At 37.5% G+C, this 144,179-nt stretch overlaps 2 protein-coding genes and 1 pseudogene across 2 annotated transcripts; 1 reads left to right on the top strand and 2 right to left on the bottom strand.

Moving 5' to 3' along the window:
- Window positions 1–204: 204 nt before the first annotated feature.
- On the bottom strand, window positions 205–81,904 carry INTU (inturned planar cell polarity protein). Its single transcript, XM_028102280.2, has 16 exons — window positions 81,723–81,904; window positions 65,347–65,885; window positions 55,523–55,608; window positions 45,854–46,057; window positions 40,969–41,087; window positions 35,154–35,243; window positions 27,331–27,408; window positions 23,179–23,368; window positions 21,642–21,695; window positions 16,464–16,526; window positions 15,420–15,641; window positions 14,077–14,559; window positions 11,630–11,727; window positions 7,068–7,257; window positions 3,804–3,961; window positions 205–533 (listed from the first exon to the last, which is right to left on the bottom strand). The coding sequence occupies exons 1-16, from the start codon at window positions 81,866–81,868 to the stop codon at window positions 422–424; spliced, it is 2,832 nt and encodes a 943-aa protein (XP_027958081.1). The 5' UTR covers window positions 81,869–81,904; the 3' UTR covers window positions 205–421.
- A 28,593-nt stretch (window positions 81,905–110,497) lies between these two features.
- Window positions 110,498–111,128, top strand: LOC114208216 (large ribosomal subunit protein uL11). Its single transcript, XM_028102267.2, has one exon. The coding sequence runs from the start codon at window positions 110,579–110,581 to the stop codon at window positions 111,074–111,076; it is 498 nt and encodes a 165-aa protein (XP_027958068.1). The 5' UTR covers window positions 110,498–110,578; the 3' UTR covers window positions 111,077–111,128.
- Window positions 111,129–118,609: 7,481 nt separating this feature from the next.
- Window positions 118,610–119,145, bottom strand: LOC114208188 (large ribosomal subunit protein eL24 pseudogene; annotated as a pseudogene).
- Window positions 119,146–144,179: the final 25,034 nt, after the last annotated feature.

Below are 144,179 nucleotides of genomic sequence, written 5' to 3' on the forward strand. Positions count from 1 at the left end.
GACAGGACCTGGTCACACCCTCCTGATTTTGTGATTCTTTTACCAGACATTATTATTAGTCTTGAGAACAATACACAATTTATGAATCGTATATTCTTTCAAGATAAATGTCCTCCATTAATCTTATATAAAACACTTCACATTATTTCAAACTAGTCAATAAATTAACATTATATACCAAAATAGAAATAAGTTAATCCCTTCTTTATATTTTGATCAAGTATCTTTTCAAAAGTCTCACAATACTACATAAGATTTAGTGCATCAAATCCAAGAGCATATCATCTCACTATTTAACATTATTATGTTCAAAACTGAACAGTTAAGAGAAGTTAACCCTTATCTTCTTGTGTGTGGGTTTCAGCAGTTCTAACACCATTCAATGTTCCACGCACAGTTGCTGTGCATCAAGAAAACATAGCTACAAGGTTAATCCAAAGAACAATTTAAAAGCCATTTCTATGGCAATTTCTGTGACTGAATCATGAAAACAGACATAAAGTTCTTGAAGTTTGGGATGAAGAAAGAGTCTCCTGCAGAGGAAAAGAACACACTCATTTCAGAAATTCAAAAAACAAAAACCACTAATCTAAATCTATAGTAGGGGGAAATACAGCTAGATTTATTTTTAAATAAATAATATATGCCTTAGGTAAATTATTTTTATTTTTCCAGGGTGTAAAAAGCCCATTTTATCAATATATATTACCATATACCTCAGTTTTAAAATATTAATTTAGTCATTATTGTTACAATAAAGCCAACTGTGTTACCATCATTAAGCACAAATAGCTATTAAACATTGCCATTTACTTTCTAAATGTTAATTATTATTAAAACATTGTATGAGGGCGCCTGGGTGGCTCAGTGGATTAAACGTCTGTCTTCGGCTCAGGTCATGATCCCAGGGTCCTGAGATCAAGTCCTGAATTGGGCTCCCTGCTCAGCGGGGGGCCTGCTTCTCCCTCTCCTCCCTGCTCCCGCTCTCTTGTCACTATCTCTGTCTCTCTCAAACAAATAAATAGAATCTTAAAAACAACAACAACAAAAACATTATATGATTGCTCTTTTTGCAGACAGTATTAAATTGGAAAGACCACTGAAACTTTGATTTTTTTAAAGATTTAGTCAACACTAGTATATGTAAATCAGACAATTTAAATCAGGGATATTTTGTCTGACTTCCTTAAATTTCTCTATTCTGTATAGATCTGCATCATCATAATTCAATACCTCTTGATTCTTTCTAGTCCAATTGTGAATGTAGTGAAGGCTCCGCTGTATACCTGCATGTATGCCTGTTTTTATCTCTATTTTCTCTGTGTCCATGCCACGGGCCCTTTGCTGCTCCTAGCTTAATCTTCCAATAGCACAGCTCTGATCACACTACACAGAGTTGAGCTTATGCTGATGCTCCTCCCAAACTTGCTTGGTTACACATCACAGTCACAAGGAGCTTACTAAAATTACAGAGAACCACTACCTTAGATTCCGTTAGTAGGTCTGGGGTGGGCCACAGGCATCTCTGATTTTAACAAGTGACTCAGGTGATTCTAAATCTCATGCACCAACACACAGGATTACTGCTGTGGATAAGGTTTGTCATATAGTTTAGTACTGCATGGTAGGTGTCTAGTAACATTGGTCTCACCTAACTCTGTGTCCCTTCTCCACCAATTCTTTACCCCAATTCAAAGAACCTTCAGTGCCTCAACATTTCACTCAAAATTAAATTCCTTAGTCAGGAATTGAAGGCTCTCTGCAGTGGTCCTAACTTAGCTTTCCAAACTGATCTTTCATTTTATCTTTGCATCTGTCCCTCCCTTATCCTAGCAAGTCAGTCTACTCAACTGCTATGTCTTATGATTTCCCTTGTTTCGGTCTTTGTTCATACTATCTTTTTCCTAGAATGTTCTATTCAAATCTAATTCATTTTCAAACTAGATCAAATGGAATCTGTTAGCCTTTCCTTATAATCCCAATGTAGATTTTTGCCCCTTCCTCAGAACTCCCATAGCATTTGGCTGAATCAACTAATTTATTCTACCTAACTAAAAAAAATCTCTCTATCCATAAATACATATATATTTGAGCATATTTCATATTTCTTCTGGTGGGTATAAGACCGTTCATGCAATGACTATGACTTTATATTTGTGTTTGCCATACCACCCTCCCACCACCACATTTTGTGAAGCACAACTCCATTTACTAAATTGTTACATATTTATCAAGTGACTATGTGCCAGGTGCTGTTGCAGGTGCCAGTGGTGGACAAGACAGACACAATTCCTGACCGCATAAAGCTAACTTTCTAGTGAAGGTGAGACAAGAAAATGGTGGGGGGTGGGAGGGATGGAGTGGCTGGGTGACAGACATTGGGGAGGGTATGTGCTATGGTGAGCGCTGTGAATTGTGGAAGACTGTTGAATCACAGACCTATACCTCTGAAACAAATAATACATTATATGTTAAAAAAAAAAAGAAGATAGTAGGAAGGGAGAAATGAAGGGGGGGGAATCGGTGGGGGAGACGAACCATGAGAGACTATGGACTCTGAGAAACAAACTGAGGGTTCTAGAGGGGCAGGGGCTGGGGGGATGGGTTAGCCTGGTGATGGGTATTAAAGAGGGCACGTTCTGCATGGAGCACTGGGTGTTATACGCAAACAATGACTCATGGAACACTACATCAAAAACTAATGATGTAATGTATGGTGATTAACATGACATGATAAAATAAAAAAAAGAAAATAAATAATAACTGAGTAGCCACTTTAATGCAGGAAAGAGATCCCGGATTCTCTTTTTGAGGCTAGCACTGATCTGAATATCAAGGAACCAGACATACAAAGGTTAAGAGGCAGAACATTTCACACAGAATGGATTGCAGGAACAAGTCAGTGGATGCCAATGTGGCTGTGCAGAGTGGACAGAGAAGGAATGATAGAAGGTGGAAAGAGGTGGGCAAGGGCTAGGTCAGGCAGGGTCTTGTAGTCGGTGGATGGGAGTGAGGGGAAGAAGAAGGAAGAGGAAAAGAAAGGAGAGAGGTTAGAAAAGAAGGAAGGAGGGACAGAAGGAAGGAAATAGCAGTAAAATTGTGGAATCATTATCTTTTAGCGTATTACTACAGTAATTTTCTAAGGTAATTGAATCAGCTTTCTATTTTAATAGAAAAAGCCTTGGCAGTCAGAGAAAGACAAATACCATATGATTTCACTCACATGTAGACATTAAGAAGCAAAACAAACAAAGAAAAAGAGACAAACCAAAAACCAGACTCTTAAATACAGAGAACAAACTGGTGGTTACCAGAGGAGAGGTGGGTGGGGGGATGGGCGAAATACGTGATGGGGAATAAGGAGTGCACTTATCATGATGAGCACTGGGTAATATATAGAATTGTGGTATCATATTTTATACCTGAGACTAATATAACACTGTATGTTAATTATACTTGAATTTAAAAATAAATTTTAAAAAAGAAAGAAAGACTTGAGAGGAATTTAGAGGAGATACTTAGTAAATAAAACAAAATTCTAAAATGTATTAAAATATTATAGTAGTTAGAAGGGCACCCGGCTGGCTCAGTTAGAAGAGCATGCAACTCTGGATCTCGGGGTCATGAGTTCATGCTCCACGTTGGGTGGAGAGATTACTTAAATATAGAAATAAAAGCCTGAAAAATATATATTATAGTTAGATTAATAATTCCATGCCTACCTCTTAAAATGGTTATCTCTTTTTTTCTTTCACTTTTCTAACTTTTTACTTCACTTTCAAATACTTTTTCTCCCCACTTACCCTACTACCCAGTAAGCCATAACTGGTGGTGCTTTTCTCTGATCTGTCCACTTTTCAGGCGAGCATTCAAACAACACACCATATTCTTTCACAGGGTTAAGAGAAGATATGGAATTTGTAGAACCTGAATGATCTCCACGATTTAGTGCTTTCTTTTTCTGTAAATTAAATGTATTATTAGTATTAACTGGTATTAATAATGTTACTTTAAAATGTTTTCACATACAGATTTGAATTGGCTGATCCTAATACTTGAGTGCCTGGAATGACACTCTTCCTATCTGTGGGAAAATATCTATTCTTCATCACACTTAGTTTAAATACCATCTCCTAAGAGATTTCATAGATAAAGTGTCATTGAAATCTCCCAGAAAGCATTTTGTTCATAGCCCTATATTATTAGTATTTACATTAATTATATTAGCAGTTTATAGGTCTGTCTTCCCCAGTAGATTATATGCTTTTTTCCTGGACAGAGACAATGTGATATTCATCTTTGTGTGTTTTGAAGCAGCAAGGCCTGGTACATAGGAGGTGCTTAATATATAGATTACTAATGACTAGGTTAATAAATAGATAATTTTATAATAAAATTAAAACACATACTTAAAACAGTATTGTTCTTCCTTTCATGAATATACTCTAAATTTCCCATTGATTAAAATTATTAGCAAAACAAGGACTCATTTGGAATAAAAAGACTTTTTGTAAGGCTCAGGCTAAAACTTGGTGGAGTGATCCTTGTTTCTTTTGTTTCTCTCAAAATCCTTCTCTAATCGGTCAACAAATCCTTTTTGCTCACCCTCCAAAATATATCCAGAATCCAGAAGCCACTATCATTTTTTGCTTTGAGAATTTCCATAGCCTCCTGACTGGTCCCTGCCTCCAGCCTCACTACCTTACAGAGCTTGTTCTTCATACAGTAGTAGCCTGAGTGATCCTTTCAAAAGTATAGGATCCTGTCCTTCCTCTGCTCAGAACTGTCCCAAGAGCTTCCCATCTCCTTCGGGACAAACCCTGAAGTCCATAAATCTACCAGGCCATGTGCAATCTGGCCGGGCTAACCTCTGCCATCTGGACTCCTAGCACTCTCCTCCCCGCTGGCTCTGGCAGTCACTCCTACTTCTGTGGCTTTGCACACTTGCATTTGTTTTCCTCTGTCTGGAAGCCCTGCCTCCAGACTGCTTCCTCACTTCATTCAGGTCTTTGTTCAAATATGATCCTATCTTACTATTCCTCTTGAAACCTATCCTACCTGACATACTATACTACTTGCCAGTTCATTAGTCTTTCCCATTAGAGGCTTTGATAGAGCAGGCGGTTAGTTAGACGTGAGCTGGAGGCAAAGGTGGTGATAAATACGTGACACATTAGAAGCCTGAGGGCACAACATCCTGACTTAGCGGCTTTTAACATCTTGGCCTAAATTAAGGCTTCCCCAACAGCCCTGGGCTGACAGACCAAGAGCCATGGGTGGAGAAGTGTGCTGTCCTCTTCAACTGCCCCAGGGTAATGGAGAGCTTCATTATAATATATTTACATTGTGGTTTCAACCCCCTCCATGATGACCATAACAGTTCTGGCGGGAACCCTGTAGGACCAGTAACTGGGAATAGGACCTACCCCTAACCAGAGGAGTCTCTTAGGTGACTGGTAACCACCACAGTGTGAGACTGTCCTGGCTGGGACCCATAACCTATGCAAACATAAAAAGAAAAGATACCCCTAACCCTGATGCAGTTGCCATCTCTGGGCCTGCCCACTCTCTCACCTTGAGAGTGTACTATCCTTAATAAACTGCTTTATGCTTGCTACCTTCCTTCTGGCTGTTTTTATTCAAGCACAGATCCTCACGTTAAGTCTTTCATGGGGGAATCCAAGAACCCAGACCTCTATTCACACAATGTGGACTCTCCCACTGGTAACAGCTTCATGAAGAAACGGACTTTGTTCACTGCTATATCCCCAGCACCAGAGTAGTATCTGGTGCATAGTGGATACCTCAATAGTTCAATAATATGGGAAAGGCTAACTTACATTACTATTACTGAATAATTGCATTACTATTACTGAACTATTAATGAAAGATTTCCTTATAGAATCTATCAGTTATATTAAAAGGAAAGGAGGAGCATAAGACCACAAAGTACATAGGGATATATGGTTGGACATAACATTTTGCTGCATACCAATTTCTGAGAGCTCAAAGAAGAAATCCTATAAGGGGCACCTGGGTGGCTCAGTCGGTTAAGTGTCTGACTCTTGATTTCGGTTCAGGTCATTATCTCAGGGTGGTGAGATCAAGCCCCATTTTGGGCTCTGCGCTGAGCACGGAGCCTACTAGGATTCTCTCTCCCTCTCCCTGTGCCCCTCCCCCTGCTTGCACACTCTCTCTCTCAAAAGAGAAAATTAAAAAAAAAATCCTACAAGACACAGAATTTTATTGCTGAATGAGTTCTACAGCATAATTCAGCCCATTTACTTTATAGCTGAGGAAATAGGAAGAGTCGAGGCTCAGTCCAGGATTCCTTATTCCCAGCCCAAAGTTCTCCTACCTTTAAACCCAAGTTCTTCACAATTTTAGCATTCTTAACACACATATTGCTATATACATTACAATCATCTTCAGAAAGGGGTTTTATTTTTTGTTTTTGGCTGTGTGATGTTTGACCACTGACAAGCAAACTTCTGTATGTTTATCCTTTTCAAGAAATCAACACATACTTTTTCCTGCTATTAAGATAATCTAATTGATTTCTTAATTACATACAATATTACTGCAAGCAAGCAAGAAATCAACCAAGTGGCTAAAAGATCTGCAACAGTATTATGTCTATCACTGTACCTTACCCTATTATGTTACAAAATACCTTATACTACTGATAGAATACTTTAAAGAATTATCAGACTTAACTGGTAGATACTACTGTCCAAGTAATGGCTGACTCACAGATATCAAACATGGAGGCTAATTTACATTATAAACTACCATATTCTACTTTGCTGTAGAAAAACATAGGTCCTCCATTTTCTGGAATAGCATTCCAGGACATCAAAATCAGTATTATGAAACAAAGCTTTTAAGTTAAATATTGTGAGTATAATCCTTTTGGCACTCAAGTTAGATTGTGTACTCTAGTTAGATTGGGTGACTGCTAAAAAGAGTTTAAATAAAAACTGTCATTGTTGGACATACTGGTTAAAGAGTTTTTAGAGAGAATATTTAGAAATCTGGAAACAGAATTGACAAAACTATATTTATACCTCTTCTACCAAAGTCTGTTGGAAAACTGCACGGATGGAGAGACAACACTGATGGAAATTCTTTATTAGTTGAGGGTGGATAGAGCCACTTAGCTGTGCCACCTCTTCATGGGTAGGAGTAATAAAGATCCCTTGCACAGTTTCTAAGGCAACATAGTGGAAAAGTGTGTTCTCAGGACCAGATGTTAATCTTGAAAAGAACAAAAAAAGAAGAAAAAAAGAAAAAAGATATTTAAGTAAACTTAAAAATATTGCTTCATTTTGAATGTTGTAGACTCCAAGCTTTTAATCAGGGCAGGGAAACTAGGCCAACCATTTAAGTCCCATTTTCTCCTTAACTAGGGTACAGGCTAGGGTTATTATCGATTCCTTAATGGAGGCAAATATCACATGGTATGTAAGGATAAATATACACCAATTACAAACAACTTAACTTTTCCTTTGCTAAACAACCCAAGTTGGCTAAACCCCTCTTTTTCCATGGTTGGTAATAAATAACTCAGCCCCTATCTGGCCCAGATACCTACAAGTCATAAATAAGGTATCAGCCTAGAGTTGACCACATACAAGAACATCTTCCAACAAAATAAACACATTTAAATTAGTAGCATAACAGTCAAATTGATGATCCTGAAGAAAAATAAAATTATTATTACCAACTGCAAAGCTGGGTTAATATTCTGGAATACTACGGCAATTACTTGTAGTGTTCTACTACTCATCATTATAGTCTTCCTTCCCTTCCATGTTCTCTTACTATTTTCATTTCTCCATTCTTCTTCTCCATCCTTTCTTCCCCTATTTAGGTCTCAGACAGGCCAGTAGAATCTATAAATACTGCTTATTTCTACCAGCGGTAAGAAGAGCTAAAGAACAACAATAACAGCAACTACAAAATAATAATAGTTATCATATACTGAGTACCCTCTATGTGCCAGGGTAGGTGCTTTAAAATACCTTAGTCTTAATTCTCATAATGACCCTGTGAGATGTTCAATAGTATTACTACCCTCATTGTAACCATGAGGAAATCAATCTTCAGAGATCTCATTAACTTGCTTGATCCAGGTCCCATAGCTAAGTGGCTGAGCTGAGCGAACTCTGAAGCTTTCTCCACTAAACCTTGCTTTTTCCTATCCATTGATGACTTCTGATTGGCAATCTTTAAACATATGGACAGAAATTCTCCATTTGCATCTCAAACATTCAAACTGCCCCCATTCTAATCCTAATGTCTATTTAAAAGAAATCCCTCCAGTTGATCAGTTGATTTTTCCCCCCAGCCTTAAGCACAGGGGCAAAGAAAAGGCGTATTTCAGCTCTTAGCTTACAGCCTGCCTTAATCGTCCATGCTAGTTAAACTCCTGTTAAACTGTTAATTAGGCCGTAAGATCAGAATAATTTCTCCTTCTTATCAGTGACTGGCCTTGGTTCTCTTTTGAGACCAGGGATAGACAGGAAAGGAGATCATTTATAAATTTTTCTCATACTTTTCCAGAAGGTAGCTGGCTCACTAACAACTGGTGGCTGATATTTTTCAATTAATAAAAACTTAAATATTTGTCAAGATAAAAGAAATTGGGCGCCTGGGTGGCTCAGTTGGTTAAGCGACTGCCTTCGGCTCAGGTCATGATCCTGGAGTCCCGGGATCAAGTCCCACATCGGGCTCCCGGCTCAGCGGGGAGCCTGCTTCTCCCTCTGACCCTCTCCCTCTCATGCTGTTTCTCTCTCTCTCTCTCTCTCAAAAAAATAAATAAAAAATCTTTAAAAAAAAAAGATAAAAGAAATTATGATTACTCAAAAAAGAAAATAATTTAAAACATACATTTTAATCCAGAGGTCTTCAAATTCAAGAAAACGTACAGAACAGAAATGATTCTTTAAAAAGAGCTATTAATAATTAGATTCCTTTTTAGGGAGATTTAGAATTAACATTTTTGTTGTCTTTTTTAAAACTTTCTCTCAAAAAAAGCAAACAACAGCAACAACAAAAAACCCTGACAACATGGGGCGCCTGGGTGGCTCAGTCGGTTAAGCGTCTGCCTTCGGCTCAGGTCATGATCCTAGGGTCCCGGGATCGAGCCCCACATCGGGCTCCCCGCTTGGCGGGAAGCCTGCTTCTCCCCCTCCCACTTGTGTTCCCTCTCTCTCTCTCTGTCAGTTAAATAAATAAAATCTTTAAAAAAAAAACCAAAAAAACCCTGACAACACAATGAGCAAAATAGCTCTTGAATATCATAAACTCCGGGCGCCTGGGTGGTTCGTTGGTTAAGCCTCTGCCTTTGGCTCAGGTCATGATCCCAGGGTCCTGGGATCGAGCCCCACGTCGGGCTCCCTGCTCAGAGGGGAGACCGCTTCTCCCTCTCCCATTCCCCCTACTTGTGCTCTCTCTCTCTCTCTGTCAATAAATAAATAAAATCTTTAAAAAAAAGAAAGAAAAAGAAAATCATAAACTCAGAGTATATTAACTCAGTGTATACACGGAAAGTTTAAAAATCATCAAACAAGCAATTCCCATTGGGAAGACACAATATTTGTAAAAGTCAGATCAAGACAGATTTATTCTTTGGAAAGGTCATTCCTGCAGCAGAAAATGGATTCAGGGTAGGCTGGGAGTTGGGACACTATTGGTAAAACCAGGTTAGAGAATGGGAGCCTGATCTGCAGGAGGTACAGTAAGGGTTAAATGGATTAAATAATTATGAGAATGTAGAATAGATAGGATTCGGTTACTAAATGAACTGTGGGTACTATTATTTTTAACATGTCATATATTTTTATTTTACAAAAACATGTATGTACAAATTAGGATAATCTATTATATACTGGTTTGTCACACTTTTAAAATTAACTACATAGTATGAACATCTTCCCATGTCAATAAAGAGAATAAATATGCATCTGTAGCATCTTTTTAAATAGACAGCCTATGATTTACATCACATATGAATTTGTTTAAGCCACTGAACTTGGAAAACATTTCCTTTTACTAGAGATAAGGCCAAAATAACATACATATTAAAAAAATAAGATGTAGGGGTAATAAAATTTCACGGCAGTTTTTGTTAAATGGAAGACTAGGGTTCTGGGAAGGTGTTTCAAAGCTCCACAAAGGTTTGATTTAGATTTGCTTAAAAAACATTTTTTTAAAGATTTTATTTATTTATTTATTTATTTGAGAGAGAGAATGAGAGAGAGAGAGAGAGCATGAGAGAGGGGAGGGTCAGAGGGAGAAGCAGACTCCCTGCTGAGCAGGGAGCCCGATGTGGGACTCGATCCCGGGACTCCAGGATCATGACCTGAGCCGAAGGCAGTCGCTTAACCAACTGAGCCACCCAGGCGCCCGCTTAAAAAACATTTTTAACTATTAAAAAATTAGCCATGATATTTGAAGGCATTAAATACCAAATTTAACACATTAGATCAGACAAATTACCTTGTTTTTGCCTTAACTTCAGAAAAAAAGCTGTTTCTGACAACTCTGTGACATACATATTTAAACTTACTATAAAATGTTTCAATGATTAAGAAGGTCATAGTGCTGAACTTTTTTGTATGATTTCTATTTGTACATGTCTGCTTGTTCAAATAAAAGTGTGCAATTGTGTTTGTTATACACTAATTGATCCCACACGATATGATTAAACATCAGGCAAAGCTCAGACAGATCTGCTTGTCACCACATAATAGCCACACAAAAAGTGAGTATGCAACATTTTATATTTTAATAATTATAGATAAGTTGCTGAAAATGCTCCTCTCACTCAGTTCCTTTTACTTCAGAATTCCCTACTTAATGTAAGTTTGAAGTTTCATCTCTTTTCTAAAATGAGAGACTCTGAGAGATATGCAGCGAGCAAGTTTATTAGGGAGAACTTTGGGGAACAACACCTGTGGGGGGACGTGTGAAGGAAGCAGGATTGAGCAAAGGAGAAGCTGAACCACACTGCAGTCAAAACAAAGGTCTCAGCAAGACACTACTTGGAACTCTGAAGCCTGGATGGCCTTTTAGAGTTGTCAAGTCTTTGTATTCACTTATCTATTAGTCACTAGATGTGGGCTATTCCCAGGGAGATACTGTAATCTTGGCTGAGTCAATAAACTTCCAAAGAGAGCAAGGCCAGTGAGGGACTCAGCTGTAAGTAGTTAACACCCATTACCCCCCAAACCCCAGCACTGGGAAGGAGTACCCTGGGCTATGGGGTATCTGGGCAGCAGACCACAGAATCCACCAAAGTCTAAAAATAGTAAATTCTATAATTTAAAAATTAGACATACAAAAGGGAGGTTACCTGTGGAAAAGAGATAAAGGGGGACTTTCACATTTTGAAACATTACTCTATTTTTTTAATCTTTTGTCATAGGAGTACATATTCCCTAAACGTGCAATGAAAAACATTAGTAAATTAGCATAGACACTATCTTTAATAATGTTAAGATATATCATAATTACATTTTTTAATTAAATCTCTGTATGGTATGGATTTGTACTTTCTTATTGTAAAATTTTCTCAAAGACACGATGTTTAAGTGAAAAAGAGTATTATAAGGAAGTTTCTTACTTCATTGTGTTATATATTTCCAGTTCTTTTTCTGAAAGGTCCTTTTTCAAGTTCCCTAAATGAAATGGATTTGGAAGAGTAGCCTTCTTTTTAGTGACCTGAAAAATACAGTTAAGTAGATCAGTTTGTATCTAAGAATGGAATCAAACAGCAGAAATAGTGTAAAAACTGAAAATACTTCTAAGAGAACTACTTACTATTTTGCAATGTTTCCTTTAAATATTTCTGATGCTAACTTGTACCTCTTGGTTTATCCTTTGCTAACAGTGATCTCAGGGCCATGTCTTAGGACATGATAGTTCTTCTTGAAAACCTACCAGAGCCATTATCAAGTTTTGTTACATTTTATATGTATATGTACTTGTCTCTCTCTCTAGACTGTACTTCTCAAAAGCATGGGCTGTATCTTATCCAGCTTTGTATCTCCTCTGTGTAGCATGGCTCTTGGCACATAGTAGATGTTCAATCAAGTTTGTTTAATGGCTCAATCATAGAGATTGATTCAATTTCTCTTTTTTTTCTTTAAAGATTTTACTTATTTATTTGACAGAGAGACACAGTGAGAGAGAGAACACAAGCAGGGGGAGTGGGAGAGGGAGAAGCAGGCCTCCTGTGGAGCAGGGAGCCCCATGCAGGGCTCGATCCCCAGGACCCGGGGATCATGATCTCAGCTGAAGGCAGACGCTTAACTGACTGAGCCACCCAGGCGCCCTGATTCAATTTCTCTCAAGAGCAATTCATGGCTCTTTAAATCTATTACCTCCTAAATTATGCTTCCTACCAATTTCACTGACTGGGATAATGAATAAGAATGTATTTCCTAAATACAACCACTTAGGGCTCCAAGAGTACTGTATTGTTTGGAATTAGAAGATGGAATCTATGGCTATTTATGCCATGACACTTAGAATCTCATGTTTTATTTGTGCCCCTTCTCAGATTCCTCCTTCTCCATGCCTTGTTGGCATCACCTCCACCAGCCCAAATGACAGTTTCAAAAGTTTTTTGAAAGAGAAGCATCATTAGAGTAAGTATAAGATCCCCCAGAGTGATTACTTTGATGATCATTTGGATATGTTATGGTATTTTCGTGAGGAAAAAACATGGAAAAATCATAAAAACCATCTGAAAAATGAACATTCTCTTTGTTTTATAATCACATTTTAAATTCTTGACTATGGAGACCAGACCTTCACAGATGCAGATAAAAACAAAACAAAATAAAACAAAAAAACCCTATAAAAACCTGTAGAGTAACACATACTCACACAAATATTTACACATATATACTTATATATATATTTTTACATTTATATATAAATTTCTGATTTTCTTTTTGTTTCTACTGAATATTTTATTGGTTACTTAGTCAGATCAGCCCTCTAAAATCTCCCACAACTAGGATGTTTTCAGTTAACACTGTGAATACAGAAGGAAGATGAACAGGGAAAGCAGAATTAAGCAATTTCCCTACTTGTAAGTAGTTTCAAACAGCTGTCCTGGATGCTACTATTTTATTACTCTATATTTCTTTCTCTTTTTGGTTCTAAATCACTGGTTTGCCAAAAGTAACCAAAAATACCACTAGTTCAAATGAAGAATGATTTGCCATTACAAATTTTCTTGCATTAAAATTAACAAGACAGAAAACAACAAATTGTTGGCAAGGATGTGGAGAAAGGGGAACACTTTTACACTGCTGGTGGGAATTCAAGTTGGTACAGCCACTTTGGAAAACAGTATGGAGGTTCCTCAGAAAGTTAAAAATAGAACTACCCTATTACCCAGCAATTGCACTACTAGGTATTTATCCTAAAAATACAGACGTAGTGAAAAGAAGGGGCACATGCACCCCAATGTTCACAGCAGCAATGTCCACAATAGCTAAACTGTGGAAGGAGCTGAGATGTTCTTCAACAGATGAATGGATAAAGAAGATGTGGTCCATATATACAGTGGAATATTACTCAACTAACAGAAGGGATGAATACCTACCATTTGCATTGACATGGATGGAACTGGAGGGCATTATGCTACGTGAAATAAGTCAAGCAGAGAAAGACAATTATCATATGGTTTCACTCATATGTGGAACATAAGGAATAGTGCAGAGGACCACAGGGGAGGGAGGGAAAACTGAATGGGAAGAAATCAGAGAGGGAGACAAACGATGAGAGACTCTTGACTCTGGGAAACAAACTGAGGGTTACAGAGGGGAGGGGGGTAGGGGGATGGAGTAGCTGAGTGATGGGTATTAAGGAGGGCACATGTGGTAATGAGCACTGGGTGTGTATACGCAACTAATGAATCGTTGAACACTACATCAAAAACTAATGATGTACTATATGTTGGCTAACTGAATATAAAAAAAATTTCTTGCATTTATAAAATAAGAACTTAAAAGACAGCTTAACTCCCAGAATGTACACACTTGAATGAACACGCACCTTAAGCAAGGCCCCACTTTCTTCTGAACCATCAGAGCCCTGAGATTCTCTTTGTTTCCATACGGCATTGGGTATAGTGTGGGGGCTCAGGCCAACACCTTCTCCACCTTCACAGCCATTGTTAGATCCTCCACTGCTTCGGGAAGGACTGGGCTTACGTGTCTTTAAGGAATAGTCACCAAAAAGAATTCTTCTGCATGTTGGAGAGGTTGCTACCTTGGAAGTACCTGGTAGCCTACTGAGGATAGGTGAGGTTGTCAAATTATCTAATTTTTCATGTGATCCAGTAAGGAACCAGTCAGCACAAGACAAACAGGGGCTTGGAGAAGATGTTAGCCGTTCATTGATGTGACAATCTATTCCTTCCAGTTGTTGAAGAGTTGTTTTGACCTGATCCACATAGATACAGTCTGGTCCAGGATTCCCAACAGCTTTGGATGCACAGCCTCCAGCTTCTAATAGTACACATAACATATAATACTTCTATAAGAAAAAAATATTAATACAGGTTTAGCTACATGAAAATGTTTATATGTAGCATGCATGTATAAATTTATGAATACTAAAAACATATGACATAATCATATGATTATTAAAAACTCCTCCCTCCCTTTCTTTGTTAATTATTCTCAATGCTTCTTGATCATCCCCCCCTTTTTTTTAAAGATTTTATTTATTTTTTGACAGAGAGAGAGACAGCAAAAGAGGGAACACAAGCAGGGGGAGTGGGAGAGGGAGAAGCAGGCTTCCCGTGGAGCAGGGAGCCCGATGAGGAGCTCGATCCCAGGACCCTGGGATCATGACCTGAGCTGAAGGCAGACGCTTAACGATTGAACCACCCAGGCGCCCCTGGATCATCCTTGAAAACAAATATTCATTCATATTGCCTTCTCCTGGTATACCATCAACTATCACTTCTGGCACATGGCACAAGGTAGTTTTCAAAGAGCCACAGTTATTGGAAGTCCTTTCAGTTACAATGACATGTTTATTCTGATTCTATATCCTTTTCATGTCTGTATTTCCCAAGACAAACCAGAGGATAAAACCACTACAGAAATGAAAACAAAAGATCTTAAGAACCTGATAAAATCTTATTCTGGGTTTCATTAATATTTCTCCATGAGTATTAAATGGATGCATAAGAAAAGGAATAAGGGACATATAACATTTTCTTGAATACTGGTATCTGACATGCTTATAATTTTAAATTATTATGTTCATTTGTGTTTATAAATTGTCATAAATTATTATGTTCATTAGATAGTAAATGGCCAAAAAAATCCAATCCCAAAACACAGACACACACAGACACACACACACAGAAACCAAGGTAAACTTACCAATCCAACAATTAGCAAAAAATATCTCCCTTCAGGTTCCTGAAAGACTTCAGTGTTTGAATCTGCAGAAGGTTGGAGGTGATGTCGCGGAAACACTTCTCTCCATATAACCAACTGACCAATTCTTTGTTTTGCTGCTAAAGGCAGTAGGCCGTAGTGGCGACAGTACACAGCAATATCAATAAGATCATCCTTCGGCAAATGACTGCATATCAAATAACCCTTGAATTTAACCACAAAGAACAGAAGTCAACTAGTGATATAAGCAATAATGCCATAATATATTTCTAAGTACTCTAAGAGTACTTCAGTTTTCTTAAAATACTCCAGTTTCAAATGGAATAAAGACATAGTAAAAATAAATGTTTTTTTTTTCCTGAGGTCAATTAGAGATCGAAGATTTATGATAAGTTAACAACAGATAGACTTTAGCACCAAGCAAGGTCACCTGGGTAGTAAAAGCCTGAGTGTTTGGCGACATTGGAAAAGAACTGAATTCTGAGGATAGAAAATGGAGAAGAGAAGCAAGAGGTAAGGTGAGGAGAGACTTATTTTTCACTGTGTACCACTGTACTGTTGGATTCTTCTTTAGATATGTTTTTAAATTGTGTTTAAAAATCTTGAAATATGAAAACACTTAAATTCATTTGATGCTTAATTTGCCGTACATGGAAGTCAACTAAATGTTAGATTTACTAAAAAGATACATGTTTATGTCTGAAGATAAGAAAAAAAGTACACTGTTGCAAAAATAAATCAAGAAAGTATTGCTTTTCTCTGTTACACATTTGGTTCCTTGAGTATTGTTTCTCCTTTACACATATGCAAATGCTTTAGAATGTCATAAAATCAGAAATATTTATTGTATTCGTAAATATGTAGGTACCAGCTTTTTTTTTTTTAAAGACCTTAATTTAACAGTAACTACATTCAAAGGAAAAGGGATAAATGTATTTTTCATATTTGTAGAAGTTTGAGAAAATTCACTTTAGGTCTGTTCATATAGCAGTTGGACATTTATAAAAATTTCAAGCTTCAACTTACCTTGTAAAATAGAGAAGATCCTAAAATTGTATACAGCCGCCTCATGTCATAGTAATCCTCAGACTGGAGAAGAAAAACCACAATGGATTTATATTCCTTGTTTTTTCATGATAAAAAAAAAATCTTAGGCTACAATGTTTAAAATGGCAATTATATTATTTCATAACTGAACTTTTCATAGTGCCTTCTTTAGAAATGAATATACCAGGGTATTAGGGTGAAAGATAATGTGCATGTATTTTGGACTGAAAACAATTCTATTTTTTATCTTTTAAGATACTGTTGATTAGAGACCTCTAAGAATAGAACATAAGATTAGTTACTGCAAGAGGGATTAAAACATGTCTATCAAGACAAAAAGCTTCTACTATATATCATCTAAAATATCCCATACAACCAAGTAATATTTTTGAATGATTTTTTTAAATTTCCAAATAATATTTTTGAAAATAAAATTTGATACAACCTATTTGGTAGCAACTAATTAGTATATATAAAAAAATTCAATATACCCTTTGAGTAATTCTAAAAATCTACAGAAATGCTCAAACAGGAGAATCAAGATTTTTGTATATAAAAAGTTAGTAGCAGAACTATTTGTAATATGCAAAAATTGGAGATAAAGTCAAGTGCAACAATGGAGAATGGTTAATAAAATGAGGTTATGTTCATACCATGGACTATCATAGGTCTGTTAAAAAAATAAAGTTGATCTATATGAGCAGGCACAAAAGGTTTTAGGGTATAGTGCTGAGCAAAGAATACAAGCTACAGAACAAAATATTTACTAAGATCTAATTTTTAAAAAAGAATAGCACCCTCAATGATATACATGTATGTGTATACATGTGTGCTGCTGTGTATGTACCTATGTACATACATGTATAGAAAAAAGTCTGGAAGAATATGTTTCAAACTGTAAGAAAACTGTAAGAACAGTTACAATTAGGGATAGAACTGGGAGAGGGGGATGAGGAGGTAGGACATTTGTTTTTAATAATCACACTTGTATTTTACCCAATATGCATGTATTAATTTTGTAATTAAAAAAAAAAAAAGCAACGAGGGGCGCCTGGGTGGCTCAGTCAGTTAAACGTCTGCCTTTGGCTCAGGTCATGATCCCAGGGTCCTGGGATCGAGCCCCACATCGAACTCCTTGCTCGGCGGGAAGCCTGCTTCTCTCTCTGTCTGCCGCTCCCCCTGCTTGTGCTCTCTCTCTCTCTGTCAAATAAATAAATAAAATCTTAAAAATAAAAAAGGCAATGAAACCTAGGGAAAACTAAAAAACTAGAAATAACCTAATTATTTCTCAGTTGGGAAATGGATAAACAGTGTGATACATTCATACAATGGAATACTACTCAGCAATAAAAAGGACTGAATTACAGATGTATACAATGGCATGAATGAATCTCAAATGCATTATGTTAAGTGAACTAAGTCAGGCCCCCCCAAATTACCTATTATCTAATTCAATTTATAGGACATTCTGGGGACAAAAAACAAATCAATAGTTGCCAAGGGCTGGAGGTAGGAAGATGGGTTGACTATAAAGGTGCACAGAAGAATTTATTACCAAATATAAACTATGCCTTAATAATTTTTAAAACTAAAGAAAACAAAATTAGGATATAAGATTAAATCTTAAATCTAATTTCACAGAAAGTTTAGAATAGACCCTTATTTTCATTTTTTAAGGTAAAATTCACTGTGAATTGTTTTGCCAATTTTTAAAAAAGATTATTTATTTGAGAGACAGAGGAGGGGAAGGGCACAGAGAGAGAGGGAGAGAATCCTCAGGTAGAATCCACAATGAGCATGGAGCCCAACGCAGGGCTTGATCCCAGGGCCTTGGGATCATGACCTGAGCCAAAACCCAGAGTAGGCCACTTAACCAACTGAGCCACTCAGGTTCCCCTATTTTGCCAGTTTCAACAAATGTGTATAGCTATGTTAAGTATCACCAAAATCAAGATATATAACAATTCCATCAATACTGCTGCCAAATTTTTTGCTGGGTAGTATTCCCTTGCATGAACATACCACAATTTGTCTGTCTATTAACCCACTGATGGACACTTGAGTTACTTGAATTGTTTCCAGTTTTCTTTTGGCTATTACAAATGAAGCTGTTACGAATACTTGTGTACAGGTCTTGTTTGACATAGGCTTTCATTTCTCTTGGGTAATTGGAAGAACAGAATGACTGAATCATGTGGTAGGTATATATTTAGGTTATTAAACTGCCAAACTGTTTTCCTAAGTAGTTGTACCACCTTACATTCTCAATTTATCAATTTTCTTCTTTCTTTATAGATTGTGTCTTGATGTTGTATCCAAGGAATCCCAATAGATCTTTGTCTAATCATAGAAAATATTGTTAGTTCCACTGATCATTAAAGTGATGTTATATAAACCAGAAATTAGAGTTTTAATGAAACCTATCAGATATAAGTTCCTAAAACCTGGATATTTTAATACTTTAAACTGTTCCTAATGCTTAGTGTCTATCTTAAACATTCTCCCTCAGTGAAAAGATTTATGACCTATGAGGAGTTCACCACGTTTAAGTTTCCATTATTTTTACAAACAATATATGCTTCCATTTGCTCAGGATCTTAGTTAAGACTAAGCCACTCTTGAGGTAGCTGGGTGGCTTAGTGGGTTAAATGTCGGCCTTCAGATCAGGTCATGATCCTGGGGTCCTGGGATGGAGCCCCATGGAGCCTGCTTCTCCCTCTCCCTCTGCTGCTCTCCCTGCTTATAATAATAAATTTTTAAGATAAAAATCTTAAAAAAAAAAAGACTAAGGTACTCTTTAAAGCAATCAAGATTTTACCAGCAATCTTCTTATGATCCAGCCCTCACTGCTTCTACATCCTAATTTCCCATTTACCTTTTTTTAAAGACTTATTTATTTGAGAGAGAGAGAGAGAGCATGCACACGCAAAGAGAGGGTGAGGCGCAGAGGGAGAAAGAGAATCCTCAAGCAGACTCCCATCCCAGCACCCTGAGATCATGACCTGAGCTGAAATCAGGTCACTTAGCCAACGGAGCCACCCAGGTCCCCCTCTCCCCTGACCATTTACTTTTAAAAGAATTTTTCTTCTTTTGTTTAAGTAGGCTCCATGCCCCACGTGGAGCCCAATATGGGGCTTGAACTCATGACCCTGAGATCAAGACCTGAGCTGAGGCCAAGAGTTAGATGCTTGACTGAGCCACCCAGGCGCCCCTTAAGAGAACTTTTCTTACTGACAATTTTAGCAAATACAAATATAGAATCGTGTAATTAGCTCTTATGTGCCCATAATCACCCAGCTTTAACTATGACCAGTACATGGCTAATCTTGTCTCATCGGTATCCCTCTCTTCTTCTTCCCTCTCCCTGCTGAATTATTTCAAAACCAGTAACGGATGTTATATGATTTCATCTGTAAATACTTCAGAGTATATCTCTAAAACAGAAGGATTTAAAAAAATTATTCTCACCTACTATCCAACATCAGTGTTTATATTTCCTTGTCTCGTAGATGTTGTTTTTAAATTTTATTATGTTATATTAATCACCATACATTACATCATTAGTTTTTGATGCAGTGTTCCATGATTCATTGTTTGCGTATAACACCCAGTGCTCCATGCAGAACATGCCCTCTTTTAATACACATCACCAGGCTAACCCATCCCCCCACCCCCCTCCTCTCTAGAACCCCCAGTTTGTTCCTCAGAGTCCATAGTCTCTCATGGTTCATCTCCCCCTCTGATTTCCCGCCCTTCATTTTTCCCTTCCTACTATCTTCTTCTTTTTTCTTTTTTTAAACAACATATACTGTATTATTTGTTTCAGAGGTACAGGTCTGTGACTCATCAGTCTTATACAATTCTTGTAGATGTTTTTAAAAATTTTGTTTGTTTGAATCAGGATCCAAGTAAGGTCCACATATTAAAATTGGTTGGTATGTTTCTTAAGTCTCTTGTGACTGATAGGCTCTCTCAGTTTCTCCCCGCTCTCTTTTATTTGTTGAAGAAATTGTCTTATTGTGTTTCCTAGTCTGGATTTGATGATTATAATCTCGCCCCCCAAATGGGGTCATTTAACATGTCCCTGTCCCTAGTATTTTGTATATAGTGGTAGTTAGATCTTGAGACCTCATCAAGAATATTTTATAGGTAATTTGTGTGCTTCCATCATGAGCCACATACTACTTGGCTGTCTTCCTTTTTAACAACTATTGATGACCTTTGCTTAGACCCATTAATTCATTGTGAAAATTGCAATACGGTAATATTCCAGTTCTGTCATTCTTCCTTGGTATGGTAAGTAGAATACTTCCATAAAGAGAACTCCCCCTCATCTCTATTTGGTAACCTTGAGGTATGGTTCAGATAAAAGGGCAGATAAATGTTTGTTTCCTTCTCTTTTTTGCCAGTTTTCACAGTAATGAATTGGTTCTCTAGCATCCTCCAAAGCTGACCAAGAAGTTTCTTTTTTTCGAGTATAATTATGAACTCATGGACTTCAACATATCTGATGGGTTTCAATCTGCTGCAGTTATTACACTTACAGATGCTCAAGTGTGAGCCTCTTCAAGTTGTCTCCTAATTACTGGAACCCTACATTAACCCCAGTAATTTTTTAAAGCTTTCTGGATTTCTGAAATAACAAGACACTGCCAGGCTTATCTTGTATTATTTTCAGCCCCAAATTTGCAAGCAGCCATTTCTCTTAGGAGTCTTGGTTCCTTTTAGTGAGAAGTATTATTTATATGCCATAGCCTGGGTGCTAATGGCATTCATCACTACTGGGATGATCACTATTTCTAGGCCTTTTTATTGGACAGAACTAGGAAATATATTTTTTAAAAAAAGATTAAAAACCATACCGGTACTTCTAATTGAAATTTGTATCTACAGAGTTTTTACTTACTTCAGTATTACAATTCAATTATTTACTTTACTATTAATGTATGTACTTTCTCTCATTATGTAACAAATGTTTTTAACTGAGTAGAAAATTTTAAGGCAAGCAAAATAGATTCTGTTCATGTCAAAATAGAGACCCAATGTTAAATAGTTCAAGATATTACATGCCCACTTGAAAAATATTTAGAATAATGGCTGATTTATAAAATACGAAATCAACATTGAGCCTTTCCTAAAATCCATTGGTTCTCTCACCAGTTCTGCAAAATCTGCAGCCTCCAAGTCGCTCAATGCTGTGTCTAGTTCCATCTATGTGAAAAGAAAAAAAAAGTAACACAAACCATTTAACTCATATTAGTTATTGTTTAGTAATGGCCTCATAAAAGTGCTTAATAATTAGTTGAAGAATTGAGTAAGTATCTTTCTCCTTTGTGATATTTAAGAAATGTCCCAAAATAGAACATGTTGCTTTTAAGCTTTGGAATTACAGAAAAAAATTTATTTAACATACAGTCACTTTTCAGTTAAATCTTGATTATTGCAAAATGAGCTTCACTCTGTATTCAATGCAAAATAATTTATGAGGTTAAAGAATTGCTTTCCAGTTTTGAGTTAGAAAATTTTTGAACCTATTAAAATTCTTAAGAGAAAAATAATCAATCTTAATGTACCCAATCTATTTTGAGGCTTTTTTCCCCCCTCTATTTCCTGTGTATTTCTCAACAGTTAGAGTCTTTGAAAATATCAACATTCTTCCCTGTGTCTTTCTTACATTCTATATAAAAGGACTCTCTTTATTTATGGATTAAAACATGAAGGCAAGTGTTCCCCTGGAATCTGGCACAGTTTAGCATCCCTACAGAGTTATTAGAAAAATCTTACTTAGGATTTAGCTTTCGTTTCTATGGAAATTGCCTGAACTCTTTCATGTATTTGTTCCTCCACGAAGCATTCAAAATTTAAAAACAGAATAAATTTAATCTGTAGTTTAATCTGTAATGCATATATATATAAATTGAAAACTATTGGCAATTAAAGCTTGTAGCATATATGTGATTTGTGGAAATGGAAAAGAATCCATTTTTTTTTCTTTTAAAGACCAAGGCACTCTCTGCAGGACTGTTGCACAAACTGTGTCTTACTGAGATGACTAAAGCTTTGGAAACATTAGTCATGCCTTTCAATGCTTTTCACACACTGACTTATTACTCATTTGTGACCTACATTTTTCTGCATCTAGCAAATATTTCATGTACTCCTTTTTAGGGCTATGGTTTCTCTCATGAAAAACTAAAGGACAAAAAGAAAATTACCCACTTGTGAATTTTCATCTCACAAATGTTAATGTTTACAGGTTGCTCTTCCCACCATTGAACTCTATAGGCTAATGTACAAGGTTACTGTAATGTTTCTTGACATTCCTTAAGACAACAGACAAAGTATCTTTTCTCTTAAATTATTCCAGTGTACCTTAGGAAAAATGACATTTAAAAAAAAGAACATCTGACAAACAAAAAAAAGGAAGACATACCACATAATTATGATTTCTGAAATGCATTATAAGTTTGGAAAACGCTTAAATGTTAAAGTAAGATGAGAGATCTAATTTCTATTTATAAAGAAATATTTATCTTTCTAAGTTCACTGTACTGGAGCTCTTACCTCACTAAACAATGGCTTCTTTTAACTCTCACCCACAATCCTGAAAATAACAAAAAGTCTAAAAAAGAGAGAAGATAAAAAAATCACAAGGCAACTGGTTCTGATTTTTATTTATGACCCCCGAGATTACCTTGATTTCCTGCGGAAGCGTGAGCCATCGAACTCCAGGAAGACCGTCTAAAAGCACTGCACTGGAAGCATCATATTGTCGTGCGCTCGGACTGGCACTGGAATGTAGTTTAGCAGGCTGAAGTGCTCTTTGAAAGAACAAGCTGAAAAAATGATCCAAACGAGGAACATTCTCAACCTGGCAAAAGGCACTGAAGAAACAAGAGCTGTAAGTCAGAACGTGTGAAAACGGTGGTTATCTTTTGTATGCTCCTAAAGAGACTGGATCTTTCCCAACTACACAGGCTCTCTTCCTTACTCCTTATGAAGAATTACTGCTGTGTTACTGATGGAATGTGTTAAGAAGTTCATCCTGTCAATATTTTTTACCCAAAAACCTACTTTCAAATGTACTGAGTAGATGGTATTATGGAAGAACCACAGGGCTAACAGAAATGGTGTATCTACGATAGAATGGGCTGGAAGTACCCTTTTTTGGGGGGGGGGGGAGGTAAGTTGCTTTTACTTATCTCTTAACCATTTAAACTGCCAATATCTCTCAGGCAAGATGGAATAATAAAGAGATTTTGAGCTTTGTAATAGAACATATCTGGCTTTGACTTTTATCACTACTTTCACTAGGTAGGTATCTCAGGAAGATCATCTAACCTTTCTCTGAACTTCTGTTTCCATCTCTAAAAATGGGGATAATACAACCTGACTCACATGTGAAGTACCTAGTACATAATAAGTACTTATTATGTTTATTACTTACTGAATACAGAAAGCACATAATTAGCCCAAGTAATTTTCCCCTCTTCACTAATGAAGGCAACACTATTGAACTCAAAGAGAGAGAGAAAGAGAAAGGGGAGACAGACTAAACATTTGGTTTTAGCCATGTAAAAATAATACAGCATTGCCTGCAACCATTCATTGGAATAGTCCTCTGGATAACATGATAACTAGTATATATACCATTAATACATCAGACTAATATTCATGGATTCATTCAACAAATAGCTTGAGTGCCAACTATGTTCTAGGCACTATTCTCACTGTTGGAGGTACAGTAGTAAAAATATCAAGAAAAAAGACAAGGTCTCTGCTTCCATGGAGTTCACATTCTGATGGAGAAAGACAACAAATGAACAAACAGTAAAAACATGAACTCATACAAAGGGCCATACAGAGCATAGGATCATGTGAATGGGTGATGTGACCGGTTGGCTAATTTAGATCAAAAGTTGGGTTAAGAGTCTGAGAATAGGTATTTAAGCTGAGATCCCAATGCCAAGAAGATCCAGTGAGAGAAAAAAGCACAAAAGCTGTAGGGTGGGAACAAAGTTGGCCAGGGTACCCGCAGAACAGTACAGACTGTGGTTTCAGATCTGAAATCAGAAAGGTGTGTAGGAGCCAGATTATAATGTAAAAAGATCACTTTTTTTTTCTTAAGATTTTATTTATTTGACAGAGAGAGACAGCAAGAGAGGAACCAAAAGCAGGGGGGAGTGGGAGAGGGAGAAGCAGGCCTCCCACCGAGCAGGGAGCCCGATGTGGGGCTCTATCCCAGGACCCTGGGATCATGACCTGATTCGAAGGCAGACGCTTAACTGACTGAGCCACCCAGGCACCCCTGTAAAAAGATCAATTTTAATTGCATTTAGAAATTTATTAAAGTGGCAGGAATGGAGGCAAGGAAACCAGTTAGATTAGTTTTAGTAGTGAGAGATGCTGGTGGCTGGGCAGGGTAACAGTGAAGATGGAGAGAAATGAATGAATTTGAGATATGTTTTAGAGACAGAGTGTTTAGAATTTGCTGCTAGTTTGGCTGGGAATAGTGAAGGAAACATATCTTTGATCATAACACTAAACTTTGTCAATATATAATCGATTTTCTATGCCTCACAGGGAAATAACCAGCTTACAACTTAAAAAAAATTAAGTCTTTTTAGTCTTATCATAATTTTCCACAATGTGCCTTCAATATCTTTCATAATTAGAAAAAGGCTTATTAAAAATTGCTACAAAATGACTACTAACAACATCTTGGATCCATATTGCTTCTTGGTCTTAAGAACTCAATGGATCATCACATTTACTATCTTAGTTTGCCTTTCAAATTCTCACCAGAACAAAAAGAAACTAAAATTTGCTGCCCATTTGGTGATACTTCCAAGTCAATGGAAGCTAAATTTCAAAATGAAATTCACAGAAATTAAGAGTCCATCTGCCCCTAACCTAGTCCATTGCAACTTGCAGAACAACTCCAGTTGATTGTCTTAAAGTATGGAATTCATTGCAGGAATTTAATCTTTAATTATCTCTGGTTTTATGAAAACATAAAGCTTTAATTAAGGCAAAACATAGCAAGGTTTGCTCACCCAGTGTAAATTTACGGAGGGAGTTTACAACCATATCCTTACTCTTCATTGGTTAAAAATTTTCTTATTTAACAGAAGGTAAAAGCACTGTTTGTGGCTGCCTGGCCTTTTGTAGTTCACACGTTTGGAAAATGCTAATTAGTAATTGGGTTTGAGAGGGATATGTCTCTTCAGAGGCTCGGAGGAGAACTCTACAAACTAGACAGTACCGATGGCACAGTCACGGAAAATTCTTTCAAGGCTGCTTTGAGAACAGCAACAACAAAGATCCATGATAGATAAACAGAGAGCTGATACCACTATGGTTTAGAAAAACGTATAAACTGTTTTTGGATTTTTCTATTGATATACTCTTAGGGCTTTGAAAGCAAAAATCCCACAAACAGAAAAATCTATTTTTCAACCATAATTTTATGGGTTCAAATGTTGAAGTTACCTCAAACTGCCTTCTTCAGATCAAGAAAGATGCATCATATTTTACCGTAAGGTTAAAAAAGCAAGCAGGAAAAATACGCATAATATGAGCCCACGTATATTAAAAAAGTATGTAGATTGTATTCATATTGTATAGAAAATATATGAAATGATACACATGAAACTAGTTAATACCTTTGTTACTGTGTCATTTATTTATTTAAATAGTGCATTTTTTTACTAATTTTTTTAAAGAAGAACCACATTTTAGGATAGTAAATTTGACAATGCTCTTATAAAATCAGAGAAAAACACAACATTTAAAAAATTCGTACTCTTCTGTATCTGTTTTGAAATGTTCGTACATTTGCTACTACAGAAATATGTCAAATCAGAATATAATTGCGGTTTTATCACTATTTCACATTATTTCACTAAACTAACAGGAGATCAAAAAGAAAAAGCAATGGATCAAGTGAAAAACTGCCTAGAGCTATAAAATAAAGCCAGTAATAAAGGATGAAAATATTAGAGGAAGAAGAAAAAACCAAATAACTAACTTGCCAACCAAGGAAAAGTATTAAGTGCAAATGGGATTTAGAATCATACACTTAGGGGCGCCTGGGTGGCTCAGTTGGTTAAGTGACTGCCTTTGGCTCAGGTCCTGAATCCAGGGTCCTGGGATTGAGCCCCACACATCGGGCTCCCTGCTCCTTGGGGAGCCTGGTTCTCCCTCTCCCTCTGCCTGCTGCTCCCCCTGCTTGTGCTCTCTCTCTCTCTCTCTGTCAAATAAATAAAACCTTAAAAAAAAAATGGAAATATCTTCAGTTTAAAAAAAAAAGTCATACACTTAAAACTTGAGATTCATTTTTTATGAGCATTGATATCTTCATTATTTTTAAGATTTTCTTTATTTATTTGACAGAGAGAGAGACAGCGAGAGCAGGAACACAAGCAGGGGGGAGTGGGAGAGGGAGAAGCAGGCTTCCCGCAGAGCAGGGAGCCTGATGTGGGACTTGATCCCAGGACGCTGGGATCATGACCTGAGCTGAAAGCAGACGCTTAACGACTGAGCCACCCAGGCGCCCCATCTTCATTATTTTTTAATATTTTTTATTAACTTTTAATTCCAGTATAGTTAGCATACAGTGTTATGTTAGTTTCAGGTGTACAATATAGTGTGATTCAACACCTTCATACAACACCCAGTGACCATCACGTCAGGTACACTCCTTGATCCCCATCACCTATTTCCCCCATCCCCCTCACCTACCTCCCTCCCCTCTGGTAACCATCAGTTTATTCTCTGTGACTAAAAGTTTTTTTTAAAAAACAAATAAACAAAAACTTGAGATTCAATTCACAGAAGTACTTACCTATCTAAAGAACCATACATAAATTTTAAGGTTTGGGCAACATCTCCTATCATATTCCTTAGCTGAGGAAGAGGAACTCTAAAAAAAGCAAAAACGCATTTATAACATAACCAAATGATACATATCTAAAAGAGCAGAACATCTTTACATTTTATACATAAAGAATGTCAAAAGTCTGTATGTCAACTGCTAGTATAGTGGGCTGTTTACTGCATTAGCAATTAAAGACTCCGATTACTAGATCTGGAGTTCTAGCATGGGTCTAGTAGGGACTTTGATATCACCAGCTATATAGAAATTATTTAAGCCTCTCTAGGGTTTAGTTTCCTCATGTGTAAAGTGGGGCAATAATCATTAAGCCCTTCTCAGGTTCATTTTGAGGATTACATAAAATTAATGCATTATAAAGTACTGCAGTACCTGGGCCCATAGAAAAAAATGCTAAATTCTTGACACTTTCCAGTATTACCTAGATCTCAAGTGAACCTCCAACTCCTGTGACAAAAGACACCCCTAAATGAAATAGAGAAAGGAAAGAACACAGAAGAAAGAAATGGACTTAACATTTTTTTCACTGAAGCCTGATAAAAATTCTACAAAGTAGGTCTTATTATTCTTATTATATGATGGGTAAACTGAGGCCCAAGAAATTAAGTAACTTGGGCAAGGACACAAAGGGAGTAGAACCTGCTTGTGGGCATCCATCTTCTTAGTTCTGAAGTTATTCTACTAGCTTACAAGGAGTTCCTGGTTGGGTTTCCCACTATTCACTGCAGCCATCACAGGAAGATGATCTCCCCTCTGAAAACACATATTCCTGGATTATACACCCCACCCGATTTTCTGTGGGGTAGCACTTTTCTCATTTTGCTTGTAAAAGGCACAGTGGCAAACAGGAAGATGCACAGGGTGTGGTATTAAGACAAATGGGAGAAAAATCCTAGGGCTGCCACTTCAATTACTAACCACATGCACAGCATTGGAGGCACAAAGACATATTAATTGGGAATGAGGAGGTGCTTGTGCCTGATCTCTCAATACTCTATTTCTCAATTTGAACAAATTAGAATAATAATTCCTATCTTTCACGGTTATGTGAAACAAGATGGAATGAGGAAAAGAATCTGGTACAGAGTGGAAAAAAAGGGGATCTTCAAATTCATTCCAATTTATCAAGCCAAGCTCTCCAGGATAGGAATGACTAACATTTAGGGACACCCTCTACGCCTACCACCCAGTAATAAAGATTGGGAAATTGGTTAGAACATCCCTATGCAGCACAACCTTGATCCAGAGCTCAGCTGTGACCACCTTTTTTTGGCTTCAGGGTAAAATCCCTCCTGGAAACTGTCTCTATCTGCATAATTAATTTGGCTGGTAGCATCAGAATGTGGCTGAGCAGTCTCTGCTCAGTTCCTTAGCCGGGCCTTCCTTACCCTAGTCTGTCTACACTATGTGTAGCATACCATTGCATTATCTGTTTTCTTTCTTCTACCTTTTGGGCTATTATAAAAGTTGAAAGACAAGTGTTTTACCCTGCCATTACATCCTACAGTAACTTATAATCGGTTTTCAAAACAACTCTACTTTTCATAATCCAACCCACTGGCCTAAGGCAGTACTCTAGAGGGGTTCATCAGAGTCCCTTTTTAGACAGAAAAAATACAAATTAGCTGGTTAAAGAGACACCATGTTATTATACGTCACAGCACCATTACCCCTCACATTAAACATTTTGAACCACACAGGAAACACAGGAAACAAATGAAAATGAAAACACAATGGTCCAAAATCTTGGGGATGCAGCAAAAGCTGTTCTAAGAGGGAAGTTTATAGCAATACAGGCCTACCTTGATAAATTTTAAAAAGTATCAAATAAACAACTGAACCTTACCCCTAAAGAAGCTAGAAAAAGAACAAAGCCCAAAGGCAACAGAAGGAAAAAAATAACAAAGATGAGAGCAGAAACAAAATTAAAAAAAAAAAAATTTGAACCACACATTCAGGATAGATCATATCTCTTTCTGTCCCAAATTAGATACCTTTAAAACACAATTGTTTTGATATTTTTCATTGTAGCCTCCTTTGGAGTTCCTGTTTGTGGTATAAAAACATGTCCACAAGTTGTTTAGTACTCTTCCCCTCAAGAGGTAGGGCTTAATTTCCCACCCCCTGAGTGTGGGCTGGACTTAGTTAACTCACTTCTAACAAACAGTATATGGTGGAAATGACTGCATCATTTCTAAGACTAAGTCAGCTTCCCCTCTTTCTCTATTTTGAAGAAATCTATTTCTCTATCACTTGCTTTGGGGGAAGTCAGCTGACATGTAAGGACACTCAAGCAGCTCTATGGAGAGATCCATGTGGCAAGGAATTAAGGCCTCCTGATAATGGCCATGTGTGTAAGTCATCTTGGAAGCAGATGCTCTAGCTGCAGGTCAGCCTTCAGATAACTGTATCCTTGGCCAACATTTTGACTGCAACATTAAGACAGATCCTGAGCCAGAATCACCCAGCTAAGATGCTCATGAATTCCTGACTCACAAAAACACCTATGAGATAATAAATGTCTACTGTTTTAAGTCCCTAAGTTTTGGTGTAATTTGTTATCCAGGAATAGATAACTAATACACTGCTATATAATGAAAGAAATCCGGTTAACAAAATTATCAATAATAGAAAATAGTCATATTCGTGTTCAGATTGGCTGTATAATGCATTTTATAATACTTTTTTTCTTCCTTGGGAAGCTTAAAGCAACACCAAAGGAAAAGTTATCTAGAGGCACCTGGGTGGCTCAGTCGTTGGGCATCTGCCTTTGGCTCAGGTCATGATCCCGGGGTCCTGGGATCGAGCCCTGCGTTGGGCTCCCTGCTCGGCGGGAAGCCTGATTCTCCCACTCCCCCTGCTTGTGTTCCTTCTCTCACTGTCTCTCTCTCTATCTCTGTCAAATAAATAAATAAAATCTTAAAAAAAAAAAAAGAAAAGTTATCTAAATGGGCATTCCCTAAAGTTGTGTCATTCACATACTATTTATTTTGATATTTGATTACTATTTGGTAGATAATATATGATTCTATGGACCAAAAAGTTAAAACTAAAATGTGCGTATAGTTTAATAGAAGTTGCCCAAGTTTTTTAAAGCAGAGAAGAGTCTAAATTACAAGTTTTAAAAAATCATTGAACAGGGACACAAGACTCTAACATTAGTTAAATTCTTCTCCTTGGGGCTGTTCTCCATATTCCTATCCCATTTCCCAACAGCTTTTATGTCTAATGACATTAGGGAAGCAATGTAGTAGAAAGAATTCAGAAAGACTCTCCTTCAATTTGCAATTCTGCTTCTTGCCAGTTATGTGACCTTTGGCAAGTTATTTAATCTTCTCTTGGTTTTACTTTCCTCATTTATAAAATGGGGCCAGGGATCACAAAGTACATCTGGAGATGATTTTGAAGATTAAATGAGATTAATGAATGTAAAGTACCTAACACAGTCCCTGGGTTCACGGTCTGCTCGTTATAAATGTCAACCCAGCTCTTACCTCCAACTATAAAAATAAGATATATTTCAAAATACTTGCAAAAAGTTAAGAAGGAGAAAATGATAATATAAGATATACCATTAGAGACGTCACTTTAAAGTTAAATATTCGTCAGAGTTGACTCTTGAACAACGCAGGGGCTAGGGGTCCCAATACCCCAGGCAGTTGAAAATCCAAGTATAACTTTTTAACCCCCAAAAACTTAAATACTAATAGCCTACTGTTGACTGAAAGCCTTAGTGATAACATAAACAGTTGATTAAAACATATTTTGTATATCGTATGTATTATATACTGTATTCTAACAATACAGTAAGCTAGAGGAAAGAAAATGTTATTAAAATGTTATTAAGAAAACCATAAGAAGAGAAATCGATACTATAAGTTTGTATCATGTTTATGAGTCATCTATTTGTTAGTACCTATGTCAATACTGTCTTATAGAATACAAAACACTGCAGATGTTACACGTGTTACTAACACTAAAAATTCAAAATGAAAAGATAATGTTAAAAAGAAATTCATATTTATTTACAGATCCATTGATAATGAAGCAGCAGCAATATGATTGCTTTATGGTACCCTAGTGTAATTGACAGTATGGCTTCATGGTAGCCTAGCCCATACACTAGAGAATGAATCATTAAAACATTTTTAGGAAATACCATATTATATTCATAACACAGTACTGGAAACACTGTTACATTTTTTTTTTAAATCACTTACCTGTGATAATAGAATCATATGCAGTTTTCCCCCATTACAAGAAGGAGAGGCATACTGTATGGTAATATAATTTTTTGAAAGCAAAATTATAAAACAGAAAACTAACACGTTATTAGTTTTATATTAAATATCAATCCCCTTATGCCTATGTAAGGATAGACTGTTCCCTTCCACATGAGTCTTGCACACGGTGTTCTACACGATCAACATGTAGATGATGATGATGGTGCCTCAGTTCTTGCTGTATAATTATCGGATTTTCACATGAAGACACACACATACACAACAGGTAAGTTTATGCTATAGGCATGGTGATTATTTATTATACATTAAGTGGAAGTGGGTCATCATAAAGATCTTCATCCCCATCATGTTCATGTTGAGTAGGCTGAGGAGGAGGAGCAGGGGTTGGTCTTGCTGTCTCAGGGGCGGCAGAGGCAGCAGATGTGGAGGAGGAAGGGGAAGCAAGAGAGGCAGGCACACTCAGTGTAACTTTACAGAAATATATGGTAATTTCTCTGCTTTTTCGTTTCTCTAAAAACATTCCTGTATAGTATCAAACCTTCTTCCACCATTTGCTTTATTATCAGTGCCCGTATCATAGAAGGTCCATGTCATAAAAGAAGTCCAAAGCAGTTCCGAATAATCAGAACCCTTTTGCCAGATTATCTAGTATCAATTTGTTTTCTGGAGCTGCTTCTTCTAAGTCTTCTTCTTCATCATTTAGCACTGGTTCAGAAGTACTCATTTTCATCAAGTCATCTTCTGTTCATCCCTCTGATGTGGTATCTATTAGCTCTTGAATTTCTCCAAGATCTCTATCTTCAACCCTTCACCTACCCTGCCCTGCCACCTTTTTGCCATATCCATGATTTGGCATGATTTCCTTAATTCGCTTTTTCCCGATTTCCTTGATTGGCTCTCATAAATCCTGTGAAGTCATGCACAACATCTGGACACCATTTTCTCCAGCAGGAATTTATTGTTTCAGGCTTGATGGCTTTCATGGCCTTTTCTATAACAACAATGGCATCTTCAGCGGTGTAATCCTTCCAGACTTTCATGATGTTCTATCGGGGTTTTCTTCTATTCTTTTAATTCTGACAATCCTTTCCACCGAGCACCATGTGTAATGAACCTTAGAGGCTGAATTAGAGATGCTGTGTTTGGGGGCAAGTAGACTGACATCTTCAGTGTTGAAGTCATGGGGTTTTCGGGGTCCAGGGGCACTGTCCAGTATCAAAAGAGTTTTCAAAGGCAAAGTACTTTCTGACTTTAGGGACAAGGCATCAATGGAACTAATCCAGAAAAAGGGTTTTCAATGTCCAAGCCTTCTTGTTGTACAACCAGAAGACTGGCAGCTGGTATTTATCTTTTTCCTTCAAGGTTTGGGGTTTACGAGCTTTATAGATAAGGGCAGTCCTGATCATAAACCCAAATGCCTTGGCACAAAACAGTAGAGTTAGCCTATTCCTTCCTGCCTTAAATCCTGGTGCTCACTTTTCTTCTTTACTAATGTCCTAAGCAACATTTTTTCCCCCAGAATAGGGCACTTTTGTTTGTATTAAAAACCTTGAGGCAGATATCCTTTCTCCTCACTGATTTTCTTAATGGCACCTGGGAACTCATCTGCTGTCTCTTAGCAGAATCTGCTTCTCCTGTTATCTTGACATTTTTAAAGTTAAACCTCCTTATAAAATTGTCAAGCCATCCTTTGTCAGCATTAAATCCTCCCGCTTTAGATACTCCAACTTCTTTTTGCCTTAAGTTGTCATATAATGACTGCTTTTTCTTAAATCATATTAGAGTCAATAGGTATGCCTTTCTTATAGCAAAACTATACCTACCTAAAAGCTGGATTTTCAATACACGATAAAAAGGTACTTCACAAAAAGTGCAGTGCTTTTGCACCTGCTGGTGTAACTGCAGTGACAACCTCATGCATTTCCTTTTCTTTTTTACAATGGCCCGTACACTGGATTTATCTTGAAATGGCAGGCAACTGCAGTTGCAGACCTCAATCTTTTTTTTAAGGCTTTATTTATTTGTCAGAGAGAGAGAGCAAGCACAAGCAGGGGGAGCTGCCGGCAGAGGGAGAGGGAGAAGCAGGTTCGCGCCGAGCAGGGAGTCCAGTGCGGGACTCGATCCAGGACCCTGGGATCACGACCTGCGCGAAGGCAGATGCTTAACTGACTGAGCCACACAGCTACCCTGTGGACCTCAGTCTATAGTACATATCAAGCAATTCAACTTTTTCTTATAATGTCATAAACTTTTCTCTGCTTCTTGGGAGCACTTCCAGCATTACCAGTGGCACTTCATATGGGTCTCCTGGTGTTATTCAGGTTTATGTACTGCACTAAACACAATGAAAAATATACAAGAACTGTGAGAAATCACTTTTTACTGCAATATACAATTTACTGGAAAGACAAACTGCTCATACAGACATGATCAGAGTCACAGCAAGTTTTAAGCAGGTAATCATAACACGAGCTCACTGCAATAGCAATAGGAGGTGGCAGTGAAATTATTACAGTAGTATAGTATGCACTATAGTTAATTTTATGCAGTTATGAATTAATACTGTGTCTTTACATTTGTTCACATCTCTCTCAACTGTGAATTGCTCCATCCAAGTGTTTGATAAATTTTTATGAGTTTTGATAAATTTTAACTTTTAATAATAGCCTTGTATATATTTTATGGTAGTAATGATAAAACAGACCAATATCTACATATATTTTATGCATTCATGATATACCTAACTTTTTCTCAATTTTTTCAATATTTCTAGGCTATGCAGTTCATCTGCAAGTTTTTTCATACTGTCACAAATCTCCAAAAAATTTTCCAATATATTTATTGAAAAAAATCCCCACATATAAGTAGATCAACACAATTCGAGCCCATGTTGTTCAAGGGGCAACTGTATTTTTGTCAAAGGTGCTCAACATCAGGGCCAAACACCTTTCTGCTTGACCTATAATTCTCCAAAATCTCCAACAGTAAAAAACTATGAACACATAAAATCCAAACCACGAACTTGTCAAAAGCTTGAGCAGAGAAGGTCATTCTTTCAGACATCTCTGTACTGGCCACATCTCAGAAGGAAGTGTACTGAAAGCCCTGCCCTTACTAATTGTTCCCAGCACTTTTCTGTTTTTGTTTTTTTTTTAAATCAATTAATTAGTTAATTAATTAGAGAGAGAAAGAGAGAAAGAGCGAGTGGGGAGAAGGGCAGAGGGAGAGAGAGAGAATCTCAAGCAGGCTCCACGCTCAGCGCATAGCCCGACCCCAGGACCCTGACATCATGACCTGAGCTGAAATGAAGAATTGGATGCTTAACCAACTGAGCCACCCAGGTGCCCCTCTTCTGTATTTTTTAATACCAAATTAACATGGTAGCTATTGCACTGGTGTAACAGATCTTTTTAAACTGTAAAATTGTTTGAAGGAGTTTGCTTTTGACAAAAATATCATAATTTTAATGAAATAGACTTTGTTAGCAGTATTCTAGAAATGATTTTAAGGTTAAAAAAGATCTCAACTTACTCTTCAGCAGGCAGGCCAATTAACAACAACTTGTCAGATTCTTTCCAATAAGCCACATGGATTTGTTTCCCATTTAAAAGAAGGGATGAGCTAAGAAAAAACAGTGAAAATAAAGTTAGAATATCTTTAAATGTCATAAAATTATAAACAGTCACTCATAAAAGATTACACATGGTATGATTTAAGAACTGCATGCTGAATAAGCAAATTTCTTGGCATATACCTAACTGCCACACAGAAAGGGAAAGTAATTATATAACAACAAAAATATATTCTGAAATACTTTTTTAAAACCTACAAAAAGCTCTAGGTCAAACAAAAGTAGACCTATTACAGCAAAAAGTATTGAAATTCTTTCATCAACATTAAATGATTATATGCTATTTTTTTCAAAAGAAAGCTTCCATTAATTCAAAAAATCTTTTCTCTCTGCCTATTTATGAACATGATTTATTAAGAGAAATTACAAAAAAAGGAAGACATGGTCCCAGCTCACAAGATAATAATTCAATACAGGACATAAGTACATAAGCAAGTAACGAAAATATAAGTCAGATTTAAACATGTTCTCAAGGAAACGTTTAGAATAATGTATATATTCATTCTGGTGATGGTTTCAGGGTCTATACATCTCTGTTGAAACTGATCAGATTGTACATTTTACATATACGCAGTTTATTATACTTTAATCAACTTGGAAAACAAATTAAATGTGATCTAAAAAGAGATATAATAATGAATTATGAAAACATAGAAAGTATAATGATTCCATCCTGTAGTGCGGGTAGGTGGTGGGAAGAAAAAAAATAAAAATATATTCAGTGTTTTTTTTCTTTAAACTAGAATACATATATCAGTCTTTATCTACTGAGTCCTTAGGATTTAATGTGCCTTCTATACTGCAATAGATAAGTGTGTGGGATTTTAAACATAAATAGATTCTTTTCAAAAGGAGTATTACTTTTGCCTTAACAAAGTTTAAAAATAGGGGTGCCTGGGTGGCTCAGTCGTTAAGCGTCTGCCTTCAGCTCAGGTCATGATCCCAGGGTCCTGGGAACGAGCCCCGCATTGGGCTCCCTGCTCCGCGGGAAGCCTGCTTCCCCCTCTCCCACTCCCCCTGCTTGTGCTCTCTCTCTCGCTGTGTATCTCTCTGTCAAATAAATAAATAAAATCTTAAAAAAAAAGTTTAAAAATATATATGCTTTTTGACAAATACTAGATTCTTTTTACAGTCATACATTAATATCACTACAGTTTTAAAACAGTGTATACAAGACTTATACATTGCTAAGGAATCCCTGAAATAATAATCACTTCCATATTTATAGTTTCACAAAAAAGTTTTTCTACCTACAATTACTGTTTTCCACGTTTAACCCATATCTTATCAGTAATAACAAGATCTAAACATCAAGTAAAATAACATCTATCCTTTAAAGTGAAAAGAAAAAAATCAAATCCACATGGAGAAACTTCAAACAAATTTTCTTTCCAATAAGATGAAAAAGGAGGCCTGCACCTTGAAAACATTATGCTAAGAAGCATCACAAATAACCACATATTATGATTTCATTCACATGAAATGTCCAGTACAGGTTTTTTTCTTGGATGTGATGAAAATATTCTAAAATTGACTTGTGATGGTTGCACATATCTGTGAATATATAATCACCAAACCATATACTTTAAATGGGCGAATTGTATGATAAACTATATATCAATAAAGCTCTTTAAAAAAATAAAAGGAGGCCTACAACATGCTTTTTCTCCACATCATTATTTAAATTATTTCCTTAACGGTTAATATGTATTATTTGTTATTTTTATTATAATCAAATGCATACTATTGGCTAGACACTATATTTTTTAATCTTTCTAACATCCTCTTCATGTCTTACCATCACTATATTTTTAAAATTAAGTTTTTATTTAATTTATAAAAAAATAAATATTTAATTTATTTAATTAAAAACAGTGTAATATTAGTGTCAAGTATACAGTATAGTGATTCAACACTTCTATACAACACCCGGTGCTCATCACCTATTTAGCTCATCCCCCTACCCACCTCCCCACTGGTAATCAGCAGTTTGTTCTCTATAGTTAAGAATCTGTATCTTTGTTTGCCTCCCTCTCTCTTTTTATCTTCCCTTTGCTTGCTTGTTTTGTTTCTTAAATTTCAAGTGAGTGAAATCACCTGGTATTTGTCTTTCTGACTTATTTTGCTTAGCATAATACTCTCTAGCTTTATCCATGTCATTGCAAAGATAAAAGACTTCACTAAAAAAGAGAAATACAGCAGGTCAATATCCCTGATGGACATGGATGCAAACATTCTCAATAAACTACTGGCAAACAAAATCCAACAATACATTAAAAAAATCATTCACCATGATTAGGTGGGATTTATTCCTGGGTTGCAAGGGTGGTTCAATATTTGCAAATCAATCAACATGATACATCACATTGATAAAAGAAAGGATAAGAAGCATATCATTTCCAATAGATGCAGAAAAAGCATTTGACAAAGTATAACATTCACTCATGACAAAAATACTCAACAAAGTAGGTTTATTTTATTTATTTATTTTAAAAGATTTTATTCATTTATTTGAGAGAGAGTAAGAGAGAGATCACAAACAGGGGGGAAGGATAGAGGAAGAAGCAGACTCCGTGCCAAGCAGGACCCTGGGATCATGAGGTGATCTGCCTTAGAGCCCAAGGCAGATGCTTAACCGACTAAGCCACTCAGGCACCCAACAAAGTAGATTTAGAGGGAACATACCTCAACATAATAAATGCCATATCTGAAAAACCAACAGCGAATATCATCCTTAATGGGGAAAAATTGAAAGCTTTTTCCTTATGGTCAGGAACACGACAGGGATGTCCACCCTCACCACTGTTATTTAACACAGTACTGGAAGTCCTAGCCTCAGCAATCAGACAACAAAAAGAAATAAAAAGGCATCCAAACTGACAAGGAAGAAGTAAAACTTTCACTATTTGCAGGTGACATCATACTCTGTAAAGAAAACCCAAGAAACTCCACCAAAAAATTGCTACAACTGATAACATGAATTCAGTAAAGTCCCAGGATACAAAATCAACATACAAAAATCTGTTGCATTTCTCTACACCAATAATGAAGCAGCAGAAGGAGAAATTAAGGAATCGATCCCATTTACAATTATACCAAAAACCATAAGATATCTAGGAATACACCTAACCAAAGAGGTAAAAGACCTATACTCTGCAAACTATAGAACACTGATGAAAGAAAATGAAGAAGGACACAAAGAAATGGGAAGACATTACATGGTCATGGATGGAAAGAACAAATATTGTTAAATTGTTTATATTACCCAAAGCAATCCACACATTTAATGCAATCCCTATCAAAATACCACCAGCATTTTTCACAGAGCTAGAACATTCAATCCTAAAATTTGTATGGAACCACAAAAGACCCTGAATAGCTAAAGATACCTTGAAAAGGAAAAGCAAAGCAGGAGGCATCACAATTCTGGACTTCAAGCTCTATTACACAGCTGTAATCTAGAAGACAGTATGGTACTTACACAAAAACAGACGTATAGATCAATGGAACAGAATAGAGAACCCAGAAATGAACCCACACCTATATGGTCAATTAATCTTCAACAAAGAGGAAAGAATATCCAAAAGGAAAAAGTCTCTTCAACAAGTGGTATTGGGAAAACTGGTCAGCTACATGCAAAAGAATGAAACCGGAGCACTTTCTTATACCATACACAAAAATAAGCTCAAACTGGATTAAAGACCTAAATATGACACATGAAACCATTAAAATCCTAGAGGAGAACACAGGCAGTAACTTCTTTGACATTGGCCATAGCAACTTCCTCCCAGATATGTCTCCTAAGACAAGGGAAACAAAAGCAAAAATAAACTATTGGGACTACATCAAAATAAAAAGCTGCACAGCAAAGGAAACCATGAGCAAAACTAAAAGGCAACATATGAAATGGGAGAAGATATTTGCAAATGGCATATCTGATAAAGGGTTAGTATCTAAAATCTATAAGGAACTTATAAAATTCAATGCCCCAAAAATGAATAATCCAATTAAAAAATGGGCATAAGACATGAATAGACGTTTTTCCAAAGAAGATATCCAGATGGCCAACAGACACATGAAAAGATGCTCAACATCAATCATCATCAGGGAAACGGAAACCAAAACTACAATGAGATACCACCTCACACCTGTCAGAATGGCTAAAATCAACAACACAAGAAACAACAGGTGTTGGTGAGGATGTGGAGAAAGGGGAACCCTCTTGCATTGCTGGTGGGAATACAAACCGGGGCAGCCACTCTGGAAAACAGTATGGAGGTTCCTCAAAAAGTTAAAAATAGAACTACCCTATGATCCAGCAATTGCACTACTAGGTATTTACCCAAAGAATACAAAAACACTAATTCAAAGGGATACATATACCTTGATATTTATAAAGCAGCATTATCTACAATAGCTAAATTATGGAAAGAGCCCAAATGTCCCTTCACTGATGAATGGATAGAAAAGATGTGATGTGTGTGTATAAATATAAATATATGTATATATATATATAATGGAATATTACTCAGCCATAAAAAAGAATAAAATCTTGCCATTTGCAATGATGTGGATAGAACTAGAGAGCATTATGCTAAAAGAAATAAGTTAGTAAGAGAAAGACAAATACCATATGATTTCACTCAACATGTTTTTTTGAATGCAAATTTATACACTAAATGTAGCCTCAGTTACTAATGTCTTGAAAATGAATCCAACGATTAAATATAACTTTCATTTAGAAAAACAAAGAAATTCTCCTTCCTATTATCTTGCAGATCTTATCTTTTAAAATCACAGAAAGTGTCATTTTTACCAGAAGATGGGAAAAGTTAAAGCCTTAGAAAATTTAACTTTATATTTTATGTATTATGGGCTCTTAAAAATTTGAGATAAATACTTTTTTTGGTAAAGTCTAAAATTATTGAATTAAGGAAGAAAAATGGTAATCCCATTTATTTAATTTTATTAAATTTATTTTATTAATTTATTTTTTATTTTATTAAAAATTATTTTTTAAAATTTATTTTATTAAAAAAACAAAAATAAAACTCAGAAGTTTTGAGCATTCTCCTCCCATAAGTTAACTGTGGCATTTCAAAGTCAGGGCTTAATAAATCAATGTGGAATGGGATATGTGGCTGTATAACTGACTATATGGTGTATTTTGTTTTTCAAAAAATTATTTCACATAAGTCTTGCTTATCCATCATTGAGTGAACTTGCACAGATGATACTGTATTCTGACTCCTCTTCTTAAAGTGTGTGTTCTCTGTATTTTTCTGTCATAGTTGTAGAATATGAAAAATTCAGTGTTCAGTCATTCTTACCAACCACAGAAGTATTGCCTAGCAAGTTAATAATCAAGACAAAAACATGAAAAAGCCCAGACTCAACATAATGCCATGCTTAAGAGATACCACCTTCATGAATAAATTCTAAAATATAGGTCATTAGTCCAACTTTGTTATTTAAAGGGTGCCAAAACACCCAGATATACAGCTGTACTGAGAACCTACACCTTTATATAGGTGACTGGTAGAAATAATTTGGGTAAGAAACAAAATACCTGCAGATACCATATCTGCTGTATAGATATCTATATTATAGATACAAATACATTTGTATGATGGATACTTGTCTTACTATTTTGTCAGAACCAAGGTACAGAACAGAAAGAAACAGAATTAAAGCTAAATAACAATAAATTCTTACCTAGTAACTTGTGTCCCAGTTACATTTTCCAACATGTCACAGAGTGTGAGAAATATCCCTCTCACACTTTTAAGTTTCTGAGATGCATCAGATACTGGACAATGATAAAGAATTTCCTGCTGTTAAATGAAAAGAAATAGAAATGATCAACCTCTTGTATTTTCCAACCATTATTTTGGTCACGGAAAGTTCAGAATTTACTATGAAGAAAAGAACAAAAAATGAATCCTTTCAACTTCAGAGGAAGCTTTATTCAAACAAACACAAGGAGGGAAGTATGTCTGATATTTCAACACATTACCTAGTATTAAAAACACTACATTTGAAAGTAAGTTACAGATTGTCAAACTGGTCATAATAACAAAATATATACTGAGTAGGACACTGATTAGTTAGAATAATTACAATTAATTTCACTGTTTTAAACTTTAATCTCCTTTACAATAAATTCTAATAATGATATTTTTTATTTTTCATTATATAAATTTTCTTATTTCCTATGGTGGCATATCTACACAGATACCACATGTAACTTGTAAGAGTCTTTAATTACTTTCATTACTGACATTTAAAAGATAACCTTCATCATCTTGGGTGAAATCATCATTAAATCTTTATTTTAACCCAAGACAATACTGTAATTAAATTTACAAAGTAAGAATATAAAATTATAGTAGCGCAGATAGAATGCAGTATTTATGATGTTATGATATCTTATCTGTCTTAAATTTAAGAGGGTTTTCCCACCACAAATTAATCTGAATTCAAACTTTAAAAGAAAGCACATTTTATTTTATTTTTTAAAGATATTTTTTAAATATTTTATTTATTTATTTGACAGAGAGACACAGCGAGAGAGGGCACACAAGCAGGGGGAGTGGGAGAGGGAGAGGGAGAAGCAGGCTTCCCGCTGAGCAGGGAGCTCGATGCGGGGCTCGATCCCAGGACCCTGGGATCATGACCTGAGCTGAAGGCAGATGAAGAAAGCACATTTTAAATCATAGGGAAAAAACTAGATCTATAAGATAATTCACAGAATGCTTAATATTTTTTTTTTTGTTTTCAAGAAGAGCATGTTCCCAGGAAACAGTTTTTACAAAATAAAATAAATTTCAAAATCAGGATGTGCATTGTGCTAGGAGTTTTACACAAAGGGATGAACCATTCTGTAGCTCACTTTTTTTGTTGTGACTTAAGGCAACATGCTATTTTTCTCACAAGGCAAACTAAAAGCTGGCAAAATAAAAATTTCTAGATAGAAACCATAGGGAATTCGGAGTAGCTCCCAGTTATGCTATTTAATATTTAACATCTCTAAATATTAATACAGCTACTATTGAAAGTCCAAACCCCTAAAATATATCTTTTCTTTGGTTCTCTTTCTAAAGAGTGTTCTACATTTTGTTTCGGTCTTTCTTTACGAGAAATAATTATGTGACTTAGTGTCCACGTCTTGGCAACTTTCACATTAGGACAAATATAAATAATGATAAACTGGACACAACTTTTTAATACTTATTGAGCACATTCAGTATATGCAAATTGCTATAGAATATGTTGGCCAAATACACTCTGCCTAACACTCAAATTTTCTTGCAATATTTCTAGTGTAAAAACAGTCACAAAAATTTTATCTTTAGAAATTAGGCCAAACAAACAAAAAAAAAGAAATTAGGCCAAACATCAGTTAAGATCTTCTGTTATGCTTACTTAATAAATTTAAACCTGACTAGTAAATACACATTGCATTTAGCCAAATACCAAACACCACTTTAAACAAATAACCAAATAGTCTTTGATTAGCTTTTTGAAATTTCTAAATCTTATAACTTGAAGAAGACAAGTTTTTATTAAATATGTAACTCACATGAAAACAAAATGACCCTATGACATTTCATTGTAAAATAAGTTACACCAGCAAAACAGGTCATTTGAGAAAGTCTCTTCCAATCTCTGCAGCAACCAGCTCAGAAAGCCTCACTATTAAGGACCTGGCAAACTCTATAGTTCCCAACCAATTTAATTAGCTGTATTTTAGGCACTTGTTAGTAGCATGCATTTGCAGCAGCTTCCACTCTGTTCAGTAAGAATAAAAAGCCTCTCCTAATTACAATGTTGATATAGGGCTGTCAATAGACAGAAACCTGTTCATTTGAGAAACATCTACACACTTTCCCATGGAAAGAAAGGCAAAGATGACAAAAGGCTTTAGCGGTATTCTACTCCAAGATGACCTAGAAAATTTCAGGGTGCTACCATCGTGGAATTTTGTTCTGTGTTTTGTATAATAAATGGTTAATTTCCTCATTTGCTTTAAGGTATAAAAGATTAGTAATACATGCAAGAAATCAAAATAATTAACTTTAGGTCTCTTATGTTTTTGGAACACAGAAAATTATAAAAGATACCTAGAAGTAAATTCCTTCTTTTTCCATTTCAATTATTGACTAAATTTTGATATATGAAGATACAACACAAGGAAATGCAGCCCTTGGATAAAATGGCTCTGGCAATCAGAATATACCCTGCAAGGATTTCAAAAGCAAAGAAATGTAAATTAGGTAACAACTTTTTAGACTGCACTTCTGCTTGAAGCACTGTGGTAAACTGGACACTTTGAGAGACCCTGATGCTGTTTAAAACAAGTAGAGCTATGGCTAGAACATAACTTGCTGAACTGCTGGATATGTAGGAAGTAGAGAGGTTTCTAAGGACAGCTTCTCCATACCCTTTCAACCCCCTTCCCCAGAAGTGCAAAGCAAGCCAGGGCCTCAGCTGGCAATGGTGAGTGGTGGTGGGCAGAAGGACAGAGGCAGGGCTGTCTTGAGGGCTGATGCCTACAATAGTGTCAATCAGGACACTGGGTATTGGGCTAATCACTAAGAAGGTAAGCTGAACCTAGGACCACTGTGTTAAACCTGGACTCCTGAGAAAGCCTGGAGTACCTTAGGTCAGTGGCAGAAGCAGAAGAAGGAAATTCTCTCTGGAGGAAGGCATTCCCACTTTCAAACCACAGGACTCCCAGAGATAAAATCAAGCAGTAAGTCTAGTCGGTGATCACCAAGGACACAAGAAGGCAAACTACCACACGTCAGAGTCCTCTTAGGACTTAGAGATGGTAGAATGGGCAGATGCAGAATAGAGAACACAGAATATGTATGAAATACTTGGAGAAATAAAGTACAGAATCACGAAGACAAGCAAGCAGCAAGAGACTACCAGGAATATTATGGCAGATTTGAAATGTAGATTAAAGACTTTTCAGGAGCACCTGAAAATAAAAATATGATTGCTTAAATAGAAAATACAAGAGAGAGGTTAAAAATAGTTTGGACATAGTAGAAGCAAGAAATTAAACAAAGAAAATAAAAGATTCCTTACAAAGGAATGGCTGACAATAGACTTACCAGCAATTACCGAAGTCAGAAGACAAAGGAATACTATCTTCAGATTAGAGAAAATAACTTTCTACCTGAATGACATAAGCAATACCATGTGTTGACTTCATCTTCTTCCTCACCACATAGGAAAACTACATTTTCTTACCTCCTTGCATTGGGAGAGACCATATAACTAGTTCCAGTCACTGGAACATGGGCAGAAGTGATGTTCCACCTTTTAAGTTAGGACTCTGAACTGCCTCATGGGATATTAGATGCTTTCTCTCTTCTCTCATTGGTGCACTAGATACAAACGACCCAACAGAGGACTCTGAAGCCTTTGGAAATCATGCGAGCCTTAGATGAAGGGCTCCAACCACTGAGCCACATGAGCAGGAACATTTATATTGAAATGAGAAATAAACTTCTATTATGTTAAGCCACTGGGACATCAGGGTTGTTACAGTGATTGGCCTATTCTAACTAATACAATGTAGAATTATAAAGCACCTTTCAAAAAGAGGTGCAAAAAACACCATCAGATAAATATCAACAAAAAGAATTCACCATCAAGAGACTTTCACTATAAAGAAAGGCCTAAAATATACGTCTTAAGAAGAAGAAATTGATCAAATAAGGACAGTCTGAGATGTAAGAAAGAATAGTGAGTAAAGAAAATGGTAAGAATATATGTAAATTTAAAGGTTCATTTGTATGAATTATAATGCATAAAATATGCATTTTATCATGTATTGCTTACATGTTTTATAATGTATAAAATGTAATAATAATTAATAGTAGCAGGACTAGCATTATTATGCCCAATTTCTGGGATTAAAAAAATAACAGCACAGGGTGCCTGGGTGGCTCGGTTGGTTAAGCGTCTGACTCCTGATTTCAGCTCAGGTCATGATCTCAGGTCGTGACATTGAGCCCTGCCTTGGGCTCCTCACTGGGCGTGCAGCCTGCTTAAGATTCTCTCTCTCTCCCTCTCCCTCTGCCCCTCCCCCCCCACTTATGTGCATGCACACACACTCTCTCTCTCTAAAATAAATAAATCTTTTTAAAAAATGATAGCATTAAAATACTGAGGAAAATAGCATGTATGTGAAGAGGGGATAATTGGAATTAAGGTGTATTAAGGGCCTTGAATTATTCTAAAAAAGAGTTAAGGTAGTATTACAGAATCTGTTAAGACAAATATCATGATAAAATTTTAAGAGCAATCACTAAAAAATAAGAGTATACAGTAACCAATGATAGGTAAGAAAAATATGGAAAAAGTAGTTCAAATAGAAATCTTTAAAGAAGATGGTAGAAACAAATTCAAATAGTTCAGTAATCTGTATAAATGGACTCATTAGGCTTGTCAGAAGACTGCTGTGTGTAAGAGACATACCAAAACCATAAAGACACAGGATGACGGAAAAAAGTGCTTATTATTCACTTGAGAGACTATAAAAGGGCCTTAGTCTTTTCCCTTGCACTTTTGAGAGGGCACTCACCTCTTCCTTTGATGTTTCCGAGTCGAGCTGCAGTGTGAGATACATAACGATGTGAGGAGTGTTTAGGATATTTTGCTGGATACTTTCAACCTCTTCTCCCCACAGAAGTTTTACTAAATCATTTGTGTTTGACTGTGCCTTTTTCTGTCTTGGTTGAGTTGTTTCCTTTTTCACAGCATATGTATTTTCAAAAGTCAGTTTTACCTTTAACAAAACAATGTGTTGATTTTTCAACAAGGAAAGGTCAGCTGCAGTTTTCACAAAGAAGGGTCTGTACATGCACAGACATTTAGATGCACAGAGTATACCTAAAAATTGTCCTACAATATGAACTCTTTGATGTCAACGACCATGTATTCTATTTACATTTCTATCTCCAGCTCTTAGCCTAGTTTTTGGCACATATTATTACAAATATTTATTGAGTAAGAATTTATAATTCTCTGTACAAAAATTCATTATTTAAACTTAATCACTGTATTCTAAGTTACTGATAACAAAGAAATACCATGGAAAAACAAAAATTCATATAATCTCATAATTTCAAAAAGAGCAACACTGTATTATGAATGTTGATAGCTCATCTGGCGAAGGGAAAAGGAAGAGATACAGGATTAAGAGGAACTGCATACAACCAGTTTAGCTTCCCTTTCAAGTGAGGTGATATTCAAGTATTTTTCTCTCAGACACTCTTTGTGGTCCTTGAAAATAAAGACCAATGAGAGAAAAAACTATCAACGTGCTAGATCTGGGACTATGAGCATGAGAAGATTATCTATCAGTTTTATCAAGACAGTTTTATTCTCATGGCCTAATGTCAGACAAGATTGGTAAGAATTCAGAATGTGGCCATTTTCCAGTTGTTGAAAGGCAGCTTCCACTTCTCAATTACTTTTACTTGAAAAAGGAGTTATGTGTCTAGATGCCAGGTGGCCAAAGATAACTTGTTCATTTTAAAGAAGCACAAGTGTGTATCTTGACTAAAAGAAGCTTTCACTAGATATAGCTAATCTGGTGTAGTAAGAACATCATCATAAGCTATATAACCACAAAGTATTCCTAATGTTTAAAATCTTATCGGAATACAGATGAGTAAAACAGGATATTCTAACTGAAATAATTCATAAAGTTTCATATTTAAACATTAAAGTGTAATGACTTTTATAATTAGATTAAATTTTAAGGAAAAAAATAAATTCATGTTTGATCAAGAATAAAAAAGTCTGCTCAATATATGTATATTAAATCATCGCACTGTACACTTTAAAAAATCATGTACAACCTAAATATATACAATTTTTATTTGTCAATCATACCTCAATAAAGCTGGGGGGTGGGTCTAGCCAATATTTAAAAGCAGATAAAATTGTACACATTAAGTTGCATTTGGGAGGAAAATCTTTGAAAGTTATCATCAAGATGGGGCACCTGGGTGGCTCAGTTGGTTAAGCATCTGACTCTTGATTTCGGCTTAGGTCATGATCTCAGGGTCTTGGAAGCGAGCCCCATGTTGGGCTCCATGGTCAGTGGGGAGTCTGCTTGTCTCCCTCTGCCCCTCCCCCTGCTCACTCTCTCTCTCAAATAAGTAAATAAATCTTTAAAAAAAGTTACCAAGATAGTAATAAATAATCCCTAATTTTTAATAATTTATAAGAGGTGCCTTTTTTTTTTACAGATTTTATTTATTTGACAGGGAGAGAGCACATAAGCAGGGGAAGCGGCAGGCAGAGGGACAGGGAGAAGCAGGCTCCCCACTGAGCAGGGAGCCCGATGCGGGACTCGATCCCAGGACCCTGGGATCATGACCTCAGCCGAAGGCAGACGCTTAAGCGATTTAACCACTCACGTGCCCAAGAGGTACCATTTTTAAGGCCAACTTTAAATGTGATAAATACTAACACATATAGTCACTCTTTTTAAAAATGAGCTTTATATATTTATATTTTTCATCAAAAATATAAAAGCAGATTATTTTTAAAACATTCGTAATCCCACCAGCCCATCCAACTATTAGTGTTATACTATAAAATAAATTTGTCCTGATGAATAAAACCTTCCAAAAGATAAATATCTAAATATCCTTTTTTGTTGACAAGGAGTGACTATGGTTGTAATCAATTTTGCCTATCTGTAGCTGTCTGTGGCATCTCAAGGGCACTACATTTTCTCTATCTAAAGTGAATTAGGTTAAATAAACATCCTTTCTAAAATAAAAGTCTCATATTTATTTTATTAACAAGTAGAAAAGAAAAGAGACATGAGGTCTAAATTCATTAATATGTATATATTCAGGTCAAGATCAGCAGTAATCTGTACAGAAAGTAGAAGGGCAGAAATTCTTCATAAAATTTTCCTGAGGACTGATGATCATGTTTCTTTACAAAACATGTAATATTCCAAATAGAAAAGTCAACCTTTACTAAATTTTTTATGTTTGCTATAAACCTATTGAAAAATGGGCCCTTAATATTACAACACTATATCAAAAAAGGCTGAGTAGAAAATTAGTGTATTTAGCGGGGAAAGAATAGGCAAATTAAACAAAAATATAAAAAAACTAGAGATCCTATATGGGAACAATCAAGCATCATCCGATGAAACTTAATATAAGATTAAGGTGAGAGACAGCTGAGGAGACACTGTTTTAGAAATGATCTTAGAAGGATGTGAAAAAGAGTATTTTGGTGTGAGGTTTTGACCCAAACAAGCAACAGGTAAGCATTAGATGGCCTGAAAGACTATGTTCTGAGAGTTGCATCTGTTCTAGTGGGCAATGTTCAAAACATGTATACATAAATAGAAATACAAACATAAGCAAAAACATATAAAATCCTTGAACAAGGATCTCATGAAGTGAATGGCTTGGTGGTTGAGGGCCCTTTTATCTAAGAATGGTGGTGTTCCTTGAAAATGTGAGAAATCTAAGAATTTGGGGAAATCCTGAACCCACAGTTTATGCCAGCTTAGATGGGAGCTTTGAGACTGTTCCCAGCATTGGGCTCTGGCGAGGAGCTATATATATGAGCGGAGGGGACGGGAGAAATCTGACTGCAGGGAGCATGAGATGAGCGGCATCCTAGGGATGCAGAAGTCACAGAGACAGGCTGGGTCTGTTGGAGTGTCTGTGAGAGCCGTGCATACCAGCAGTGAAAGAGGAGAAAGGTGGTCTTCGGAGAAAGAAATGTGCCTCAGCACAAGGAGGACATCTTTTCCAGCTAAGATTCTTGTGGACAGAGAGGTCAAAAGACCGGCTGTGACTCACCAAAAATGACAAAAGGAAATGAGATGGTAAACTCAGAAACTCGCTAATTTTACTTTAGGCAGCAACAACGACCTAAAATTTAAGACTAGTTTGTTATGCTTAGTGAAAAATGACATACTTGCAAACTAATGTTATACTTGGCAAACAACTGCACTTCGTTCCTGTGCTGTAAGGACATTTTCCCCTCACCATGTCAAAAACTCAAATACACACACCACTGAACCATCCATTAAAATTCTTTTAAGGACTATTTTAGCCACCATTATTCTGATTTAAGTAAAGTTAGCTCCATTATGCAAAGATAATTATCCTTTAGCAAGACATTTTGGAAAGCTTACATGTTAAATAGCTATAAATTTCAGGATATCTGGTTGCCTTGATAAAATGATAATGGATGAGACAAATAACTAAATTAAGAGTTATATGCTATTTTTAAAAAGGGGTTGATATACATAAATATTAAGGATATATTTTATAGAAAACTTTTATTAAGAAACATCTAGAGGGAGCACTTGGGTGGGTTAGTCAGTTGAGCATCTGACTCTTAATTTTGGCTCAGGTCATGATCTCAGGGTCATGGGATGGACCCCACATCGGGCTCCGTGCTTAGTGTGGAGTCTGCTTGGGGTCCCTTCTCTCTCTCCCTCTCCCTCTGCCCCTCCCTCGGCTTGTGCTCTCTAAGTAAATAAAATCTGAAAACAAAAACAAAAACACAACCATCCAATATAAAATAGTTTACATGAAACTTCTTATAAAAGGGTTTCTCTTCCTCCATGGGCATTAACCTGTGACAATGTTTCATCATTCCTCATCGCCTGTCTCCCTCAAAATGTTTTTTTTGTGTGTGTGTATGTGTGTATGTGCAATTTGCCCACCCTTTCATCCTTTCCTTCCAGTTCAGGAGATGGTGTGCCTTTCCTCGGATCCAAAGACATGTTCTTCATAACTCATCACTTCCAAAATCTTGTTTAATTATCCTCTCTCTGCTTCTATCTTTAACCCTTCCATTTAACAAGCAATTTCTCTTCAGCCTCTGTCAAACAAACAAGCAAATTCTTTCTTTCTGTTAGCTACCATGCCATCCTCTTCACAGATGGAATCCAGGGAGGTTGTCAGAATCTGAAGCAGCTCCAAAAGCTGACCAGTCTCTCACCTCTGCCTCACGGCCCTCATGGGGTCTCTATCACAACATCTGCACTGCTATCTGCCTGTCTGGTCCTTTCTCCTTTGTCAGGCAGATGCTTTGAATATTCCTCAGTCAAAATTCTGAAGAAAATGAGTCTATATGACTCAGCAAATTCTCTCTCCTTGATCCTCTTCTCTTCAGGCAATCTCACTCAAGATGAAACCTGGAAGGCATCTTGGACTTCTCTTTATTCTGCAGGAAGTACTGTCCTCCTTCCTTTACATTATCTTAAATTTAATCTATTCCTTCCTCCATATCCACAGGTCTTTTTATCAGCTCTCAACTGGACTGCTGTGAAGCCAGTCACCTGGTTTCCCAACCTCTAGTCCCATTAAGAGTGAAATATTCCTAAAATGCAAACCTGATCAAGCCAATCCTCCATTTAAAAATATCCACACAGGGGCGCCTGGGTGGCTCAGTTGGTTAAGCGACTGCCTTCGGCTCAGGTCATGATCCTGGAGTCCCGGGATCGAGTCCTGCATGGGGCTCCCTGCTCAGCGGGGAGTCTGCTTCTCCCTCTTACCCTCCTCCCTCTCATGCTCTCTGTCTCTCATTCTCTCTCTCAAATAAATAAATAAAATCTTAAAAAAAATAAAATAAAATATTCACACAGATGGTACTTCTGGGTTCTGAGAATAGAGTAGATTTACAATTTTTTTTTTTAATTTTGCCAGTCTATTTCCCAATTTTTCCACGGCATATACATCACTTTTGTGTAACAAGGAAATAATAAAAGTTGAAACACTCCACCCAACCATCATCTCCTTTAAAAAAACTTTTCCCCCGCTCTCTTGGATCTAAGACATACTTGAAAGGTAATAGTCCAGCACTAATGTTCTACAGGCTGATCTCCTATAAAAGGAGTTGGTTTCCTCCAAAGCTCCAGGAAAATGAACTATGGCCCAGTCCTTAATGCAATCAACCGTGGTCAACTGCAAATTTTGGAGCTCCCTGATCAAGCCAGGAATGGGTGGTATATGCTATAATATATACAATTATGTGCTTGTTGAATAAATGAATGCATAGAGCTACAGCAGTAGATAAAGGTCACAAAGTCAGTAATTAGAACGGTACTTGCACCTTTGTTCTTGTCATTTTAAATACCTAAAACCTCTTTTTCTCAAACCCACAACTTCTTACTTATTTTAAAAAATTTCAAACCTGTAGAAAAGTTGCAATAACATAATAATTACCCATGCATTATTCCTCACCTAGTTTCACCAATTAACATTTTGTCACATTTGCTTTCTCCTTCTCTTCTCTTACTCCCCTCTCCTTCCATCCTCACCCCCACTTTATGTATTCAAAAAAAAAAATTGGCTGAATCGCTTCAGAATTATCTGCTGACATTTTAAATGCTTTATTGCTAAATACCTGAGCACGTATCTCCTAAGGATAGGGGCCTTCTCCTATATAACCAAATATAATTATCACACTTAGTAATTTGAATATTAAATATAATACTGTTCTCGGGGCGCCTGGGTGGCTCCGTCATTAAGCGTCTGCCTTCGGCTCAGGTCATGATCCCAGAGTCCTGGGATCGAGCCCCGCATCGGGCTCCCTGCTCAGCAGGAAGCCTGTTTCTCCCTCTACCACTCCCCCTGCTTGTGTTCCCTCTCTCGCTGTGTCTTTCTCTGTCAAAAAAATAAATAAAATCTTTAAATAAAAAAATAAAAAAATACAGGGGAGGGGGTGGGGGGATGGGTTAGCTTGGTGATGGGTATTAAAGAGGGCATGTACTGAATGGAGCATTGGGTGTTATATGCAAACAATGAATCATGGAACTCTAAATCAAAAACTAATGATGTATGGTGATGAACATAACATAATAAAATAAAAAAAAGAGAGAGAGAAAAAAACAAGTAAATAAAATACTGTTCTCAAAGTCTTTTCCCAAATTTCCCCAATTGTCGCAATACAGCTGTTCCCCACTGCAATCCAGGATCAATTAAGGATTAGCCACTGCATTTAGTTATATGTCACTTCATTGTTCCTTAGTCTAGAACAATTCTCCAGCCTTTTTTTTCTTTCATAACAGATAACATTTTTGGAGAATCTAAGACAACTATTTTTGTAGAATGTTAAAACTTGGCTTTAAAAGAAATGATTTGGGCTTTTTGTACCTCATCTAGCATATAGGTTTCACCTCTGGATTTCACTCTGGTATTCTGAATCTATTTTTTAACAGAACTTATTTAAAAATCAAGCACAGAACTGTAGAGTTGGAACTGGGCTCAGATATATTTGCTCAGATCTCTCTGATTATAGATGAGAAAACTGAAACCCAGAACAGTTTGGCAACTTGCTCAGAGCAAGGTTTAAAATGGAGCTCTGACCTCATTCTACCACATTACCACATTGTAGATAGCTCCCAGGCCATCTTCTGTCAGATGACAAAAAGCGTTCAGACCATTTTTATAGATCGAGTAGAAGTTTAAAATATTGCCATTAGAGAGTTCCAAATTTAAATGTTAAAAAGTCTCCTATGGTATTCTTTATAAATCAGCATTCCTCTTCTCTTACTGCTTGAATAACTGTTTTAGCTGCCATAGATACAAATCAGGTAAAACAACTTTTTCTGGGACAAGTCCACCTCAGTTAGTTCTGGCCGGGTGGGAATGAAGCCCCACCCAGGCCATGTGAGAGATGGAAGGATCATGCTCTGGAGTCAGTTTCAGTTCCTTGAGTTATTAATTCTGCAACCTTGGAGAAATCATTAAATCTCTCTTAGATTCTTTTTCTTCAGATACAAAATAGAAACACAATTATTGGTATCTTACAAACTGTTATGAGGAATAAATGAAATTACTAAATAAATGATATTAGCAAAGCACCAACATACTGCCTGATATGTACAAACACTAGTTCCCCTCCCAATTCTACTGCTGTCCTCCCTGAGCCTGCTATGAACCCCCTAGTTTACATGGCTGGTAGTTAGAAGCTTATACTTTACCCCCCTTTCAACACTAATGATGTAAGAAAAATGTGGTTTACTAATTAACGTTACTTCTAGTTAAAGGAATTTTAACGATGTTGTAAATCATTATTAAAGACTCATCATGCCAAATGCTGGTGCTTGCTTTTGAGTACAACATGGCTACAATACCAAGGTATTTCTGCCAGGAAACCAAACAAATGCATACATGTTTATACTCAAGGGGTTAAACTAGAATAAAATATTCCAAAATATTAATCATGAATATCCTCAGGTGATGGGATTTTCGAAGATTTTGTCCCTTACTTCTTCATATTTTCCAATTTTTACAATGAACATGTATTACCTTTATAATAAGAAGAAAGTTTATTTTCTTAAATAGAAAAGATTTTAAAAGATTTAAAAAAGATTTCAATAATATACATCTTATGATGGGGTTATATTCTCAAATTATATGCTGTCAAAATCACTCTGAGCTTACATTAGGAAGGCGAATGTGCTGGAGTATAACATACTCTCTCAATACGATAAATTCAAACAACTCAAAACAGTTTTTCTTCCATTTTCAAAACAAACTGCTGTTTCTTTATTTAGGCACAAGATGTACATATTGGCACGTAAAAGCCATGTGCGTGCCTGTGTGTGTGCATGTGTGTGTATGTGTGTATTTAAATGCAGAACCACACTTAATGCAGCAAGATGCTCATGCCATAAAAGGCAAACTGGGCCAACAGCAGATACACGACTCCTACTTCCTACTTAACGAGGACGTGTAAACGGTGGGTGGAATCGGACCAAAATATTTAAATCATTATTTCTTCCTCTTTTTTTTTTACTTCTAAGTATGCACAGCTGAATTTGCAGTTAATTAAACATAAGTATAATGTGACTCCACTGTAAACATAATTGTTTTTGGAAGACAGAAGAGCCGTGGCTGAACTCTGGCAACACTGGCAGATACCTGCAACTGCCAGAGGCAAGAAAGGAGGAGCCCGGACCTGGGGCTGACATGCGGCCAGTTTTTCAGTTGTTAGAATACTGTAATTCTTCATTACTGATTGGTAAGTAGCTGCTGTCTGAGCCCCCTGAGGTGCCCTAGTAACCTGGCTCACCCTAGGCCCTCTCCACATCTGACAACCAAAGGGGACAACAGTATACCCTACTTCAGCATTATGGCTGGTGTCTGCCTGATTGTTCGTATTTCAAACACCAATCTGTCTCCATCGACATCTCTTTATCCATTCATAGGCACTGCTGGTCACTGGCTGCCATAGTTATTCCAGCACTTTCATTCTGCATTTCCAAAGATAGCTACTTTTATAGAGCATCCATGTGTGTCTTTGCTGTGTGTGTGTGTGTTTTAAGAGAAAGAAGTGAACATAAGGGAGACATTATTTCTTAGACAATAAAGAATTTCATCATGGGTCCTATTATTTCAGAATCTCAAATCAGATGCAGGAAGATTCTGTTTTATCAGGGATTCTGTTCTTCATCCTGATCAATCCAGAAAGTAGTTCATGCTCTCATAGTTTTATAGAATATCCAACCTATCTAAAGCATATCATCCTTCTTACTCCTCAAAAGAGAGAAAGCTAATTCCTGATACTAACAAGAGCAGAGCATTCATAAACAGAAAGTACAGCACTTTCAAAATACATCTAATGACCTAAAAATGTCATCTATGATACAAAATGTCAATGCTTAGACTATCAAAATAACTATTATGAAAGAGATTTATTTTTATCTACAAGGAATGAAAAATAATTCACTAAGTAGCTAAATAAAAGCTCAGGAATAAGGCTAAAACTAGATAACAGAAAAAAAAAATCAAGAAAATAGTATAGTTTTTTTTCATTTCTTTTTTAAATTTAATTTTATTTAGTTTTTAAAATAAATAAAACCACATTAAAAAACTTTATAGGAATAGTCATTTTAATAAATCAGAGAAAAGAAAATTCCATGACTGTTTAAAATGACTTCTTTAGGAAATGGATTATCATCAACATATAAAGTAGTCATAAAGGCAGGCTGGTCATTACATTTTTTTTTTATTATTGTCATTATTCCTGCTTTACATAGGAGTTTTAGTTGTAGATATTTCTCTCTTTTTAGAATAATCTCCAAAAGCTAAAAATGTTAACAAGAGCTATAATTTTTTAAATAGTCAAGTATGTAAGTGTAACTCACCTTATACAAGATAACTTTCAGAATCTTAAAAATGAAAACAGTACAGGATGTCTTTATTTTCTGTAATTCATCATAAAATACAAAAAAGACTGTTCATACCTGCATAGGTCCAGGAATGCAAGACAGAACTCTCTCTATGTTCTCAGAGGTCACATCAACATCATTCACAGCAAGAAGGACATCACCTGAAAACAGAATAACAAAGGTTGTTGTATGAATATCCAAAAACCAAAAAGATCTAGAATTGGAACATTAAAAGCATCTATTCCAACCTCTTCAAAATACTATGGAACTCATTATTATTATACAGCTCATAGCAGCAGAGCTAAGCTCCCACTCCACTCTTTTCTTATATTATAATACAGGCCAATGTTATGCCATAACTAAATACAATCTATGGATATTTATTTATTTATTTATTAAAGATTTCATTTATCTATTTGACAGAAAGAGACACAGTGAGAGAGGGAGCACAAGCAGGGGGAGTGGGAGAGGGAGAAGCAGGCCTCCTGTGGAGCAGGGAGCCCGATGCGGGGCTCGATGCAGGGCTCGATCCCAGGACCCTGAGATCATGACCTGAGCCGAAGGCAGATGCTTAACGACTGAGCCACCCGGGCGCCCCTACAACTTACGGATATTTAAAGAGATGAATATTCTCATTTTGGATACAACTGGGAGAATTATGTAAACTCAAAGGACAAATACAAAATTTGTAGCATAAACCAAGTACTGCACTTAGCAAAATTGAATCTAATCACTTAAACCCACAGTAAAAAAAAATTGGCTGAAATTTTAATTAAATCCATGTGGTACATCATAACTCAATATGCTGTGGCATTCACTGCTATTATTGATCTGTGTCTACACACAGCTCTTTGTTTCCAAGGGCCCAACCATAACAAAATCCACAGCATGTTCTGCGTGCCTGTGTGGCTCAGTTGTTGGGTGTCTCTGCCTTCAGCTCAGGTCATGATCCCAGGGTCCTGGGATGGAGTCCTACACTGGGCTCCCTGCTCAGTGGGGAGTCTGCTTCTCCCTCTGTCCCTCACCCCCACTCGTGCTCTTTCTCTCTCTCAAAAATAAATAAATAAAATTAAAAAAAAACAATAACAGCAAAATCCACAGAATATTTTGGTAAAAGCTCCTTTTCCATGGTTTTTCTTTAAATGTGTATGTTTATCAAATTTGGTGGCTTTCATAAAATAAAGATCAGTGTTAAAATGAAAATTTACTTTTGTAACATAATTAGAGGTAATATTAAAATAACTGAGTTTTATTAATAGAAATATATACACACCAAGGTTATTTTTTATCATTCCTAAACATACCATTAGGAAACAACCAAATAATTAATATTCATCTAACATAGTTTTACTGAGCACCTACTGTGTGCCATGCACTGTTCTAGGCACTATAGATAGAGAATTGAACAAAACAGACAAAAATCTCTACCATTATGGAGCTTCATACTCTGGGGAAAAAAATTATAAACATGTATATGGATAATAGTGTTGGTAGACGATTCTCCCATCAGTCTCTCATGTTTTTGTACATCTTTCAAGGCAAGGCACTGAAGTCGTTGTTCTGGATTATTTTTTCAAGGATGGTTGTGTAGTGAACAGCCTTGGACAGTAGTGTTGTAGGGAGTAACCATCTGAAAACACGTCTAACAAAGTTCTAAAAGTAGGAGACATACATGTATTATCATAACATATGAAAATTAATTTTAGAGTGAGTGTAGTATACATAATATTTTAAAATGTTTAGTAGAAAATTTTCTCCTTCTACAACAGAAGTGTTATATCCACTTCTCATTCTCCCAGATATTTGTTTTCCTCAAGTTTTTGTCAGCAACTCTGTGACTCAGAAACGGCAGGCTTCCTGGACATCCTATCACTTCAGTGGGCAAAGTTCTTTCTCAGCAAGCACACAGAGTCATTAGGATGCCCTGTCAAAGGCTGAAAGGAAATGAACTGCATGAAATTGTTTGAACCGTTAGATAAGAAATGAAATCAGTTTATCACAGTGCTTAAATCAATTCCTCAATGTAAAATTAGTCATTTGAGAAAATCCATCATTGCATTCCTGAGCATCTACTTAATATCAAATGTGTACTGAAGGGCATCAAGGGCTATGAAAATATATATGTCAAAGTTTGTTTACTACTCTATTTATACTATATGCAAAATGAATATACAGTTTAAGAAATTATTTTAAAAATAAAACTATTACACATAAATGTAGAAAAAGGGAAAGATATATATACGTATATCTATAAAATGTTGCCTTTGGGTGTATGGGCTTTTCCTTTTTTTGCTTTATTTTTTAAACTGTCTACATTAAACAAATATTACTGTTATAAAAACAAATTAAAACTCATTATTTTACTAAAAAAAAAAAAAAACCCACTGTGGTAGGCAGATAATGGTCCCCTAAAGTTGTTCACATCCTAATCACTGAAATCTGTGAATGTTACCTTACATGGCAAAAGGGACTTGGCATGTTAAGGATGTGATCGGGAGATTATCTAAGTGGCCCAATGTAATCACAGAGTGTTTATAGGCGGGAGGCAGGAGGGTCAGAGTCAGAGAGAGACTTGAAAAATGCTACACTGCTGGCTTTGAAGAGGCAGGAAGGGACCACAAGACAAGGAGCTCAAGTGGCCTCTGAAAAGCTGGCCGAGGAACGGGATTTCTACCCTAGAGAATCCGAAAGGAATGCAGCCCTGTGGATACTTTGATTTTAGTGCAAGAGGGCACATTTTCGACTTCTAACTTCCAGAACTGCAAGATGATAAATCTGTGTTGTTTTAAACGACTAAGTTTGTAGTAATTTGTCACAGCAGCAATAGAAAATGAATACACCTGCCTAACAATACAAAGCAGTCTTGGCTAAGCACCAAATGAGAATCATGGACCATGAATGAAAAAGAACAGGCCTGGATATACAAGGTACAAAGAGGTCACTGGAGAAAAAACTAAATCAATCTTATTAGAAGGAGGGATTCATGACAGAAGGACTGGAAGTATGTATGTGCCAGTGGGGTGGGATCAGACTGCGTTTAAATTGGTCTTTTAAATTAAGCTGAATTTGACTTCAGGGGGAAGATCTCATTTTTTTGAAACATACTTACCATACTGCCGTAATACATTCAAGTTAATGCATTTACTTTCAAGACATTTACTGAAAAATTCTTAAATCTTGAGAGAATTAACTTTATTATACATTTTTTTGAGCATCAATATCAATCCCTCATTTATAATATGAGGGCAAAAGCAGAAAATTATGGTCTCTCCTAATCTATCATTCTAGAAATCCTTGAATAATGGTGGCTCATATATTGTAACTATCATTCAAAACATTTGATTAAGTAAAACATCACATTGCCTGATGATGCTGGATAAGAAACTGGTGCAAGGTTTTTATTTCTCATTAAAATAGAAAATAATACTAAAGAAATGTTGAAAAATTACTGATGACCCCAGCACTTATAGCCATAATTATTTTCGCATATTATTTTTAGTCTTTACTTACGTTGACACAAATGAGGTATAAAGGAATTTCATCCTTTTAAACCTCTCAATAAGAATTTTTATGTTGGTACATAGTGTTTAGATTACAATTTTAATAGTCAAATAACGCAGACATTTATTAAATTATAATTCAAATAACCATACTCCAGTTTGACATTTTCATGCTTTTTATTTTTATACTTACTTAAAAAATGCTTAAATAAATGTTTTCATGCACATAGTTTTCCTTCTTTTACATCTGGGTTCAGCAAACTTTCTGTAAAGGGCCAGATAAGTAAATATTTTAGGCTCTGCAGGCCATATGGTTTTTGTTGCAGCCACTACTCTACTCTGCAACTGTAGTCCGAAAACAGCAATAGACAATAACATATGAATGTGCCTGGGTTCCAATACAATTTTATTTATGAACACTAACATGTGAATTTCACATAACTTTCATATGTAATAAAATATTGTTCTTTTGATTTTTATTTTTTAATCACTGAAAAGGTAAAAACCATTCTCAGTTTTCAGACTACAAAAATGAGTGGTAGGACTGATCTGACATACAGGTCATGGTTTACAGATCTGTTTTAGATTATTTCTTTTGGATAAGTGTCCCAAAATGGATTAAATGGGTTAAGTGGTACATTGTTGTAGCTTAATCCTTATTTCCAAATTACATTTTGAAAGGATTAAATAATTCCTTTTCTTTTTGGCTTCAAAGAGAAATCCTTTGGCACTTCCTCCACCCATTCAAGTGAAGCACCACAGCAAGTGAAAGAGTTTTGTGAATAGAAATCAGGACTTGTAGGTCCCAGCTTTATCACTGACTGCCCTCTGTTCTGGGGTAAATCACGTAATCTTTCTGGTACTCATCTGTAGAAGGAAGTAACTGCACCAGAAACTCTCTAGGAAGGCCTAAAAACTCTAATTCTATCTTTGCAATGAAGTCACTGCTTGTTTCTTTCCTTTACCACCAGGTCAAGTACCACAGGTAAAATGTGGGAAAGAAATGATGTGAAGGAGGAGAGACAGAAAAACACAGCGGAGTTACTTTCGTTACCAAAATTGAAATATTGGGGCACCTGGGTGGCTCAGTCGGTGAAGCGTGTGACTCTTGGTTTCAGCTTAGGTCACGATCTTGGGGTTGTGAGATCAAGCCCTGCAACGGGCTCCATGCTCAGCTCGGAGTCTGCTTAAGATTCTCTGTCCCTCTCTCTCTGCCCTTCTCCCAGCTTGCTCTCACTCTCTCTCTCTAAAATAAATAAATAGGGATGCCTGGGTGGCTCAGTTGGTTAAGCGTCTGCCTTTGGCTCAGGTCATGATCCCGGAGTCCTGGGATTGAGCCCCACATCTGGCTCCTTGCTCAGGGGGAGCCTGCTTCTCCCTCTGCCTGCCACTCTCCCTGCTTGTGCTATCTCTCTGACAAATGGACAAATAAAATCTTTAAAAATAATAATAAGTAAAAATAAAATAAATAAATCTTTAAAAATAAAGGGAGGAGGGACGCCCGGGTGGCTCAGTTGGTTGGGCAACTGCCTTCAGCTCAGGTCATGATCCTGGAGTCCTGGGATCCAGTCCCGCATCGGGCTCCCTGCTCAGCAGGGAGTCTGCTTCTCCCTCTGACCCTCCCCCCTCTCATGTGCGCTCTCTCTCTCTCTCTCATTCTCTCTCTCTCAAATAAATAAAATCTTTAAAAAAAATAAAAATAAAAATAAAGGGAGGAAAAGAAAATTGAAATGTTTCAAGTATTACAAAAGGTGAAAATAAAAATGTGTATCAAATAACAACATATAAAATATTAAAGAATAAAAACATTCATTAGATATTCACAAAAAACCAAACCTATCTTTTTAAAAAAGCACTTCAAATGTTTTAACTGGAAACAACCAGAATGTCCATCAACAGTGAAATGGAAAAATGAATATACAATGGAATACTACATAGCAACAGCCTGGATATTTCTCACAGATTATAAAATAAAGAAAGTGCAAGACAATACACACTTTATACTTCCTTTTTTTTTTTTTTTAAAGATTTTATTTATCCATTTGACAGAGAGAGACACAGCGAGAGAGGGAGCACAAGCAGGGGTAGAGGGAGAGGGAGAAGCAGGCTTCCTGCTGGGATCCTGACCTGAGCGAAAGGCAGATGCTTAACGACTGAGCCACCCAGGCACCCCTTTATACTTCCTTTAAATGAAGTTTAAGAAGGGGTAAAATTAAAAAAAAAAAAGAAGAGGAGGAGGAAAAATCAACTCTGTTAATAGAAAACTTGACTTTTGGAAGGGAGAGGGTATTAACTGGGAGGAGGCACCATGGAGCCTTCTGGGTACTGGAAATGTTCTTTATCTTGATCTGGTTGGTAGTTACACAGGCATATAACATATGTCAAAATTTGTTGAATGTACACTTAAGATTTGTCCATGTTATGAATATATGTTATGCCTCAAAAAGATTTTTAAAAAGTAAAAAAACTGCAAAAAATGTAAAAGAGAAATAGCACAAGTATGTCATACAAAACAAAGTTATTCAGTGATCGCAGGTGAGAACATTGGAAGTTGCACAAAAAGCACTTAAAATAAAAACTTTTTTTTATTGTTGAGCAGAAACATTCTACAGGGGTATGTGTGTCTAGAACATTAATGTGATTTCTTTAGCCCTATCCTTTCCAATCCTTAAAAAACATCTAGTTAAAATGAGTAAAAATGGGTCATCTTGAAAAAAAAAATCACCAGGGTGATAACGCAGTTTCTAGGATACAGGTAAAGAGAATATGCTTTGGTCTAGGGATAGAGGCTGGCTACCGGTAATTAAGGAGCAATGTGCTGTCAAACTTTTTTTTTTTTTTTTAAGATTTATTTATTTGTTTGAGCGAGAGAGCACATGCACACACTCACGCGCATGGGGGTGGGGAGGAGCAGGGTAGGGGCAGAGGGAGAAGGAGAGAGTCTTAAGCAGGCTCCACGCTGGGCATGGAGCCCAACACAGGGCTTGAACTCAACCCTGGGATCATGACCTGAGCTGGAAATCAAGAGTTGGATGCTTAACCAACTGAGCCGCCCTGGTGCCCCTCAGCAGTCAGTCTTTAAGAAAAACTCAGAAATAAAAAATAAAGATGCAAGTCAGCAGCAAGAACAGCAAAAATGGCACTAGAAAATGCAGCAAAACCCCCAAAACCCCAGGAAAGAAGAATCAGAATAGAATAGAGTTCTACTGTCATGAAAGGAAAGAATGAAAAACAGTCACCAGTCTCACTGTGTTGGCCAATGCACTTTAGTCAAAGGAGGGTCATTCTCCAGCTAGACAATGGCAGAAGTCACCAGAGCAAACTGCTTTACCAGGACAAAGTTTTCAAGATCCTTCTGCCTATGGGGTTACCTCACAGTTCAACCACAGACTTCAGTGTAAAATGAAACCATGAAAGAAACAAATGAGAAAATTCAGTGCTGGGGGATTATCAAAGTCACTATGATATTAAAATTGTCCATTATTTATTCCCAAAGTATGTAACTTTAAAAATATACAACATCAGGGCGCCTGGGTGTCTCAGTTGGTTAAGCGACTGCCTTCGGCTCAGGTCATGATCCTGGAGTCCCAGGATCGAGTCCCACATCGGGCTCCCTGCTCAGCGGGGGGGTCTGCTTCTCCCTCTGACCCTCTTCCCTCTCATGCTCTCTGTCTCTCATTCTCTCTCTCTCAAATAAATAAATAAAATCTTTAAAAAAAATAAAAAAATAAAAATATACAACATCACCATAAAATTAAAAATCTGAAAAAACAGAAAACAAACCACCTATAATGTCTCCACACAAACCCAACACTAATAGCATTATGCTGTATTTATATTTACTTCCAATTGTTTTCCCTGCACATATTTTTCTACATAGTTTATGCATTTATTTAATAAATGTTTTTGAGGGCTTATTTATCAACCAAGCATTTTGCTATGCACCAAGGATGAAATAATCATTTTATTTTGACAAATCTTTTTTTTTACTTATTGGTAAATCATAAACTTTCCATTATGAAACGGAAATCATGAACTTCATTTTTCTGCCTTTTTATTGCTATTCATACACATGCAGAAAAGTGTACAAACTATAATAGTACAACAATAAATTATCAAAAAGTGAACATACCCACGTAACCACACTCAAGTCAAAAAGTATACTACCAGCATCCTGTGTAACTTTAAATTATTTTAAAGATAAACAACAGGACTACCTAGCAGCCTCTTCCTCTCTACAGTTCATTCTCTTTCCTCCCATACAGATGGTGCAAAAAGATCAGGTCGAGAGGTAAGTGGCATTCCTAGAAGGCTCAGCAGACTGGAGTGAGGATCAGGGGAAAGGAAACATGGAATGGGACACTCACTGACCATAACCACCTCTCCACTAGGTTTCAAGGGAAATGGGTAAAAAGAATTTTATTTTATTTTTTTTAAAGATTTTATTTATTTATTTGACAGAGAGAGACACAGCGAGAGAAGGAACACAAGCATCAAGGGTGGGAGAGGGAGAAGCAGGCTTCCTGCCGAGCAGGGAGCCTGATGCAGGGCTCAGTCCCAGGACCCTGGGATCATAACCTGAGCAGAAGGCAGACGCTTAACGACTGAGCCACCCAGGCGCCCCTGGGTAAAAAGAATTTTAGAGATTTGTCTACAAATCAGGCCAATTAGGTCCTGAGCAGAGGCCCCAGATAAATATAGAAGTTTTCCATCATGTGGTATCCTAAAATTATGGTGGTTGGCAACAACCAGGCAAGATTTCATAAGCATGAATTCTGGCATCCTCTGACAGAATGAAAAGAATAAACCTTAAAGACATTTTATAAAAAAGGAAGTTGAGCACCTGAGAGAATGTAAGCATGATATTAGCTTCTGTTCCAGCTATCCGCTGCTGCATAACAAATGACCCCAAAACTTCGGAGTTTAAAACAACATTTATTATCTTTCCTGGTTCTGGAGTTGACTGGGCTTAGCTGAGGTTTTTACTTGGGGTTCCCCCTGTGATTGCAGCCACATGATGGTTGGGGCTGGAATTTTCTGGAAGGCTTCTTCACTCATGTGTGGTAGCTGATGCTGCAGGGTGGCTGAGGCCTCAGCTGGGGTGATCAGCCAGAATAGTACTCATGGCCTCTTCATGTGGACCGGCCTTGCTGACACAATGGCAACTGGGTGCAGAAGCTGCATCCCCTTTTATGATCCCACCTCTGAAATCACATAGTACTACTTAAGCTGTAGTCCAGGCCCACAGGGGTAGGGAAGGGAGGACACAAAAACTTAACTCTCCATGGGAGGAGTATCAACACTGCATTGTTAAGAAGAGAATGTGGAGATCTTGTCGCAACCATTTGGAACACACACTGCATAGATGCTCTTCCTATGTGATTTGTTCTTGTAAATCCTATCATGGCACTTATCATACTATGCGAAACTGTCTGCCTATTTCTCACCCACCTCTTGCACCAGAGTAGGAGCTTCTTAAGAGGAGTGAGTGGATGTTTAGAGTAATCTTTGTATTCCTGACACTTAGCAGATGCTCAAAAATTTTGTGGACTCAGTGAACAAACAAATGCAACTTGGACTTAAAGAAATATTTCTAAATGTTTCTAAGGTAGCTATAAAAGTTGCTGTATCTAAATCTTGTAGGCTGAGTCAACTTTAAAGACTGTCAGCTTTTAGATTTGTTAATAACTTTTAAGTTTCATTAATAATATATTCTCACATTTGACTAATATAGCTTTTACCTAAGTAACGAAGTTGCCTCTAACTCAAGCATTATATCTAACAGCTGAAAATGTATCAGCAATACAAAATGCTCACCTTAGTATATATTCAGAATAACTTTCGGATATATTTTTTTCCCTTCAAACTGATGAGATATTTTATGACAAGCACCCTTAAAAGGAAATTTATGTATAACATCACTGTTGCTAAATATGCCAAACGAAACAGTTTAAAACCACTCCAAGAACTTAGTGTACTCAAGTGCAAACATACAATTTAAAAGTATTTTTATTCATAAATTACATATTTTTATATCATGCTATTGGATATAGGTCATTCAAATCTAAATTATCACTGTAAAATTAACTTATTTTCTTTTTCTTGTCAGCAAACATAACCAAGATGAAATAAAATGATATAATTCAAAACTCAAAAATTAGTTAAGCTATTCCTTGGCCTAAACAAGGCACACACATATTCAACTCACCAAAGTACTTATTTTAAGAACATCATGCCTTGTAGTACACCATGATTAACAATTTCACTACTGTCCCAAATATCATCAAGCAGTCCTTAATCTGTTGAGACTTTGGATATAATTGTTTTGATCACGACTCACAAGGTATCACTAATCATGAATCTCTGCAAACAAGCACAGTGTTAACCAGCAACACTTACCAATTAATATCTGACCGCTCTTCATAGCAGAGCCTCCTGGCAGCAGGCCATGGACCACAAGTCTCTCTCCACTGCCCTGTTTTCCACTTTTTTTCCAGCTCCACTTGCTCTGATGGATAATCCCAACCAGGACTTCCAGAAGCTTGAGCTGCTCTTTGGCTTTGGTCACAGTTAACTTTTTGGGGTTTACATAAACATTCACATCCTTGTACCGCTGTTGGACAACAACTCCTGTTTTCTGATTGGATTGATGCTTTAGAATGGACACCAGCTCATTGTCATTCCTATTTTTTTTATTGTAGCGCTTAGGTAAAAGACTTTTAGTTTTTAAAATTTTGGTAAACCGCTTGAGTTTAGGTTCATACTTTTTTCCTTCTTTGTAATCATCCTCTTCAATTATAATCTCATTTTCACTGAACCTGACATGGTTCACTGTAGGAGTCTCAGGAAGGAGGCTTTCTTCTTCATCCTCACTCAATTCCAAATAAAATAATTCTCCATTTTTCTGCACACTGTCCAGCCATTCAGGTTCAACCTCACTGTGAAAGATAGAAAAGACGCTCTGAATAGCAGCCAAACATAAGAAAAATAGTTATGTCTTTCGGGCACCAGGGGTGCAGGGGGGTGGGAGGAGGTGAAAGTTCTTTGATTATTTCAAAGTCTCCTTACTGTTTCTGATTTATTATAAGCATCAACATTATTTTCTAGGACACTTTTTAAGAGTCTTGAAGAAATGGGGTTGGAGGAGAGGGTATCAAAAAAGCATAGTGATAGAAAACAAAAAAAGGAGATGGCCTCCTTCTAGAATCTAAGGTGTTTTTTTTTCATTTTAATTCAGCCCTTGTAAGGTTATTGCCCACTTTAAACAATTTCATTGGACAATAATTTACATTAATAGTTGATTGTGCAATTGTATCCAGACATAGCCATTTGGAAATTGGACATAAAAACATCCCATTTGCATAGAAACTCTTCAGCACGGCTGTCATGTTAAGAAGAAAGCTAAAGTCTACCATTATTAATAAGATTTGTTTATACAATAAATTTTCAAAAAAACAAACGTTCACCTCACCATAAACTAAAATCTCTGAAAACAACTAGTTTATAATCACAGTTAATAGTGATTGCTTCTATAGCTTATAATTTCCATAAAACTCCTTTTTATGAATAATTGTAGTAAGAAAAGTAAACCACATATTACATAATTCATCATGTGATTGTTTAAAAAAAATTTAACTGGGAAGTAGGCCATTGAAAAAAACAAAAGTACTGCTATTAAAATGACTGAAACAGCATTAAAAAAACAAAATGCTCATCTTTTTTTTTTTTTTTATTTGACAGAGAGACACAGCGAGAGAGGGAACACAAGCAGGGGGAGTGGGAGAGGGAGAAGCAGGCCTCCCGCGGAGCAGGGAGCCTGATGTGGGGCTTGATCCCAAGACCCTGGGATCGTGACCTGAGCCAAGGCTGACCTGAGTCACCCAGGTGCCCCAAAATTCTCATCTTAAGGTAACAAACCTAATCACAAACTCCACCCTGCCTGTTTAATGTTATGAAAATTTACCTTTCAAACTATTTTTTAAAGCAAACTGGTTACAGTGGAAAATATAATATGTTAAGAGAGTCTTTACGAAACACCAGCTCTAATATTCTGATGTAAAAGGGTATAATTTGTATTCTAATAGTTCCATCAAATAGAAGACATTTCCATTTTCTGCAGTGTTTATTAGCAACTCTGGTTCTTTTAACTTAACAGTCAACTGTCTCTCTAGGGGTGCCTGGGTGACTCAGTCGGTTAAGTGTCTGATGCTTGAATTCGGCTCAGGTCATGATCTCAGGGTCATGAGATCCAGCCCCGTGTAGGGCTTGGGTACTGGTGTTGGGCTCCACACCAGGCTTGGAGCCTGCTTAAGATTCTCTCTCCACCTCTTCCTCTGTCCCTCCCCCCACTGCATGCACACACATGCTCTCTCTCTCTCAAGAAAAGTCAACTGTCTCTCTAAAAACTGAAAATTAATTTAAAAAAATGCACTATTCTATTACTCAACTCTGAAATTAACCACCTATCTCATCTGTGGCTGGCAATTAATACAGGATTTTCAACTATATATTAATGGTTAAAAAAAAGGCATACCTAACCCCAAATATCAAAACTAATATTACTTTGGCACTTGTTGGTTCCCAATGTGTGGCATCATGTTAGCACCACTTAGCACCAGGTATTAACCATTTATCAGATGTTTCAACCATATCCATTTGTACCCACAGAAATTAGTATTTAATAACTCTGTAATTCTACTCTGAAGAATCTAAATAATTGCTTCCAATCATAAAAAATTTAGGTAACTATGTACCATAACTTAAAATGGCACAATGTACATATCATGATTATACACAATTACTTATGAAGATATGTATCAATTTAAACAATGAATGAAATTATTTGCTTCATAATCTTTTAATCTAGTATATTATTTGCATTAAATATGTGACCCCAAAGAAATACTTTTTCCCCTATGCTAAACATGAAGATGTTTCATCTTATCTCTAAAATTTGAATGAGAACCACTTTTTGGCTATGACTTAAAGATGGTGGGGGGGGCACAGGACATTCAATCATGGTGATGGTAGGGGGCACAGGACATTCAATCATGGAGCAAATGAACAGTGCCAGGTGCTTGGAAGGTACTAGAATTGTAATGATTAAAACATCAGTCCTTTCCTTGTCTAGTGGGGAAGAGAAAGTGAGAAAGAATTCACAATGATACACATGGTAAATGCAAAATAGAGGTCACCTAGTTTAGCCTGGGATTGAGGGTGAGGGCAGGGAGAATTTCTGGTAGAGGATACACAGAAGTAAGTTTTAAAAGAATAAGTGGTTGGTGATGGGGATATGGGGGCCTGAAGGGGAAGAAGAAAAGACAATTCCAAGCAGAAATAACAGCATAAGCAGAGGCCTTGAGGGGCTGTCTCTATGCCTATGTGGACAACTAAAACTAGTCTGACCTATGTAGACAACTAAAGAAGGAACATACCTCAACATCATAAAGGCCATATATGAAAAACCCACAGCTAATTTCATCCTCAAAGGGGAAAAACAGAGCTTTTCCTCTAAGGTCAGGAACAAGAGAGGGGTGTCCACTCTCACCACTGTTATTTAACATAGTACTGGAAGTCCTAGCCTCAGCAATCAGACAACAAAAAGAAAAGGCACTTGGCAAAGAAGTAAAACTTTCACCATTTGCAGACAACATGTTATCCTACATAGAAAACCTGAAAGACTCCACCAAAAAATTGCTGTAATTGATACACAAATTCAGTAAAGTCCCAGGATACAAAATCAATGTACAGAAATCTGTTGCATTGCTCTACACCAATAATGAAGCAGCAGAAGGAGAAATTAAGGAATCAATCCCATTTACAATTACACCAAAAACCATAAGATAATTAGGAATAAATCCAACCACAGAGGTAAAAGATCTGTACTCTGAAACTATAAAACACTGATGAAAGAAATTGAAGATGACACGAAGAAATGGAAAAACATTCCATGGTCATGGATGGAAAGAACAAATACTGTTAAAATGTCTATACTACCCAAAGCAATCTACACATTTAATGCCATCCCTATCAAAATACCACCAGCACTTTTCACAGAGCTAGAACAATCAATCCTAAAATTGTATGGAATCACAAAAGACCCCAAATAGCCAAAGCAATCTTGAAAAAGAAAGGCAAAGCTGGTTACATCACAATTCCAGACTTCAAGTTATATTACAAAGGGGTAGTGATCAAGACAGTATGGTATTGGTGGAAAAACAGACACATAGATCAATGGAACATAACAGAAAACCCAGAAAGGGACTCACAACTATATGGTCAACTTATCTTCAACAAAGCAGTAAAGAATATCCAACAGAAAAAAGACAGTCTCTTCAAAAAATGGTGCTGGGAAAAATGGACAGCTACGTGCAGAAGAATGAAACTAGACCAATTTCTTACACTTTACACAAAAATAAATTCAAAATGGACGAAAGACCTAATGGATGAAAGACCTAAATGAGATCTGAAATATCAAAAATCCTAGAAGAGAACACAGGCAGCAACTTCTCTTCTCTGACATTGGCTGTAGCAACTTTTTTCTAGATAGGTCCCGTGAGGCAAGGGAAACAAAAGCAAAAATGAACTATTGGGACTACATCAAAATAAAAAGGTTTTGTACAGCAAAGGAAACCATCAACAAAACTAAAAGGAAACCTTCAGAATGGGAGAAGATATTTGCAAATGACATATCTGATAAAGGATATGTCCAAAATCTTAAAGAACTTATCAAACTCAACACCCAAAAAACTAATAATCCAGTTAAGAAATGGGCAGAAGACATGAACAGACATTTTTCCAAAGACATACAGATGGCCAACACACATATAAAAAGATGCTCAACATCACTCATCATCAGGGAAATACAAATCCAAACCACAATGAGATACCACCTCACACCTGTCAGTATAGCTAAAATTAACAACACAGGAAACAACAGATGTTGGTGAGGATACGGAGAAAGGGGAACCTCCTTACACTGCTGGTGGAAATGCAAACTGGTGCAGCCACTGTGGAAAAAGTATGGAAGTTCCTCAAAAAGTTAAAAATAAAACTACCATATGATCCAATTGCAGTACCAGGTATTTACCTAAAGGATACAAAAATATTGATTCAAAGGGGTACATGCTCCCCAATGTTTATAGCAGCATTATCAACAATAGCCAAAAAATGCAAGCAGCCCAAGTATCCATCAACTGATGAATGGATAAAGAGGTGATACACACACACACACACACACACACACACACACACACACACACACACACACAGAGGAATATTATTCAGCCATAAAAAAGAATGAAATGTTGCCATTTGCAATGATGTGGTTGGAGCTAAGAGTATTATGCTAAGTGAAATAAGTCAGGGAAAGACAAATACCGTATGATTTAACTCATACGTGTAATTTAAGAAACAAAACAGATGAATATCCGAGGGGGCGAAGAAAGAGAGGCAAACCACAAACAGATTCTTAATTATAGAGAACAGACATTTTGGAGGGGGGGTGAGCAGGGGAGGGGCTGAATAGGTGATAGGCATTAAGGAGGGCATTTGTTGTGATGAGCACTGGGTGTTGTAAGTGATGAATCACTAAATTCTACTCCTGAAACGAATATTACACTGTATGTTAACTAACTAGGAATTTTAAAAAAATCTTGGAAACAAAACAAAACAAAGCTAGTCTACAGTTGCCAAAGGTGGGGCACAAGAGGAAACGTAGTCAAGTCCTAATTTTACAAGGCCTTTTGGACCATGGCAAGGGGTTTGGATTTTATAGTTTAAGAGTTCTAGATAGAGATTTATGTGTCAGATATCTCTGGATAGATCTACTTTAATAAGAAATTGGAAGAAGGATTTGAGGTAGATAAGATTCAAGTCAAGAGAATAGTTAGGGGGATGTTTAGATACTAGGCAAAGATGGTATCTAAAGCAAGGCAGATATGAAGAATTCTTAATCTCAGGAAACAAACAGGGTTGCTGGAGTGGTGGTGGGTGGGAGGGATGGGGTGGCTGGGTGATAGACATTGGGGAGGGTATGTGCTATGTTGAGCGCTGTGAATTGTGTAAGACTGTTGAATCACAGACCTGTACCTCTGAAACAAATAATTCATTATATATTAAAAAAAAGAAGATAGCAGGAAGGGAAGAATGAAGGGGGGAAACTGGAAGGGGAGACGAACCATGAGAGACTATGGACTCTGAGAAACAAACTGAGGGTTCTAGAGGGGAGGGGGGTGGGGGCATGGGTTAGCCTGGTGATGGGTATTAAAGAGGGCATGTTCTACATGGAGCAATGGGTGTTATACGCAAACAATGAATCACGGAACACTACATCAAAAACTAATGATGTAGGGGCGCCTGGGTGGCTCAGTTGGTTGGGCAGCTGCCTTTGGCTCGGATCATGATCCTGGAGTCCTGGGATCGAGTACTGCATCGGGCTCCCTGCTCAGCGGGGAGTCTGCTTCTCCCTCTCACCCTCCTCCCTCTCATGTACTTTGTCTCTCATTCTTTCTCTCTCAAATAAATAAAATCTTAAAAAAAAAAAACTAATGATGTAATGTATGGTGATTAACATAACATAATAATAAATAAATAAATAAATAAATAAATAAATAAATAAATAAATAAAGCAAGGCAGAAAACATGGAAAGTAAGAAAAACATTTAAGAAATGCTTGAAAATCCCTGGACTTTGAGACTGATTGAATGAGATGAAGACAGAGGAAGGAATTAATGTCGACCAGATTCCTAGTTGGTGACTGTACTTTCATGCATCCTTTTATGCATACATATGCATAGACTCATTTTATATAAATGGGAACAAAACTACAATACATGTCATCTTCCCTTCCTAGTTTTCACTGACATAAATGTTAAATATTCATGTTCTTAAAATCATAAAATCATATAAAAACATATATAGGATTATGCTGTCATTGTTTTGAAAAACTAGAATTATTACATATTCTATTATATATAAATATAATGTGGAGGGGCACCTGGGTGGCTCAGCCATTAAGCATCTGCCTTCGACTCAGGTCATGATCCCAGAGTCCTGGGATCGGGCCCCGCATCGGGCTCCCTGCTTCTCCCTCTCCCACTCCCCCTGCTTGTATTCCCTCTCTCACTGTCTCTCTCTCTCTGTCAAATAAATAACATCTTAATTAAAAAAAATAAAATAAATAAAATGTGGAATCATCTTTCAAATGTGTGTGTATATATACATATATATATATGTATATATGTATATATACACATACCTTTAACATGTATCACCCCTAATGGCTGCATTAATGGTTCCTATCAAGGACGAAGCACATTTGGTCATTCACCTCCTTATAAGCTAGCTTTGTGTTCAGTATTTGTTTTACCCTTATGGACAATGATACAGTAACCATCCTTATATGTATGTATACATATACATTTTTAACCAAAGATTATACCAATTCACATTTCCACCAGCAATGAATGAGATCCATTTTCCTCACCTCTAAATTTAAGATACTTCACTTTAAGAGGAAGTAGAAATTAAAAGGAGATAAGAGGAACAGGAACAAAGACAGGGAAATGAATGTACGAGACTCATGAAAGAAGGAAACATGTATAGCAAAAAAAAAATGAACTGAGAAGTCACAAAGATCTGGGTTCAAATTCTGTTCTATTGACATTTTTACTTTTCTAAGCTTTAGTTTTTCTCTTCTAGAAAACAGGTTATAGCTACCTCACATGGCTGTTATCAAGAGTAAATTAAAAAATGTGCTTGGCATGGTAAGTGTCAAATAAATGTCAGTCCCTTTCCTCTTGCCCAACAGAATCGAAAATGTAGAGAAACTTATAACTTTATTAGATATAGCACTCATACTTCTGTATTCTTCCAACCCCTAGCAATAAAGGAAGATGTCTCCAATGACCTCTATTTGCTAGGCTCCAGGCTAAGTGCTATTGGCTTAAGAAGCAAACTAGAGGGGTGCCTAGGTGGCTCAGTTGTTAAGTGTCTGCCTTCGGCTCAGGTCATGATCCCAGGGTCCTGGGATCAAGCCCTGCATAGGGATCCCTGCTCAGTGGGAAGCCTGCTTCTCCCTCTCCCACTCCCCCTGCTTGTGTTCCCTCTCTTGCTGTGTCTGTCAAATAAATAAAATCTTTAAAAAAAAAGAAGCAGACCTCACTGATATGAGGAATTCTGAATCTCAGGAACAAACTGAGTGTTACTGGAGTGGTTGGGGGTGGGAGGGATGGGGTGGCTGGGTGATAGATATTGGGGAGGGTATGTGCTACGGTGAGAGCTGTGAATTGTGCAAGACTGTTGAATCACAGATCTGTACTTCTGAAACAAATAACGCAACATATTTTAAGAAAAAAGAAAAAGAAGATAGCAGGAGAGGAAGAATGAAGGAGAGTAAGTCAGAGGGGGAGACGAACCAGGAGAGATGATGGACTCTGAAAAACAAACTGAGGGTTCTAGAGGGGAGGAGGGTAGGGGGATGGGTTAGCCTGGTGATGGGTATTAAAGAGGGCACATTCTGCATGGAGCACTGGGTGTTATGAACAAACAATGAATCATGGAACACTACACCAAAACAAATGATGTAATATATGGTGATTAACATAACAATAAAAATTTTAAAAAAAAGAAAAAGTTAATATGAGGGAAAAAAAAAAAAAGAAGCAGCAAACTAGATGCGGCCTCTGTGGCTCCCATAGTTCAGTATTCCTGGAAGGTTCCTTATTCCTACTCCAGATGATTAATTCCTATTTAGATAAACATCAAGAGCATAACTGATTAATGTGTTAGAAAGTTTAACAGAGTTGTGAAGACTGTATTCTCAAACTAGTTCTACTAGAAGAGGGTGTATTAAAGACAACAACTACGAAAAAACCAACCTTTCAGTCCAACTATTATTAATAACAAAATTAAATAAATTAATATTATATGTTGATACTCTCTCCTCCAGGAGATGGAGCTTAATCCTTCCTCCCCTTTAATGTGAACTGGACTTAGTGATGCGTTCCCAAAGAACAGAGTATGGAAAGTGAGAAATAGTAACTTCACAGTGAAGAAACCTTGCAGACGTTACCTTAACCAAGAGCTCCAGGTTATGAAAAACAAGAAACAACTAAGAAACTGTCACAGACCACAGGAAACTAGGGAGACTTAATGACTGAATGCAATATGATATTCTGGATTAGATCCTAGAACAGAAAAAGGACGTAAGTAGATAAATGGTAAAATTCAAATAAAGTCTGGAGTTTATTTAATAGTACTGTACTAATGTTAATTTCTTAGTTCTGGCAAACATACCATAGTTGTATAAGATGTTAAGATCAGGGGAAACTGGGTGAAGGATATAAGGGAACTCTCTGTACTATGTTTGCAACTTTTCTGTAAGTCTAAACTTAATTCCAAAAGAAAATGCTTATTTTGAAAAAGGAATTAACTCTAGCAGCTTTAATTCTGATTTTTTTATAATACAGATTTATAATACAGATTTTTATAATACAGAAAATCTCTTTTCTGAGATTTCTGCAGTTGGTAAGTGTCAAATAAATGTCAGTCCCTTTGTACCATAGGACAATGGTACAAACTGCAAAGTTGTCATTGTGTAAATGTCTTTCAATGAGATTATTTTGTTTATTCCACTTTTCTCTGAACAGAAACAATTGTATATTCATTGCTTGCAACGTGTGAGGACAGTTTCATTGGTTTTCAAGGCTCTAAATGATGTAGTAAATATGAGCAGTCCTTCTTCCCAAAGAAAGATTTGCTAATTTGCAAATAACCAAGTTCACTTACATAAACAGTAACATAACTATATTAAAGAAAATGAATTTCAGATAATGCTAATAAGTTTCTCAATTCATATTCAAGAATTCTACGCTGAGGGGCGCCTGGGTGGCTCAGTTGGTTAAGCGTCGGCCTTCAGCTCAGGTCATGATCCCAGGGTCCTGGGATTGACCCTATATCAGGCCCCCTGCTCAGTGGGGAGCCTGCTTCTCCCTCACCCTCTCCCTCTCCCACTCCCCCTGCTTGTGTTCCCTCTTTCACTGTCTCTTTCTCGGTCAAATAAATAAAGCTTAAAAAAAGAAAAAAAGAATTCTACACTGATACTAATTTTTTTCTTCTAAATTATTGAATCTCTCAGGTCTTTATTTACATTGTCAACATTTTTTATCAATTGAAATGGTATTGGGATTTTCTTGGCTACCATAAGAAAAGTTATGAATAGCCAGACCTACTGGTTCATTTCCTTAAGGAAAACAGACTTTTGCTACTACTCCAAACCTGTTACAGTATACTTTGTTTTCCTTTTTAGTGGGCAAAAGCACCAAAGTGGTCAACACACATGGTGCTAATATGTATAGTGGGACAATTCTAGGGACAAAGAAAAACCACACACAATAAAAACACACACAATAAAAATATCATAACAAATAAATATGGATTCTATCTGGTGTTTGTTCAGTACTGGTCTGTCCAACATTTTTCTGTGTTTGTTTTTCTGTGCTCTGTCTACCAGCAATATCTAATTTTCATCCTTGAAGTCTTTTGATCGTTTTCTAGGAGAAAGCCATAGTTTGAATGGTTAAAATCTATGCTAGATGTTATGGCAGCTTGAGGAGTGGGGAGCCTGGGATGGGCTGGTGTTCTTTCTAGCCTAGCCACAGTCACCACTGGAACAAATGTGAAGCATGGTAGAGAAAAGGAAGGGATCAGCCAGTAAATTATTGTGTACTCACTGCATGAAATAAATTTTTACATCAGGAAGACATCTCCATTGGAACTATATTAATAATGACCCCATTCCCAGGACCACATTCTCTACCTCTACCCCCTTCAGTTAAATGGAGCATGCTTACAAAGCACTAAGTTAGGGATAAGATCTGAGCCTGGCAAAATTGAAATCAGAGGCCAGCAAAACATTCTGTGATAGGGCATTTTTGTACTTTTAAAAATGTCATATGGACTGAGGGCTCATCACCTAGCTAAAATGCAAGTGAAGAACAAAAACCGCTATAGAAGAGCCAAGTTTGGAGAAATTAGGTCTAAGAAGTATCAAAAAAGGTAAAGGAGAAGGTAGCACATAAGTGGGACATTGAATGATTTTAAGATAGGAAGAAAGGGTGTTTTGTAGAGAACAAAGGCCATACAAGTGTAGGTGTGGAAGTACACCAGAGATAGGAGAATGAGTGTATGTTTCCGCATAGTAATGTTAAGCACTGAATGTTTGTGTCTCCCCAAAATGTGTATGTTGAAACCCTATCACTCAATGTGATGGTATTAGAGAGGGACCTTTGGGAAGCAATTAGGATTAGATGAGGCGATGAGGATGGAGCCCTGGTGAATGGGATTAGTGCCCTCATAAGGGTCATGAGAAAGCTTGCTTGTTCTCTCTGCTCTCTGCCATGCAAGGATACAAAGAGAAGTCAGCAATCTACAACTTGGAGGAGGGTCTTCACCAGAACCTGACCATGCTGGTACAGTGATCTTGAACTACCAGCCTTCAGAACTGTGAGAAATAAATTTCTGTTGTTTATAAGCTACTCAGTCTATGCTATTTTTTTAATTTTATTTATTTTTTTGAGAGAGAGTGTATGTGAGAGTGGGAATGGGGGTGGGGCTGCATAGGGAGAGGGAGAGAGAGAATCTTAAGCAGGTCCATGCCCAATGCAGAGTCCAATGTGGTGCTCAATCCTAGGACCCTGAGATCATGACCTGAGCCAAAATCAAGAGTCAGATGCTTAACTGACTGAGCCACCCAGGCACCCTATACTATTTTTTAAATAGCAGCCCGAGGTAAGACAAGTGGGAATAAAGAAAGCTTTAAAGAAGGAAGATCATCAAAGATGAGATCAGAGAGGCCAGGGACAGATCTGAAACAGCTTTAAAATCATCCTAAGGAATCTGGAATTTATTTGGGAGGCTACCGAGCTTTTGAGTACTATAGAAAAATGATTTACTGCACTTTTTTTTTTTAAGAACAGTTTTAGGTTCAAAGCAAAATTGAGTTGAAGGTACAGAGAGACTCCCTTCCTCCCACCTCCTCCATTATCAACATCTCCCACCCGAGTGATACATTTGTTCCAATGGATAAACCTATACTCATATATTATAATCACCCCAAATCCATAGTTTACATTACAGTTCACTCTTGGTGGTGTATATTTTACAGGTTTAGGTAAATGCATAATGACATGTATCATCCACCATTATAGTATTATACAGAGTAGTTTCACTGCCCTAACATAATTATCTTACTACTTCAAATTTTAAAATAAAAGTCAGAATAAATGAAGGCCCATAAAGCTTCTCAATCAACACCAGGAAGATAGTTTTCAGGTAAAGAAAAGCCATGTCTTTGGTGAGAAGTATATAGGGGTCTTTCTTTTGTGCATGTTTCAAATTTTTCAGAAAAAATAATTTTGAATTAAGAAAAAAGAAAAGCATGTCTTTATTAGGTCATCTACACAAAGATTTTATAGAAATTCTTGAACATTCCGCCTTCAGTTTTCTCTTTAACCACACTGCCGCTTAGAATATGTAGTGTTCTCCCTCTTGAAGATATGGAGGAAGTTGTGAAACCGCTGACAAAGATGAGAAAACTTGTTATAAGAGAGATCTCATAAAACAATAGCTTATAACCAAGAATTCTTCTAACTCTGAACCCCTCAAGACCAGGGAAAACTTGATGAAATTAAAATGTTAACACTTTTAGGCAAGCAAAATAATCTTGTAAAATTTGCATTTCTCTTAGAGAATCCTCTACTGTATGTACATATCAAATCACCACATTGTACACCTTAAATATATACAATTTTTATTTGTCAATTATACTTCCATAAAGCTGGGGGAAAATGAGGAAATGAAACTCAGCTTGGATTGACCCTCTTCTAAATCAAATACATGTCACCTCTACCATCAACTCCTCTTTGTCTCCTTGTCAATCCCTCACCATCAACTGTTCACAATTTTCCTGTTCCTAGGATTTGACAAATCTCACAGTCAACAAAATTCAGTTAAGTAAATACTCTCATTCCCATTTTAAGACGTGAAAACTGATCCTTACAGAAGTTATGTGACACATGTAAGGCCATATGGTTGGTGGCAGGGATAAAGAGACAGGTTGTCTGACCCCTATCTTAATCCAATACTCATTACACTGCACCAGGATGATAATTTCAGGCAACACTTTATAAAGAAATTCCATTGTAACTGAAGTGGTTGAATTATTTGCAATACAACCATCAGTGACCAAGCCTGACATATTAGCTGTTTTTTAAATCTCAGCCTTCTCTTCTGGATCACAGGGATGAGCTAGTTAAGGACATGAATATTTGCTTCATTTTATTTAGCTTCACCGGTAATATTAACACGTGTTTAATTCTATCTTTGATTCAAACTGCCACAATATATCTTTTTATAGTAGGTTCTCTAAGAGAAAAATGATTTAGAACTGTGTTCTAGAAAGCAAATTCTGGCAGCTGTAGGGAAAAAAGACTAGAGATAAAAGACGAGGCATCCAGATCAGTTAGAAGGCTACTCCACTCTTATAAGGGAGAGTCAAGTGCTTTAAGTCAGGCAGCGCCTCTGAAGAAAAGAAAGAAGGAGGGGTGGCTATCAGAAAAGGAAATCAACAAGACTGGAGACTTACTAGATCTGAAGACATGAGCAAGGAGAGAGTGATGTCAGTAAGATGGGCAATGCTAGAGGAGAAACAGGGAAGATATGAATTATCTTCAAACATGCTGAGTTGGAAGTAGAGAGAAGGAGTAGCAAAGAATTGCCATTTCTCATCATAAACTTAGCTATACACTGTTCGAATTTCCAATCTATGTAATTTGATAAAAGAAATTAAATTAAAAGAAAAAAGAAGTCAGAGTTCACAGCAGAAGAAAAAGGGAATTATCCTAAATTGGATGTTAATACAGTATATGGCATCATGACTTTGAAATATTTTGATTCTTCAAGTGTAACATTCCTATGTTAAAACCCAAGAAAAGAATAAATTTTGGTATATTCATACAATGGAATCCTATTCAGAAGTTTAAAAAGAATGAACTACAGGGGCGCCTGGGTGGCTCAGTCGTTAAGCGTCTGCCTTCGGCTCAGGTCATGATCCCAGAGTCCTGGGATCAAGCCCCACATCGGGCTCCCTGCTCCGCGGGAAGCCTGCTTCTCCCTCTCCCACTCCCCCTGCTTGTGTTCCCTCTCTCGCTGTGTCTCTCTCTGTCAAATAAATAAAATTTAAAAAAATAAAATAAAAAGAATGAACTACATATAGGCAACAACATGGGCAATTCCTATCTCTTAGCTTTGACGAGTAAGATTAGGTTCACATGTTCACATGTCCCTGTGCCTTTGATTATGAAGTGATCTTGTCCAGAGGTGCCTGGGTGGCTCAGTTGGTTAAGTGTCCCATGGTTGGTTTTGGTTCAGGTCATGATCTCAGGGTCGCGAGATTCCACGGCAGGTTCCACACTCAGCGCAGAGTCAGCTTGAGATTCTCCCTTGCCCTCTGCCCCTCCCCCACCTCACATGCTCCCTCTCTTTAAATAAATAAATAAAATCTTAAAAAAAAAAAAAAAGAAGTAATTCTGTCCAAACTGGGAAGACCACTTCTGCAGTGGTGACTCTGCAAGTTAGAGAGGTAAATAGGAACAGACCAGAACCTACCCGGTCAGATCAGCAAATCAATTCTCATGTCCTACACGTGAAGAAGGGACAAACATAAAATCTGAATTTTTTTTTTTAAGATTTTATTTATTTATTTGACAGAGAGAGAGACAGCGAGAGAGGGAACACAAGCAGGGGGAGTGGAGAGGGAGAAGCAAGCTTCCCGCCGAGCAGGGAGCCCAATGTGGGGGTCGATCCCAGGCTCCTGGGATCACGACCAAGAGCCGAAGGCAGACGCTTAACAACTGGGCCACCCAGGAGCCCCATAAAATCTGAATCTTGACAGGACTTGAAAATATAGACCAGCCAAACATTTTACAATAGAGATTTACTGTACTTTTACTATTAGGAAGATAAAGACAGTGGAACATCTGGAGTAATGAGTGAATGACTAATGTGGAAAGCTTAATGCCCTTTAAAAAAAAAAATATATATATATACACACAAATGTTTATATATGTATATATAAAATCCATATTTACATGTATTTTGAATCACAAAAATTTTTTTTTTTTTACAAAATGTTTTGAGGTAACAAGTTTTCTTAACACAAGGTCCTCAGACTGCTTATTTCCTAGGAAACAGGGCTAGTTCATTTACCTTCATTCCATTAAAATCAGGGCACTCCATTTGCAATCAGGTCTCCTAAATTTCTATACTGAAACACTCAGCTGTATGACTATGGGTAAATTACAGATTCTCTCTGAGCTAAAAATATGTGTTTCTAAGATGTAGAGAAACCAAGAGCTTGAGTCTCAGAGGTCTATGACTCCCATAGCAAGACCAAATCAGGTCTCCTGTAATCCATACTTCATCCAGTGCCTCACTTGATAACCATAATTTTTAAATTATTTTTTAAGTGACCACAGCAGAAGATTACACAAAATACTTGATAGTCTCTTCAAGAATGTAATCTGTCCTTATTGAGCCTCTAGAGTATATTAAGCAGTCATTAGTTTTCCCTCACTCTTTTAAAGATAATGGCAAAATTTTACATACCCAGAGGTGGAAATAATTGCCAAGTAATTTTTACCCCTAAATACACATTAAATACTTGTAATTATTGTTCCTAAATAATACACTTAAAATGTCATCCTAAAACTGACTATGCATGGCAGTCTATTATGGGATTGGTTGAGGTTTTGGCACCTAAACCTTTTCACTGTTAGTCATTCATTTCAAACTAGGGCTAATTTACTTTTCCAAAAAGGTCTTAATTCTTAGCAGTAAGAAATAGATTTCTTCAAAATTGAAATAGCATTGGGTCCTATGAATCAAAATAACTTTTTCAATATTATTAAGGATTAAAAAGTGGAAAATAACACTTAGATATTTTGTATTTTAAAAATTCCATTATTGGGACACCTGGGTGGCTCAGTCAGTTAAGCGTCTGCCCGCAGCTCCTGGTCATGATCCCTGGGTCCTAGGATTGAGTCCCACACCTGGCTCCTTGCCCAGCAGGGAGTCGGCTTCTCCCTCTGCCTGCCCCGCCTGCCGCTCCCCCTGCTTGTGGGTTCTCTCTCTGACAAATATATAAATAAAAATCTTTTTAAAAAATAAAAATTACATATGACACTAAGTAGAAAACAAGAAAACCACGAGAACGCATAGGAAAATATAGCAGAAATACCCCCAAATGCTGAGAAGTTGTCCTTCAAGGTGAAGACTATGGGTAGATTTTCTTTTATATATCTACCCATTTTTATAACAGGAAAAAAATCTGTATAATTTAAATAGTTGATTTATAAAACGTGGAGCGTATCCTTCCACTAAAATCACAAAGATCATAACGTCAGAGAAGACACTGCGATAGGATCAAAGAGTTTTGTGACCATCCTAACAGATATACCCGTAAATATAGAACCCGCCACAAAGAGGAGAACCTCCTCGTCTGACAATAATAAAAAGCCCCGAATAGCGAAGAATGGCACGTCACTGCGGCTCACAATACCGCACAACTGGAACGTGGCTCAAATAAATCCCTTTGATTATAGAACCTCAAACACTCAATCCCAACTACGCCAACATTCTGGCAGTACCCCCCAGCCCACGTGTATACTCTCTGGATTGAAAGGATGGATTTAATTGTCCCTCTTCAAGACTCTTACTCATAATCGCTACTCGCTGAGGAGTATGAACCCGAGTAGCTGACCCGATCTTCGTAATCGCAATCCTCATCTTCTTGTGAAGAGGGGTCTCCAGGGAGCTCATCTGGACTATGACGAGAGCTACACGAAATCGGAGACGCCATCATCAGGAATGCAATAGGTACAAGTCGTGTAATTCAAGTCTCGAAACTACAGCTCGCCCTAACCGCCATGTTGTCTCCGCTAAGGAAGGGGCAGAGGCCACGTGACCACCAACCCTTGGCTGCAATTGGTGGCGGTTGGGTTGCCAGGGAGACGAGGAAGCTTTCCCGAGAGCGCGAGAACTACTCAAAGAAGCCAAAGAGGTGAAATTTCCCGGAGGGCGTCTCAGTTGGAGGAATTCAAGTAGCTAAAACTTCACCGCTTAGCTTCTCCTAAATGCACTCTTGGAGCCGCATAATTTATCAGCGGCGGAGACCCATTGGTGGTTTTTTTTCCCCCCGTTTTCCTTCCAGTTTGCACTTTGCCCTGTGTTTCTACGAGGAACAGCTGCCCAAAGCCTTAGAGGCACGAAGCCTGGGGTTCCCTTGAGGTAAAGGAAACTCCTCTCTACCTTTCCCCGGGGCCTCTGCCTCTTGTGCTGGGAAGGGACACTTTTAAGCAACGCCCTCTAAGAGGTGCTAATGTAAATACGCCCCATTGTTTCTTTGGTTTTCATATTGTTTCGCAATTGCAAATGTTTTTATAGTTTTCCCAAGCAGATATTGTAGAGTGCTTCAAATGGGTGGCAGTGTTGTGAAATCAACTGTATGTTCATTTTGTAACGCAAACTTATAATTTGTTCTCATCACTGAGTTGGAAGTGTAAACTGATGAATTTTATCGGTAATTTACGAGTACCTCCATCAAATATTTTTTTCTAAGTACAAAATAATAGCATTTATTGAAGTCAGCCATTTCTCAAATTATTTGTTCTATTCGTATTCAATGCTAAGTATTCACATCCTATTAAGTAAATATCCTTATACTAAAATAAAGAAACTGAAGCTTAGGTTATTCATCTTTTTGTTCCCAAAGATTTTATTTATTTGACAGAGAGAGAGACAGCGAGAGAGGAAACACAAGCAGGGGGAGTGGGAGAGGGAGAAGCAGGCTTCCCGCGGAGCAGGGAGCCCGATGCGGGACTCGATGCGGGGCTGGATCCCAGGACGCTGGGATCATGACCTGAGCGGAAGGCAGACGCTTAACGACTGAGCCACGCAGGGGCCCCAGGTTATTCATCTTAATGGTCAATTGGCTAGAAGGCAAAAAAGTCAAACAAAAATTGAACCCAAGTCATTAACTACTAGATTATATTTCCTCCTCAGGACTCAGTAATTCAACTATTACAGATCTATTCCAGGAAAATAAAGGATGCAAAAAATTTATAAAATTTCTGAAAGTGTAAAGCTGAAAGCAATCTAAATGTTTGACAATAGGGGAAACGTTAAATAATAACATATATGAAATATGAATATTATGAAATAGAAATGTTTTCAAAGAGTAATGCATGGGGGAAATATTCATTTTATAGCAAGTAAAAAAAGGATATAATATTTATGATCTCACTGGATGGGTGCTGGAGATTCAACTTAAACTACCTGGACAGATGGTGGAGACTGAAAGACAAATAGGCAATTTATAAAATACAGTGATAAGTATCATGATAAATGCAGAGTTCTAAGGAATACCCAAGGGAAAATAGACTGAGGTGTCGAAGGCCACAGCAAATTTCTTAGAGGAAGTCTAAACTTCTCTTGTTCTTATGGAATATTATAATCCAAAAAGAGAAGAGAAGTGGGAAATGAGTCCTCGCATGGCCCAAAGTGGTTATATGCATGGACAATTAAAAAAAAAAAACCTGAGCAGGGGGCGCCTGGGTGGCTCAGTCAGTTAAGTCTCTGCCTTTGGCTCAGGTCATGGTCCAGGTCAGGATCCCCAGGTCAGGCTCCCTGCTCAGCGGGGAGCCTGCTTCTCTCTCCCCCTCTGCTCCTCCCTCTCCACATCTTGCTCTCTCAAGTAAATAAATAAAACCTTAAAAAAAAAAAAACCTAAGCAGTAGCAGGCTAACAGTATTTAAACTTTCAAGATGCAATTTAGTTTCATTTGTCACAATACACTATGTACATTTGAATATCCTAAGCATTTTTGTTGTATAATTTTTAAATGTGCTTTTTCAGAATTGTATGCCAGCTATTGAATATTGTTTTGCAGTTTGCTTTGAATTAATTTATAAAATTGTTTTTTTCTTATGTAAGAGGTATAGAGCACAGAGCTTATACTTGTTTATTTAAAATTATAATTTAAAAAAGTTTAAGTCATCCCTGGAAATCCACAAGTTTTTCTTTAAAAGAGGTTTAGATGTCGCTCCGATTGGAAAACGGGGGACTAGTTCATAAAGGGATAATGGGGCAGAGGAGGAGGAGGGTAGCAGGAGAAGATGGCATCTAGGGCACAAATGGAAGGATACGACCTTGCTGACATGTCTTCCTTAAAACTGGTGCCTAGGGGCGCCTGGGTGGCTCAGTCGGTTAAGCGGCTGCCTTCAGCTCAGGTCCTGATCCCAGGATCCTGGGATTGAGTCCCACATCGGTAGGAAAAAAAAAAAACTTAAAAAAAACACCTCAAACTGGTTCCTAAAGGGGGGTGCAGGTGTGGATGCTGACCTGCCAGTTTTAGTCAGGGAACTGAAATACTATCCATGTGATAATGTTTATTTTCTCAGGTAAGTAGAAGGCAACCTTGCCAGCTGAAAATGATGAAGGAAGTAATGGAGTTAGAAGTTTGAAGAGAATGGATCCAGGAAGGAAGGGAAACAAGTATTTCCATCAGCACTGAGGTCCAAAAAGATGTATTACTTTTAAAATCAGAGAAACATTATTATAAAAAAAAGTTGGAACCACTATAATAGTTATATTATGTTGGTTAAAACATACATACTTATTCTCACCACAATCTCAAATGTTAAAAATTGCTTAAGATTTCATTCCAAAATAAAGAATGCTTGGGGTGCCTGGCTGGCTCAGTTGGAAGAGCATGAGACTTTTGATCTCAGGGTCTTGAGTTCAAGCCCCACCTTAGGTGTAGAGATTACTTTTTTTTTAAGACTTTATTTATTTGACAGAGAGAGAGACAGGGAGAGAGGGAACACAAGCAGGGGGTGTGGGAGAGGGAGAAGCAGGCTTCCCGCTGAGCGAGGAGCCCGATGCGGGGCTCATCCCAGGACGCTGGGATCATGACCCCAGCCGAAGGCAGACGCTTAACTGACTGAGCCACCGAGGCACCCCTAGGTGTAGAGATTACTTAAGTAAATAAACTTTAAAAAAATGCTTTAGGCACCTCTTTAATTTTGTTATTTTAAAATCATCTTATTGGAAGTAAAAAAGGACATTTTAAATTTTAACAAAAAAACACATTTTCTTCATATAAATAACACTGAAAATTAAGAAACAAACAGATGAACATAGAGGAAGGGAAGGAAAGATAAAATAAAAACAGGGAGGCAAATCATAAGAGACTCTTAATTCTAGGAAACAAACTGAAGGTTGCTGGAGGGGAGGTGGGTGGGGAGACGGGGTAATTGGGTAATGGGCATTGAAGAGGGCACTTGATGTCATGAGTACTGGATGTTATATGGAACTGTTGAATCACTAAATTCTGCCTCTGAAACTAATAATACACTATGTGTTAACTAAATTGAATTTAAAGAAAATTTTTAAAATATTAAAAAAGAACACTATTTTTTCTCTATAAACATCTAATAATTTCATACCCTGCTCATAAACCTTCAATGTCACCCACCCCATAAAGTCCAAACTATGTAGTCTCTTGACTACAAAAGAAAATTCCAATTCTACAAACAATTGAGCACCAATTAGGAATTAGATGCCTTATTTCCTGCATTAATCAAGTTAATCAAATGTGCCCAACTTGTCACATCAAAAGATCCCCTGGGGTTCTTGTTAAACAGAGAGATTTTAAGGCCTGCCCCGCTTCAACAGGATCAGAATCTCCAGGGAAGTTGGCCTGGAAATCTCTATTTTAAAAAGTGCCCCTGCCCCTCAGTGATCCCTAGGTTAAGGTAAACTTGGGAAACACTGCCCTAAGCCTCCACTCAGTTCTAATGCTTCATACCTGCAGGCCCACTGACCATTTCCCCAGTAGGCTAGAACCCACTCCCACCTTCTGAATTTGAGCCTGGCAGACAGACCTCTCCCTGATCCAGAACCTACCATCTGTATAATCTTGAGCCAATCAACCTCTCCAAGCTGTGTTTCTTTATCTGTGAATTCAGATATTGGTACATACTTCACAGGACTGTTTATAGAGTCCAATAAGTTAATGCATGTACAATACCTAGCACATAAAGTGTCAACAAAACTTAAGCTATTTTATAAATCATTTACTCATGTGGTTCTTTCACTGAGGAATGCTACTTATCCAAAATATCACATTTTACTTCAAGACCTAATTCTAATAGTACCCTTTTCAAGAAGCCTCCCACACTCTTTTCTTATCTCAGTGACAATTCCTCTTTCCACTTTCCCCTTATAATCTATCCAAAAAAGTTCTGTTATAACAAGTATCAGTCTGGGTGTTTCTAAATTATTTAGGAATGTGTCTATCTTTGCTACCAAACAACAAATTCCTGGAAGATATGGCTGTGTTTTTTTTGTTGTTTTTCAATCTTTCATCTTATACAAGGTTGAACAGGAGCAGGAAGTGCCACATAAAAGTATCTTTTAAGAAATGTTCTTTACAATAGCCATGTCTCTGAGTTATGTTAACTTCCTTGGCTAGTCTATTTCCATATGTTAATTTAATAGACAAAATCTGCCCCACCCAAAACGTTACCACTTTGCTTGATCTTTCACAAAAGAAGAAATAATAGCAATCACTTTATATTCTTATTTCAAATTTTCAGGGTGATATTAGCTAATCAAATTTCTCATTTTATATATCACATTTGTACTAACTAAATATCTGACAACCTTAGGTATACTAGAGGTGATGAAGAACAGAAAAGAATAACATGCTATTTTCAGGGCCTTTTAAAAAATACTGTTTCATAATTAGCAATTTCAGGAAGACTTAAAAGAGACTGGGGTATATTCTCAATTTCTATTTTCCACTACACAGATGGCCAGCTGTCTTCTGGACTAAATATGTTTAGTTTAATATATATGACATAAAGTCCTTATTTTTCAGATTACCATCTCAGTTAGGCAAACAATACAATTCTGACACAAAATACACCAGATAAGAACATAATTAAATATTTAGCGTCTTTAGCAGTTTCAAGAGCTCTCTGCTTAGTAGTAATGGAAGCTAGCAATGAGAAGTAAGTGAAAACAGGGCCGCGTGAGGTCACGTCCATTAAAAAATTTTAAACCACAAGGAAAGTGCACGGACTTGGCATTCTTTGAAACTAAGTAACATTGTCTTAATTGTGAACAATGAAATCACTCATGAGCTATGTGGTAATACTGACAATCCCAATCATTTTAAACATTATGAATAAATAACTTGGTAGGCCAGCAAAATAGGATTTTAAAAACTGATGCTTCACAATGTGAGATGCTTAAAATTTGGGATAGAGTCATATAAGAATAACATTTCAGCAATCCTATGTTTATAGATTGCATTATGATCTAAAATTCTAATTTTTCGGGGTGGCTGGGTGGCTCAATCATTAAGCGTCTGCCTTCAGGTCAGGTCATGATCCAGGGGTCCTGGGATTGAGCCCCACATCGGGCTCCCTGCTCAGTGGAGAGCCAGCTTCTCCCTCTCCTGCTCCCCCTGCTTGTGTTCCCTCTCTCGCTGTCTCTCTCTCTGTCAAATGAATAAATAAAATCTTTAAAAATAAAATTCTAATTTTTCTATATAAAAATTGAATTACCTGTAAAAATGTATGGACTTATTCCATAGAGAGCATACATTCTCTATTTCAATAATAATGAAATACAAATAAGAATACAGAGATAAACATAAAAGTAACTGAAGCAGGGGTCCCTGGGTGGCTCAGTCGGTTAAGTGTCTGCCTTTGGCTCGGGTCAGGATCCCCGGGGCCTGTGATGGAGTCCTGCATCGGGCTCCCTGCTCAGTGGGAGGCCTGCTTCTCCCTCTCCCTCTGCCTGCCGCTCCCCCTGCTTGTGCTCTCTCTCTCTCTCTCTGTGTCAAATAAATAAATAAAATCTTTAAAAAGAAAAAAAGTAACTGAAGCAGATGGCACGAAGCTCAAGCCCAAAACCCTTCATTTACTCCTACTTGTCCTCATTTTATACTTTCATTTACAGATTATTTTAAAAATCTGGTGAAACCTTCTACTGCCATAAATCAGTAGCTGCCAACCAGAAGGAAGGGAGGCCTCCTTAAAACAGGAACACAACAGCAACAGAAATTGTGAATGGCTGACAATCTGCCAATGGAGGAAAGTAGGAAACAAAAAGCAGACACAATAATTAAAAAAAAAAAGTCATAACTTATAAGTGAAATGCCAAGTACCCTCAATAGCACCTAAAAAAAGAAAAGAAAATTACTGCATTGTCAAACCCTACAGTAATTTGATAAGACCGTGAAAATGCTCGATCATTCCTAAGTGCCACGCATTCTCCAGTCAGAGAAGCCACATCTCATCCTGATTCTGGCACTAATAACTGAGTGAATGTGGATGAAGTCAGTTTCATCATCTGAAGACAGTAATAATAATCCCTGCCTACTGTACAGGGTTGCTAAGAACCAAATGAGATAACCCTTGGAATCTAAAGCCCTACACCTAAAGAAACAGACCAGTGTGTGCTATGTGCTATATTTAAAATTTTTTTATTTCATTTTTTTTAGTTTTTACTTTTCGAGTTTAAAGGATATTTTATTCATAAGGAATATTACCTAATGGGGTACACCTTCACCCCTGAGACGTCTGGATATTTGAGGTATCTTAAATATGCATATTTTTGCTGTTGGCAAAAGTATGAAGTTAGGTCATCAAACATTTTCAGAGACTTACCTCTAGCTCATTTTCTTTGTTGGCTTAGATGTCAAAACACACTACCACTCTGGCCTGGACCAGCGCCATATATTAGCCATTAGGCTTTGGGCAAAAGTCACTTAGCTGAATTTTCTGAATCTTTAGGAATAGCTATCATTCTGTGTTTTGTTTTAATTTTTTAGGACAGTTGTTAATATCATCCTTTATATTTGACAGAACTTTAGTTTTATAGAGCTCTTACATAAGTGAAAATCACACCACGACCCTGTGAGATGGGTATTATCCCTTTATATTACAGAAATAACAGGAAAATACAGATGTTAAAAATCTTGCAAGTCACGCAACTAATAGACCACAGAAATAGGACTCCAAGGGAATGATTAAACTGCAATAGCCTTGTGCGTGGATTTTTTTAAAAAGTCTTTGCAAAATACTAATGAGCCCTAATATAACTATTTGGGTACTTCTTATAATCAAAATGACACAAATATATGTTAATTTACTTAAGTAAAAGTAACTGAGAAACAATATTGAAGCTTTCCCCGACTCTGACAACCTATATGTAACTTCTAATCAAAAAACAGGACAGCTTTTTTGCCCCAGCTACTGTTACTTTAGTCTTGACCGTATTTGTAGCTAATACCTCACGCAGAGAAAAGTTTGTGACTTTGCTTCAATTTTGGTTTGGCTGATGTATGTTTTTCAAAAGCACAACAATCTAATGCTTTACAGTTTTGAAAACCATATTCACAACAGGAAATACACAACTAATTAAAAAAACACTCAGAAGACTTACCCTTTAAAATAGATGTAAAAATAGAATAGTCTGCTATTTTCTCTTGTCTATAAATTGTCTATGGCTCAAAACTATTGGTCTCTTTAATGCAATTGCCAAAATTTTGTGGATATCCGACAAGGGATGTTTTAAAGGAAAAATATAAAAATTTTATAAAACTGATATAAAAAAATAGGCCATGCTCTGGACTAGTCAATGAGAGCTATAGTGAGTAGATAAACATGGTTTAAAAGTTATCTGGTCTCTCTAATTTCTATTACATTATATCTAAATTTATATATGCAAGTAAAAGACCTTTGATAGGGGCGCCGGGGTGGCTCAGTTTGTTAAGTGTCTGACTTTGGTTCAGGTCATGATCTCGGGGTCCTGAGATCAAGCCCTGCATCAGGCTCCCTTCTCGGTGGGGGGTGGGGGGGTGGGGGGGTGGGGGGGTGGGGGGGTGGTCTGCCTCTCCTTCTCCCTCTGCCCACCCTCTCCCCTCCCCACTCATGCTCTCTCCCTCTCTCAATAAATAAATACAATATTTTTTAAAAAAGACATTTGATGAAATAGGAACTTGTGTGAAAATATAGCTTCATTAAATGAAAGAGAAACCTCTATAGATGTCTCAATTTTTTAATAAGTATGTTTGAAAACATTAAATAATAAATAACCACTAATAAAAATGATGCATTGACAAAACAAAAAGACTTTCATATAATGTTAAAAACAGCACTGTTAGCCATGACACTGACAAACACAATTATAGTTTCAGATTCCAATGGTTCTTATAGCATGTGGGAGCAGTTATTTGTAATTCAGATAGAGCAGTTTTTATATACTGAGCAGGTTTATTCCAGAAACACTCCACTACTTACTTCCGAAATAATCATTTCAGTCTTGATGACTATAGTTTAAACATATTCTCTTGCCCTGGTTCATTCAGACATATTTGTGCTTTGGGTCTGAAACCCTGCAGTGTTAATCAGTTTGGAATTTTTTGGCAACTGACGCTTAAAATATGAATCTGTTATAGCAGGGTCTTAAGCTTAAAACCCCTCCCAGCATCATCAAAGTCATGCTGTGAATGAGTTTTTAGTTAGTGTTTTGGGGGATTATTTCTGGACTGTAATTTTATCAAATGCAGGGGGATTTGTCTTTGGGAAGTTAGAATCCCCTTTTAGCTGCTTGTTTGACAATATTTTATTGTATATGGCAGGGTCTCTCTTGGGGGGAGGGGAGAAGGAAACCAACCGTGTAAAATTGCAGGTTTCAGAAGACAGCTTTTAAATCGAAGAGACCCACTTTCTTCCTTGCACAATGTCTTTCTATTTTACTCATACTTCCAACAGAACAGGGTTTCTATAGCTCATATGGTTTTGTACAAAGACTTAAAAGGGTCACTTGAAACGTTTACAGATGAGAGAACTCACATAAACCTCCCCCTGACAGATATTTACTAAGGGTCACTTACTCTTTCTCACCACAAATGTATTCAAGAGATACTTTTGATATATTTCTAAAAGTTTTTCCCATATTATGTCTTAAGAAGGCCAGGTTTTCCTAGACTTAAAGCAGCATTAACTGCCTGACATTTCATCCATCCTCTCTTAACCTAAAAATGGAAAGAGAATTTGCTATCCACGTGAATTCTTATTTCTTTATTTTCTATAAACTCATCATAGTTACCATGGAATTTAATATTCGTTGGTCTATTTTACATAAAGTATAAGGCTGGACGAAGGTACCAGCAGTAAATTAATCACTAGCAGTTCACGGAAAGTTGGGGTTCTCAACATTCTTAGAGGAACTTTTAAATTTATTTTGTGTAGTTATGCGTGTAGACGCGCGCGCGTGCGTGTGGAGTGGGGGAGTGTGTATGTGTGTGTGGCCTAGGTGTGTGTGTGTGTGTTAGAATTTAGATCTGTTAAAAAGTGGCTCATTCTAACTCCAATCACAATCAGAGTTCAAACAATATTCTCAGCTATTTTTTTCCTGGAGAAAGTCTAGAGGTGTTTAAAGAACAGCTTTGCTTAATTGTTTTTAGCTTCTTTAGAAAGTGGTATTTTCTGTAGGTGGGTGGAAAACCCGGTCCCGCGCGGGACCACAGTCCCAGCGGCGAGACCGCGTGGATCCGGAGCATCCAATTCTTGAAAGGGTGGGGTGCAGGCCCCAACGCCCTCCCGCGGCGAGCACCACACGGAGGAGAATCCCAAGTAAGACTCTTCACGCAGGACCCCCGAAGGAAAGTTGCCCCTCCCCTCGCCAGAATCCCCGGGAACCGAGGACGGTCTTTCCCGGGGCCCCCGGCCCAGCACTGACCTGTGTAAGAGGACGCGCTGCACAGAGTCCAGGTCCTCCAAGTTCCTGGGGGCAGGTCTGGGGATGCGGGACCTGCCCACCTGAAACATGCCCGCTTGAGACTCGCTGCAAAAGCTTACAAGAGGTCACAGGCAGAAGGCGGAGGGGGCGCCGAGGGCTCTGCCGCAGCACTCGCAGCGCCGCCTGCCTCGGGCACAGATGGGGCCGCGGCTGGGGAACCCAGAGCTGAAAGAAAAGGCTGCCAGCTTTGGACACTCAAAAACCTGAGAACGAAGGGCGGCGGTGTGCAGCGACGGCTGTCCCTGCCCTTCGCCCGCTTGCTACCCCGTGCGGATCTTGGAGCCCGGAGGCGGGCAGCACGGCCACCCTGGCGCCAGAGACCCCGGGGCAGGTGGGTGCTCTGTTGGCCGCCACCTCCGCTGGGGCTGGCCAAACCCACAGTCCCCCTCTTCCACGTCTTGGTTCCCCCCACCCCTCCAACTTGTCCGAACAAGCTTCGAGGTCCTTTGCACGCGCGATTAGCCGGCCAGTGCCTCCGGCCGTGCTGTCCCAGGCTGCGCTCTTTCGCCGCCTAGTGCTCCTCACTCTCCCTTCCTGGACAGTAAGTCTGTCCCGGGTAAGGGACACGGCTGTCCAGGCACCGCCCCCAGCAAAGGAAGCTACCACCTGCAGCGTGGAGGACCGTGAACAAGGGAGGAGTGGAGGAGGAAATGAGGAGGCTCTGCGGGCCCTGGCTGCCACAGCAAGGATGGGAGAGTAGGAAAGAGAGGCGAGTTAGGTTTCAGTTTTTGGTGGGAATTTAAATTTGCCTAAAGAAGCTATATACATTCATCAATCTTGGTAAACATATATTGATTACCTGTGATGTGCCAGGCTGAGTTCTAGTCTTCAGAGATAAAAGGATGAATAAAAGGTGGTGGCTGACCAGTCTCACGTGGACTCCATATTCTCTTTTGGGATCTATGTAGTTTAAAAATACACTTCACCCTAGAAGAGAACATAGGAGAAAAGTCTAGATGACCTTGGGTATGGTGATTTTTAAATGCAACATCAAAAGCCCAAGCGATGAAAAAAATTGATGAATTGGACTTCATTAAAATTAAAAACTCTGCAAAAGATACTGTCAAGATAATGAGAAGACAAGCCATGGACTGGGAGGAAATATTTGCTAAAGACATATCAGAAACAGGACTGTTATCCAAAATACACAAAGAATTCTTAAAATAGAACAATAAGAAAAGGAACAACTTGATTTTAAAAAGGCAAAAGACCTGACATACATACTCACCAAAGAAGATATACAGACAGCAAAGAAGCATATGAAAACATGCTCCACATTATATGTCATTAGAAAATTGCAAATTAACACAGCAATGAGGTACCACCACACACTTATTAGAATGGCAGAAATCCAAAATACTGGCAACACCATGCTGGTGGGGATGTGTAGCAACAGGAGCATTCATTCATTGGTGGTGGGAATACAAAATGGTACAACCACTTTGGAAGACAGTTTGAAAGTTTCTTACAAAACGAAATATATTTTTACCATATAATTCAGCAATCACACTCATCAGCATTTACCCAAATGAAATGAAAACTTATATTCATACAAAAACCTACACATGGATGTTTATGGCAGCTTTACTCATCATTGCCCGAACTGGGAAGTAACTAAAATGTCCTTCAGTACATGAATGGATAAGCTGTGGTTTATCTAGACAATAGAATATTATTCATTGCTAAAAAGAAATGAGCTGTCAAGCCATGAAAAACATGGAGGAATCTTAAATACATATTACTGTGTGAAAAAAGCCAATTTGAAAAGGCAACATACTATGATTTCAGCTGTATGAAATTCTGGAAAAGGCAAAGCTATGGAGAAAGTAAAAAGATCAGTGATGTTTATAGCAGCTTTATTCATAATTGCCAAAACTGAGAATCAGTGATTTCCAAAAGGGCTGGGGGGAGACGAATAGGCAGAGCACAGAGGATTTTTAGGGCAGTGAAACTATTCTGTCTGATACTATAATGGTGGATAAATGGAGAAGAGATTGGAAAATGTTGTTTTAGTTATAAGGTACTACTGATTAGAGATTACAGATTAATTATAAGTAGTGATATATTAATTTTAAGATGCACGGTTATTAGCTGGGACTTGGCTATTCATTGTAGGATTTCCAAATGCCATTATATGTAGAACTTTTCTCTTGGGTTACTTTCTTGAATCCTGGCTGCCAGCGTTCTGGGAACCAAGTGGGTAAAGAGGATCAGCAATGGGGATCTCATCTCTTAATATATGTAGACTTCCACTTAATCCTTCTGTCTTAAATAAATCCTTCTGTCTTGCTTCACCTCTGCTCTATGCTCTGCCTGGTCTGAAAATGTTCATGTCTTTTGATTCAGAAATTAATCTCAAAGAAATGATAAGAAATGAAGATCATGATGTTCATTACAGTAGGCTATCATAACAAATGTATAAAAGGTGTAAATATCCAAAATCAGTGTAATACTTATATAGATTAAAGTCCATTCATATAATGAACTGATACGTATTTACTAAAATGAAATTTAAATAGAATGCTTAATGGCATGATAAAATATTTATGACTTAAACTTTAGCAAATATTCAGGAGACAAAATTGTACATTCAGACTTTGTTAACTAAGTAAAAATTAGGGAATTGATTGGATGGATAGTCACCGAATCTTAAAAATGACTGCATCTGGAAGTAGAGTTGTGAGTGATTTTTATTTTCTCTTTTAGGCTTTTCTGTATTTTTCAAAATTTTAAACAATAAATATATATTACTTTTAGAATTAGGATGTATTCACATATAAATATGTAAAAAGAATGATTTGAGAAAAGTTAGTAACTGAATTCTACAGGTGAAAATTTCCAACAGACTTCCATTCTCAGATATACATAAATGGTTTTTCAAAATATTGTGCAATTTAAGGATACATGGATAGCCTGCTTTTTAAAAAAGGCCCATTACAAAATTTTTATATAGGGAATAGTTATTATGTAACTATTTTGGATAATTACTATGTTATCTTAAGTTTTTAGTAATTTACCTTTTGTTTGTAACTATTCGGTAACTTTTCCTTCTGACTTCAAATTTTGTGAGAAGTCTGTGGTGTTATAGATCACTATTCAGTTATGTTTTCATAATAAATCTGAGTTTGCCCTTAAAAGCAAAAAGCTTTCCCTGGCTGATGGCAGAAGAAGTTAGAGTCAGAGTTCTTCCACATGAGAAGAACTGTATAAGACATTGCTGGTTTAGAGTTGGAGGGGACTGTTTGAGAAGGAATGTGGGGGGCCTCTAGAAGCAGAAAGTGGCCCTGGCTGACTGCCAGCAAGGAAGTGGGGACCTCGGTCTTACAACTACAAAGAGCTAAACTCTGCCAAATAACCTGAATGAACTTGGAACAGGGATTTTCCCCAGACCCTTCAGATAAGGTCTTAACCCAGATGAAATCCCGATGTTGCCTTTGTGAGAACGAAGGCAGAGAACCTACTTCAGCCCTCCTGGACTTTTGACCTATAGCATGGTGAGCTGCTAATAAATGGATGCTGTTTAAGGTTACTAAGTTTGTGGTCATTTTTTAATGCAGGAACTGTTTGCATCATAGAAAACTAATGCAGTGCATTTTCAAGGTTGGTTATGGGAAATTGTCTCTGGAACCAGTGGGTCCTGTGGGTGGAAATATCTCCAGCAGTGCTTGGCAGCTCTGACGCAGGCATGGTTTCCAAGACACTACACTCCGCCGGCTTTGGTCTTATTGTATCAGCTGGTTCCTCTGCCTTCTCACAAACTCCAAAGATTGGAGTGCTCCCCTCAAGACACATAAGAACTATGTTCAAATATCTGAAAGGCCATCATGTGGAACAGAGATTGTTTTATCCAATACAGCTTCTGAAGTTAGAATTAGGACAAGTAGACTTTTTTTTTTAATATGAAGGCAGGTTTATACTTAATATATCCCGCAAGTTGGAATCCTTGAGAAGCTGACTCTGAAATGGAGATTTCTGTGTAGGAAGTTTATTAGGAAGTGCTGTTGGGATCAACAACTGTGGGGAGAGTGCAGGCAGCAGGACTGGGCGGAGTGAGAAGCTGAGCTGCAGTGCGGTCTCCAAGAGGCCACAGCCAGTCCTACGGGCTTGATATGGGGTGATCCTGCAGAGTTGTCCTGAGTTCAGGCAAGAGGGACATACTTTTGGGGTATTTTCTTATCATTTCAGAAAAGAGCTATGATGTTGGACAAAGTGACTCTCTTCAGCTGAGGGCACTTTCTTTTCTTCTTTTTCTTCCTCCTCTCCTTCTCCTTCTCCTTCTCCTTCTTAGCGGTGGGGAGGGGCAGAAGGAGAAGGAGGGAATCTTAAGTAGGTTCCATGCCAAGCACAGAGCCCAACGCAGAGCTGATTCTCACGACCCTGAGATCATGACCTGAGCTGGAATTAAGAGTCGGATGCTCAACTGACAAGCCCCCCAGCCCCCTGAGGGCAGCTTCTGGAGAGGGACTCAGCTGAGAGGCTCACCTGTCAACATTCCCAGCAGGGTGGGGAATGAATGCCTCCCTCCTAAAAGGGGCAGAGAGGGTGTGGAGAGAGGATTGTGGTGGTGCATCACAGCATCTTATATCATATCTAGACTCACTAGGGTGACAGGGCTCTCTGTCACTGGAGGAGTTGATTAACAGAGGTGGCAGGACCCTAGCAAGGATGTGCACAGTGGAATCTGACACTGAACAGAAAAATGAAGTGGAGTGTGAATGCTTAGACAGTTTCTGAATCCCTTTTTCTTCTCTAGGATTTCTGGTTGCTTCAGTTGTCCATGCCAATGCTGCCTCACTCTTGCAGCTTTGAGGTGATAATCATTTGCGTACTCCCTGACTTAGGAAAAAAACATGATATGAGTGAAAGTGTGAAGCAGAGTCTTACTTCTACCACCCAGGACAACATATGCATAAGATGTCTAGATTTTTTAAATTATAAAAATATCTTGATCTTCACCTAGAGGGATTTGCTTTCTTCAGCTTTTACAGTTGGCAGAACTGGCTTCTCTACTTCCATTTACACCTCAACATTTAGGAGGGGTCTTTCAGCTTCAAGATAGATCGAAATTATTTTCAGTTACTGGGACAGTTTTGTCTGTTGAGTAGGTGCTCCTTTATGAAGGACTTGGAGAATCTACTATTGCACTAGAAAATGGAACAAAAAACGGACTTTGAGGGGGCAGAATGGCACAGTTATAACAAGTTAGCATTTCTGACTTTTTCTCATTTATTTAACAAATCCTTAATGAGTACTCTTAAATAAATCTTACTGTGTTGTCATTTAAAAATGCTTTATCACTTAGTTCTTCTTCTATCTTCCTATCTAGGGGAGGCATCTTGTTCAATGCTCACACTCCCAGAGGGCCAGGGATCCCAGCCACCTTTTCAGGAATTGGCTCTCAGCTCCGAACTACCATGCTGTGCCCTGTCTCAGGCTGTTTCCACCGCTCTCCTGCTGGAACTTAGTAGGAGCATCTATACCCCCATTATATGATATGCCATTGATACACATTTGCCATTCCCCAGAGCACTGCAGCCACATTTAGGCTTGTTTTTATCTTAAACATTTAATAAATGTGTGGAGATAGATAGATAGAATGATAGGCTGGTGGATCAAGTTTTATTTGCCTGGTTCCAAATCCTTTCAGCATGCAAATCCTTAGAACAACATAGCTGGGAAGCACTCCTTCCTTCACCTACTCCTCTCCCAGGGGCCTGGCATCTACCTCCGCCTTCAAGAGCTGGGGATCAATTGAGTAGTATAAAAACTGCTAGTGACACCCTTAACTTCTTGAGTTAGAAGATACAACTCAGTCTTAGAATATAGACGTGTGGGTTTTTTTTTTTTTTAAAGATTTTATTTATTTACTTCACAGAGAGAAACACAGTGGGAGAGGGAACACAAGCAGGGGGAGTGGGAGAGGGAGAAGCAGGCTTCCTGCCGAGCAAGGAGCCTGATGTGGGGCTCCATCCCAGGACCCTGGGATCATGACCTGAGCCGAAGGCAGAGGCTTAACGACTGAGCCACCCAGGTGCCCCACGTGTGGGTTTTTTTTATAAAAATTTTTTTAAAGATCTTATTTATTTATTGGACAGAGAAAGAGAGCATGAGAGAGGGAACACAAGTAGGGGGAGTGGGAGAGGGAGAAGCAGGCTTCCCGCCAAGCAGGGAGCCTGAGCAGGGAGCCCGATGCGGGGCTCGATCCCAGGACCCCGGGATCATGATTTAAGCTGAAGGCAGACGCTTAACTGACTGAGCCACCCAGGTGCCCCTAGACATGTCTTTTGAACATGCTTTGGGGGCTGTGTGTTCGTGTGAGCCGATGACAGTAATGTTATTTAATAATGGATGGTACCACCCTTCATTCTACCGTTAGGGGCTTCACACAGATGAGAGTGACTTTGACCTAAGCATGTGTAAGAACTTGTAAGGAAGGGAGAATAAACAGGGAGGTGCTGCTGAGCCCCTGTGCCTTTGTGAAGTACCTTTGAGTCATCCATGGTCCAAATATAAATAAGGACAACGTAAAGTGGTAACAATAAAGATGATGTGTCCACATAATGGCGAATTAAGGAAATGAAAAGAAACCTAAAGGGAAATGAGGCAATGGCTTCACAGAAAGTCAGTGGTTATCACATCTGGCTCGTGTTTATTTTGGAGGCACATTTATGAATGAAGACACACAAAAACAATACACTGTGTTGAGGAGACAGAGTTAGAATTTGGGGAGGGGAACGTGGGGCAGAGTAGCCGAGAGGAGAGGGCTGTGCAGCTATTCCCAATTCAGACCCTCCTCGCCCTCTGTGTGCGGGGGCCAATTTATAAACCAATAGGCATGCATTGACGATTCATATTTATTTTCTCCTCCTCTCATTGCTTCTTCACTTATTAGCTGGCATTATTCTGTAAAGGTGAACTCCCTCCACCACCTTTTCAAAGGATTACTATGGCCTCCTGGATAGCTAAAAACATATTGAATGTGCTATAATCTGTTCTGTAATTACCTTTGATGCTCAGCTTGTTCCAGCCCTGTGTTCCTTTGAATGTCTTCAGCAGCTTTTCAGGCTTCCCTTACTTTCTGACACAATAAAACATTCCAGACTCATCTGTGATTTTCCTGCCCCAAAGTTATAATCAGCCATTTATCAAAGGAGTCCTTTTTTTTAGTGGGGAGGGAATGACATTTGGACAGCAAGATCTGGGTGTTGGGAGACAATTCTCCATGGTTCTCTCACATTTCTGGACATCTTGTGAGTGATGCAGTAACTGCCTTTTGTTCTAGACTGTTTTTTTCAAGGATGTTTGTGTAGTGAACAGCCTTAGAAGATAGTCTCCCACCAGAGCAAAAGACAAGTTTGTTTATTATTACGATATAATAAAGATAATGTCTTCATCTGTGGTGAATCATGGAGAATGGGAAGGCTGTTCCCATTCTACAAGACAGGATCGCTTAAGTTCAGGATCCTCTTGTAAAGGAACCCATGGAACGTACAGACATCACCTGGCCCTTTCCATGTTGCCCTGTGGGAATGGGGGCTGGGGAGCTGGCAGAGATGCTGATAGTCCAGCGATTGCTATTTCTGTAATAAAGTCCTTTTTGCTAACCCAGGAGTTCCTTGTGTCCGGCTAGCATTCGTGATGCTATGGCAGGCTTGCTTATCAGGTTGTAAGTAGGATGAAGTCTCAGACCCTGTACAGCTCTTGACACTGGGGAATAGGGGTATTTGCTGCCACTAGTATGTCATTGCTTCTATGCCCTTTCAAGGGGAGAACAAGGAAATATATTGAAAAAAAATTAGTTGATGTACTAATACTTCCTATTCCGAAACAATGCCACAAGGCTCTCCCTCTCCTTCCCCTGACCCATATTTAAATTTTTCCTTTTCCACAGAGAGAACCTCAGTTCCCAGAATATCAATATATTCACTCCTTTTTTCTCTCGTACAATTAGGACATAATATGAATTCGGATTAGAATTATTATGTCAACCAAAGCCAAATCTTTTAAGCCGTTCTTCTTGTCCTTGGAGTATGTCAACTAAGGATACACCCAGATTACTATATTTTAAAGATACTTTTATTTTATTATTATTTTTTGTTTTAGAGAGGGAGAGAGAAAGTAGAGGGAGAGGGAGAGAGAGAGCGAGAGAGAATCTTAAGCAGGCTCCACACTCAGCACAGAGCCTGATGCGGGGCTCCATCTCACAGCTCTGAGATCATGACCTCAACCCAAATCAAGAGTGGGACACAACCGACTGAGTCATCAGGTGTCCCTATTTTAAAGATACTTTAATTAGTTCTGTGATTTTTTTTTCTGTGATTATGTTATCAATTCAGTATATAGCTAGGTTCAGTTGTTTTTATTAAAATTCAACTTTGGAGCTGCATACCTGTATGGATGTTCAATAGTTTATTCAACCAGGCTGTAATGAAAGGGCATTTAGATTGTTCCAAATATTTTGCTATTACTAGTAATGTCACATTGAAAAAACTCTTTTTTGGGGGAGAGGGGGACTGTATCTTCAGGATTATTCCTAGAAGTTAGAATGCTGGAACAAAGAATAAATGCATATACAGTTTTGGTAGACATTGCCAATCCCCACCCAATGGATTACATACCATTTTGTACTACCACCTGGAAAGTTTAAGAATGCCTGTTTCTTCATAGCTTCAAGTGTGCATTGAAATGCTCCTGAATTTTTCCCACTATGAAAGGTAATAAGTGGCATCAGTATTGTGCATTTCTTTTATTATAGGTGAAATCATGCATTTTTTATATGTTTAGGGGTATTTATTTTTTTAATTTTGGGTTTTCTCTTCCTTTTAATTTTTAAAAACTTACTTCCCTCATGGTTTTATTGAGGTATAATCGATGTATAATAAAACTGCACGCATTTAAAATATCCAATCTAGGGGCCCCTGGGTGGCTCAGTCAGTTGAATGTCTGCCTTCAGCTCATGTCATGATCTCCAGGTCCTGGGATCGAGCCCCGCGTTGGGCTCTTCACTAAGTGGGGAGTCTGCTTCTCCCTCTCCCTCTCCCCTGCTTGTGCTTTCTCTGTCTCTCTCTTTCAAATAAATAAATAAAATCTTTAAAAAAATATCCAATTTGTTGAGTTTTAGCATATGTATATGTATAATGAATATACTAATTACCCCCAATAGTTTCCTGTTTGCAATCCGCCTCTTTTTCATCCCTCACTCCCATCCCGGGGCAAGCACTGACCTCCCTTCTGTAACTTACAGATTCCTATTCTGTCAGATTTCCCATGTATTTTGAGGTTCCTCCACTCTGGCTAGTGGGGACATAAGCTATTCCCAGTGCTATCCCATCTCTGACGATTGCTCCTTCTGCTCCTTTCCAGTGGTTCTTTCTCTGGCTCAGGAGTTTCCCTCACATGCATGTTTTTCCCAGTACTTAGCGGAAGGCTCAAGAGGAATCCTCTTCAGGTCCCTGGAGTTCTCTAGTCTACACAGCCCTCTCTCTCTCTCTCTCTTTTTTTTTATGCAGCCCCCTCTTATCTGTGCATTTTTTCCCTCTTGGGTGCTTTGCCACCCCACTTGCCTCCCCAAATTCTAACTCTGTCTTTGCAACTCAGTGGAGTAACTTGACTGTATTTGGCCTCCCCCTCCCTTTGTTGTGGCCTGGAAACTCTCTTTAGGCAGGAAGCTGGGGCCCTCAGAGGCATGACTTCATCTGTTTTGCTTCTCTCAGGGATCATGCCTTGTGCTTCTTGTGGCCCAGTGTCTGAAAACCATTCTTTCATGTGTTTTGTCTGGTTTTTCAGCTGTTTCATATGTGAGAATAATCTAGTCTCTGCTACTCCATTATGGCCATGGTCATAAGGTTCCCCTTATTTTTTAATGAATTTTTTACATATTGGCGAGATCAACCCTCTTTATACATGCTATCTGTTCAAATATTTTCACCCAGTTTGTCATTTATCCTTTGACTTTGTTTATGGTGGTTTATTTTTCTTTTTTTTCTTTTTTTTTTAAAGATTTTATTTATTTATTTGAGAGAGAGAAAGAGAGAGAGTACATGAGAAGGGGGAAGGTCAGAGGGAGAAGCAGACTCCCTGCCGAGCAGGGAGCCTGATGCGGGACTCAATCCCGGGACTCCAGGATCATGACCTGAGCCGAAGGCAGTCGCTTAACCAACTGAGCCACCCAGGCGCCCCGGTGGTTTATTTTTCATGAAAAAGCTTTTTCTTAGTGCAGTCACATTTATTTAACACTTTCTTTTGTTGCATCTGGACTTCAGGTCACTTTTTAAAATTTTATTTTATTTAAGTTCAATTAATTCACATATAGTGTATTATTAGTTTCAGAGGTAGAGGTCAGTGATTCATCAGTTGCATATAAAACCCAGTGCTCATTACATCACATGCCCTCCCTAATGCCCATCACCCAGTTACCCCAACCCCCAACCCACCTCCCCTCCAGCAACCCTCAGTTTGTTTCCTATGGTTAAGAGTCTTACGGATTGTCTCTCAAGTCACTTTTAGAAAGCTGTCCCCACACTTAGATTATAAAAGAATTGCCCTTATTTTTCTACTATTTGCATGGTTTCTTTTCTTTTTCTTTTATTTATTTTTTTTTCAAAGATTTTATTTTTTTGACAGAGAGAGACACAGCGAGAGACGGAACACAAGCAGGAGGAGTGGGAGAGGGAGAAGCAGGCTTCCCGCTGAGCAGGGAGCCCGATGTGGGGCTCGATCCAAGAACCCTGGGATCCTGAACTTAGCCGGAGGCAGACGCTTAATGAATGAGCCACCCAGGCGCCCTCCTTTTCTTTTTATATATGATTTGATTTTTTTAATCTATTTGGAGTTTATTCTTGTGTGTGGTGAGAAGTGTGTATCTAATGTTATCTTCTTCCAGATGACTATACAGGACAGCATTTATTAAAAATTTGACCCTTCCCTATTGATTTGAGATGTTACATTTGTGACAGTAACAAAATAACTTTCATGTATACTTGGGTCTATTTCTCTAATTTCTGTTCTGTTCCACTGGTCTACTCACTAGCACCATGCTTTTTTCATTCTAGAGCTTTTTGTTATATTTCAGTTTCTGGGAGGGCTATTCTCTCCTTATTGCTGTTATTTTTCAGGGTTTCCTAGATATTCTTCCATTTTTATTTTCCCGCATGAGCTTTAGCATCACCATTTCCTAGCTAAAAAAACAAAAACAAAATAAAAAATAATAAAAAACCCTGGCATTTTTATTGGGATCACATTACATTTATTTTTTATTTTTATTTATTTTTAATTCTTTTTATTAACATATAATGGGGATCACATTACATTTAAATATTAACTTAGGGAGAACTGATATCTTTATTACAATGCATCATCTTATTCATCTTATCTAACAGAGAGATAGGTCTTTCTATTAGTTCAGGCCTATTTTTGCGTTCTGTAGGAGTGTTTAAAGGTTTTTAAAAATATATTCGTTTATTCCTAGGTGTTTTATTTATTTTTTAACCGAAATTTCCTCTCCCATTATGCTAAGAAAGCCTTTGAAAAGATTTTTACACTCACTCCTAGTCTCCCCACCCCTAAAATAAATAAATATGACTTACATACTTTGTCTTGAAGTCAGTACCTTACTTAATAGAGGAACACCAGAACCATCCCCACAAAGACGTGGAACAAAGCACAGATGCTTTTTTATCTGGTTATTGTTTGACTGTATCAAGGCTATTGATTTTCATATGTTAATTTTATATCCTGCTATATTATTGAGTACTTTTTTTGTTTGAGTTAGCTTTATTAGTGATTCTCCTGGGCTAGCAGGTATACCATTATATCATCTGCATACAGAAATTGTTTTACTACTGCTTTTCTGAGTAGTATGTTTGCTTGTTTTCTATTGCCAAATTTCATCATAATATGATGTTAAGTAGTAGTGCAGATTGTGGGCATCCTTGCTTTGTTCTTGTTTTTTGTGGGAATGCCTTCAGTGTTGCCTTATTAAATAAGGTGCTGGCATTAAGACTGGGTTGTGTAAAATCATATCATATTTAGTTTTGGGGGGTTAGTGTAGGGTATATTAGTTTGTTAGAGCTCTCATAACAGAATACCACAGACTGGATGGCTTAAACAACAGAAATTTATTTTCTCATAGTTCTGGAGGCTGGAAGCTGAGATCAGGGTGTTGCAGGTTCTGTTTCTTTTGAAGCCTCTCTCCTCTGTTCGCTGATGTCTACCTTCTCACTGTGTCCTCCATGGTCATACTTCTGTCTGTGTGTCTGTGCCCTAAACCTAATAAGGACGTTATGGATTAGGACCCGCCCTAATGATCCATTTTAACATAAGTTTATCTTTAAAAGCCCTATTTCCACATACATTCTTGGGGGGAGGTTAGGCTTCAATATATGAATTTTGGCGGGGGGGGGGGCCACAGTTCAGCCCATAACAGACCATATCAGGAATGGGTAAAAAGTTTTGTCAGGCTTTTTAGCATTAATGAAGATAATTATCATTTTTGTCCTTACTTATATTACCATAATAAATTATAATAATGGGTTTCCTAATATTGAATTATTTTTACATTACTAGAGTAAATCTCATTTGATCACATGTATTACTTCCTTGATGTTTTGGATTCTGTTTGCTAACATTTTTTTGTTTTGTTTTGTTTGCTAATATTTTAATTAAGGACTTTTGCATTAAAATTCCTAAGTAAGATTGGCCTGCAATATTTTTGTCAAAGGTTTATCATGTGTACATATCAATGCTATACTTGCTTTGCAAAAGAATTTGGGAGTTTTGTTCTTTCCCTATGTACTAGAATAATATATGTGTCATTGGGATTATCTGATCTTTGCTGTTTTTATGAGAATTTGCCTGTGAAATCATCTGCACTTCGTGTTTTCATGTTGGGTGGTTCCTCAATAACTGTTACTGTTTTTTTCTATACATCTCTTTTAACATTCTGTTTTTACTGGGACCAATTGGATAAATTGCATTTTCTTAGGAAATTATTCAGTTCAGCTAGTTCACATTCATTTACAAAGTAATCTCTTATGACTTTAAAATTATCCTGTTTTAATGGTTATTTCCTGGTTATAATTTCTTATTTTGTGGAAGCCTAGTACAGTTATTGACATGTCTTAAGCATTTGGTTTCAACTCTGTTCTTTGATGAATACCTATTCCTTGATTGGTGATATTATTTCATTCCTGAAATCCACACCATAAAACATACCATAAATTTACAAGACCAGTGCTCTAACCCCTGAGCTATGGAGCCAACCACAAACATACCATAAATTTAAAAATATTTGTGAATTTTAATGGGAAAATTACAATGTATTCCATCTTGACCAAAGATAACCAAATCACTTTTCATAGATTGAAAACGTATATATCAATTAAATAATGTAAATATAAGTAGTAAACAACAATATGAAAGTAAATAAATTCAAATTGTGCATAAAGTGTAACATGATGAAAATTTCTTATGTTCTCCAAAGGAAAAAGAGATGATTTGATAGTGGGTGGTGGAGGAGGGTGCAAAAGTCATTCCTGAAAGGTGCATTTTTCTTTCCACACGATCTTTATCAGTTTTACCTTAAGAAGGCTCAGGATTATTTTGCACTTAGAAATAAAGTTATAGCAATTGGAAACAACTTCAGAGCAAAATAAAACATCAGAAAGCTTTGAAACACATGGATATGGTCAACAAACTGCAGAGTACAGATCTGTTGGCATAAATAGGTCTGCTTAGCAAAATATTGGATTATCCAGTCATGGAGCTCAATTCAAATGTGCTCCATTTGAAATGTTCTTACCAGAAATGTATTGTGTAAATTAGTCACTATCTTTTTTCTTTTATTATTTTTTTAAAGATTTATCTATTTATTTTAGAGAGAGAGAAAAAGAGAGCACCTGCAAGCTAGGGAGAGAATCTCAAGCAGATTCCCCACTGAGCATGGAGCTGACTTGGGCTCTATCTCAGGACCCTAAGATCATGACCTGAGCTGAAATCAATAGTTGGTCACTTAACTGGCTGAGCGACCCAGGCACCCCAGTGACTGTCTTTTTCTAAAACTGCAACATTGAAATACCACTTTAAAAAAAAAGATTTTATTTATTTATTTATTTGAGAAAGGGACCACATGCAATCGATGGGAAGGAGGAGAGGGAGAGAGACAAGCAGACTCCATGTTGAGCATGGAGCCTTACCTCTGGCTCAATCTCCCCACCCAGAGATCATGACCTGAGGCAAAATCAAGATTTGGAAGCTTAACTGACTGAGCCACCCAGATGCCCCAAAATATTACTATTTTACAGAGAATTTAATTAGAGTGGTTTGGAAGTAAATATAATTATAACAAGAAAAAAGAGTCTGAAAAGCAATATAACTTTTTAAGAGTTGTTATGATAAAAAGTCATTGAAATCAATAGTCATTATATGAAATGAGTCTGTATTTCAATGTTATTGCTCTAATGGATAAGAAAATCCAAAATAATCACATCTAAGTAGTTTATTTTGGTAGGAATATTGATGATTCATCCATCATATTGCTCCTTTAGGCACTGAACATTTCTTAGTCTGGTTATCACATCCTTTCAAATTTTAACTTAGCCCCTTGAGTTATATTTCCAATTGTTCTTGGATAAAATTCCAATTTGTTAATTCATTTAAAAGATCTCACAATCTGGTTCTCAGAAATCTCTCCAAATCTTAAATTTTTCTCCCTTCTCCAAGAACCTTGCGTTTTATGCTCTGCTGACATGCTTTTGCTTTTTAAAATTTTACCTACTCTAGCTCATCCTCAGCCCTTGTAAAAGCTGTTTCTTCACCTTAAATATCCTTAAAGCCTTTTGGTTTTCACCTCATTTTCTCTTACAGAGGAATCTCAGCTTAAATTTCACTTATTTGGGAAGGTGTTCTCTGTCTCCTAGATCAGGTTGGTCATTAGGTTCCCTTGCTCTGGTTCCCACAGTACCCTGTATTTCCTTCATTACAATAGCCTCTATTATAACTGTGGACTTCATTGTAGGTCTTCTGAACTCTCAAGCTCCAAGCAGCAGGCAATGTTTGTCTTATTCATTCCTATCTCTTCAGCATAGGGCAAGCTCCCCGGAAGTATTTCTTTCATGGATGGGAGAATAGATAGATAACACAGACTACTGCAGTAAATAGGTTCCTTTAAGAGTATATCAACCCTACCATTAAAAAAATAGTTTTTTTGATTGCAAAAATCCCTTTATTTGTGTCTGTATCCATCACCCTGCAATGAGAATGAAAGAACTCTGAAGCATAGGCACGGAGAAAGTAATGCCTCCCAGCTGGGACAAGTTACTTGTGAAAAAGCATGTCTACATTATAAACATTATTACTTTAATCCTTTAGCTTCTTCTGAGAATTGGCATAGAAAAGTTGTGAAAATATTATACGTTATAACCTAAAACCTGTTTTGTATCTGTCCTATAGAGAAGGTATTTTACATAAAAAGAGAATGATTATGAAGCACAGTGGAGATCTGGGAGAGGGTTTTCCATAGTTGATTTGTTTTAGGCTTGACTGTGAGATTTAAATTAGATTCTTAATTCGTTCCTTTAGAAGAATGTAGACCTTTGAAGCGGTATTATTTACAACTTTTTTTTTTTAGAGATTTAATGGTTATTTTTAGCCGTAGTGGTCTTATTTTATTAACACTGCAGTTTGAGCTAGTCTGTGCTATTTGTAAAAATTATCAGATTTTAAATGGTGACAAATATGGTGTGAAAGCACTCAAATGATTTTACAAGATGACTTAAGAGCTATGCATAATCAGCCCAAACCTGTATTAAGTTTAAAATCGCTTTCCTTGTTTTAAAAAAGCAAAAGAGCTCCACCTGGTGTTGAACAAAACAATTGAACACTTTTTATTTGATGATTTAGAAATTTTCATTTTCTGTAAGTTGTAATTCAGAATGCTTTTCTCAGTATTCCACTTATAGTAATGCTAAATATTGTTCCCAAATCATGCAGGATTAGCTTTTTTGTGGAAAAAAAAAACGAATGCGTTTCTGATAAAAAGGGGCCTCCCCTCTAATGTTTTAAAGAGTTTTAGGACAGCTTCTCTCCTATGCATGTCCTTCATACTCCTTGCAGTGGAACAGTAACAAAGATCCTCACGGATGGAGGGGCCCCCCCACTGCTGTGCTTTGAGATCCAGCCACCCCGTTTGCCCCAGGCCATACTTCCTATTGGCCCCTCCAGCCAAGGACTGAAAACAGTGATGCACTGAGGCCCACCTCACCCCGGAAGACAGGTGTGACTCCTTTGTTGGCTCACCTTGGCTCCAGGACATCCTTAGGGTTTTGCCAAACCTTCCTTAGACTGCACAGCTGTCTCAGATGCATCCATTCAACTCTCTCTCCATCTTATTCTTGCTGATTAGGCTTGCATTCAGTCTGACAACTCCCTCAGCCTTCCCCAGCTCCCTCCTTATTACTTCGTACACAGACATTTCCTTCTAATAAAATCCTTACATTTTTTCATTTATTTATGCATTTTTAATAAAGATTGTATATAATTTAAGGTGTACAACATGAAGAACTGATACATATATGCATGGTGACATGAATACTAGAGTCAAGCTAATTAACATGTCACTTTCTCCTCCATTTTGTGTGTGTGTGTGATGAGTGCCCCTGAAATCTACTCTCTTAACCTATTTCCGGTAATCAATGCACTAACATTAAGTATAGTCATCTGCCTGTATATTAGATCTCTGGCTTATTCATCCTACATAACTGTGACTTCGGACCCTTTGACCAATGTCTCCCTATTCCCTCAGCCCCTGACAACCACTCTTCTACTCTCTGCTTCTATGACTTCCACTTAAAAAAATTATTGTCGAAGTGTAATTGACATAGTTATATTAGTTTCAGGTATACAACATACTGGTCAGACAATTCTATGCATTCCTCAGTGCTCACCATGATAAGTATAGTGAGTCACCATATGATGCTATCACAGTGTTATTGACTATGTTCCTCTGCTGTACTTATCTCTGTGACTTCCTATTTTATAACTGGAAGCTTGTACCTCTTAATTCCCTTCATCTATTGCACCTGTCCTCCTACCCACCTCCCAACTAGCAACCACCAGTATTTAAGAGTCTGGTTTTTTGTTTGTTCATTTGTTTTGTTTTTTATATTCTACATATAAGTGAACTCATAGTATTCATCTTTCTCTGTCTTATTTCACTTAGCATAATACTCTCTAGGGCCATCCATGCTGTTGAGAATGGCAATATATTATTCATTTTTATGGCTGAGTCGTATCCCATTGTGTGTGTGTGTCTAGCACATTTTCTTTATTCATCTACTGAAAGATACTTTTCATTGCTTCCAAATAAATAATGCTGCAATAAAATAGAAGGACATACATCTTTTCAAAATAGTGTTTTTGTTTCCTTTGGATAAATAACCAGTAGTGGAATTCCTGGATCATATACTATTTCTATCTTTAATTTTTTAAAAAAAGATTTTATTTATTTATTTGAGAGAAAGAGAGGGAGAGAGAGTGCAAGCAGGGAGGGACAAAAAGGAGGGAGACAGGGGCACCTGGGTGGCTCAGTCTTAAGCATCTGTCTTCGGCTCAGGTCATGATCCCAGGGTCCTGGGATCGAGCCCCACATCGGTCCCCCTGCTTGTGTTCCCTCTCTCGCTATGTCTTTCTCTGTCAAATAAATAAATAAAAATCTTCAAAAAAAAAAAAAAAGGGAGGGAGAGAGAGAGAGAGAGAGAGAATCTCAAGCAGACTCCAGGCTGAGCAGGGTGCCCAAAATGGGGCTTGATCTCATGACCCCAAGATCATGATCTGAGCCGAAACCAAGAGTCGGACACTTAACTGTCTAAGCCACCCCGGTGCCCCTCTTTAATTTTTTGAGGAACCTTCATATTGTTTTTCACAATGGTTGCACCAGTTTAGATTCCTAGCAATAGTGAAAGAGGGTTCCCTTTCCTCCACATCCCCGCCAACACCTGTTATTTCCCATGTTGCTGATTTTAGCCGTTCTGACAGATGTGAGGTGGCATCTCATTGTGGTTTTGATTTGCATTTCCCTGATGCCAAGTGATATTGAGCATCTTTTCATGTGTCTGTTTACCATCTGAATGTCTTCTTTGGACAAATGTCTATTCAGGTCTCTGCCCATCTTAAATCAGATTATTTGTTTTTTGGTGTTGAGTTGTATAAGTTCTTTATATATTTTAGATGTTAACCCCTTATTGGATATATCATTTGCAAATATCTTTTTCCATTTAGTAGGTTGTCTTTTTGTTTTGTTGATGGTTTTCTTTGCTGTGTAGAAGCTTTTTATTTTGTTTGACTTTATCACTGAAATGGGACACAACGTTATTGAAATATTCTAAAGAATAATCAGTGTTAGAGAGTGAAAAACACTTCGCAGTTCTTTTTTTTTAAGATTTTATTTATTTGACAGAGAGAGAGAGACAGCGAGAGAGGGAACACGAGCAGGGGGAGCAGGAGAGGGAGAAGCAGGCTTCCCGCTGAGCAGGGAGCCCAATGTGGGGCACTTCACAGTTCTATCTCCCCCCCACCCCGGCCACCTGCAGTTCTTGATAGAAAGGCACTTGAGCTTTTGGCTTTCGGCTCGGGGAGGCAAGGGTGCAACTTTCTTCGGTCGTCCCGAATCCGGGTTCATCCGACACCAGCCGCCTCCGCCATGCCGCCTAAGTTCGACCCCAACGAGATCAAAGTCGTGTACCTGAGGTGCACCGGTGGCGAAGTCGGTGCCACGTCTGCCCTGGCCCCGAAGATAGGCCCGCTGGGTCTGTCTCCAAAAAAGGTTGGTGATGACATCGCCAAGGCAACCGGTGATTGGAAGGGTCTAAGGATTACGGTGAAACTGACCATTCAGAACAGACAGGCCCAGATTGAAGTGGTACCTTCTGCCTCTGCCCTGATTATCAAAGCCCTCAAGGAACCACCAAGAGACAGAAAAAAGCAGAAAAACATTAAGCACAGTGGAAATATCACTTTTGATGAGATTGTCAATATTGCCCGACAGATGAGACACCGATCTTTAGCGAGAGAACTCTCTGGAACCATTAAAGAGATCCTGGGGACTGCCCAGTCTGTGGGCTGCAATGTAGATGGCCGCCACCCTCATGACATCATAGATGACATCAACAGTGGTGCGCTGGAATGCCCGGCTAGTTAACTACAAAGGAAAATGTTTCAATAAAGGATCATTTGACAACCAGTGGAAAAAAAAAAAAAAAAAAAAAAAAAGAAAGGCACTTGAGCACCAGTAACTTACAGCTCCTGGAAACTGCCCAGGGGTCTTGTGTCACGGCTTTGTTCTTGGTTTACTTTTGACTCACTGATAGTATTACTGATAGTAAGTATAGTGATAGTATCACTAAGAGGTAATACAACTCTAGGAAAATAAACTTCCTGCTACTTTGTAGTGTGGTAAAATGGAAAGAACCATAGCTGGAGAGAAAGATGATCTGCATTTGAGTTGGCTTTGCTATGTGATGACCCTGAAGACCTTGGGTAAGCCACTTACCTTCTTTCCGCCTCCATTTCCTTATCTGTAAGATGGTGGTACCAATCTTTGACTCACACAGTCATTAGACTTAACTGACATAATTTGCACAGAAACATTTGGTAAACTAAAGCACCATTTTAAAGTTATATTATCATTGTTTAATTGTATTTGTTTTTAAAAAATATTTTCTTTTTAAGTAATCTCTACACCCAGCGTGGGGCTCAAACTCACAACCCAGAGATCAAGAGTCACATGCTCCACTGACTGAGCCAGCCAGGCACCCCTATTTCATTGTATTTTTAATGAAATTATCTGCTAAAGAAGGGAAGTAGGTATTCTGACCTTTTACAGGACGTTTGGATTTTATAGTCCATGCTAAGAGATTTCTTAAATAAAAATATTCTGAAACAACTATTTAAATAAAAATGTTTAAATTGAAGTACAATTGACAGACATAAGCAAAGTTTAAATAAACAGAATTATCTTGCTTTGCTTCTTTCACATACATTATGAATTATTTAATAATAAAGAAAAATATTTTATTATTTAACTACCCTTTGAAAGGTTAAAAATGGAAACAAAAATGAGTATAAATTTAAAACGAGTGAAAGATTTGGATGCGACAGAGAAATAATTCTTCTCCTTAAATTTTGGAGAGTGTTGTTGGAAGGAAGACATATTTATAGCTACCTGACAACTAAAGCAAAGAATGAAAGAAGGCGTTTTTATTTATTTGCAAACATGAGCAATAAAAAATATTTTTGCTCTAATGCTTTTTTTTATTGTGCTCTTTTGGAGATGTTTGTGAAAGTATATTGATAATGTAACTTATCTCCACAAATTCTGTTTTAAACTGTAGCTGATGATGTTATTCAATGATAATAAAAATATTGTCCATAAATTACTCATTTAAAATTAAAACACAACATAATTACACCATTTTACTTTATTTTTCATTTTTTATGTAATCTAAGTGTGGTAAGTATAATGTTATTATTATGAAGTAGTTCAGTTAGACATCCTTACTCTGGTTAACTTAAGCAAAAAGAGAATTAATAAGATACTGGTATCTCACACAGATTCCAAGGAAAAGTTGGCCATGTAGGCCTTTGAATGTGCAGGAACAGGCAGCTTTGGGGATCTAGGGAGCTACTTTGTGTCCTCTCTTTGTTCTGCCCAAGATTCATATTTCTGAAATTAAAGTGTGGTCAAGGTTGCATCCTGTGCCCACCTCTTGGTCCTGAGAAAGACTTTCTCAACAATATCAAGTCCATGCACCAGAAGAGGGGTGGTGGCCCCCCAAAAGGCAAAGAGATACTGGGTAAGAATAAAATAAGGAACACCCCCTGCTTAATGCATTCAACTCAGTTGTTTTCCAATGCCTTTTTCTTTTGATTGTGATAATTATAATCATTTTCCTTAGTTACAGAGACAAATATGCAGTATTCCGTGAAGTTGTGATAAACTCAGATATCCACCAACATGCTTTTTTGTTGTGCTTGCTTGTTCTCTCTAAACAAATGCTGCTTTAGATAGACCAGACACTGGATCTTGACCACGGAGGCATTGGCACTTTTAAATTCTTGGTATGAGTGCCTCTGTGTAAAGTTAAGGCAAGGTACACTGTAACATTGCAGCTTTGACGCATGCCCAGGTAAATTGTGTTTTTTCCTTCTTTCTATTTTCACCATGGCTATTACCAACTGGGAGACTAGAGCAGAGGCAGAAGATGCTCATGGAAATAGAGTTTCATCTCTCGAGTTAGAAGCTCTGTATATGCATGCCCACGGACAGGGCACACGTGTGGTTTCTGGGACTAATTACCTGTATATTGCTGTTTTTTTTTTTAAAAAGATTTTATTTATTTGACAGAGAGAGAGAGAGAGCACAAGCAGGGGGAGTGGGAGAGAGAGAAGCAGGCTTCCCGCTGAGCGGGGAGCCCGATGTGGGGCTCGATCCCGGGATCCTGGGATCATGACCTGAGCTGAAGGCAGACGCGTAAGGACTGAGCCACCCAGATGCCCTTGTATGTTGCTGTTTTAAGAATGATTCCAATGAGTTTGGTTTGGTGTTAGCTAGAAAGGCAGGATAGTATTTCAGGAGTGTCAGCTGCCCCGTATCTGAAAAACTCTCCCAACAGCTCCGATTTCTATCACTTTTGTGTATACATTATGATAGCTATTATTTACTCGAGACAACATTTAACTAAATGTCTTGCTACTCCAATTTTGGTGAAATTTAAAACATTATACACATTCAAATTCTATTGTTTATGAGCTTACTTTTTAAGTAGTTATGAAAATGTCATTTACATATTCAATTTATGTTATTAAAACTGATATCCTAACAAGGAACACTAGGGGGCATTCATTGCTCTGTTCAAAGACATTTGTATGCTTTAGTTTTATACTTTTCAAGGCAATTTGTTCATATGCTTGAGAAATAAAGTATGAAAATTTTCATATTCTAAAATATGTCAGCATAGGGAAAATTGATAGTAATTACTGGCAGAGCAATTTAAAGATAATATGTGTTAGAAAATGTAAAAATGTTGGTTAATGGATTTGTATTTTAACAGTTTAGATTTATATAAAATTAGCAAAGCCAGGAGTTTACCAAAAAAAGGCAGCATATCACTGAAAACTAAACAAACAAACAAACAAACGAAAGCAAAAATAAAAAATGGATGAGTGGGCAAAAGAGCACAGGAATACCCAGTATATACTGAGATTATAATGGAAACAAATCCTTAAATAATTTTTAATGCGACAATCTCTCTTGAAATATATGAACAAATAATACAAAATATCAAGTTTTCAGAATTTCTAGCATAGAAAAACAAACCTGACATAACTTTAGACCTACCTTTATTTAAATGCACATGGACTTTAAAAATATAAAAATAAATTGTGATGTAGAAGTAACATCAATGAGTTAAATGAATTTACGCATTCTTCAATTGCTATTTTATTATAAAGTATCACTGAAGTTGCCCCACTTTATTTCCAGTCTAAATCTTTCTTATTTTACTTTCTTATTCTCTGGCACCTTATACTATTAACTTGTTCATTTATGAATGCAACTATTTTATTGGGCACATTCTTTATTCACAAGGCATTGTGTTGGGTATCATAATTCTCAAAATAGTGTGTTAATGCTACAGCAAACTGTGATCAAATAATTTGAGACTACGTACAAATTCTCACAAACTTTTGCTATGAGATAACTGAAAAAAGCAGTGATTTCTTTCAGCCTCAATTTCTTTCGGACTGGTCGTATGGTTAAATATATATTTTCTTGATTTTAGACCACAAAATGTAAAGTCAGACTAACAATTTTGTATACAGGTAACCTTATAAAACTTTGTGGCTTAACAAAAATCCAAGGAAACATTTCTTAGCATTTTTATCCATGATTTTTATATTTATATGTGAAAAATTTTTTTGAATCCGAGTGTGTCATAAACATGAATCCTTTTTTTTTTTTTTTAGTTTCAGAGGTAGAGTTTAGCGATTCATCAGTTGCATATAACACCCAGTGCTCATTACATCAAGTGCCCCCCTTAACACCCATCACCTAATTACCCCATCCCCCCCCACCTCTCCTCCAGCTCAGATTAAATCAGAGAGGGAGACAAACCATAAACATGAATCTTAACATGTCTCACCCTTGCCTTTAGAAATCCATTTTTCAGATCAAGGAAGGGTCTAATCAAAGTTAAATAAATTGAAATAATATGTAGAAAGTTCTTTTAAAAGTATAACGTGCTGGGGTGCCTGGGTGGCACAGTCAGTTAAGCATCTGACTCTTGGTTTCGGCTCAGGTCCTGATCTCAGGGCCCTGAGAATGAGTTCCGTGTCATCGGGATCCACGCTCTGGGCAGAGTCTGTTTCAGATTCTCTCCTTCTCCCTCTGCTCCTCCCGCTTGTGCGTGTGCGCTCTCTCTCTACAATAAATAAATAAATCTTAAATAAGAAAAGTAGAATGTGCTGTTTAACTGCAAATAGTTGTCACTTTGGGGTTTGAATTCTGACTTTGATATTTATCAGCTCAATGTTTTTATCTGTAAAAAATGGGGATGACAGCTCATTTTATGACTTTTTTCCTCCCTTTTTGCTTCACTGCTTTCCTGAGAAATGACCATCTAGTTGATGGATAGTTTCTAGGTAGGTGAGAAGGTAGAAGACAAGGGAAAGATAAAAGAAAGAAAGGGGGAAATTATGTCAAGTTAGGGAAAATTATAGAATTATAGAAAAGCGAAATTTTCAATTGTCTTGCAATACTACCAACCTAAAAGATGAGGAAAAAAAATGACAGGAATATTTCCATCTTTTAAGTCACTAACCTTACAATATCATGGTTCTCAAATTTCTGTATATAAGTTATCTGTTTTATGGATTATTTCAACATGTTTTGGAACTTCCACTGGCTTCTCCCAATCAGCACTGTTTCCGGTCTGTCTCCTATATTATAAATCAGTGTGGGATTAGGAAATGCAATAATAGATTAAGTTAAACATAATTGGAAAAGTAAATTAGTTAGCATTCCAAAGTAAGAAATATGCCTTTTGGATTATTCACTGTTATTCTTTTCTTTCTGCATTTAATTACTCTCTTTAGTGTAGATAATTAGAAAGTTTAACTGATAAATTTGCCTTCCTTTGTATGTGGAATTAGGTCTGAGAGAGCAAAGCACTCACTGTTTTTGTAAAGAGTGGCTCTGTTTTAGAATCAGTGTTTTTGTTCAAATATTGTAGATGTGTCTGGTGTGGGAGGTGGGTGAGGTGTATTCTGGGAAGTAGCTGGTGGTGACATGAGAATCCAGAAAAGCATGTTTAGTTTTAAAAAGCATATTTATTGTGTAATTACTTTGATGTGTTTTTTTGTTTTTAAGTTTTTATGTTAATCACCCAGGCTCATCAAGACAAGTGCCCTCCTTAGTTCCCATAAACTATTTCACCCATCCCCCCACCCATCTCCCCTCTGGTGACCATCAGTTTGTTCTCTATAGTTGAGTCTGTTTCTTGGTTTCTCTCTCTCTCTTCCCCCCCGTCCCTGCTTTGCTCATTTGTTCTGTTTCTTAAAAATTCCACATGAGTGAAATTATATGGTATTTGTCTTTCTCTGATTTCTCTTGACTTATTTCACTTTCTCTGATTTCTCTCTTTCTCTGATTCTCTTGACTTATTTCACTTAGCATTATATTCTCTAGCTCCATCCACATTGTTACAAATGGCAAGATTTAATTCTTTTTATGGCTGAATAACATTCCAAGGTATATGTATGTACCGTATTTTCTTTATCCAGTCATCAATTGATGGACACTAGGGCTGTTTCCATAATTTGGCTATTGTAGGTAATGCTGCTATAAGCGTAGGGGTGCATGAACCCCCTGAATTAGTATTTTTGTATTCTTTGGGTAAATATCCAGTAGTGTGATGCTGGATCAAAGGGTAGTTCTATTTTTAACTTTTTGAGGAACTTCCATACAGTTCTCCAGGGTGACTGCTCCAGTTTGCATTCCCACCAACAGTGCAAAAGACTTCCTTTTTCTCCACATCTTCTCCAACACCTATTGTTTCTTGTGTTGTTGATTTTAGCCATTCTGACAGGTATGAGGTGATATCTCATTTGATTTGCATTTTCCTGATGATCAGTGATGTTGAGCATCTTTTCATGTGTCTGTTGGCCATCTGTATGTTTTCCAGACATGAAATGTATATTCATGTCTTTTGCCCATTTTTTAGTTGGATTATTTGATTTTTGGGTGTTGAATTGTATAAGTTCTTTATATAATTTGGATACTAACCCTTTATCAGATATGTCATTTGCAAATATCTTCTCCCATTCCATAGGTTGCCTTTTAGTTGTTTATTTTTTTTTAAATTTTATTTATTTATTTGAGAGAGAGTGAGAGCACAAGCAACTGTAGGGCAGGGGGGAGGGGCACAGGGAGAAGCAAGCTTCCTGCCAAGCAGGGAGCTCAATGCGGGACTCAATCCCAGAGCCCTGGGATCATGACCTGAGCTGAAGGCAGACGCTTAACCTCCCAGGTGCCCAGGTTGCCTTTCAGTTTTGTTGATGGTTTTCCTTCACTGTGCAGAAGGTTTTTACCGTGATGTAGTCCCAGTAGTTCATTTTTGCTTTTGTTTCCCTTGCCTCAGGGGACCTATCTAGAAAAAAGTTGCTATGGCCGATGTCAGAGAAGTTACTGCCTGTGGTTTTCTTCTAGGATTTTTATGGTTTCAGATCTCACATGTAGATCCTTCATCCATTTTGAATTTATTTTCATGTATGGTATAAGAAAGTGGTCTAGTTTCATTCCTTTGCCTGTTGCTGTCCAGTTTTCCCAACACCATTTGCTGAAGAGACGGTCTTTTTCCCATTGGATGTTCTTTGCTGTTTTGTCGAAGATTAGTTGACCATACCCTTGTGGGTTTATTTCTGGATTATCTATTCTGTTCAATTGATATAGGTGTCTATTTTTGTGCCAATACCATACTATTTTGATTACTACAGTTTTGTAATATAACTTGAAGTCTGGAATTGTGATGTCTCCCACTTTGCTTTTCCTTTTCAAGATTTCTTTGGCTATTCAGAGTCTTTTGTGGTTCCATAGAAATTTTAGGATTGTTTGTTCTAGCTCTATGAAAAATGCTGTTGGTGTATTGATAGGGATTGTATTAAAAGAGTAGATTGCGGGCGCCTGGGTGGCTCAGTTGGTTAAACGACTGCCTTCGGCTCAGGTCATGATCCTGGAGTCCTGGGATCGAGTCCCACATCGGGCTCCCTGCTCAGCGGGGAGTCTGCTTCTCCCTCTGACCCTCTTCCCTCTCCTGCTCTCTCTCATTCTCTCTCTCTCAAATAAATAAATAAAATCTTTAAAAAAAAAAAGAGTAGATTGCTTTGGGTTGTATAGCCATTTTAACGATATTTGTTTTATGGAACGTCTTCCCATTTCTTTGTGTCATCTTCTCTTTCTTTCATCTGTGTTTTATAGTTTTCAGAGGATAGGTCTTTCACCTCTTTGGTTAGGTTTATTCCTAGCTATCTTATTTTTGGTGCAATTTTAAATGGGATTTTTTTTTTTAATTTCTTTTTCTGCTGATTCATTATTGGTGTAGAAAAATGCAACGGATTTCTGTACATTGATTTTGTATCCAGTGAATTTATTGAATTTATCAATTCTACTTTGATGTATTCATTTTTTAAATAGATGTTTATATAAAAATCTGATCTGCCAACTTAGTTTTCCACCAATTCAGGATGCAGAAACCTTCATGGGCTTCACAGTCTCTCGCTTAGGTGCTGCCTTCATGGGAAACTTTGAAACAGCCAGCCATTGCTGTCTAAAAATCCTTGCTTAGCCTCTTTTACTTCCTTGGCATCCCTGATGGCTTGTTCTTGTTGAGCTTTCCTAACTTCAGGTTTCTGATTCCTCTTGGCCATTCTATCAGCAAGAGATGGCACCAATGATGGCCTTCTGGAATTTGACTGCACAGCGGGTTTTTGTCTTTTGGCTTTCCTCTGACTGTCCTTTTTGTGTTTTCTTCTGTAGAGGATAGTCCAGTTTACCTGCTGAGGAATCCTCTTAGAAAGGAATGCCAACTGGCATTTTGCATTAAGAAATTGGGAAACCTTCCTGTCAGTCCTGGTGTTGGGCCCGATCTTGGCCTACCCCAAGGTCTATCTGGGGTAGATCTTGTATCCGCTCAAACTGCACAGCTCGACCTTCATGGCTCTGGCAACCAGGAAGAAGGAAAGATGGTGAAGAACTACTTTGATGCCTTCTTAATCATTATTTTACATTGAAATCTCAAGTAACATTTAAAAAGGGTCAGATATTTTTAGGTTTATCAGAAAGGGGCAATAGATTTAAAAGAAGATTGAGAAACAAATTGTAGACAGCTTCTCTTAGCACAATATGATCTTTTGTTTTGCAAATGAAAGCACTGGAGGATTTCTGGGCATACAGAATACAACTTAATCTTTTAAGTTTTTATTTATTCATGGGGGGTGGGGAGGAGTGCTGTTTCTACTTTGGAAGTGAGGCATATTTGGAACTATTTTTTTTCCCTTTAATCTTGATAATATGATGGGCAATGCCTACTTTTGATAACTACCACAGAAAATGAGGCATTTAGGGCAACAGCATGAGACCAACAGGGCAGCTTCTCTGACAGAATCCTTTGAGAGCATTTGGCACCTTGAAAAAGAGCAAGAAACTTAACTCTAAGCATACCAGCAATCCCATGGTCCATGTCTAATTGCTTCCATTGATATTTGATGGCCCCAATACTTTCTCTTCTCCTTAAGCTACTAACATTACCATGAATTTACCTCACCCTCAGCCTGGTTGTTATCCCCCAACCAAAATCTTTAGTGACCCAGCAACATATTTCATATTGAGTACATGTTCTTCAGCCTCGTATTTAGAGCCCTTCATAACTTACCTGCCCCATGTAACCTCTCATGAGTTCTTATTCCAGTCTCTATACTTTATCTAAACCTATCCAATGTGCTTTTTTTCTAAGATTATACTACATTTTCTCACTCTGCACATTTTCTCCTTCTGTTCCATTTACTAGGAATACCCTGTCCATTTCCATCTGCCAGAATTCTATTAATCTTCAAGATGCATCCACACATAAAATCCTTTATTAAGACCCCTCACTATTGTTTGGCTGTGACACTCCTTTTTTCTAATTATACATTTAGCTTATGTTTTCTCCAGGTTTTATGACCTGCCTTATGTTATAGTTATTTTATATTTTATATTCTGTACTTGAGGACAGAGGAATATCTTTCCCATAAAATTTTATCTTTTCATACAGTGTCCAAAACTGAGCTTGACTTATAGAAGGTGTTCAACAAATATTAGTTGAATTAGGGTTAACTTCCCAATCTATCCATGAACTTCCTACTGACTTATCCTCAGTATTTAGTACAGTTTTAGAATAATGAAATTGCCTGAAATTACAGACTACTCAAAAAGTTGGCATACTTTTAAAGATGTGTACTTCAATTATCAATTATTCTAAAAATCTGCTTTTAAGGAAATGTTTTACTCTCATTCATAGCACAACCAGAAATAAAATATTTTTTCCATCATTTTCTTACTAATATGGGATGATTTCAATGACTGTTTTTCAACAGCTCTGGAAACCATATTGTAAAAGAAATTGTTACAAAGGAGATCATATTTTGTATTGGAACATTATCATTCTCAAGGTCTTCGGTATACTATTACTACCAATGCATTTTTAAAAAGTAAGTCTATAAATTCAATAACTCTTAATAGTCATATTTCAGACTTTAAGTATACTCTTGGTTATATGGAATCATCTATTCTGAACTTCCTCAGTTTATTAGGTGAAGAATTGAGGTTCAGAGAGGGTAAGTGACTTGCTCAAGGTCTTAACAGCAGGTCAATGGCAAGGCAGTGAGGAAACCTCAATTTATTTATTTATTTATATGTATTTTTTATCATGTTATGTTAGTCACCATACATTACATCATTAGTTTTTGATGTAGTGTTCCATGATTCATTGTTTGCATATAACACACAACTCTCAGTTAAATAGTTTCTTCAGGATTTCATAATATCTTTTTAACAAAATATACAAAATGAGCTTAAAAGCACTTGACCTATTCATTACACCAGGGTTTGACATGATGTGCCATGAAGTGTAAATATAACTCATTAGATAGTCCTATAGTTTACATTTTTAAAAAATTTTATTTTATTATGTTATGTTAGTCATCATACATTACATCATTAGTTTTTGATGTAGTGCTCCATGATTCATTGTTTGCGTGTAACACCCAGTGCTCCTTTCAATACTTGCCCTCCTTAATACCCATCATCGGGTTAACACATCCCCCCAGCCCCCTCCCCTCTAGAACCCTCAGTTTGTTTCTCAGAGTCCATAGTCTCTCATGGTTTGTCTCCCCCTCCAATTTCCCCCCTTCATTTTTCCCTTCCTACTACCTTCTTTTTTTTTTTTTAACATATAATGTATTATTCGTTTCAGAGGTACAGGTCTGTGATTCATCAGTCTTACACAAATCACAGCACTCACCATAGCACCTACCCTCCCCAGATGCCCATCCCCCAGCCACCCCATCCCTCCCACCCCCACCACTCCAGCAACCCTCAGTTTGTTTCCTGAGATTAAGAAATCCTCATATCAGGCGCCTGGGTGGCTCAGTTGGTTAAGCGACTGCCTTCGGCTCAGGTCATGATCCTGGGGTCCCTGGATCGAGTCCCGTATCTGGCTCCCCGCTCAGTGAGGAGTCTGCTTCTCCCTCTGACCCTCCCCCCTCTCATGTGCTCTCTCTCTCTCATTCTCTCTGTCTCAAATAAATAAATAAAATCTTTAAAAAAAAAAAAGAAAGAAAACCTTAAAAAAAAAAAGAAATCCTCATATCTGTGAGATCATACGATACTTGTCTTTCTCTGATTGACTTATTTCGCTTACCATAATACTCTCTAGTTCCATCCACGTTGTTGCAAATGGCAAGATTTTGTTTTTTTGATGGCTGCATAATATTCCATTGTGTGTATGTGTGTATATATATACACACACACACACACACACACACACACCCCATATCTTCTTTATCCATTCATCTGTTGATGGACATCATGGCTCTTTCCATAGTTTCACTATTGCGGATATTGCTGCTATAAACATTAGGGTGCAGGTGCCCCTTCGGATCACTACATTTTATCTTTGGGGTAAATACCCAGTAGTGCAGTTGCTGGGTCATAGGGTAGCTCTATTTTCAACTTTTTGAGGAACCTCCATACTGTTTTCCAGAGTGACTGCACCAGTTTGCATTCCCACCGACAGTGTAGGAGGGTTCCCCTTTCTCTGCACCCTTGCCAACATCTGTCGATTCCTGACTTGTTAATTTTACCCATTCTGACTGCTGTGGGGTGGTATCTCATTGTGGTTTTGATTTGGATTTCCCTGATGCTGAGTGATGTTGAGCACTTTTTCATGGTGTCTGTTGGCCATTTGGTTGTCTTCTTTGGAAAAATGTCTGTCCATGTCTTCTGCCCATTTCTTGATTGGATTATTTGCTCTTTGGGTGTTGAGTTTGATAAGCCCTTTATCTGATATGTCATTTGCAAATATCTTCTCCCATTCTGTTGGTTGTCTTTTAGTTTTGTTGACTGTTTCCTTTGCTGTGCAAAAGCCTTTTATCTTGATGAAGTCCCATTTTTGCCCTTGCTTTTAGTTTTGTTGACTGTTTCCTTTGCTGTGCAAAAGCCTTTTATCTTGATGAAGTTCATTTTTGCCCTTGCTTCCCTTGCCGTTAGCAAAAAGTTGCTGCAGCTGAGGTCGAAGAGGTTTCAACCTGTGTTCTCCTCTAGGATTTTGATGGATTCCTGTCTCACATTTAGGTCTTTCATCCATTTTGAGTCTATTTATTGTGTATGGTGTAAGGAAATGGTCCAGTTTCATTCTTCTGCAGGTAGCTGTCCAATTTTCCCAATACCATTTGTTGAAGAGACTGTCTTTTTTCCATTGGACATTCTTTCCTGCTTTGTCAAAGATTAGTTGACCATAGAGTTGAGGGTCCATTTTTGGGCTCTCTATTCTGTTCCCATTGATCTATGTGTCTGTTTTTGTGCCAGTACCATACTGTCTTGATGATTACAGCTTTGTAATAGAGCTTGAAGTCTGGAATTGTGATGCCACCAGCTTTGCTTTTCTTTTTCAACATTCCGCTGGCTATTCAGGGTCTTTTCTGTTTCCATACAAGTTTTAGGATTATTTATTCCATTTCTTTGAAAAAAAGTTGATGGTATTTTGATAGGGATTGCATTAAATGTGTAGATTGCTCTAGGTAGCATTGACATTTTCACCATATTTGTTCTTCCAATCCATGAGCATGGAACGTTTTTCCATTTCTTTGTGCCTTCCTGAATTTCTTTCATGAGTATTCTGTAGTTTTCTGAGTACAGATTCTTTGCCTCTTTGGTTAGATTTATTCCTAGGTATCTTATGGTTTTGGGTGCAGTTGTAAATGGGATCAACTCCTTAATTTCTCTTTCTTCTGTCTTGTTGCTGGTGTATAGAAATGCCACTGATTTCTGTGCATTGATTTTATATCCTGTCACTTTACTGAATTCCTGTATGAGTTCTAGCAGTTTTGGGGTGGAGTCTTTTGGGTTTTCCACATAAAGTATCATATCATCTGCAAAGAGTGAGAATTTGACTTCTTCTTAGCTGATTTGGATGCCTTTTATTTCTTTTTGTTGTCTGATGGCTGTGGCTAGGACTTCTAGTACTATGTTGAATAGCAGTGGTGATACTGGACATCCCTGCCGTGTTCCTGACCTTAGGGGAAAAGCTCTCAGTTTTTCCCTGTTGAGAATGATATTCGTTGTGGGTTTTTCATAGATGGCTTTTATGAGATTGAAGTATGTACCCTCTATCCCTACACTCTGAAGAGTTTTAATCAAGAAAGGATGCTGTACTTTGTCAAATGCTTTTTCTGCATCTATTGAGAGGATCATATGGCTCTTGTTCTTTCTTTTATTAATGTATTGTACCACATTGATTGATTTGCTGAGGTTGAACCAACCTTGCAGCCCAGGGATAGGATTTATACTTGGTCGTGGTGAATAATCCTTTTAATGTACTGTTGGATCCTATTGGCTAGTATTTTGGTGAGAATTTTTGCATCCATGTTCCTTAGGGATATTCGTCTGTAATTCTCCTTTTTGGTGGGGTCTTTGTCTGGTTTTGGGATCAAGGTAATGCTCACCTCATAAAATGAGTTTGGAAGTTTTCCTTCCATTTCTATTTTTTTGGAACAGTTTCAGAAGAATAGGTATGAATTCTTTAAATGTTTGGTAGAATTCCGCTGGGAAGCTATCTGGCCCTGGGCTCTTGTTTTTTGGGAGATTTTTGGTAACTACTTCAATTTCCTTAGTGGTTATGGGTCTGTTCAGGTTTTCTATTTCTTCCTGGTTCAGTTTTGGTAGTTTATACATCTCTAGGAATGCATCCATTTCTTCCATATTATCTAATTTACTGGCATATAGTTGCTCATAATATGTTCTTATAATTATTTGTATTTCTTTGATGTTGGTTGTGATCTCTCCTCTTTCATTCATGATTTTATTTATTTGGGTCATTTCTTTTTTCTTTTTGATAAGTCTGGTCAGGGGTTTATCAATCTTGTTAATTCTTTCAAAGAACCAGCTCCTAGTTTCATTGATCCATTCTACTGTTCTTTTGGTTTCTATTTCATTGATTTCTGCTCTGATCTTTATTATTTCTCTTCTCCTGCCAGGCTTAGGCTTTATTTGCTGTTCTTTCTCCAGCTCTTTCAGGTGTAGGGTTAAGTTGTGTATTTGAGACCTTTCTTGTCTCTTGAGAAAGGCTTGTATTGCTATATACTTTCCTCTTAGGACTGCCTTTGCTGCATCCCAAAGATTCTGAACAGTTGTGTTTTCATTTTCATATGTTTCCACGAATTTTTTAAATTCTTGCTTAATTTCCTGGTTGATCCATTCATTTTTTAGTAGGTTGCTCTTTAGCCTCCATGTATTTGAGTTTTTTCCATATAGTTTACATTTTACTTATCTAAATGTTACTTTAGTTTAATATGTAAAATGTTCAATTGACAAAAAAGTCTGCTTGGCTTATTAAAACTGGAAGTTCTTAGAAAACTGACTTGGCCCCTCATCTCTTTCAAAGCAGTTATTTCTGATTTTGAAATAATTCCTACACTTCTTCCTCCAGATTTTTCTACAGTAAACTATGCATTAAATTTATTCTTGTGAACATTCTTTAAAGAAAAATATCCAAGTATGGAGAACGGAAATATCACCAATCCAGCTTCCTGGAATATAGGCCTCCTGCCCACCCCTTCTTTCTGGAGATGTGTTGTAGAAATGTGGGGGGGGGGGTAGGATGATAATATTTATGAGTTGATTTTGTTGTAATAAGAAGTGTTTGAGCTCTCAGTGGCAAAGCATACCGTCGGTTTATTTTCACTCATGTCATCATCTGGAGCACGTCAGGCATTCTCTTGGGGCTACTCTTTTCTCAGAGGTGCCTTGGATATCTGATATTGCCACTTTGGATGTCCAGCTCCATGCATGGGGAAAAGAGAGAGAGAAGGAGAGGGAGAGTGATTGAGAGAGAGAAGAAAAGACTGTGTGAGAACTTTTGTTAAGGACCAGATTTGGCTGTGGTACATAACTTCCACTCATATTCCTTAGGCCAGAACTAGTCACATGAGCCCACCCTGATCCCTTTATGTTGGGAAATGCAACCTTCCTGTGTTTATAGGAGGACAGTGTGCACTTAGTTTGGTTGGTGCTCACAAGTTTTGTCCTTCCCATAGGGTACGGAAATAGGGATAGATATAGGTAAAGGTATAGGTACAGACACACACACGCACACAAACACACGCACACATGCACACATGTGCGTATGTGCACATACGCACGCACGCACACACACACAGAGGCTTTAAAAAAATAGTGGCAGAGTTTTTTTTTTTTAAACTCTTTCCACTGCCTCTTTGAGTGACAACCTGGTATAGAAAACCATGAAATAGTGAGTAAAAGCCTTGAGAAATGAAGTGCAGCTTATTATTAAGCAGGTGGAAGCAGCAGAGCAGAGAACTGAATAACAGGTCTGCCTTTAGTTTTCACTTGGGCCAACCCATAAATTAAGCTTAAATTATGTACATAAAGGATTTATTGAAATCTGCAGCCATAAGAACAATCTGAAGTTAAACAAATTTCTTTAATAAATAAACCTTGTAAGATAAGGCTTAAACCCAGTGGTGTGCTGGGTAATACGTAGTGTGGGAGGAACCCCTGGTTTACAGCACTTGCCAATTTCTATGGTGTAAATGCTTCCACAACTGCCAAACTCGAAAAATTGGGAAATATTTAGCAACTGGCATTCCAACCCAGAACAAGCCAGCTGTAGCACACTTCCACTTAAAGCCCCAGTCCCACATTCAGTTAGTGGAGCCCAAGAAACACTTCTCTGTTTTCTTGTGTAGGCAATCAACAGCCAACACCATCTCCTCCTCTATCTCCACCACAACTGCCACCAAGTATTAACTGCATACAATGAGCCAGGTCCTGTGCTAAGCACTTTATGATTTTTCTTCAAATCCTCCCTAAACCTATGAAGCAGGTCTTATTGTTTCCATTTTACAAATGAGAAAACTGGGGCTTGACTATCCCAAAGTTAAACAATGAGTAAGTAACAGAGCCAGCATAAAAAACAAACCTTAATATAGCCTAAAAGTAGGAAGGCTTTGAAGCTAAAATCTGTGGAAAGCATCTTGTCACCTGGGGAATAAAGAATCAGACTTAGAAAAGTTCTTAGGGAATTTTTCAAAGAACAAAAACTATTATGCAAAACTTATATGTCCTTCTATTAGTTTCAAACTTTAGCTGGCATGAAAGTGTTAAAAATGCCCTTAATATATCATTTAATTTTTTAGTTTTTAAAAAGATTTATTTATTTTACAGAGAGAGAAAAGGGGAGAGAAAGAGCGAGAGAGAGCATGAGTGGGGGGGAGGGTCAGAGGAAGAGGAAGAGAGAATCTGCAGCAGACTTCCTGCTGGGAGTAGAGCCTGACATAGAGCTGGAACCCACCACACCAAGATCATGACCTGAGCTGATATCAAGAATCGGATGCTTAACCAGTTGAGCCATCCAGGTGCCCTTTAATTTTTTAGTTTTTAAAAATATTTGTATTCCTTAGGGGCACCTGGGTGGCTCAGTTGGTTGGGCGACTGCCTTCGGCTTGGGTCATGATCCTGGAGTCCCGGGATTGAGTCCTGTGTCGGGCTCCCTGCTCAGCGGGGAGTCTGCTTCTCCCTCTGACCTTCCCCCTCTCATGCTCTCTCTCTCTCTCTCATTCTCTCTCTCAAATAAATAAATAAATAAATAAAATCTTAAAAAAAATAAAAGTAAAAGTATCTATATTCCTAAGAGAACCCAGAAATGGACCCTCAACTCTATGGTCAACTAATCTTTGACAAAGCAGGAAAGAATATCCAATGGAAAAAAGACAGTCTCTTCAACAAATGGTGTTGGGAAAATTGGCATCCACATGTAGAAGAATGAAATTGGACCATATCCATACACCATACACAAAAATAGACTCAAAATGGATGAAAGACCTAAATGTGAGACAGGAATCCATCAAAATTCTAGAGAAGAACACAGGCAGGAACCTCTGTGACCTTGGCCACAGAAACTTCTTGCTAGACACATCACCAAAGGCAAGGGAAACAAAGGCAAAAATGAACTATTGGGACTTCATCAAGATAAAAGGCTTTTGCACAGCAAAGGAAACAGTCCACAAAACCAAAAGACAACCGACAGAATGGGAGAAGATATTTGCAAATGACATATCAGATAAAGGGCTAGTATCCAAAATCTATAAAGAACTTATCAAACTCAACACCCAAAGAGCAAATAATCCAATCAAGAAATGGGCAGAAGACATGAACAGGCACTTCTCCAAAGAAGACATCCAAATGGCCAGCAGAAACATGAAAAGTTGCTCAGCATCACTTGGCATCAGGGAAATCCAAATCAAAACCACAGTGAGATACCACCTCACACCAGTCAGAATGGCTAAAATTAGCAAGTCAGAGTCAGGAGATGACACATGTTAGCAAGGATGCAGAGAAAGGGAAATCCTCTTACACTGTTGGTGGGAATGCAAGCTGGTGCAGCCACTCTGGAAAACAGTATGGAGGTTCCTCAAAAAGTTGAAAATAGAGTTACCCTATGACCCAGCAACTGCACTACTGGGTATTTACCCCAAAGATACAAATGTAGTGATCCGAAGGGGCACCTGCACCCCAATGTTTATAGCAGCAATGTCCATAAGAGCCAAACAATAGAAAGAACCCAGATGTTCATTGACAGATGATTGGATAAAGAAGATGTGAGATATATATATATATATATATACACAATGGAATATTACTCAGCCATAAAAAAATGAAATCTTGTCATTTGCAACAACGTGGATGGAACTAGAGGGTATTATGTTAAATGAAATAAGTCAATCAGGGAAAGACAATTACATATGATCTCACCAATATGTGGAATTTAAGAAACAAAACAGTGGCACATAGGGGAAGGGAGGGAAAAATAAAACAAGACGAAATTAGAGAGGGAGACAAACCATAAGAGACTCTTAATCATAGGAAACAAATTGAGGGTTGCTGGAGGGGCGGGGGTGAGGGAATAGGGTAACTGGGTGATGGATGTTAAGGAGGGCATGTGATGTAACAAGCACTGGGTATTATGTAAGACTGATGAATCAATGACCTCTTCCCTGAAACCAAGTATACATTATATGTTAATTAATTGAATTAAAAAATATTTGTATTCTTTTATTTCCTCTGTAGTTATTTTTATTTTTTTTATTTATTTATTTTTTTTAAGATTTTATTTATTTGAGAGAGAGAGAATGAGAGATAGAGAGCACGAGAGGGAAGAGGGTCAGAGGGAGAAGCAGACTCCCCGCTGAGCAGGGAGCCCGACGTGGGACTCGATCCGGGTTCTCCAGGATCATGACCTGAGCCGAAGGCAGTCGCTCAACCAACTGAGCTACCCAGGCGCCCCATGTAGTTATTTTTATTTTTAACCAGTGGATTTGGAGACAATGTATAGAAAAATGTCCTATTTAGCATAATGAATTATAAAATAAGTGGCATATTTGGACAATAAAAAGTGAATAAAATATCCAAAAAATATTTTTTGAGAGATAGAGAAGTAGTTCCTCAATCAGAAATAGACACTGACAAAGAAATGAGATGTCTTTTTTTTTAAAGAGAGTTTTTTTTAAAGATTTTATTTGTTTCTTTATTTGACAGGGAAAGACACAGTGAGAGAGGGAACACAAGCAGGGGGAGCGGGAGAGGAAGAAGAAGGCTTCCTTCTGAGCAGGGAGCCCAATGCGGGCTCGATCCCAGGACCCTGGGATCATGACCTGAGCCGAAGGCAGATGCTTAACGACTGAGCCACCCAGGTGCCCCAAGAAATGAGATTTCATTTATTTGGGAAATAAGTAAGCTGATGCCAGAGTGCTTAACCATAAGTTACTTGATTTTTTTCCCCATTTATTCACTTATTATGATTAATTATGCAAAATCCATACACTTAATGAATTATTCTTTAAGGCTGATGGGTATTTCATGCTGTATGAAACTTTCAGCTAAAAATTTGTATGTAGATCAGAGCTATCAGGGGAATTACTTCAATTAAGTTAATCCTTCTAATATATACATAATATATGCTTGTGGTGTGGTCTGGAATCCATTTTTGTCATAGAAATAGCACCTGAGATTTTAAAAATATTAAGACCATTAAAATATGTTACTTATTTTTAGAACTTGGAAAATTGCATAAATCCTAGGTCTCACTTACAGATTGTCCACTTATTTGTGTGGTATAAAGTTGCTTAACCAGAGAATGGGATTTAGTCATGTGTGCCTAATGGTTCCATTCCAAATGTACAACTATTCTGAAAGTGAGTTATAGGTTTATATCACACAAATTTACTTGGTTACTGCCTAAAACTTGATTTTGACCATCTGGTCAACATAATAAAATGGATATTTATAAAATATATAATAACCTAAGTGCAGTATAACTAATTTCACCATTGATTCTTACTTTTTAAGTGTGTCTGAATAAAGAATTCTGAACCTCAAATCCCAGATAGTAACTATATTTCTTGGTCCTGAAACAATTTCTCCCTCTTTTTCTCCCACCATCCCACTTAGTTCCGGTCATTTTTTTTTTTTTTTCCCCGTTCTGGTCATTTTGCATAACATTTAATGACAATGTATTTATCAACTGGTAAATGTGGCATTTTGCTGTAGTTAAGATAGATGATATTGAAAGATATTAAAAAACTCCCAGAATTCAGAAGTCATCACAAGTCTTCCCTGCTCCCCTGTCGCCCTCCATTCTTTCCTTCTGTAATTAGTTATTGAGCACCTACCATGGGGATATACACATGAATAAGATGAAGTACCATTTTTCCAGGGTCTTGCCCTCAATGTATATTGAATTCCTCAGTTCACCTGTGGGGAGGTTGTGAAGCTTCTGGATTTGAATCAAGATTTTTTTTAAAGATTTTATTTATTTATTTGACAGAGAGAGAGAGACAGCAAGAGAGGGAACACAGCAGGGGGAGTGGGAGAGGGAGAAGCAGGCTTCCTGCTGAGCGGGGAGCCCGATGTGGGGCTCGAACCTGGACCGTGGGATCATGACCTGTGCTGAAGGCAGATGCTTAACGACTGAGCCACCCAGCCACTGCTTTAATCAAGATTTTAATCATTTTATAGAACACCTCTTTCCAAAGTCTTTTCTTCTATTTCTATTTTTTTTTTTCAGAATCCATGTAAACCCTAAAGTATGTCAGAATAGGGAGAATTTTGTGGAAAGTACCATTGGTGGAAAGGGCTTTTTATACCAACTGCTATTTGCAGCTCAAACTGCTTATCAAGGGGAAAAAGATGGACTCATTCATTCAGCACATTTACTAATGTTTGCCAATCATGACATTGGATACTTCAAACACTAAAACATATCCACTTGACTTCATGTGGAGGCATTATAAGTAATTCTATTTTTAGTAACCTCACTTTTGCAGTCCAGGCCTAAATTTCTAATTGCCAGTTACATAGTGTTATCTGTGTGCCCCACAGGCATCTCCAACTTGGTAAGACACTTAGACTTCCTCAACTGTGTCCACTCTCGGGCCATCTAAGCTCTAATTCTAAAAGAATCACATTTATAAATCATCTCATGGTGGGTTATTTCTTATCTTGCTCATTATTTTATGTAGATGGAGAATTCTCATTTCATAATCATTTCAAATGCCCGAAACCATTCACTTTAGAAGACAGAAGGAACCCTATGAATAGTCCAATTTTGTTATCTGAGGCCAATTTTTTTTTTCCCGAGGCCAATTTTTAATAGACTTCTGAAAACCTTCTCTTCAAATCTGTAGTTGTTCTTAGGCACTGTAATGGACATACAGTAGCATACCTGATCTAAATTTATAAACAATTATATACTCTCTATGGAAAACAAAAAACTGGGGTACCTGGGTGGCTCAGTTGGTTAAGCGTCTGTCTTCGGCTCAGGTCATGATCCCGGGGTCCTGGGATTGAGCCCTGCGTTGAGACCCACATCGGGGTCCCTGCTCAGCGGGAAGCCTGCTTCTCCCTCTCTCACTCCCCCTGCTTGTGTTCCTGCTCTTGCTGTGTCTCTCTGTCAAATAAATAAACAAAAATATTAAAAAAAAAAGAAAAACAAAAAACTGACTAAGTCTTGCTGTGATATTAATATCCTGTTAAACTTTCTGGAATAAGAGTAGCACACATGACTTTATAAGGAATCAGTTTACATACTCTTCCTCAGTGTGCAACTATTATTTGTTATAGCATTTCCTCATCAATCTAAAGTCATTACAAACATTTTTTATATATAAAAGTCGGTAAAGTCTGAAAAGAGATTATAAATAATAATTGAAAAACTATAAGGGTCCATATAAGACAAGATGAATAAGGAGTATTAAAAAGGTAATATGGAATGAATAAGTCATGGGAATGAAAGGCACAGCATAAAGAATACAGTCAATGATATTGTAATAGTGTTGTATGGTGATGGACGGTAGCTACACTTGCAGTGAGCACAGCAAAATGTATAAACTTGTGTGATCACTATATTGTACACCAGAAACTAACATAACGTTGTATGTTAACTATACTAAAAAAAAAAAAAAGGTTAAAAAAAAGTTATATGTGTTTGGGTAAATATGTGTATATATGCACATAGGTGTATGTGAAATCTTTTTGTCTAGGTTTGATATTACATTATAAATAGAAAGAGTCCATTTAAATAATCAGCCCAATGGAAAGAGTGGTATCAAAGAAGTCCTTAGATTGCCTGGATAATGAAGTGTTAGCTGAGACTCTTTGAGCTACTGCCAGCGCTGCTGGGGATAGATTGGGCCATCTTAGTTACACTTTCTTTAACACACAAGCCGAACAATGCCACCAATATGGCTGGTTCTGAGTGCAATTTTTCTTTTCTTTCTTTTTTTTTTTTTTAAAGATTTTATATATTTATTTGACAGAGAGAGATTGAGCACACAAGCAGGGGGAGCAGCAGAGGGAGAGGGAAAAGCAAGCAGGGAGCCCAATGTGGGGCTCGATTCCAGGACCTGAGCTGAAGGCAGAAGCTCAACTGACTGAGCCACCCAGGCACCCCGAGTGTAATTTTTCTTACCTTAGCTGTAAAACAGGTCTTCAGTCAAGCATGATTCCAGCTACTTGCTCAATTTTAGGCTATGTGAGATTAGTCAGCAAGAAAGACATCACCTAATTATTTTTAAAATCATGGAGAAAGTTATAAGAAGAAAGTGACAGGAATAGTAATTTGGACTTTTTGTTGGGTGAACCTTTTGTCTTAGTATGTATACTGAGAACATTAATGTATCTGTCAGTGTTGGACCAGAGAAGCAGAACCAGTAGCATATAGATATTAAGAGATTTATTGCAAGGAATTGGCTTGTGGTTGTGGGGTTTGGGTAGGCAAGTCCAAAATCTGTGGGGCAAGCCATCAGGAGGGACAGGCTGGAACTTTCGGGCATAGTATGAGCAGAAGCTGTAGTCCATAGGAGGAATTTCTTCTTCTCCCAGGAAAGCCTCATTTCTGCTTTTCAGGCCTTTCAATTGATTGAATGTTACCCAGTGTATCTAGGATAATTTTCCTTACTTAAAATCAATTGATTATGACTTTAATCACATCTACAAAATGCCTTCAGAGCAACACCTAGATTAGTGTTTGATTGAATAACGGGACTGCAGGCTAGCCAGGTTGATGTATCAAAAAACCACCACATTGGTGACTCAGTCAGTTAAGCACCTAACTCTTGGTTTTGGCTCAGGTCATGATCTCAAGGTCATAGGATCAAGCCCCTTGTCAGGCTCCATGCTCAATGTGGAGTATGCTTGTCTCTCTCCCTCTGCTCCTCCCCTCCCCCCACTGTCCTCATAAATAAAATCTAAAAAAAAAAAATCACACTGACCTAGAGAAAATAGCCTAAACACAGAAAAATCTTCATGTGCAAATCTTTTCACTTTCACTTTTAACCCAGAAACATGCATAATATTGAGTAATATGTAAATGGTTAAGTTATGAGCCATTTATATGACGGATATTATGTTTTTAAAACAATGTTTTAAAATTCTATGGAGGAGTTTAACAATTTTTATAATGTTAACTAAAAAATCAGGAGATAAAATATGTGATTATAACTTTTTAATCATTTGAATGGGAAAAATGAATATTCAACAAAATGTTAGAAAAGATATCTTGGGGTGGTATTGCTACTACCGATTTTTTTTTCTTTCTACAAATTGCATTTTTCAAATTATCTCTAAGAAGCATGTATTACTTTTATAATAGGAAAAAATAACATTCTAAAAATTCTTGTTCTGAGTTTTTTAAAATATCATGCCAGACACTTTATTTTTATCAAGTCAACTGATTGTCTAATTTTTTGCCAGTAAATCTGTAAATTTATTATTAAGGACATTTAAACACTTATGCCACAGTCACTACCATAATAGGGCAGGAATATACAACTTTCTTGGTACCCTTTTATGAAAGGCAGGAAAAAAAATAAAGGTCTCAGATTTTAGTGTTTCTTTATTACAGGTGAAAACAGGAAATTCTCAGGCTAACTTATTTGTATAAATTTATTCTGCTTTAATAAAACCTGCAGGAGGGACGCCTGGGTGGCTCAGTAGGTTAAGCGTCTGCCTTCGGGTGGGATTGTGATCCCAAGGTCTTGGGATTGAGTCCCGCATTGGGCTCCTTGCTCAGCAGAGAGCCCGCTTCTCCCTCTGCCTGCCTAACTCTCCCTCTTTGTACTCTTTCTCTCTGACAAATAAAATCTTTAAAAAAAATGAAATAAAACCTGCAGGAGAGGGGCACCTGGGTGGCTCAGTTGGTTGATTTCCTCTCAGGTTGTGATTTCGGGGTCATGAGATAGAGCCCTATGTCGGGCTTTGTGCTCAGCGGGGAGTCTGCTTGAGATTCTCTCCCTCTCCCTATCCCCCTCCCCCTGCTTGTGTGCTCTCTCTCTCTCTCTCTAAAATAAATAAATAAATCTTAAAAAAAAAAAAAACCCGCAGGAGAAAAGTTCAGAGTTATAACAGATGAATTCCTTAGTGCAAATTCTACTTTATTAGAATTGACAAAAAATTCCTTGAAGTGGATTGTTATTGCAGGTATGTTCACATAGAAAGGTTGTATGTACCCACTTTAGGATATTTCGTATTTCATTTTAAGTGAAAAATGTACAACACAAAACTGTATATTCTGCATGATCCCAACTATGTATAAAGTGTATGTTTATCTAAGTGTGCGTGTATTTGTGTGTGTGTGTGTATTTGTGTGTGTGTGTGTAATACAATAAATTGTGAACAGTGATTATGTGTGGGTGGTAAAATTATTGTTATATATTCTTTCTATATTTTCCAAACACTGCAGTGCATTACTGTTATAATCATACAAGCATTCTTTAAAAATAATCTTTAAAAATTCACATAACTTAGGGTGCCTGGGTGGCTCAGTCAGTTAAGCATCTGCCTTTGGCTCAGGTCATGATCCCAGGGTCCTGGGATCAAGCCCCGCATTGGGCTCCTTGCTTAGTGGGGAGCCTGCTTCTCCCTCTCCCACTCCCCCTGCTTGTGTTCCCTCTTTCACTGTCTCTCTATCTGTGAAATAAATAAATAAAATCTTAAAAAAACTTTTTAAATAAAAATTCACGTAACTTTTCAAACTGTGCATATAACTTTTTTGGTAGGCATCTGGTGTGTAAAAATAATCTATAATGTATTATGTAAAAAAAAAAAACCGAGCTTTTGCACTTTGTAAATGGGATGCAGAAAATAATATAGGTGGAACTCAGGTTTTTCATAACAAGAACTGAGAATATTTGGTTTATAACAATGCCTGTAGATAAGCATTCAATAAATGTTCAGTGAATGAATGATGTCCACATGCCGCTGTGTGTGTGACGTGCCGCCTCCTTCCAATCCTATTGGCTACTCTGCACTACCCTTTACCACCTCCGATCACCACACTTCTCTGTTTCCCCTCCTAGGCTGAAAACTTCTTATGGGCCGGAGCTGTTTCAGATACATCGGTTGTTTCTGGTATCTAGCCCCAAACTTAGGACATAGAGGTATCCAGCAAAGGGTTGCTGAAATAAGCCATTGTATCTATCATTGATAAAATGGTAAATATAAGAGAATGTCTATAAACATAAGCATTCTTCCTCTGATTGCTTTTTTTGCTTTCAACACCGAGAACTCTTATTTGTTGGAGTAATTAGCAGGAACAGTGCAGAAAGAGTAAAGAACCATAGGACTAAACCATAATACTAGGAATTCTTTGAAAAGGTGTCTTTCTGCCAGATTTTGACCCTTCTTTATGCCAGCAGGAACATAATAAAGTCAATTCTCTATTTGGGAGCACATCTGAAAAGAATTCTCTTTACAAATTTTCCTTGGACCTGGAATTAAATTTATGACACTTGCTTAGACTATTAGAGCAAAATAAACTCAATTCCTGATTGTTAACTTCAGACTTAAGAAAAAAAATCAGAAAATTTTATTGTGAATAAAAACAAAAATGATTCTATTTCTATATTATGGGTTAGTCCTTAATCTTCATTAGTTCAAGGTGAAGAAGACTAAGGATATCAAAACCCATTTCCCCTCCAACTTTCTGTTCAAAGAGGAGCAGGCCGCCCCTTTAAGGGGAAAAGACAACAGGACTCCAAGCAGGTAGCATCGGGATGGGCTTCCATATCTCCTCAAGACTCAGCTCACGGTTTTCTCCTCTTTACTTCAATAGCAGGAGCCCCCAGAGTTCAGAGTCTTCACAAAGCTGGCTGAGTAAATTCTGGCCCAGCCTAAAATCTCCTGCCACTCTTTCTACAACCAATCAAATGTATGCTTGAACTAAAACTTGACCATCTCACTAAAACTAGAAAAAAAAAATGTGCCTGTTAGTTCAAGTTATCAAGGCTCCTATTAGATTGTATACATGTTTTTTTAGAAAGGGAATAACAGATTACCCTTTTAATCTTTGATCCACTCTTCACGGGTCTTTATTTCTTTGTTTTCTTCCTCCTTCCTTCCTTTCTTTTCCATTCATTCATTCAACTGTGAAATGTTTACTGAGTTCCTACTATATGCCAGGCATACTTCTAGACTCTGGGGATCCATGTAGGAACAGGAACAAAATCTTTTACATTATGGAACGTACTTTATAGTGAAGGGCATGAATAAGAACAGACATATATGTAATATATGGGGCAATAAATACTGCGGATATAGGGATAGAGACCAATAACATGGAGGGTTGTGGTGAGGGAAAGCCTTTCTGATGGGAGACTTGCATGAGATGAGGGAGCAGGACCTGTGCTCATCCAGGGGTAGGATATTCCAGGAAGAGGACATAGCAAATACAAACACTCTGAGTTGGGATTATGCATTGTGTTTTCAGTGGAATAACAAGGAGACTACTGAGGCTGGGGAGGGCTGGGGGGAGAGAGAGTGTTGCAGGAAATGAGGTCAGAGAGGTAAGGATAGGGGAAGAGATCATTGTGTTTGAATGTGTGTGTTCTGTACCTCATTGGGTTAAATGGAAGTTGAGAACTCAATTGTTAGTTATGGTGACAGGCATTTAACTACGATGATCTTATTTATCTGAGAATAGTTTACAAGTGAACAACATATATATTTTTAAAGCTAACACACTATGATTAAATTGTAAGTGTAGGGGCAGTTTTGGTGCTTGCACAGCATTTTAAATGTAAGACATCTGAATTAAAATTGAATTAGAAGAAATTGTAGTAATCATCAGGTAACAACATCCTATTTCACAGATGAGTCAATTATGATTTAGAAAGGATAATCATAATAATACAACCATATTTATAACATTCTGTGTCAAGCACTCTGCTGAGCACTTTATACATTGAATCCCCATGACAACCTGTTGGGTAGGCATTATTACCCTCATTTTAAAGATAAAAACATCCAGGCTGAGAGAAGTAAAGTAACTTAGACAAGACCAGAGTCCCAATAAATAGCAGACACATAATTCAAAGGCAGAGTCAATCTTCCTCTCCACTGGCAGTGACATTGCTATAAACAGAAGTTTTCTGATGTTTTTTGTTTAGATACTAAAAAATTTCAGTATCCGGGCTCCTTGAGTTTTGGGACAAGGCCTTCTATTTTCCCTTTGCTTGATTCCAAAGCCTGAGTTTTTGACCATTATACTCTATTGCTTCTAAGTGATCATGTGTTCCAAGTTGATAGTTGGAACAGATAGATGGGTCTCAAACCACAAACCAAAGCTGTTATATTCCCAGTTTGGTGTTCTGTACAGGATGCCACTCCACTCTTTGACCCAACTCTTCCAACCAGTAAGCTCTGGACCACTCAGGAAGGTGAAGGGATGTTGAAGCCTTTCTCTCTTAGTTGCTGCCACAGTCCTGCCTTCCAATAACCAGTTCCTCTGACAGAACCAACCATGAGTGATTGCTTGAATTTTGGTCAAGGTCAGCTTCACCTTTTTCACTTGCCCTAAATTATTTTGGATGTTGGTCTAGGAATGTTTCCAAATTAAACTACACAGAGATTAGGGAAAATAATTCTATCAGTAAAAAATTTTTTTTCTGAAGAGTTATTAACTAGGGGAGAAACTGGAGGAAAGACAGAGCACATTTAATGGAGCAGATCATACTGTTCTGCCAGAAATTCTTCCTTGTTTTTAATTCTTTTCTTTTCTCCAGAGACAACATTTTAAAGAACATTTAGAAGAAAGACATAAAAGGCTAACATCTTTGGAGAAGAGAAATATGTGTTATCTGAGCAGAATAACCTGGACCATCATTTGCAAATGACATAATAATCATCAGAAATGCTGAAACCAAAGAATAGCAGGTTTTAGCTTTCCAAAGTTTTCTTTGAGTTTTTGCCGTGTCTTTGTTTTGTTTTCCTTGTGGGAGAAGACCATCATGCAGATATCCCAAAGGATTCAGGATAGTTGGCTTGTTCTTTCTCTGTCCACACCTGGCTAAATACTCTTTGGCACTATACAGCTTGGGTAATTCTTGGATTTATTGACCAACAGGGTGGGGATGACTATATTGAAAGAATACATTCAATCATTTTCCAGAAAGTCTAATGAACAAGAAGATTTCAAAGAGTTAGGAATCTTGAAAATTAGAAAATTGACTTAGCAATACCACATCTAGACATTTATACTCAGGAAGTAATGGAACAAGTAAACAAAGTTGTAAGTGCCAAGCTTTTCATTGAAGAGCTGTCTCTAATAGCAAAAAATAGGAAACAGCTTAAATATATATGGAAACATTTAGGGGAGTTAAAAATGTTTTTAAAATAAATTATGGGAGTCATGTTAGCATCATGGTGGAATAGGATGGTTCAACATATGCAAATTGATAAATGTGACACACCACATTAATAGAATGAAAGATAAAAATCATATGATCAAAGAATCTTCAAATTAAAAAAAACTCATATGATCATCTCAATAGATACAGAAAAAGCATTTGACAGAATATAACATCCTTTCATGACAAAAACTCTTAATAAGTTAGGTATAAAGAAACAACCCTCGGGGCGCCTGGGTGGCTCAGTCATTAAGCGTCTGCCTTCGGCTCGGGTCATGATCCCAGGGTCCTGGGATCGAGCCCCACATCGGGCTCCCTGCTCCGTAAGAAGCCTGCTTCTCCCTCTCCCACTCCCCCTGCTTGTGTTCCCTCTCTCGCTGTGTCTCTCTCTGTCAAATAAACAAATAAAATCTTAAAAAAAAAAGAAAGTAACTACCCTCAACATAATAAAGACCATATGTGACAAAAACCCATAACTAACACTATAGTTTATGGTGAAAGATTGAAAGCCTTTTAATCAGGAACAAGACAAGGGTGCTCACTCTCACTACCCCTCTTAACATAGCACTGGAAGTCCTAGCCAGAGTAATTAGCCAAGAAAAAAAGAAGGCATATGAATTAGAAAGGAAGAACTAAAATTGTATTTGTTTGCGGACGATATGATCTTTTTTTTTTTAAAGATTTTATTTATTTATTTGACAGAGAGAGACACAGCGAGAGAGGGAACACAAGCAGGGGGAGTGGGAGAGGGAGAAGCGGGCTTCCTGCAGAAAAAGAAGACCGATGCAGGGCTCTATCCTAGGACCCTGGGATCATGACCCAAGCCGAAGGCAGAACCACCCAGGCTCCCTGATATGATCTCATATATAGAAAATCCTAAAGATGCCATCAAAAAACTGTTAGAACTAATCAACTATTACAGTAAAGTTGCAGGATACAAATTGCAGGAAGCAGTTGCATTTCTAGACACTAACAATGAACTATCTGAAAAACAAAGAAAACAGTCCCATTCACAATAACATCAAAACCAATAAAATACTTAGGAATAAATTTAACTAAGGAAGTGTACACTGATATGTACACTGAAAAACTATAAGATGTTGATGAATTAAATTGAAGAAGACACAAACAATAATTTGTTGTGTTTATATATTCCGTGTTCATGAATTAGGAGAATTTATATTGTTAAAACGTCCATATGGCCCAGAGCCATTTATATAGTCAATACAATCCCTATTAAAATTCCAGTGGCATATTTCACAGAAATAGATAAAACAATCCTAAAATTTGTATGGAGCCACAAAAGACACTGTATAGCCAAAGAAATCTCAAGAAAGAACAAAGCTGGAGGCATTGCATTTTGTGATTTCAAACTATATTTCAAAGCTATAGAAATCAAATCAATATGGTACTAGCAGAAAACAGACACATAGACCAATGGAACATAATTGAAAACCCAGAAATAAACCCTAACATATATGGTTAACTATATTTGACAAGGAAGCCAAGATACTTAATGGATAAAGCATAGTCCCTTCAATAAATGGTATTGGGAAAACTGGAAAACCACATGCAGAAGCATGAAAAAGTATCCTTATCTTAAACCACTCACAAAGGGCGCCTGGGTGGCTCAGTCGTTAAGCGTCTGCCTTCGGCTCATGTCATGGTCCCAGGGTCCTGGAATCGAGCCCCGCATCGGGCTCCCTGCTCAGCAGAAAGCCTGCTTCTCCCTCTCCCACTCCCCCTGCTTGTGTTCCCTCTCTCCCTGTGTCTCTCTCTGTCAAATAAATAAATAAATAAAATCTTAAAAAACAAAACTCACAAATATTAACCCAAATTAGGTTAAGACTAAAACCTGAAACCATAAAACTCCTAGAAAAAAACATAGGGGAAAATCTCCTTGATGTTGGTCTTGACAATGCTTCTTTTGATATGACACCAAAAGCACAAGTACCAAAAGCAAAAATTAGTAAGTGGTACTACATTAGAAAAAAAAAAAGCTTCTGCACAGCAAAGGAAACTCAACAAAATGAAAAGGCAACCTACCAAATGGGAGAAAATATTTGTCAGTCATATAGCTGATGAAGAGTTAACTTATAAAAGATAGAAGGAACTCATACAACTCAATAGCAAAAAACCAAACAATCTGATTTTAAAAATGGGCAGAGGAACTTTACAGACATTTTTCCAAAGAATATATACAGATGGTCAACAGGTACATGAAAAGGTGCTCAATGTTACTAGTCATCAGGGAAATGCAAATAAAAACCATGCTGAGATATCCCTCACACCTGACAGAATGATTATCATCAAAAAGAGGAGATTACAGATGTGGTGGTAATGTGGAAAAAACGTAACCCTTGTGCACTATTGGTGGGAATCTAAATTGGAACAGTCACTATGGAAAATAGTATGGAGGATTCTCAAGAAAAATTTAAAAAGCACACCATATGAGCCAGTATTTTTGCTTCTATGTGTGTATCCAAAGGAATTGAAATCAGGATCTTGAAGAGATACCTGCACCTCCATGTTCACTGCAGCATCATTCACAAATAGCCAAGATATGGAAACAATTTAAAGGTCTGTCAACAGATGAATGAATAAGGAAGATGTGATTATATACATGTACATATAATATATATCAGGATTATATATATATATATGATATAAGCATATCACATCTATAATCAGGATATTATATATAATTGAATATTATATAATCAGGGTTATATATACATTCCATATAATTGAATATTATTCAGCCATGAGAAAGAAATTCTGCCATTTGCAACAACATGGATGGACCTTGATGGCATTATGCTAAGTGAAATAAGTCGGACAGAGAAAGTCAAATACTGTATGTTGTCAATTATAGGCAGAATCTAAAATAACTGAACTCGTAGAAACAGAGAGTAGAACAGTTGTTACCAGGGTCTGGGGAGTGGGGGAAATGGGGAGATGATGGTCAAAGGGTACAAACTTTAAGTTATAAGATGAATAAGTTTTGGGGATCTAATGTGAAATATGGTGATTACAGTTAATAATATTGTATTATATACTTGAAAGTTGCTAAGAGAGTAGATCTTAAATGTTCTCACCACAAAAAGGATATGGTAATTATGTGAGCGGTGACAGAAGTTATTAGCTAACCCTACAAAGGTAATTATTTTCCAATATATAAGAGTATCAAATCAACACATTATATACCTCAAACTTATACAATATGTCAGTTATATCTCAATAAAGCTGGAAAAAATAAATTAAGGTTCATGTATTTAGTGGAATATTACCAAGCCATGAAAAACTAATTCGGGTATATGTTTGGATGGAAAATTTCATGGTTTATTATTAAATGGCAAAGCAGATTTTGTTTTGTTTTTGTTTTTGTTTCTTTTTTTCCCCAAGTTTTTATTTAATTCAGTTAGTTAACATATAGTGCAATATTGGTTTCAGGAGTAGAATTTAGTGATTCATCACTTACATACAACACCCAGTGCTCATCACAAGTGCCCTCCTTAATACTCATCACTCATTTAACCCATTCCACCGCCCACCTCCCTTCCAGGAACTCTCAGTTTGTGTTTGATAGTTAAGAGTCTGTTTTCTGGTTTGCCACTCTTATTTTTTTAACCATATGTTCATCTGTTTGGTTTCTTAAATTCCACATATGAATGAAATCATATTGTATTTGTCTTTCTCTGACTGACTTATTTTGCTTAGCATAAATTCTGGCTCTGCCCATGTCATCATAAATGGCAAGATTCCATTCTTTTTTATGGCTGAGTAGTATTCTATCCATTCATCAGTTGATGGACATTTCCATACTTTGACTATTGTGGATAATGCTGCTATAAACACTGGGGTGTATGTATCCTTTTGAATTAGTATTTTTGTATTCTCTGGGTAAATACCGAGTGGTACAATTGCTGGATCATAGGGTAGTTCTATTTTTAACTTTTTGAGGAACCTCCATACTGTTTCCAGACTGGCTGTACCAGCTTGCATTCCCAGGAGGGTTCCCCTTTCTCCGCATCCTTACCAACACCTGTTGTTTCCTGAGTTGTTCATTTTAGCCATTCTGACAGGTGTGAGGTGGCATCTCATTGTAGTTTTGATTTGTATTTCCCTGATGATGAGTGATATTGAGTATTTTTCCATGCATCTTTTAGGCAGCAGATTTGATATATATATTATATATTTACATATGGAGTAGTTGGGTAATAAGGGCATAATTTTTCATTCTGGTTATGCTTTTACCTTTTTTCTACCAAAAACTTAGATTAAGAAAGGCATAGTCAGGGGCACCTGGGTGGCTCAGTCGTTAAGCGTCTGCCTTCGGCTCAGGTCATGGTCCCAGGGTCCTGGGATCGAGCCCCGCATTGGGCTCCCTGCTCGGCAGGAAGCCTGCTTCTCCCTCTCCCACTCCCCCTGCTTGTGTTCCGTCTCTCGCTGTGTCTCTCTCTGTCAAATAAATAAATAAAATCTTAAAAAAAAAAAAAAAGAAAGGCATAGTCAGCATAAAGGCAAATATTTAAAACTCTCTCCCATGAGATTTTCTTATCTTTTTTATACTAGTAAAACACATCTGTGTGTGCATGTATTTGTAGAAATAAAATATTGGTTTTGAGAAAAGTTCTCTAGTATCTTAGTGTTTAAATTAAGGGAAAGGCTTTGAAGTGTAAAAGTCACTTCAAGTCATTTCTCTGCTCAAAACTGAAGGCTTCACATGTTACTCCAAGTAAAAGCCACGTCTTTAAAAATGGCTCACAAAGTCCAACCTGAGCCCATCCTCCATTGTTTGTCTGACTCCATTTTCTAGTCCTATCCCCCCGCTCACTCTGCTCCAGTCACACTGTCCTCCTTGCTGTTTCTAGAACTCTCCAGCCTGGTTCCTTCTCTAGGGCATTTGCACTTGCTGATTCCTTTGCCTGGAATGTTGTTGCCCTGGATTCTGCCTGGTTAACATCATCTCTTTTGCATCTCTGCTCAAAGAACTTGTCAGTGTCACCCAGATTGACCACTGTATTTAAAATCGCATCCTGCCTCATTATTCCCAGCATTCGTAAGCACCCTTGCTCTGGTCTAGTTTTTCCTATTAAACGATATGTTATTATGTAAGTGGTGGGTGCAGTGGTGGTCATAATTATTTAAAGCATTCCAAACTCCATATATTGTGTAGTTGACAATAAATATTATCTTCAGGTCTTGTGAGATTAAATATGTATTTAAGTTTC

This window comes from Eumetopias jubatus, unplaced genomic scaffold, assembly GCF_037043125.1.
Source record: "Eumetopias jubatus isolate StellerSeaLion01/CBP00866 unplaced genomic scaffold, mEumJub1_p1.0 scaffold_2, whole genome shotgun sequence".
Classification (NCBI taxonomy): Eukaryota; Metazoa; Chordata; class Mammalia; order Carnivora; family Otariidae; genus Eumetopias; species Eumetopias jubatus.

Excerpts from the sequence above, each read along its gene's own strand:
- INTU (XM_028102280.2), bottom strand. The coding sequence starts at position 81,868 with ATGATGGCGTCTCCGATTTCGTGTAGCTCTCGTCATAGTCCAGATGAG. Across the intron at positions 27,409-35,153 it reads ATTGGCCTGCCTGCTGAAGA|AGTTCCTCTTCCTCAGCTAA; the intron begins GTAAGTTGAGAT and ends TGCTTTTTTTAG. Across the intron at positions 14,560-15,419 it reads TTTTGCTAATTGTTGGATTG|AAGTATTATATGTTATGTGT; the intron begins GTAAGTTTACCT and ends TTTTTCTTATAG.
- LOC114208216 (XM_028102267.2), top strand. The coding sequence starts at position 110,579 with ATGCCGCCTAAGTTCGACCCCAACGAGATCAAAGTCGTGTACCTGAGG.